The sequence below is a fragment of the Bos grunniens genome, chromosome 8 (genome assembly GCF_055505025.1).
Source record: "Bos grunniens cultivar Pamir isolate PY7600 chromosome 8, Bosgru_T2T1.0, whole genome shotgun sequence".
Classification (NCBI taxonomy): Eukaryota; Metazoa; Chordata; class Mammalia; order Artiodactyla; family Bovidae; genus Bos; species Bos grunniens.
In genome coordinates, this window is record NC_141172.1 from 104071839 (window position 1) to 104216017 (window position 144179).

The following is a 144179-nucleotide window of genomic DNA, read 5'->3' on the forward strand; positions in this document are numbered from 1 at the left end:
GTGGATTCTTTAACACTAGCGTCACTGCGGAAGCCCTTAGAAAGCATTGCCATGAACAAAGCTAGTGGAAGTGATCAAATTCCAGCTGAGCTGTTTAAACTCCTAAAAGATGATGGTGTTAAAGTGTTGCACTCAATATGTCAGCAAATTTGGAAAATACAGAAGTGGTCATAGGATTGAAAAAGGTCAGTTTTCATTCCAATCTTAAAGAAGGGCAATGCCAAAGAATGTTCAAATTACCACACAACTGCACTCACTTCACCTGATAGCAAGGTAAAGATCAAAATCCTTCAAGCTAGGTTTCAGTAGTAGGTGAACTAAGAACTTCCAGATGTACAAGCTGGATTTAGAAAAGGCAGAGGAACCAGAGATCAAATTGCCAACATGTACTGGATCATAGGGGAAAAAAGAATTCTATAAAAACATCTACTTCTGTTTCACTGAATATGTTAAAGCCTTGAACTGTGTGAATCACAACAAACTGTGGAAAATTCTTAAAGAGGTGGGAATACCAGACCACCTGACCTGTCTGCTGAGAAACCTGTATGCAGGTCAGGAAGCAACAGTTAGAACTTGAGATGGTACAAAGGACTGGGTCAAAACTGGGAAAGGAGTACGTCAGGTAATATATGGTCACTCTGTTTTTTTAACTTATATGTAGAGTACAGCATGTGAAATGCCAGGCTGGATGAATCACAAGCTGGAATCAAGATTGCTGGAAGAAATATCAGAAACCTCAGTTATACAGATGATATCACTCTAATGGCAGAAAGTGAAGAGGAATTAAAGAGCCTCTTGATGAGGGTAAAAGAGGAGAGTGAAAAAGCTGGCTTAAAACTCAACACTCTAAACTTGCTTAAAACTCAACACTCTAAAAACCAAAATGATGACATCCCATGATGCCGGTCCCATCAGGCAGTCAGTCAGTTCAGTTGCTCAGTTTTGTCCGACTCTTTGCGACCCCGTGAATCACAGCACGCAAGGCCTCCCTGTCCATCACCAACTCCCAGAATTCACCGAAACTCATGTCCAAGGAGTCAGTGATGCCATCCAGCCGTCTCATCCTCTGTTGTCCCCTTCTCCTCCTGCCCCCAATCCCTCCCAGCATCAGACTCTTTTCCAATGAGTCAACCCTTCGCATGAGGTGGCCAAAGTACTGGAGTTTCAGCTTTAGCATCATTCCTTCCAAAGAAATCCCAGGGCTGATCTCCTTCAGAATGGACTGGTTGGATCTCCTTGCAGTCCAAGGGACTCTCAAGAGTCTTCTCCAACACCACAGTTCAAAAGCATCAATTCTTTAGTGCTCAGCCTTCTTCACAGTCCAACTCCCACATCCATATATGACCACAGGAAAAATCATAGCCTTGACTAGATGGACTTTTGTTGGCAAAGTAATATCTCTGCTTTTGAATGTGCTATCTAGGTTGGTCATAACTTTCCTTCCAAGGAGTAAGTGTCTTTTAATTTCATGGCTGCAGTCACCATCTGCAGTGATTTTGGAGCCCCCAAAAATAAAGTCTGACACTGTTTCCACTGTTTCCCCATCTATTTCCCACGAAGTGATGGGCCCAGATGCCATGATCTTCGTTTTCTGAATGTTGAGATTTAAGCCAACTTTTTCACTCTCCTCTTTCACTTTTATCAAGAGGCTTTTTAGTTCTTCACTTTCTGCCATAAGGGTGGTGTCATCTGCATATCTGAGGTTATTGATATTTCTCCCGGCAATCTTGATTCCAGCTTGTGTTTCTTCCAGCCCAGCATTTCTCATGATGTACTCTGTATATAAGTTAAATAATCAGGGTGACAATATATAGCCTTGACGTACTCCTTTTCCTATTTGGAACCAGTGTGTTGTTCCATGTCCAGTTTTAACTGTTGTTTCCTGACCTGCATATAGGTGTCATACGTCATGGCAAATAGATGGGGAAAAAGTAGAAACAGTGAAAGATTTTATTGTCTTGGGCTCCAAACTCACTGCAGATGGTGACTGCAACCCTAAAATTAAAAGCACTTGCTTCTGGAAGAAAAGTTATGACACACCTAGACAGCCTATTAAAAAGCAGAGACATAACTTTGCTGACAAAGGTCTGTATAGTCAGAGTTAAGATTTTTCCAGTAGTCATGTACAGATGTGAGAGTTGGGCCATAAGGAAGGCTGAGTATCAAAGAATTGATCCTTTCAAATTATGGTGCTGGAGAAGACTCTTGAGAGTCCCTTGGACTGCAAGGAGATCAAACCAGTCAATCCTAAAAGGAAATCAACCCTGAATATTCATAGGAAGGACTGATGCTGAAGCTGAAGCTCCAATACTTTGGCCACCTGGTGCAAAGAATTGACTCATTGGAAAAGACCCTGAAGCTGGGAAAGATTGAGAGCAGGAGGAGAAGGGGGTGATAGAGGATGAGATGGTTGGATGGTATCACTGACTCAACTGACATGAATTTGAGAAAACTCCAGGAGATAGTGAACGACAGGGAAGCCTGGTGTGCTGCAGTCCATGATATGTGAAGAATTGGACACAACTAGGTGACTGAACGAGAAGGCAATGGCACCCCACTCCAGTACTCTTGCCTGGAAAATCTCATGGATGGAGAAGCCTGGTGGGCTGCAGTCCATGGGATCACGAAGAGTCGGACATGACTGAGCGACTTCATTTTCACTTTTCCCTTTCATGCATTGGAGAAGGAAATGGCAACCCACTCCAATGTTCTTACCTGGAGAATCCCAGGGATGGGGGAGCCTGGTGGGCTGCTGTCTATGGGGTTGCACAGAGTCGGGCATGACTGAAGCGACTTAGCAGCAGCAGCAGCAACAGCAGCAGATGATTGAACAACAACAATAAGGTCCTTATAAACTTTTTTTCCTTATAAACTTTTAAAATTAAATCACAAGTATTAAACAAACAATATGTATATATTTTAAGACATTATTTCAAGGGTGGAAAGCTGGTTTGTTAGTAAATGCACAAAGGGATCCCGTTTTAAGTTCTGTGACAAGGTAAGTGTGAGATAGTCATCTTACTCTGAGTTTAGCAGAACTGGAGTTCTTCTCTACAGTGAAGATATCATTAAAGTTGCCTTTAAAGCTCAATTACCTAAGTGTTTCTGAATTACCTGCAGTGAAAACTATTTACATTTGACAATGTTTTTAATAATAAACCATACGGGAACAGCATGAACCGTATGAGATTATGTGAATTTCTACAAAAGAAATACAATGAGTTAAGGTTAGAGTCCCTTGGACTGTGAGGAGATCCAACCAGTCCATCCTACAGGAGATCAGTCCTGGGTGTTCATTGGAAGGACTGATGTTGAAGCTGAAACTCCAATAGTTTGGCCACCTGATGCGAAGAGCTGACTCATTTGAAAAGACCCTGATGCTGGGAAAGATTGAGGGCAGGAAGAGAAGGGGACGACAGAGGATGAGATGGTTGGATGGCATCACTGACTCGATGGACATGGTTTTGGGTGGACTCCGGGAGTTGGTGATGGACAGGAAGGCCTGGTGTGCTGCAATTCACTTCATGGGGTCACAAAGAGTTGGACACAACTGAGATACTGAACTGAAGGTTATATTGCTCCATTACAAGATTTAAAGAAAGAAAGAAAGAAAGATCTCTATTATGGGCTGAAATGTGTCCTCCTCCTTCTTCATATGTGGAAGACCTAACCCCCAAAGTGACCGTATTTGTAGGGAGGCAATTAAAGTTAAATGAGGTCACAAGGGTGGGGCCCTAGTCTAAAAGGATTGATGTCCTTACAAGAAAAGAAAAAGACACCAGAGACTTGCTCTCTCTCTCTGAAAAGAGAAGAGCTCATGTGAGGACACGGTGAAAAGGCTGCCATCCACGAGCCAAGAAGAAGGGCCTCACTAGAAACTAGCTCTAAAAACACCTTGATCTTGGAGTTCTAACTTCCAGAATTGTGAGAAGACAAATTTCTGTTAAGTCACTCAGTCTGTGATGTTCTGTCATGGCCGTCTGAGCAGACTAATGCAATGGGGTTCATTAATCATTCTCTAGGTGCTGATTATGCTGTCAGGAATCAGACCACAGGCTAAGGGCTGGGACCCAGAGGTGAACTAGATATGGTCCCTCATACTGGACAGGTCCCTAAAGTTTCTCTATTGTTCAGTGTGGGGATAGATTCATAGAGGGGATAATTTTGCTCAAGGTCTCAGAGCTAGTTAATAGCAAAGCTGGGTACAAATTGCATATCTCTTGATTAAGTTCAGCCTGATGTTAGGTACCAGACTCTTTTTATGGAGATAAATGGTAATTTCAGCTAAGACAGAAAGTATTAGGAATGTCATTTTGGAAAATTCGAAGTCTACTAGAGAAAGGTCACTTGAATTGGAGACTGTTTCTTACAGTTTCCTGTCTCTAGTTCTTGACCTTGGACCTCCTGTGTGCACTCAAAGCTTGATCATTTCTTTGTGACTTTGAATCAAGCAAACATTGGTTCCTCTCCATTAACTTACTGTGGCTTAAGCAACTAGGCCTGCTCTCTACTGAGGATAGAAGTGGAACCTTTAATTTCCTGTTATCCATGGCCCACACTGGATTTCCCTAGAATTTTCTGGAGGCAAAAGGCTACCACAGGAAGAAAACCATAGAATGCAACTGGAAACCGTCCACATTTCCTCATTCTTAGCTCCATCTCTGACAAGCTGTGGTCAAAGAGACCCAGACCGCAAGGCTATGATGTAATTCTTGTTCTCCTGCCAAAATAGAAAGAAAATGATGAGGAAGAAGAGTTTTATATGGGCGAAAAAAAAGCTTAAAGAAATGTGTTTTTTAAACTTGGGGAATGGCATTCTGAGACTAAGATCTGTCAGAGTATACCATATATAAGGATATTAAATGAAAGCAGATAAAGGAAGCTGAGAAAGTAACAAGGGTAAAAATAGCTTTAGTCCTTGGTGTTTTCTTTGGGCAATGGAAAAAAAAATAAACAATCTCTGCGTATTACCCTATCATTTATATTTTAGGTAAATGCCAGAGGAAAGGAATTGGATTGGGAGAGAAACACAGCTATTATGTATTGAACCTGACCTAGAGAGTTGGTATGGAATGGTTGCAGATTTAAGAAGGCATGACAATGTCAGAACGGCTGACCAATTTTGTTTTCTTACGAGTGGAGACTCACATGAGACATCACTTGTTGAAGGAAATGCACTCGTAGCTCTGTGAATTGTCCACTGAGACATAACCTGAGAGTCTTACTGATACCTCTGCTCTCCTAGACATTTCCCAGTCTCCTTTGCATGAGGGTTGGCCACGTGACTAATAACAGATGCAGAGTAAATGAGAAATAAAGTTTTGTTTAAAAGAGTCAGACATGACTGAGCAACTGAGCAGCGAGGCCTGCTGTCTACTGAGGATAGAACAGCAAGGCCTGCTATTTACTGAGGACAGAAGATTCCAGAGTCAGACATGACTGAGCAATTGAACAACAAGGCTTCTAGATTGTTAGTGCAGCTAAGGATGAATGCAGGTGTACTAAATGCCTTCTCCTCGTTTTCTTGCCTTCAAACTCTGATCTTGTTCAGATGTCACCTCCCCCATAAGGCTCAGGGAGTGTGATGCTATCCTTTGCTCCTTTGCTGTAAAGAAAATCCTTATTAGCTTCTTATCATCCATTCCTTTTGCCAGTGATTGGTTTGGAGGTGGACATGGGACCAGGTTATGAAGCTTTCTGGGAAATTCTTGTTTTTAAGAAAAAGCCACATACTTTTCCCTTTCTGATTAGAGATGGAGAGCTTATGGAGTGATGCAACAAAGCAAGCTAAGGTGGTTTGATGAATAAAGTACAGTAATTTAATTGTCTAGCTGAAATGATTACTATTCTTTGGAGCCCTGGAACTGAGGATAAGAAGAGAGGGGCAAGATGAGGCTCCAAGGGCACTGCAGTGGGCAGGGGCAAGGACATGTGGAAAAATAGCTTCTCAGGAGGGCAATGACCTATAACCTCTCAGAATAGTAATGTCTGACCTCTGATTCAGCTGAAAATAAATATACTCAGAGCAGATAAATACCCTCCATTCCTGCTAATCTCAAAAGCATGCCAGATGGGGAACATGACTTCAAATTTGAATGTTTAAAACAAAAGAGTAGATCAATTGACAGAGGAATAGACACAGAAGAAGGGTACATACAGTCAATGGAATATTACTGAGTCATAAAAAGGAATGAAATTGGGTCATTTATAGTGATGTGGATGGACCTAGAGTCTATCATAGAGTCAGTTAAGTCAGAAAGTGAAAAAATGTATATTAATGCATATATAGAATCTAGAAAAATGGTACCGCAGGGCAGGAATAGAGGCACAGACGTGGAGAATGGACATGTAGCAACAGGGTGGGGAAAGGAGGGTGGGAAGAATTGAGAGAGTATCGTTGACAAATATACACTATTATGTGTAGAATAGATGGCCAGTGAGAAGCTTCTGTGTAACACAGGGAGCTCAGCAAGGTGCTCAGTGATGACCTAGAGGGGTGGGTTGGGGTTGGGGTGAGAGGGAGGCTAAAGAGGGAAGGGATGCATGTATACATAATAGCTGGTTGACACTGTTGTATAGAAAAAAAACTAACAAAACATCATAAAGCAATTATACGCCAATTAAAAAAAAATAGAAGAGAGTAGAGAGAACTCTGTAGAAAGGGAGAGGGAATCATGTGTTGCACCAGAGAGTTAGTTTGATATCTTGGCTTTGTCATTTACAGGTTTTATTTGATTCATCAGTTTACATCACCTCTCTGAGCTTCAGAGAAATTGCTGTCATTGCACTTCTATTAATATACTCTTTAAAGTTTTTTCAGTATGCTCTGTACCCTTGAGCTTCCCAGGTGGCAACAGTGGTAAAGAACCCACCTGCTAATGCAGGAGATGTAAAACATGCGGGTTTGATCCCTGGGTTGGAAAGATCCCTGGATTGGAAGATCCAGGAGGAGGACATGGCAATCCATTCCATATTCTTGCCTGTGGAATCCCACGGACAGAGGAGCCTGGCGGGCTACAGTCCATGAGTCGCAAAGAGTCGGACACAACTGAAGTGACTTATCACTCACACACGTACCGTGTAAACTTACGCAATCTTATCTAGGATTCAGAAGTTCTGCATTCTAGTATTCACTCAGCAGCATTTAGATGTTTGCAGAAATGATTTCGTTTGTAAAAGAAAGAAGATGCCATGGCCATACTCCATCAGCTTATCCGGAGGAACACATGTGATGCACATCTTATAGACCCCGTTAAAACAGGCAAATGGACTCTTCACTAGTGCACCCATTCAATCTGAGCCCCCCCTGTTTTGCCTGATGATGTGCTGTGAATTCTTTTATAAACAGCCACTTTTCCCCATTATTTAGACAAAAAGTGACAAAGTCAACCCCGATTCCCAGAAAAACCTGGACTGTTTTCACTTGACCTTGTATGTAGACTGGCTTTGGGACCTCAGGAGCTGAGAAACATCATCGTTGGAAACTCTGAACATGCCCTGTCACCCACACAGCTCTGCCCCTTCTGGCTTTTCAGCCATCCACCCACCAGCCTCATCTGGCTGAGGCTTTGGTCGGTGTGGGAGAAGAGAGAGGAATCTGTTGGGCTGAGTCATGACCCCAGTGCTGCACATGGTACAAAATCAATTAAAGCCCCCTTGTCTGCGGCCCGAATCCATGACACAGTGGCCTTGAGGAAGGCGGGTCCCTGGCTTCATTGCTCTTGGCAGTCCCCGTTCTCTAGGAAGGCAAGGGGCTGGGGTCCCTGTGGGTCATAAACGATGAATAAGGCACACAGACAAGGGGGTAATTGCTTCCACTTCACCTCCGCTCCCTCCCCCAGAAGTGTTCTTTGGCCAAACCAAATCCAGAGCTCTCAGAAGATCCAGCCGACCCAGAGCCAAGAGTAACTCCCACCTTCCTGCCGCCACTTGCTGTCCCCACGGGCCTGTCCAGAAGATCTGGTCAGGAAGCTGAAAAATAGTTGAGTGTGTGGTGACAGGCGTTGCGGGTTTGCTTTGTAAAAATATTCTGAGCAGGGAAATAAAGCTTTCAGCAGCTTATTTTTCCACTGCTCAGGGGAGCACCCACTTTCTGCTGCCGTAAGCACTTCAGGTACCTTGAAGGTGGGGGGCGGGATGCTTCAGGGGAGAGAACCCACTCAAGGCCTGGATGGGGATGACTCGGTGAAGGGGAGAAGAGCCTTGTCGGAGAAGCTGGCCCTCTCATATCTGGTTCTTAGGATTCAAAGGGACACGATCCAGGCAAGGTAACATTTCTACACATGCTGGATAACAAAGGAAATGTAATGCCAAGCTCCTGAGTTTTGGCTCCAAGGCCCTTCTGAATCTCCTCTGTTTACTTAGCATCGCCCCTCCCAGGCATAATTAAGCCAAACAAACCTGAATGTTAGCAGTTGTCTTATCACATCATGACGCTTCACATCTCCTGGTTGGCAGCTGGATTATTTACCACTGAGTCACCAGGGAAGCCCAGGTTATGCCATTCTATGTATGTATAACATTAAACAATCATTGTCACCTCTTAAGTGCCAGGTTCCCCCTGAAACCATCAGATTCTTTCTTTCATTCTAATACCAGCTCATTCAGGTATTATCATTTCTGTTTTGGCTATTAAATGCCTGGGGCTCAGAGATTAGTATTTTACCTCCTGCATATTCTGGATTTTGAATCCCAATTTTTCTGAATTTCAAAATTCTATATGTATTGTCTCTGTTTTCTCTGAAACTTCTGGAAACAGTGCTCCTTTGAGACTCTGCCAGAGGGAGTTCCGTGTCTTAGATAATCTGTGAAGGTCCAGATAGTGAGCAGGACAGATTGGGAGGCCCTGACTTCTCTAACTTTCCAAGTCAAGGTCCGAAAGGTCTATGCGGCATATGGGTATATCTTGGATAAATACTCAGAGGCTTGGGGGGTAGAAGGAAACTATTTGGAACTGGCAAGTCTAGTCCATTAACACATGCTTATGAGTCAATTTCAAAGCTGAAAGATCTTTCATAAGTGCCAAGTGATATTCAATTAGTCTGAGGACAGATCTTGCCAGCTGAGTAGGAGATGCCCAAATGGACCTGTGAACATGTGAATTATCTACTGTTGATACCGTAGATGCTTGATCCTCCAGGTGTGAGGTAAGAATTCAGTAAATAGGTGCTCCTGGGAAGTGAGGCAGGAAGAGGCTGAACCTCTCCTTTGCATGGGTGTAGGGATCTGGTCTTACAGGAAAGCTTGCCATCAGTCTCTGACAGAGTCCCTTTCGGAGGGTCAAGGTCTAAGCAGGACCACCCATAGGGAATGAGTGTGCTGATGCCTGTAGTCTGGTTTGGATCAGGCAAAGTGGGAAAAGTGTGGTTAGTGTTTAGCCAGAGGGTACAGCAGGGCCATACATGGGAGAAAAATGAACCCCGAGCTAGGAGACAATATACAACCTGTCAGCAAGGGGAACCCAGGGAAGGTCTGGAAAGTGGTTCAGGAGGGAGTGATTAATGGTGTGAGGGCCTGGCGGCTGAGTCTGCTGGACGCCCCTTGCTCAGTGTAGGATGGCCTGGTCTCTGCAAAGCTCTTGGGAGGGTCAGGGAGTCAGCCTTCCCTCTTTGAACCTAAAATCCGCAGTGCCCCAGGTGGATCTCACTTTAGAGCTTAGGAATGTTTGTTTTTCCTTGCTTGAAGGGTTATGGCTGGGGGAGAGTGGGTAGAGTCGAGTCTACTTTTGGAGGCAGAAATCTGAATTTAGGTCCATTCCCCAGTGAGCTCTCTGTGACTGTGAGCAAAAAAGCCTTCTTTTCTTTTGCAATCAGTTGCTGATCTGGGAAATGAGGAATGGGCTCAAAATAGTCCCCAAGCTTTCTTCCAGTGTCAACTTTCCATAATTTCCAGAACTGACTGTTCTCTTTTTTGTTGATTCTGTCGAACTCAAGGGTCTTCCTGAAATGTCCTGTCTACCCGTTCAGTAAATTTGGGAATATTTAGTGAGTAAAGCTGAGTTCAAAAGAACAACCTGTTTTTTTATCTGTTTTGGAGGTTCATTAAAGTGTTGTAAGACATCCTTTAGAGAGAAAATGATGCATATTTATACACTTATTTGTATGATTTTTTCCTTTTGTTAGCTTAATTCTTTAAATGAAATTTATGACAGGGTATAAAGATAAGTTTTGCAACATGAATAATAATCCCCACTTGTTTTAGAATATTACATTTTATTAATGATTTCACCTTGTATCTATGAAGAATGTTAAAGTGTATAAAGCTCATTACTTGCATAATCTTTACTCATCCTCAAAACCATGTGTGATCTAGGCTTTTTTCTTTTTATTAGTTTTTTGAAATAGCCTTATGCTTTTTCAATTACAAAACGAATAATATATAACAGGATACCGAATTAAGTATTTAACATTATTTTCTCCATCTGGTGAAAAAAGAGCCAGAAATTACCATGATCATTCTTGAAAATATGATTCATTTTTTCAATTTAATTGGAGTATAATTAATTTACAGTGTTGTATTAGTTTCTGGTGTACAGCAAAATGATTCAGTTATATATATATATATATATATATATATACTCTCTTTATATGTATATATATATAAAGAGAATTATCTTAATGGATAAAGAAGAGGTGATAGCTTTGAAAGTGTCAGTCACTCAGTCTTGTCTGATTATTTGTGACCCCACAGACTGTAGCTCACTAGGCTCCTCTATCCATGGAATTCTCCAGGCAAGAATACTGGAGTGGATAGCCATTCCCTTCTCCAAGGGATCTTCCTGACCCAGGGATCAAGCCTGGGTCTCCCACATTGCAGGCAGATTCTTTACCATCTGAGTCACCACGGAAACCCAAAGAAGAGTTGATCTATAGATAGATAGATACAAGTCTCTCTCTCTCTATATATATATACTCTCAGTATCAGATCAGATCAGATCAGTCGCTCAGTCGTGCCCAACTCTTTGCGACCCCATGGATCGCAGCACGCCAGGCCTCCCTGTCCATCACCAACTCCCGGAGTTCACTCAGACTCATGTCCATCGGTATAGTATATACTATACTAGGACAGTTTGCATAGTAAGCTATGTAAATTAGGAGAGTTTCCAAGCTCCCCTAACTCCAAACTCCTCAACTCCTAATTCATCTGCCCCACACACCCCTTCCCCCTTGGCAGCCACAAGTCTGTTCTCTATGTCTGTGAGTTTCTTTCTGTTTCATAGGTATGTTCATTTGTGCCCTATCTTATTTTGTGTGTGTGTGTTCTGTTTTAAATTGTGCATGTAAGTGATATCATGTGGTACCTGACTTTCTCTGTCTGACTTACTTCAGTGAGCATAATAATCTCTAAGTCCATTCATGTTGCTGCATATGGCATTATTTCATTCTTTATATGACTAAAAATTCCATTGTGTATCTATGTCTATCTATGTATCTATCTATCTATAGATCAGCTCTTCTTTGGGCTTCCCTGGTGACTCAGATGGTAAAGAATCTGCCTGCAATGTGGGAGACCCAGGCTTGATCCCTGGGTCAGGAAGATCCCTTGGAGAAGGGAATGGCTATCCACTCCAGTATTCTTGCCTGGAGAATTCCATGGATAGAGGAGCCTAGTGAGCTACAGTCTGTGGGGTCACAAATAATCAGACAAGACTGAGCGACTGACACTTTCAAAGCTATCACCTCTTCTTTATCCATTAAGATAATTTTATTTTGAGGCAAGAATGTGGCTCTTTTTCCCCAAATGGAAAGAGGGGTCTACCACCAGAGGCCACTGATACTCCTTGTTATACTCCCTCTGACTCTGTTTCTTCAAACATAAAATTGAGGGCAGCAACATGTCCCTCTCAAGATATTCACAAAGATTCAGTAATTACACACAGGCAGGGTGTCTAGTCCAATGGGAGGCATGATTTGTCCAATCCCAGGGCATTACTCATGAACCTGGAATGTAACAGCACTGGGCATCTAAAAAGAACAGAAGACCTGGGTTGTACTGACCTTGCCAGGTGACCGAGGACTGACTGAGTTACTGAGGTCTCTCAAATCACATTTCATAGGTAATAATCTGCATGGAGAGTAACTAGAAATTACCAATTAGGGATTAGGTCCATCAGTCTAGTTCAGGAGAAGTTGATTTGGTCCTCCCCCCAAAAAACACTTTAAATACGTACAAACCAGGTCCTGTGCTTTATTCTTAGAATACATAAATAAACCAGAGATTAATCCTGGTAGTAAGGAGACTAACATCATAGAAGTAGAAGAACTTAACATGAAACATTTTGAATATATTCTGATAAAAGATTTGATGGGAAATCATAGGATGCTATGGAGACAAAGACAAAAATTCTTAACCTAATGGTTAGAATGGCTGGGATTAAGAAAGTCTTCTCACAGGAGGAACTTAAAGAGTTTAAGACTTATAGAATGAAGATATGATGTGTATGTGAGTGTGTTAATGTCAGTGTATATGTGTGTGTGTGTAAGAGAGAGAGAATGGGAATAAAGGCACTCAAGAAAAGGAAGTCACAAGTGAAGGAATGAAACTGAAGGGTACGTATTAAAAGAATAGAAATTTGGTGGTGCAGGAGATGTAATGGGATAGTTGGGGTAATAGCAAAAACAATGAAGTCGGTTATGAAAGGCTGGTCAGAGTTTGAGGTCTTCATTCTTTGTAAGCCATTGAAAGGTGTCATATAGGGCAGTAACAAAATCAGATGAATGCTTTAGTGCTTTACAAAAAGTCCCTTGGCTTCAGCACAGAGCATGGATAGAGTGGACAAACCAGAGGCAGAGATACTATTTAGGAGGCTATTGCAGTAGTTCCGGTGAGGTGGAGGTGATTGAGTTGGAAAAGTGTATTAGGGAATGGAAAGGAAATCTATTTAGTCAATATTAATCGCTGAAATTAGCAAGAGTGGGAATGTTTTTCATGTGGAGGATGAAAGAGAGTGATGGTAACTCCCGAGCTTGTGATTTGAGCTCTGCGGCTTGGTGGGACCATTCCTTGGGAAGGGAAGAGTAGAGAAGGTGGAGATGAAGAGTTCAGAGAGAAGAAGAAAGATTTTACTCTGGGAATTCTGGGCTGAAGCCTGATGCTCTGGCTTCTGACAATCTTTGCCGTTATCTATGGGCAAATCATGATCCTTCTTTAGCTTTAGCTTCTCCAGTTCTATCATGAAGGTACAAGACTCAAGACTGGTTCCCAAATATGTGTCTGTAGTCTCATAATTCTGACTTAGTATGTCTGTTGTGTACTCCTGGAATCAGGATTTTCGAAAGTTTCCCCTGATGATGTTGCTATTTGTTTGGAGGCCCACGTGATATTCTAATTGGTTTGGACGCCTGTGGATCGGGAGATCCCTCAGGATACCAGTAGCTCAGCCATCTCAGTGCCCTTTTCCCCTGGTTCCGTCTCTGTCCTGCTGACTCTGCAGAGGCAAGCTGGCATCTGTGTGGCTCCACAGTCACTGCCACTGCCTGCCAGTAGCCACAGCTTGTCTCACTTCGGCCCCCGCACCCCCCCTGCCCCCCATCACCTCCGCCCCACAGGTTGGTCAGGGGAATGAAGCCAAGATGATTTCCCTTTGTACAAAGTGAAGCAACTCCCTGCCATGTTTTTTTAAGGATATATGGTTAATCTCCTACTGGGGTAATCTGTAAAAATTGCTCCTGTGGTTCATCGGAATGAAGGGTTGGTTATTTTTTTTTTCCAAGTGTGGTAGTCAGTGCAGAAAAAAGAAACCAACCAACTTCTTTAAAATCAAGGTTTTGAAGAGAAAGCACATTTAGACATTGAGTTTTATTCTTCCAGCTATGCTCAGAGAGTACATGGCCTACCCACCCTTTTGATGTTTTCACTGATCCCACTTCCTGCTATAGATGAGCTCAGCAGACTCTGCATGTAGACATGAGGAAAAGTCATTCAACACACCTGAAAAATTCATTGAGGCCTGGTCATCAATGAGAGGCTTTAGGTGTTACTTCTAGCAACTTGCAAACAACTTTAATTGCACTGAGACCTCCAGGCTGGACCAAGAAGGGGATTCCCTCACAACACGCATGAAAGCATTTGCCTGGAATGAGACAGTACACGTCTTTCCCTCACTGCAAGGCTGGGGCCAATTGTTGGCCCCCTAAACCAAAAGGGATGTGGGAATCTGGTGAGAATTCCAAAGGTTTGGAATATAAGACTTACGTGCAAAGATGAAAAGTAGCAGGCTTTTTCAGCCCGATGGCATTGTAGAATGGTTTAATTATAACCTCCCTGTATAAAGAGGGTTCTCCAGTGAGGTAAACCCGCTACTGGATCCCAGGCTATTCTATAGGAGAGACCACATCTTATTTACTTTTTTATTCTTTCCATGGTTTCCAAAGCTCTGAATGAAATAGTGGCTGAAGAAGCTGATTCAGCAATTATATTCCCAGGTCTCCCTATGGAGCTTAACTTTGGGCCCCTGAATTCCAGTGACACCAATTACAAACTGTGTAACTTTGGATAAGACACATGAACTGTGTGTGTTGTGATTTTCTTACTTGTAAAATGAAGTTAAAACACTGACCATGTAGCGAAATTTTGAGGATCAAGACAGAGCATGTGTATCTAAGGGCTTCCCTAAGCATGGCTCAGTGGTAAAAAGTCTGCCTGCAATGCAGGAGACACAGGAGACATGGGTTTGATCCCTGGATCAGGAAGATCCCCTGGAAGAGTCATGGCAACCCACTCCAGTATTCTTGCTGGGAGAATTCCAAGGACAGAGGAGCCTGGTGCGCTGTGGTCCATGGGATCACAAAGAACTGGACACGACTGTAATGACTGAGCAGGGAGGCAGGCAGGCATGTGTGTCTAAAATACCTACCAGAAAACCTGGAAAATTTATTTAATGTTTGTTGAACATTAAAGCTATGGAGAAAATTCAGACTGGCTACAGAAGAAAAGTAAGTAGAATGACTTGAAGTACTTGTTTTCCTCAGACAGTGCAGGCTTAATTAAGTAGGTTGAACATATGTGCCAATAGATCCCCGATCGAAGGGACAAGGTGACTGCCCTCTAGCCTTGGGAGAACCTGAACTTCCCGGCTTGTGGCCACTTCATATTGTGGTTGTGCACCAAAGAGTGTGTGTGTGTGCATGCACATGTGAGTGCGTACATGCATGTGATGTCTACTAGTGTAAAGTGAACGTCACTCACTTCCGACTCTTTGCGATCCGAATACTGGAGTGGGTAGCCTTTCCCTTCTCCAGGGATCTTCCCAACCCAGAGAACCCAGGTCTCCCATATTGCAGGTGGGTTTTTACCAGCTGAGCCACAATGAGTATAAATGAGGAAACACATTATTGAATGAATAAATACTCATAAGGCCATTAAATGCCTAATTATTTTTGCTATAGCATCTAGTACGTGATTAAAAATGATGCAACATATAGATTGTCTCTTTTGAACGTTGGTATTGGGAGTGATAGAGGAGGGCCAAAAATAACTGTATTCAAACACATACCTATAAATATAATAATATCCAATGGCTTTATATGATTTAAATTCTCTGTTCAAACAGTTACCATGTTTTTCCCCCAAATTACATCAGTTCAGTTCAGTTCAGTCACTGAGCCATGTCTGACTCTTTGTGACCCTGTGGACTGCAGCACGCCAGGCTTCCCTGTCCATCACCAACTCCTGGAGCTTAATCACACTCGCATCCACTGAGTCGAGGATGCCATCCAACCATCTCATCCTCTGTCGTCCCCTTCTCTTCCTGCCTTCAGTTATTCCATCTAACCCATCTCCGCATTCCCCTCTCTCCAGGAAACCAGCAACACCCTGGTTTCAATACATGTTACAGGAAAGCCAAGAGTGACTTGGTGTCTTCTATAATCTGAGAATAGGATCAAAAACAAACAGAAACTACTCTCTCCCTCCGATTGTTCACGTTCTTGTGGCAAAGTCAGATTTTGTCCTGGAAGCCTTTCCCAACTATAGTTGTGATAATGTATTAGCCACACAATTGATTTATTTAAAAAGAATAGAACATTATAGATAAAAGTGAAGCTCCTTACTCGTCTCCCTGCAAGGCAATCACCAGCATGAATTTTGTCACTCCTGTGTTCCATGTTTATTGTGAAATGTATTGTGTATCCATAAATGATACATGTTGTTGCTGTTTTTTCTAAAAAAAAAAAACTTTTTACATAATGATTTCATACAATTTTTTTTAAACAAACTTGCTTTCCCACACTTTTCTATTCAATATAGCATTTTTGAAATCCATTCATGTCTTTATACAATAGGTCTCATTAATTTAACTCATTTCGTTTTTTATCATTAGAGAACATTGTATGAATATACCACCATTTAATTGCCTATTTCCTGTTGAAAGAGAAAAAGATTGTTACAATTTTTTTCCATTCAAAACAAGCAGTGTTACTATGAACACCCAGGATACCTGGATACATGTGAACAATGGTTTCTCTGAAGGAGAATTGTGAAGGTATTGGGTATGCACATTTTAAACGTCATTATCCTCAGCCAATTTCTCTCCAAAGTGATTGTACGAATTTACACTCCCACCAGCAGGGTGTGAGAGTTCTGCTTTCTGGAGTCTTTACCTAAAGCTGATGTTGACAGACTTTTTCATGACTGTCAAATTATTTGGTGTGAAATGGTGCTTCATCTTGTTTTCGTTTGTATTTCCTTTGCGAGGATAATCATCTTTTCATACATTCACCAGCTCCTCTGAATTGTCTGTTTTCATCATTTGCCCACTTTTAAAGTCATATTTGTTTAAATTGACATATAATTTCTCTACCTATTCAAGATTCTAATTCACGTTGATTTTATATATTACAGATATCCTTTCCACATGTGCTGTTTTTTCCTTTAGTGTGTTTTGTAGAAGAGAAGGGTTTAATTTTGAGGTTCTCAGTTTTATCAATGCTTTCCTATAAACTGATTTGAGAGTTATTTAAGAAATCTGGTTCTTTTCTCCTACTCAAAAATTACCACGAATTTATTATATAAAAATTATATATATAATACATAAATTAATCTTCTAATTAATGTGTTTTCTCATTTATCATTTTATTGCATTATTTTCATGTGAGATGCATGTTTTAAATGGAAAGTCTTGCCAGTCATTGTTTGTTTTCTTTCCTTTCACTGATTTTTAATGCTATCTCTATCCTTGCCTGTTTCTCGCATGTATTTGAGCTTATTGAAGGGCTTCAGATTCTGTTCCATTCATCTGATTTTCCTCCCCCTGTTCCAGTGTCACTGTTTTCATTTCAATAGGTTGAAAATATAATGTCTTAATAGAGACATAGCTAAAAGCTACCTCCTCTAGAATTCTTGCCTGGGAAATCCCATGGACAGGGCTGCCCGGCAGGCTACAGTCCGTGAGGTCACAAAGAAGTCAGACATGACTTAGCAACTAAACAGCGGCAACAATGCAGAGTTGTAAAGGGAAAATCTTGTTGCGGTTTTGTTTTAAATCTCATTGAATGTATTAAAGACTTGGATCAAGTTAATAGGTTTCTGAATTTTAACATCTCTATCCATGGAAGTGGCACGGTTCTCCATATATTTTGTTGTCTTTTATTTTTGTTAAGAACATTTTATAATGTTCTCCTCAAGATTTTACTTTAACTATTTATACACAATTTTGATTTTTTATTATATTAGTTACTGATATGATACACTTTTGTGTATTATTCAAACATTCTGAAACTTCATGGTTGCTCCATTAGTTCCTTTATGGCTTTTCTTGATTTACTATATTGAAATTCTTACAATCACTAAATACATAATTACAGCTTACAATTCTTATGCCTTATTTGTTTCTCTTGTCTTATTTCATAGTTAAGACATGCAGTTGACCAGTAATGGTGCATGATGGGGACTACACTCTTATCTTTTCATGACTTTAATAGAAAAGCTTCTCAATTTCAGCATTAAGTTTTATATTTGCAGGATATTGATAGCTACCTAAGGAAGTTCCCTGCAGTTGATAGTTTGCTAAAAAATTTGTCTCAAATAAATGTTGAATTTTATGGCAAATTTTATGTATCTGTTGAGACATCTGTTTTCTCTTTTCAAAGACTCACATATTGAATAATAAAACCTTAATAGATTTTTTTCTTGGTGACACATATCTGTCTTTCTATGACAAATTCTAGTAGATAACAGTGCTTCTTGATTAGGTTTAGACAGTGCTAGGTACAAAAGAGACCTTCATGACCCAGATAATCACGGTGGTGTGATCACTCACCTAGAGCCAGACATCCTGGAATGTGAAGTCAAGTGGGCCTTAGGAAGCATCACTATGAACAAAGCTAGTGGAGGTGATGGAATTCCAGTTGAGCTATTTCAAACCCTGAAAGATGATGCTGTGAATGTGTTGCACTCAATATGCCAGCAAATTTGGAAAACTCAGCAGTGGCCACAGGACTGGAAAAGGTCAGATTTCATTCCAATCCCAAAGAAAGGCAATGCCAAAGAATGCTCAAACTACCACACAGTTGCACTCATCTCACACACTAGTAAAGTGATGCTTAAAATTCTCCAAGCCAGGCTTCAGCAACACATGAACCATGAACTTCCTGATGTTCACACTGGTTTTAGAAAAGGCAGAGGAACCAGAGATCAAATTGCCGACATCCACTGGATCATTGAAAAAGCAAGAGAGTTCCAGAAAAACATCTATTTCTGCTTTATTGACTATGCCAAAGCCTTTGACTGTGTGGATCACAAGGAACTGTGGAAAATTCTGAAAGAGATGGGAATGCCAGACCACCTGACCTGCCTCTTGAGAAACCTGTATGCAGGTCAGGAAGCAACAGTTAGAACTGGACATGGAACAACAGACTGGTTCCAAGTAGGAAAAGGAGTATGTCAAGGCTGTATATTGTCACCCTGCTTATTTAACTTCTATGCAGAGTACATCATGAGAAACGCTGGGCTGGAGGAAGCACAAGCTGGAATCAAGATTGCCGGGAGAAATATCAGTAACCTCAGATATGCAGATGACACCACCCTTATGGCAGAAAGTGAAGAAGAGCTAAAGAGCCTCTTGATGAAAGTGAAAGTGGAGAGTGAAAAAGTTGGCATAAAGCTCAACATTCAGTAAACTAAGATCATGGTATCTGGTCCCATCAATTCATGGCAGATAGATGGGGAAACAGTGGAAACAGTGGAAACAGTGGCTGACTTTATTTTTATGGGCTCCAAAATCACTGCAGATGGTGATTGTAGCCATGAAATTAACAGATGCTTACTCCTTGGAAGGAAAGTTATGACCAACCTAGACAGCATATTAAAAAGCAGAGACAGTACTTTGTCAACAAAGGTCTGTCTAGTCAAGGCTATGGTTTTTCCAGTGGTCATGTATGGATGTGAGAGTTGGACTATAAAGAAATCTGAGCACCGATTTCGATGCCTTTGAACTGTGGTGTTGGAGAAGACTCTTGAGAGTCCTCTGGACTGCATGGATGTCCAGCCAGTCCATCCTAAAGGAGATCAGTCCTGATTATTCATTGGAAGGACTGATGTTCAAGCTGAAACTCCAATACTTTGGCCACGTGATGCAAAGAACTGATTCATTGGAAAAGACCCTGATGCTGGTAAAGATTGAGGGCAGGAGAAGAGGATGACAGAGGATGAGATGGTTGGATGGCATCACTGACTCGATGAACATGGGTTTGGATGGACTCCGGGAGTTAGTGATGGACAGGGAGGCCTGGCGTGTTGTGGTTCATGGGGTGGCAAAGAGTCGGACACAACTGAGCAGCTGAACTGAACTGAGGTTTAATATGGTTGTATTTTGCTTAGGATGTTTAAAATTAAGATGTTTGCAACCTGTACATTTTTTGTACTTAAATTTTTAATGGAGATTTGTGTCTAGTGTTACTATTTTTTTCTGGCATTCTAATTTCAATCTATATAACTCCTCTATGCTAAACTTCTCCACTTACTATTTTCTTCATACCTGTTAGAACTAAAAGCCACATTCTATCTTGGTCTACAATCTAGCTATGTTACCTAAGTGTGCACTTTTTCAAACGTAAGACAAATTGCTATTTTTTTGATAACCATTTGCTATATCAAGTGTGCTCTTACAGTAGTATATGGGATTCTTAAGTAGAGAAAAAATAGATATTCTTCATTTAGTCTAATCATCTTAGCAATGGTTAATAGTGAATTTCTCAGGTAAATCAAAGAACTATCTCAGCCACTTTCCACAAAACAATTATTTAATAAGTATTAATTAAATTGGTAGCTTCCTATAGGCTGGGCACTATGCTAGGCACTTTATATACATGATATTACATAAAATTTACAAAAAATCTTATGGGATAGGTAGGGTTATTCTCAGTTTACAGATACTAAAACTTGAGTTTATGGTATTAAATAATTTGCTTAAGTTGCATAATGCCATCCATGGTAACTCCATTGCCAGCACATAACAGAGTTCAACCTGTTGACTGTAAAGAATACACAATCTAAAGCTGAGAATTATGCTTTTATTCAGTGGACTTGCTGAGGACTTAAGTCTGGGAAACAGCCTCTCAGATAGTTCTCAGGGTCTGTTCCAACAAGGTGAGGAAGGAACCGGGATGTATAGGAATTCAAACAAACCAACAAAACTCAAGAATTTGAACATCACAAGATTACTTCTAATTAAAGAAAACCAGACATCTCAAGTTAATGAATTTAATGTTTTTGTGTGTGTGTGTGTGTTTGGGAAGATACAACAGTCTGCTCATTAAACAATTCCTTTGATTTGTGCCATTGCTATCTAAGGTCAGTATTCTGCTTTGCTCTGTCCTGAATCCTCTCAGCATGCACAGTATGTGGATGAGGGTGGGCGGCTGCCTTGTTGGTACCGAATCCTTTGCTTATGATACAGCACCGACATTTTTCATCCACAAACCCAACACTGTCTCTTGGTTAATGTACTCCTTTTATATTAGTCCTCTGACTAAATGATAAGAATTCTGTTCCAGGGCATGCATATTTTGTTTGTTTGCTTTGTTTTGCCTTATGTATATATTATTTTCCTTTGTTAGGTTTTACACCACATCAAAGAAATACCTACTCACGCTCTGACATCTTTCTTCTGTTTTCCTGCCCTTATGTTCAGTTCCCTCATTTCTAGTTATTCTTGTTAATGCTTAATGATTTTTTTTTTAACTTTTTGCTAAACAACAAGAAGGCAGCAAAGAATTAAAAAAGAAAAGAAGTTTTCCTATACTGGGCTATTGTGCCTTCAAGGTAGAAAGCTGATGTTGGATTCTCGGATACCCTGGAATCCTGAGTGGTGGCTGAAGTTGAGAGCAGGTCAAAGGTTCATGAACTATTTTGAATGTTTCTCTACCCTGGGCCTCTCTGACAGGTAACGTGCCTCAGCTTTGTCAATGGGTAAGGGCTTATTTGAATAGCCAGGCATAGCACAGAACATGAAGATGAAGCTGTTTGCCCAGCGGTGAATGTTTTCCTGTTTTTATAACCTACTTGCTGTCAATTCTGTCTTTTCCTTTATGATGTTTATTGAAATCACAGCCTAATGAGGTCTGGCCAGTATCTTTCCTTTGGCTGAAGACTTGATGTTACTGCCAATAAGAAGAGAATGATTTCTGGAGAAATGGAAAACTTCAACAGCTATTAAAGGCCACTAGAAAGGAATTGTTTATATGATGCATTTTCCTCCCTTACATTTTAACAGTTTAATTTGTTACTAATCTGGTGTTTCTCTCAACAATGATGATTTTTATTTAATTAGTCTTGGAATATCCCTGGAACTCAGGTCCAAACAGTGAATCTAGATTTTTCATTGGCTGAAGTTTAGCATCAGTGATCTCACTTTAATTAGCTCCTGGTAGTAGGCTTGGAAATTTTCAAGTTTATGATTTTGTGCTAGCCACTCAGTAATGTCCGCCTCCTTGCGACCCCATGGCATGGACTGTAGCCCACCAGGCTCCTCTGTATGCTTCCTCTTTCTTTTCAGCCCAGTTCAGATGCCATGTCCCAGCAAATTTTCCCTTAGTTCCCAAATTGCAATATGTCCATTACATGCACATTTGGAGAGCTTGTATCTGAACCATTTTATTTGTCCCAGGGCAATGAGAGGCAATGTGGTAGAGGAGAGGTTATGAGTATTGGAGCAGGGCAGGAATATGTTTGCATCCTGGGATGAGTATTTACCAGCTGGGTGATCGTGACATCTCAATATTTCATTTTCCTATGGATGATAATATTCAAAATAAAATAATATGCTGATTATAATACCTGCCTCATCTGGTTGTTGAGAATTTAATGAAATCACATATGTATAGACATGACACAAAGAAGAGATAATAATCATGATTTCCCATTTCTTTGTGTTTATCTCCACCATCACCAGTACATATAAAGAACAGCACTTGTAGAGAAATTAGTCTTATCTTTCCATAACATTAACCTTGCAAGTTAAGAGATTTTCATCAGGGTAATATGTCTCATCAAGTGGCATGACTTTTTTGGAACATATCAGATCAGATCAGATCAGTTGCTCAATCGTGTCTGACTCTTTGCGACCCCAAAAATCACAGCACGCCAGGCCTTCCTGTCCATCACCAACTCCTGGAGTTCAACCAGACTCACGTCCATGGAGTCAGTGATGCCATCCAGCCATCTCATCCTCTGTCATCCCCTTCTCCTCCTGCTCCCAATCCCTCCCAGCATCAGAGTCTTTTCCAATGAGTCAACTCTTCGCATGAGATGGCCAAAGTACTGGAGTTTCAGCTTTAGCATCATTCCTTCCAAAGAACTCCCAGGGCTGATCTCCTTTAGAATGGACTGGTTGGATCTCCTTGCAGTCCAAGGGACTCTCAAGAGTCTTCTCTAGCACCACAGTTCAAAAGCATCAATTCTTCATCGCTCAGCCTTCTTCACAGTCCAACTCTCACATCCATACATGACCACAGGAAAAACCATAGCCTTGACTAGATGAACCTTTGTTGGCAAAGTAATGTTTCTGCTATAGTCAACCCCATATGCTTTATTTGAGATAACCTCATAAAAGTATTTTTTTGTTTCATGTAGTGACTTGACTCTTGAAATTTACTTAGTGTTATTTTATTTTATTGGAATATAATTGCTTTATAATGCTTTTTTTGTTTAGTTTCTGCTATACAAAGAAGTGAATCAGTTATATGTATACATAGATCCCCTCCCTCTCAGACCTCCCTCCCACCCTGCACCTCCATCTCACTGCTTTAGGTCACCACAGAGCACTGAGCTGAGCTCCCTGTGCTATATAGCAAGCCCCCATTAGCTATCTATCTGTTATTACTTTTTAAAATTAAATCCAAATCCTCTTTTGTATCCACCTGGGGGACGTACTGAGTCATGTGGTTAATCCTTTCTCTTTTGTAAAGTAGCCTTCTGGAAAGTAAATAATCCTTTGTAATTTATCATACTTATATTCAGATACTAGTACATCTTACAGAGGTGCCCAGTCCATGTACATCAGATACTCTGTCTTTACGTTTTAATGAAGTAGTGTAAAAATGTGCTGGTATATATTTAGATTTTTACAGTGCAAGCTCATAAAACTAATTTTAGTTAGGCTCTAATGGCGACTAAACCACCACCACCAAAAGCCTAGGGGAAACAAGAAGGAGAGTAATATTATTGAGCATCTGTAGTCCAAGCACTGTAGTAAGCATTTTTACCAATATATCACAATTATTCCTCCTCACAGTGTTATGAATAGTATTGTTCCCATTTCATCGGTCAGAAAAATTGGAAAAGTAATCTATGCAAGTATCAAAGTCAAGATTTGAAATGAAGTCTGTCTAATGCCAAATCCCTTACTAATTCCAATAACACATTCCTTCTTGAGTACAATCCTCTGAGCTTAGGCAGGAAGTAATATCTGAGATTTGTGTGGTATTTACCTTCTTTGGTAAGCACTTTAAAAAACATCTTATTGTGCATTATCTTGGAGCCTTATTTTCATCAGGATATGCAACATGGATTTAAGCCATGGCTCTGAAGCATGCTTCAGTGAGGTTTAGAAGGAGTTAATACTTTCCCTTGTTTTTTTGATAGAAGATGAAACGTGGCTTGTTGCTAGAAGCCACAAAGCTGAGCATTTATTAAATATACTTACTTCCCTTTCATCTATTTGGCCAATGTTCCCAACTATAATCTAATTTCCTCTAAAATTTTCCATGGAGCAGGATAGTGGCTCCAAATCCTGAAATGCTGAAGGAATCATTTAATGACCTGTGGTGAGTTGCTGTGAACTCATTCCAGACTTGCTAATGAGTATTTGGAGAAGATGTATGGGTAAGCTCCAAGTCTCTTCAAAAATGATCCTGCTAGTTGCAATCAAGGACTTTCTGTGGTATTTGGAAGTTCTAGATGACTCTTGAGGGAGTCTATTTAGTTCAGTTTGAGAATATGGTGCTACTAAAGGCCAATGGTTTGCCCATCCTAGGGCTCATAGATTATCCTTTTCACTTTGGACAGCTGTTTAGTACATAAATGGTGTAGGTTGTAAATGGGCGAGACAACACAAAACACCGAGTGGGAATGGCTTAGTGTGTACATTAACTCTGGGTATCATTTAACTTGGTTTTTTTTTTTTTTTTGTGGCCTCACCATGGGAGCATGTGACACCTTGGTTCTCCACTCAGGGATCGAACCTGAGCTCCCTACAGTGGAAACACAGAGTCTTGACCACTGGACTGCCAGGAAAGTCCCCAGCCTGAATTTTCTAAGAGCACATTTGGTACTAAACTCTAGGGACATATGGACGATTTGAACTAAGACTCTCTTTAAGTCATAGACTATGGGGGATACATAAGCACATGATTATGTAATGTTATGATGCATACCATGCTGAAAGTAGCTATAGATAACATCTGTACGATAAACACAGGAAAAGTATTGATTAATAACAGATGGAGTTTATTAAATATAATAATGAGAATTATTAAAATGGTTATTAGAACTATTATTGTTGATCTCTTAGTACAAATCCCACTATTAACACCTGAATTATTCTAATCAACCCAACAATCTTGACTGGTGATGATGATAAGGAATATAATATTAAATGCTATTTTTAAGACACTGTATTGGATATTTAAAGATATTATTTTATTGGATCATACCAGTGACTCTTGGTTGATTTTTTTTTTTTGGTGGGGGGGCGGTAAAAAAAACAAAACTTCCTGAGATATTATTATCACCATTTTGGAAAGGAAGTCTGATGTTAAGAGTTTCCATAAATTCTCCATCATTCACTGATATTAAAGAAGCTTCAAACTTGGGCTAATTGACTCCTTTTTTCATTTTTCCGTCTTTCCTACCATTTTTGTTCTCCTCTTCTCTTGACCTCTGTTATTCATTTGTTTATTTTTGCCCATGCTGGGTCTTTGTCACCGCGTGCAGGTTTCCTCTCATTGTGGAGGGCAGGGGCCACTGTTCATTGTGGTACGCTGGCCTCACTGCTGTGACTTCTCCTGTTGCAGAGCACGGGCTCTGGGGGCTTGGGTTTCAGTAACTGCAGCCCATGGGCTTCAGTAGCCCTGCGGTGTGTGGACTCTTCCTTGACCAGGGATGGAATCTGCGTTCCCTGCATTGCAAGGTGGATTCCTACCCACTGGACCACCTGGAGAGTCCTCTTGACCTCTTTCCACCTTCATTTCTTTTCCCATCTGCTCTAGCATACTCTTTTTCATCTTAGTTTCCCTAACTCATGTTTCAGTTCACCAAAAGCATGCCAGTCTGCCGGGAACTGTTATACAGAAGAAAGCAAAATACAGTCCCTGCCTTCCTGGTGCTCATGGTCCAGTGAGAAAAATAAATAAGTAAATATATAATTATAGTAACAATGTGGTAGATGTTGTGATGAAGATACCCACTTTGGCCTTCCCTCCTTATTCATGGTTTCACTTTCTGTGGTTTTAGTTACCCATGATCAACCACAGTCTGAAGATATGAAATGGAAAATCCCAGAAATAAACAATTCGTGGTTTTAATTGCACACCATTCTGAGTAGTGTGATGAAATCTCCCACCCTCTCACTTTGTCCTGCCTGAGACATGAATCCTCCCTTTGTCCAGCGTATCCCGCTTGTTAGTCACTTAGTAGCTCTCTGGATTATCAGATTATTTAGCACTATGGTTAATAAAAATGAAAACATAAGCCATAGACTGGGAGAAAATGTTGCAATATACTGACAATGGAAAAATAAAAAGAAACAGCTACATCAAAATAGGCAAATATTTTAACAGACACTGCAAAAGGAAGACACAAATGGCCAAGAAGCCTATAGAATTAAGCACAGCATCATTAATCATCAGGCAAATATTAACACAAACTAAAACCACAAAGAGATACAACTACACAACCATTTCAATGGTTATAGCTAAAAAGACTGACATTAAGCTGTGGTGATCAGGCAAACTAGAATCTCAAACGTTGTTAGTGGGAATGCATACTATTTTAGAAAACAGTTTGGCAGTTTCTTATAAAGTTAAACATGCATTTACTGTTCAGTTCAGTTCAGTGGCTCAGTCGTGTCCGACTCTTTGCAACCCCATGAATCGCAGCACGCCAGGCCTCCCTGTCCATCACCAACTCCCAGAGTTTACTCAAACTCATGTCCATTGAGTCGGTGATGCCATCCAACCAACTCATCCTCTGACATCCCCTTCTCCTCCTGCCCTCAATCATTCCCAGCATCAGGATCTTTTCAAATGAGTCAGCTCTTTGTATCAGGTGGCCAAAGTACTGGAGTTTCAGCTTCAACCTCAGTCCTTCCAATGAACACCCAGGACTGATCTCCTTTAGGATGGACTGGTTGGATCTCCTTGCAGTCCAAGGGACTCTCAAGAGTCTTTTCCAACACCACAGTTCAAAAGCATCAATTCTTCAGTGCTCAACTTTCTTTATAGTCCAACTCTCACATCCATACATGACTACTGGAAAAACCATAGCCTTGACTAGACAGACTTTTGCTGACAAAGTAATGTCTCTGCTTTTTAATATGCTATCTAGGTTGGTCATAATTTTCCTTCCAGGAAAAAAGCCTCTTTTAATTTCATGGCTGTAATCACCATCTGCAGTGATTTTGGAGCCCCCCCAAAATAAAGTCAGCCACTGTTTCCCCATCTATTTCCCATGAAGTGATGGGACCAGATGCCATGATCTTAGTTTTCTGAATGTTGAGCTTTATGCCAACTTTTCCACTCTCCTCTTTCACTTTCATCAGGAGGCTGTTTAGTTCTTCTTTACTTTCTGCCAGAAGGGTGGTGTCATCTGCATATCTGAGGTTATTGATATTTCTCTCGGCGATCTTGATTCCAGCTTGCGCTTCTTCCAGCCCAGCATTTCTCATGATGTACTCTGCATATAAATTAAATAAGCAGGGTGACAATATACAGCCTTGACATACTCCTTTTCCTATTTGGAACCTGTCTGTTGTTCCATGTCCAGTTCAAACTGTTGCATCCTGACCTGCATACAGGTTTCTCAAGAGGCAGGTCAGGTGGTCTGGTATTCCCATCTCTTTCAGAGTTTTCCACAGTTTATTGTGATCCACACAGTTAAAGACTTTGACATAGTCAAAATTCTCCAAGCCAGGCTTCAGCAGCACGTGAGCCATGAACTTCCAGATGTTCAAGCTGGTTTTAGAAAAGGCAGAGGAACCAGAGATCAAATTGCCAACATCTGCTGGATCATGGAAAAAGCAAGAGAGTTCCAGAAAAACATCTATTTCTGCTTTATTGACTATGCCAAAGCCTTTGACTGTGTGGATCACAATAAACTGTGGAAAATTCTGAAAGAGATTTACTGTATGATCTGGCAATTTCACTGTTAGGTGTGGAAATGTAAACATGTTCCCCAGAGAAATGTAAACATGTTAACACAAAGATTTGTGCTTGGGTGTTTAAAACAGCTTTCTTCATAATAGCCCCATATAGGAAATGATCTAAAAGAACATTAATTGGCGATGGATAAGCAATTTGTTTAAAATAGTCCTCTTTTTAAAATAATCTTTTGCCTGGGTGGGCTGTTTATCTGCTTGAGCACCAAAGTTTCTTTTTTCTAGATTTGGTAAAGGAATTATGAATAATAGCATTAATTCTCCTGTAATAAATTGAAAGGAATTGGACCCTAATAGTACTCTTGCCTGGAAAATCCCATGGACGGAGGAGCCTGGTAGGCTGCAGTCCATGGGTTCGTTAAGAGTCAGCCATGACTGAGCGACTTCACTTTCACTTTTCACTTTCATGCGTTGGAGAAGGAAATGGCAACCCACTCCAGTGTTCTTGCCTGGAGAATCCCAGGGATGGGGGAGCCTGGTGGGCTGCCGTCTCTGGGGTCGCACAGAGTCGGACACGACTGAAGCGACTTAGCAGCAGCAAGCAATTTGTTGTCTATACATATGGTGAAATACTATTTTGCAATAAAAATGAGTGAACTGATGCTACACATCACATCATTTGTTGTTGCTTATTCTGTAAGTTACGTCTGACCCTGTGATCCTGTGGACTGTATGTTGCCAGGTTCCTGTCCATGGGCTTTCTCAGGCAAGAATGCTGGGGTAGGTTGCATTTCATTCTCCAGGGGATCTTCCCAATCCAGGGATTGAACCTATATCTCCTGTGTTGGCAAGTGCATTCTTTACCACTGAGCCACCAGGGAAGCCCACACATCATCATAAATGTATCTCAAAAACATGATGCTAAGTGAAAGAAATCGGACTCAGATGACTAATCCCTTTATGATTCAAATTGCATACATTTTCAGAAAAGACAAAACTATAGTGATAGAAACAGCTAAGTCATTGCCAGGGTGTTTGTGTGTGTGTGTGTGTGTGTGGCAATGAAGCTGGAGGGAAGGGATTTATTTGTTTATTTTTTTCAGCTGGGCACAAGGGTAATTTTTGCAGTGATAGAAATTTTCTATGTTATTATTGTGGTATTAGTTATACAACTGGGCTTCCCTGGTGGCTCAGAGGGTAAAGCGTCTGCCTGCAATGCAGGAAACCTGGGTTTGATTCCTGGGTCGGGAAGATCCCCTGGAGAAGGAAATAGCAACCCACTCCAGTACCCTTGCCTGGAAAATCCCATGGACAGAGAAGCCTGGTAGATCTATAGTCCATGGGGTCACAAAGAGTTGGACATGACTGAACGACTTCACTTTCACAACTCTACAATTTGCCAAAACTTGTTGAAATTTGCACTTAGTAATAGTGAATTTTATTGTATGTAAGAGACAGCAAAAGAGACACTGATGTATAGAACAGTCTTATGGACTCTGTGGGAGAGGGAGAGGGTGGGAAGATTTGGGAGAATGGCATTGAAACATGTAAAATATCATGTATGAAATGAGTTGCCAGTCCAGGTTCAATGCATGATACTGGATGCTTGGGCTAGGGCACTGGGACGACCCAGAGGGATGGTATGGGGAGGGAGGAGGGAGGAGGGTTCAGGATCAGATGTATACCTGTGGCAGATTCATTTTGATGTTTGGTAAAACTAACACAATTTTGTAAAGTTTAAAAAAAAAAAAAGAAAAGAAAACTGACTTCTAAAAGAACAGCCATACACTCATTGAGTAGTAACATGTTTGTACACCACTGCACAACTAATAGAAAATAATATTAGTAGTTATTAAATGTAGTATAAAAATAATACACAAAATAATATTAGTAGTTATTAAGTGTAGTATAAAAATAATACACAAATATTGAATTACCACTAATTATACATCAAAGGCTGAGCTAGGTGTTCCAAGACAAAAAGTTATAAACTAGACAGTGGGTGGTAAGACAGGTGAGTAAACAAATAATTAAAATGCAGTGTAAGTGATATGATGGAGATAATCAAAAGATACTGCAGCTACAGAGAGAAGTGGTACCCAATCCAGCCTTGAGGGCATCAAAGGTTCTTATTGAAGGCAATATCAAGGGTGCAAATATGATGGAAGAATATAAGTAAGTTAAGCAAATGAGGGCCTGTGGGTAATGACCCAAAGGGAGGGTCACACACAATTGAAGCTTGGAGTAGGACAGCAGGTGGTGACCTGTGAGTGAAAGTGAAGCTAGATGTAAGCAGGTATATTCAAGATACAGCTAAGAAATAGAATTCATAGAATTAAGTAATTCTTACATAAGGGAACGAGGCAAAGCAAGGAGACGAGGGTATTGTTACTTGCCTAGCTTGAAAATTTGGGTAAATGTTGGCAGTATTCACTGAAACTTAAAAGCAGGAAAACAAGGAGTGGGTTTAGTGAAGGGGGTAAGGCCACGTTATATGAGTGCTGAGTACAAAGTGCCCGTGAGACACCCCAGGGCAATCGGGAGACGGTCACTGAACACAAAAGGCTGGAGCACAGGAAGTGGACCAGAAACAGCTGTAGGCTTAGGGCGTGCGAACCTACCACAGAGACGATGAGATCAACCAGGGAGACTGAAACAGGAACCACGATGGCCCCAGACAGGGAAAAGAAGGAGTAGCGAGGTGGCCAGGAGGATAAATGGAAAACCATGTCCCAGAAGTCAAGCAAAGAGAGTACTTTGAGTGGCCAGTGGTATCAAACTGAAGAAAAATCAAGCGAGATGAAAGGCAAAAATTGCGCGTGCAATCTGGAAAAGGGAAATAATGGGTTGATTTTTCAAGCATGGATTCAATGTGTAAAGGTTGGAAAGCCAGATACAGAGGCCTGAAGACTGAGTGGAAGGTGATGAAAAGGAGATATTTCATATACTTTAGAGAAACTTCTCTGTGACAGAAATGAGAGAGTGTGGAATCCGGAGGAGGACTTGGGGATTATAGGCAGTGCCTTGTCCATACGCTCATGGGGTACAACCAGCAAGAAGGGAGAGATGGATGGAGTAACATTCCTGAAAAGCCAGGAATGGATGGGATCCATTTTCTAGTAAGATAAAGGGTTTGTCTTCTGGGTCATGAAGAGGGAAGGAGCGAGGAAAGAAGTAAAGATGAATATATGTAAGTTTTATGGCAGGAAGTTGAAGAATTTTGACCCATGTCTTCTATTTATCTATGGGAGGCAAAGTCAAATGGAAACCAAGGATGAATTGGGGGTCATACATTTTAGGGACGAGGTGACAGTTTGAAATAGCTGCCTCAGAGAAGTGAAAGTCACTCAGTTGTGTCCGACTCTTTGCAACCCAACGGACTATAGAGTCCATGGAATTCTCCAGGCCAGAATGTTGGAGTGGGTAACCTTTCCCTTCTCTAGGGGATCTTCCCAACTGAGAGTTCAAACTCAGGTCTCCCGCATTGCAGGTGGATTCTTTACCAGCTGAGCCACAAGGTAAGACCAAGAATACTGGAGTGGGTAGCCTATCCCTTATCCAGGGGCTCTTCCTGACCCATGAATTGAACCAGGATCCCCTGCATTGCAGGCAGATTCTTTATCGCCTTCCCTTTACCAGGGAAGCCCAGAGTATCTTTGCTGCTGCTGCTAACTCGCTTCAGTCATGTCCGACGCTGTGCAACCCCATAGATGACTGCCCACTATTTCTATTAATAATTTCTATTAATAATAATTTCTATTAATAATTCTATTTCTTAGCTGTATCTTGAATATACCTGCTTACATCTAGCTTCACTTTCACTCCAGGCTCCCCTGTCCCTGGGATTCTCCAGGCAAGAGTATCTTTAACCACAGTGAAAAGAATTTACTGCATAGGAAAGTTTTCCATCTAAGAAATAGTTGATGTGGGTCTCAGTTTACTTATTCCTTTCCAGATTTGCATTAGAAGGGAGAGGAAAGAGCATTTGGTTCTAGAATTTGTTTGAAGAGAGAGTGTGAGTTCCTTATTAGAAGGCGAGATGGGATCTCACACATTTTTATATTCACAGCTCTACACTGGTATATGTAATGAAGTCTCCAAATATACCTACACTGCTATATTCTGTAAAGTCTAACAGAAGGTATAGGGTGATGACGTTAAGGAGGATAATGAGGTAAAACCCCAAGGTAAACATCTGAAGGGAGTGGGAGCTGTATAGAGGCCTGAGAAAATCTAACCTGGAAGAGGCTGTTAGAAGCAAAGAGGACACAAACCCGCAATTTTTCATGACATGAAAGAAGAACACGAAGAAGAAAACAGCCTCTACATGAGTGTGTGAATGGGTATAGCCTGGATGGGTCGAGTCCATGAACAGTTTCAGAGCTTAATATCATTGATGTAGACAGAGTGGGTTTGGTGATGAGAGCCTTTACAGGCAGACGAGGGAGCAGACAGTCTGATAGTGGAGTCTGTGAGAACTGCTGTCTTCTCTACCAGCGCTGGTGGCTGTGTCTCAACAGGAGCCATGAGTGTAGTAATTAAAGCTCTGGAATCAGCTGAACTGGGGTGGAGTCCAACTTCTGTCATTTGCTGCTCTCGGGAACTTCTCTGCACTTCGGTTTTTTCAGCTCTAAAATGAAGACAATATTGCTTGCTTCAGAGTTGTCTTCAAACCTCTATAATGTTGTGCTTGCCAAATATCATGGTGTCTTCATACAGCAAGTATTTAACAAAGAGTATTGTTATTATCATTATAATTCTGGGTGTATGTGATGCTAGAGTCCCCAAAGAAAGTACGCCCTGTGCATAATGAGATAACCTTTCAGTCAGCCTGGGTGGAGGAAAAGGTGAGGGAGAGAGTTTGCCAAATGGAAAAAATGAAATCATTCAGTAAGTGAGAGCTTTTAACTCAAGCTAGGTCTTTAAACCACGTCAAATGTCAGAGAACCTAACCACCGGAGTGATTTTCCTACTCTTCCTTAATAATGGGTCTGGAAATTCAGGATGATTGAACTTTTCCTTTGTCGACAGGAGCAAAGTGTTTAGAAAGAGGAGCCTCTGGAGAGGACTGTAACTCCCTGAGCTCGTTAAGACGCCCCAGCCATAGTTATGCAGTCCCTTGACTTTTGATTAGAGCTGTACTCTTTTAACAGACATCTTTGTCCAGATGCAGACACACTACAGTGGTTTCCAAGTAGGAAATAAGGATCACTTGGAAGTGGAAACTTTCCTGACTTTATTCCTCCAATGAGGGGCCCTTCCCTTGCAGTCACTTGAGTCTTCACATCACAGAGAACACTCTCCTCCTGTCTCTTTATAACCTCCATCTCCTCCCAGGGGTTTCCAAAAGGAAGCAGCCTGTGCAGTGGCCATGATGCTTTTCCTGCTGGTATGGACGACAGATGATACAATTTAAAACACAGTCCTCCTTGACCCAATTAAACTCCTGCACATAACTTTCCAGAGTGTGATCAGCGTTCCCAATACTTGCTTGTCCCAGGGGCTGCCTCTGTTCCTTCTGAAACTACCGTCTTAGATCTTACTATCATTTTAACTCTGATAGTTTCTGTCCTACTTTTTGTGGCTTATATATATTTACATATTTTCTAAAACCCCAAAGCTGTGCTTCAATTTCAACTCATTAATTTATTTTGTAAATTAATAACATTCCTTAGTTTTATAGTGACTTAAGAGGGGGAAATATCTGTTAGATCCTAGGCTGGTGGAATTTCATAGTTGTTACTCAGTTGCTAAGTCATGTCTGACTCTGTGACCCCAGGGATTGCAGGCTTCCCTGTCCTTCACCATCTCGTTTACAATCACCAAAAAGGCACAGAAAGCGACTTTATTTAATGCCCCCAACAACCCCAATACACAGATCATACCGCTGTTTTGAGGAAGGGCATGGTGAAGAGAGAAGATTCATAGTTATAGGCCTGAGTGGATTTTAGGTCAGATAAGCTGAAAGTTGATTGACTGATGGCTTTACTACATTCACTCTGTAGAATCTTGAGCCAAATTCCTAACTCCTATGAGCTTCCATTTTCTGTGAACAAAGAGATCTTACAGGACTGAGAGAGGATTATAATGAGTGTCAGTCTCTTTGTAAATACCAATAAAATAGTGATGCTATTATTTTGGTATTTTCTTACAAACAATTTTTCACATCTGTAGGCATTAAATGTCTAACATTTTAGAGACAAAAATTAAGCAAAATTATTTTCCTAAACTAGACTGCCATAGTCACGTTAACTCCTGCATACAGTTCACAATGAATCTTTATGTTCTCTGTGTGGAAAAATCTGCTTGATTTATCAGCTCTGCCAAGTTCTTATAAAGACAAGAAAAAAAAAAAAAAAAAGGTGAAGAGGCAGCAGAGAGGAAAAAAAATAACAGTATTCTTTATGTAGTCTTTTGCTGTTGACATTATATATTTCCTCTCCAGCAGAGAACTAAAACTAAAACCGAGATGCGTCATACTCAGAAGGAACCAGACCTGGTCTGGAATTCGCTGGCTCTGAACTGGAAGGGTTAGCTACCTCAGAATCTTTCATGGGCTGGTTCAAACAGGGTTCTTTGGTTTATTGTTCCCTTTTTAAAGAAGTTCCAGGTAGTAAAGAAGGAAACTGCCATGACGTGTTCGATTTTGGCCCTTGCTCCTGTCATGTTGGTGGAGCAGTGGAGTGAGTGTCTGTGGACCAGATGCATAAGCGGAGGATGGGTTGCAATCTAGACTTTTGATTGAGAAACCTTCTGTGCTGCTTCAGATGTGGGGCTGCTTTCTCCTCCTTTCTTCCTCCTGAGACTGAAACACAGAGGCACCAAGAGCCTCACACAAGACTGACCGGGATGAAAGGGTCTTTGTGAAAAGAAGACCATTTATCAACCATGGGGCCATTTTGGCTAAGCATTGAACTGTAGTTACTGTACCGCTTATGGCAACTTTACATCCAAACCCACAGACTCACCTCTGCCAACCAGTCTGCAAGCCTTCGCTGGTCCACACCTATGCTGAGCTGGTGTTTGGGGGACTATCCCTAGGTTTCCAAATATTTAATATTTATTGCATTTGAGGAACTACATAGAAGGGAGGGGGGGAAAAGAAAACTCTTAAAAAAAAGGGGACTTTTTTTTTTTTTCAGGAAATTTAGCCAATGTTCCAATGAGCTGTGTTGATGAAATGAAGCAGCTCAAGTGAAAACAAATTGAATTTGGAAAAAAAAAAAAAAAAATCTCCACCCAGTGGCAGTTGGAGCTTCCATTCTGAGTTACTTCTAACTTCCTGGAGCCACGTTTGCTTTGCTGAGCAGACTGAATCATTTAATATGTCAGCTTCTCTCTGCCCCTGCCAGACCTCACTCAAGGAAAGCTTCCAGAGCCATGGGAGCTCACTGAGGCTGCTGGCTGCCCGAGCCACTCCCTGGAGGCCACGTAACCACAGTGCAAGCTCCTCTGTCCTAATTCAAGGCTACTCAAAGTCAGGGGAGAGCTTTCTGTTCCCATCCATAAAAACAGATCAAAAGGCTATGATAACAGAGATAATTATTATTTGATTGAGTTCTCCTTGTGCGTAACAAGCACCATACCAAGAACTTTATATCCATTAATTCATGAATTCTTCACAATGAGGTGATGTGGAGAGCAAATATTCTTCTAGCTATACTGATGAGATGCCTTAAACTCTGCTCAGAAGGAGTGAAAGTTCTAGAGATGAGGCCAGCATATAACAGACCACAGGACAGAGTAATGGTGTGGCCAAGTCTAGAGGTACTAAGGAGGAATGAGCATATATCTCTAGCTCTGGGTGAGAAAGTTCAGTCTCTCAGTCGTGTCCAACTCTTTGTGACCCATGGACTGCACTACACCAGGCTTCCCTGCCCATCACCAGCTCCCAGAGTTGCTCAAACTCATGTCACTTGCTCAAACCTCTTACTGGGTAAGAAAAGGACCCAGTGAAGAAAGACTTGGGCTTCCCATCTGGCATTAGTGATAAAGAACCTGTCTGCCGATGCAGGAGACATAAGAGACACAGATTTGATCCCTGGGTTGGGAAGATCCCCTGAAGAGTACATGGCAAGCCATTCCAGTAGTCTTGCTTGCAGAATCCTATGGACAGAGGAGGCTGGTGTGCTACAGTCCATAGGGTAGTAAAGAGTCAGACATGACTGGAGTGACTCAGCACACACACAAAGGGAGACTTGAAGAGAAGGTAATGTTTGGACAAGAACTAAAGGATAAAAAGAAGCTTACCTAAAGAGTCGCTGGCAGAGAGACCAGCAGGGTCAAAGGCACAGAGATGTGGACCTGAATGGGGTAGCAGAAAGACAGCTGGGGTCGAGTGTCACTGTCCTGTCAATCGTAAGGGAAGGAGCCAAAGAATATGAGAGATCAGCAGTATCAGATTTCCCAGCCTCCTTCGTGCTTAGATGAAGCAATATTCTAATTTCCTTTCTGGCCAATAGAATGGAGCAAGAAGCGATGGGCATGTCTTCCAGGTCTACAATCCTTTTTTTGAGTGATCCTTTCTCTCTTGTCTCATATTTTGGCCAACAGAGAGAATTCTGAGGACCCAGAGGAGGGTGACCCACAAGACCAAAGGAAGCAAGAGTTCTGGATTATGGCCTGAAGCATATCACCTCTTTCTCAGCCAAACCACATTAGGTGGTGGCAGGAATGAGAAACAGACTCTTGTGTTATTCTGTTGAAACCTGGAGATTATCTGTTCTAGCATGTTGTCTACTCTAACTAGTCAGGGCGGTCAGTGAAAAGAAGACAACAACCTAGTCCCTGAGAGCTTTGCACAGCGGGAGGAAGAATTTAGGATTTCTCTTTATAGGAATGGGGAGCTGTTGGAGAGCATTTAGCCATGGAATGCCCAGAGTTTGGTTCAGGGAGTTTGCTCTGAATGCTGTGTGTACAGGGAGTTGGAGCCAGAGGCAAGACAGTGGGAATGGAAAGAGAGGTATGCTTGGCTAGGGATCTATCTGTACTGCCCTCCAGAGTGCACCTGACTCCTACCTTCTTGTTCTGTTGTTATAGACTGTAGACAGAGTACATAGTAAGGTCTTGTGAAATTGTGCAGGTATCCACAACTAAAGGAGAAGCCAATGGCACCCCACTCCAGTACTCTTGCCTGGAAAATCCCATGGACGGAGGAGGCTGGTGGGCTGCAGTCCATGGGGTCGCTAAGAGTCGGACACGACCGAGCAACTTCACTTTCACTTTTCACTTTCATGCATTGGAGAAGGAAATGGCAACCCACTCCAGTGTTCTTGCCTGGAGAATCCCAGGGACGGAGAGCCTGGTAGGCTGCCGTCTCTGGGGTCGCACAGAGTCAGACATGACTGAGCGACTTCAGTTTCACTTTTCACTTTCATGCATTGGAAAAGGAAATGGCAACCCACTCCAGTGTTGTTGCCTGGAGAATCCCAAGGATGGGGGAGCCTAGTGGGCTGTCATCTATGGGGTCGTACAGAGTCGGACATGACTGAATCGACTTAGCAGCAATAGCCATAACTAAAACATCTATGACATTTTGATTCCACTAATTTGACTTAGTATGAATAGAATGTTAGCTTTCTGATTAAGAAAAATAGATAATGCAACAAGCAACAGAGATTAACTGTATAACACAGTGAACTATAGCCAATATCTTATAATAACCTATAAGAGAAAATAATCTGAAAAGTAACATATGTGCATATGTATAACTGAAGCATCTTGTGCACCTGAAACATGGTTAAGTCAACTATACTTCAATAAAATGCATGTACCAAGAAAAAAAATTAACATTTGAAAAGCAACAGTCCAGGCATCCAGTAGCATAAACGAATGAATTACTTCATCACTGCCAATCTCTTCACGCTAACCGTGGTGTGTGGTGTTGACACATACCATCTCATTTCAAATTCACCACAGTCCCAGGAGGAAGATATCAGCATCGTGATCCAGTGGGTAAAGAACCAGTGACTTAAACACGCTGTGCTGCTCTCCTGAAGACCTATGGCCACTAAATTCTAGAGCTGAGCCTTGAACCCTGGCTTCTCTAACTTCAGAGCTCATACTCCTTCCTTACATCCTGCTTGCTCCATAATCTTTAAGTTAGAAGATGTTTGGGTTGAGTTTAATGGTCCCTATGGTGGGGAATCCCTTTTACTACATGCTGTTAATGTAGCGGCTGCCTGGTATATGTCATGACAGAAAATAGCCTCACTTATCATAAACTCAATGTGATTTAGAACAAAGCCCTCAGCTATGTGGAGCAAGTTTTTCATTCTACAGATGAGGGAATGGCAGCCTTCAGAAGTGGGAAGGGAAGGGTTACACAGGCTTGCAATATAGTCTCTCCCTTTCTTGGGGACACCCTCGGGGAAGAAATGTGACCTGGTCAAATCTCCTTGTAAATAAGCTATTAAGGGTTCCTGGGAAACCACTGATGGTTTTTATTAGTGGTGGAATTTTTATCTTTGGGCCCCTTTTAGCGGCATGTACCTTATCCTTCTAGGATTACTCATAGTAAATAAGCCTGGAAGTCACTGATTCACAGGGCAGGGCGCCCTGAAAAATGTCACGTAAGCTATGCAGTTGCTAGAGTATAATATGGAAATGTTTCATGACTAAGAGAGCTGGCTTTCATGTAAGTAATGTGTTGGATACATTTTTTAGAGACCCATGTGTTAAAGCCTGGGACAGAGAAAGTCCTAATGTGGCAAGAAAGTCCCCAGGAAGTGGTATTGGCTGTTTCAGTCTCTCCCCTCTATCCTGTGCCTCGTGACGACTTGCAGCTTAGAAATGATTTGTAAAGCTTGATACTTGGTAAGATATTTGCTTCTTGTGAATCTAATTTGAAAATCTAACATAGTGTTATGTCTAAAAGGTACTGAATTATCCAAAATCACAGAGTTTGGCAGCAATGGAAGACACAAACTTGGGTCTCTTGTCTCCTATATTCCAAACCACTTACGTGCTGAGGTTTCTTCTGCTTCTGCATCTTCTTCATGACTTAGAATGCTGATGATAATGATGATGGGGATGGGGATGGATATGACACAGTGATGGTAAAGCAACTACCTTTGATTAAATACCAACTACTTATCAGATGTGGGGAAGGGAATGGCAACCCACTCCAATATTCTTGCCTGGAAAATCCTATGGACAGAGGAGCCTGGCAGGCTACAGCCCATGGGATCACAAAGAGTCAGACATGACTGATCGACTCACACACACACACACACACACACACATATCAGATGGGTTTCCGTGCCGGCCAGTGGTAAAGAACCCAACTGCCAATGTAGGAGATGCAGGTTGAATCCCTGCATCGGGAAGATCCCCTAGAGAAGGAAATGGCAATGCACTCTTGCCTGGGAAACCCCATGGACAGAGGAGCCTGGAGGGCTGCATTCCATGGGGTCACAAAGAGTCAGAAATGTCTTGTGACTAAACAACAACAATAACATATCAGAAACAATGCTATGTGTGAATACATATAAATACAGTGTGAACAATGCAAACATATATAAAAACTTACAATTCATACAAGACAAATATGTGTAGAGCTTTTATTGGGTTCAACCTTATGAAACTTCCAAGATTCAACCCACCAAACAGCAATTTCATATGGCTCCACCTAACACTCGGTCAGGTCGTCTAAATTGTCCTTGCTGAAGATCTTCAGTCTTAACCATATGAGGGAGCCTAATATATAAAAGACTTCCCTGGTGGCTCAGATGGTAAAGTGTCTGCCTGCAATGTGGAAGACCCGGGTTCAATCCCTGGGTTTGGAAGATCCTCTGGAGAAGGAAATGGCAGCCCACTCCAGTATTCTTGCCTGGAAAACTCCGTGGACTATATAAAAATAGAAAGCAAAAATACTCCAAGGGAAGGGAGGTTCTACTGTAAGGGCTCCTAGGAGGGAACCAATCCAGAAATCTGGGAAATCGAAAGAGGACTGACCCAACGGGGGCAGAGTGAATGAGACAAACCAACAGGAGTCAAGTGTAGACACAGAGGCAAGAACAAAGCCACTGGGCTTTACAGGCAGAACTGGAGAAGTTAACTTTTACCCTAAGTGGGTTTTGACTTGGGGCTGGAGAACGGGGAATGAGATGTGATTTGTGTTTTTTCAAGAGTCTCTCCAGCTGCCTGGTGAAGAGTAGATTACAGGGGTGCAAAAGTGGTGATGGAGAGACCACGTGGGATGCTTCTGTCGTGGGTCAGGTAGGAGCTAATGGTGGCCTAGGCTGGAGTGATAGCAATGGGGGTGGAGATAACTCCTTAGATGTGGGATTAGTGTGGTCACTTCTGACAGGCAGAGGTTCCCCATGCTCCCAACAGCCTCATCAGGAAAGCTCTTGTTAATGTTTGCTAGCAACCTCTCAGCTTAGAGAAGGCTGTGGAAGCAGAGGTTGGACTCACTTACGTTGATGTATGGCTTGTGCATAAGATATTTCACGTTTATTTTCTCTTTTGTCTCAGAGAAGGATTTGCTTTGGGTGGGTGGGGGACTTGACAGGAAACCCTTATGGGGGGGTCTGTCTTTGGTGTAGGAGAAGCTGGAGACTGGAATTCATATACTCTTTTCCAGAAAATGAAACCCCTTCCAGGTCCAGAGATAATTAGACAAAAGTTTCACGGTTGCAGTAAGCAGAAAGGGGCTATGATGGGCAGATTCTTGGCATAGCTGTTCAGGATACACAAGGGCTTATCCAGGGACCAGGAGAGTAGGGGCCACTGAGGGAAACTGGCTAAGGATTAATTGAATGATGAGGAGAAGGATGAGGAGGAGAGGAAAGGGAGGCAGGGATCTGGGACAGCGCCCGGTCTGCCTTTGTAGGCCAGTTCCCTAACAACGCGTTCTGGGGGAAGTCAGGGGCTTGACTGAAGCTTAATTCAGATTCTCTGAATGTGCCTTAAGGAGACAGACTAAGAAATGATCTGCTGAAATGCAACGGGAAGCAAAACTTGGCAAGAACACAGTGGCAAACGAGCTAAGAATATGGGGAGGTATCCTGCCAAGACCCCCTTCCCCCCCAGGACCACCCTCAGCGTATCCGGAGAAATCAATCAATTGGACGGGACTGCATGGCTCCCACAGAACAGCAGTGGGGGACCCCTGTGAGGGTTGGGGGGTCTTCCATTTACAAACAGGATTTGAGTCTCAACAGAGCATTAAGACGGGTCAATGGAGGCACAGGGGATGAGTTCAACATCCCTTAACATCCTGTGGGCGACTCAGTGGTGCCAAGTGCTATGCCCACTGCTGGACTATGCCCAAGGAATTCTAGCCCTGCCTCCTACTTCGTGTGAAGGCCCTGGAGCCGAGACGTGACATGATTTCAATGTCCCGCCACACTGGGGAAAATGTAAGAACATTGCAGAGTTCACAAAATTCATCACGTCTACAGACCATTCCCTGCCCTTGCTCTCATTTCCCTGCACAAGCTCTTTCCTCTCTTGGGTATTCTCAGTACTCTTCTCTGAGTGTCTAGCTTGATAGACCCATGATCCGCTCAGGAGGTCACTTCCCCACGAATGTCTTCCTAGGGGCCACTCATGGGGATCATCTGCTAGGTTCATCAAGATGAAAGGTTGGGCACATCCCTGGTTGGCACAGTGGATAAAAACCCACCTGCCAGTGTACAGCGCATGGGTTTGACCCCTGGTCCCAGAAGATTCCACATGCCACGGGCAACTAAGCCCACGGACCGCAACTGCTGAAGCCTGTGTGTTCTAGGACCTGTAAGCCACAATGACAGCCTGTGTGCCACAACTCCTGAAGCCCGCGGGCTCCGGAGTCCATGCCCCACCACAAGAGAAGCCACTGCAATGGGAAGCCCAGGCTCCGCAACAACGAGTTGTCCCTGCTCACTGAAACTAGGGAAAGACCTCACAGCAACAAAGACCCAGGCAACCAAAAGCAAATAAATAGAGTCTAAAAGAGATGAAAGGTCGGAAAGAACATCATGCAGATCATCTCCTTTTTATACATTCAATTTCTTCCTGCAACTCTCATCAATTTTATAAGCAAATTTGTACCCCCCCAAATCTCTTCACAGTCTCCAAAGTGCTTTACCCAATATATATGTATGTGTATATATATATACATCTCACCCTAATTTTGTGAAGTAGCTATTTTTATCCCCAGTTGACTGGTGAGGAAACAGGTTCAGAGAGGGCAAGATCTGCCCAGAGTCACACAGCAGGTTTCACACGTCTCCTAGTTTCCATCTAGCTCATTTGCCCCGATTCGATGCTGTCTTCATTATCTTTCTTTCTTAATCTGCCATCTCAGTGCATAAAATAGGACAAAATAGTAGTCTCTGTTCCCACGTCTGTCCAAATGTGGATCCAGGCTGTAGTCCATTTTCCTTTAGTTCAGCTGAGACAAACTCTCATCTGGAAAATATTTACTTCTTAACATTTCCAGGCTCATTGACTGCCCCCTCCAACCTCACACATTTTGATCCAACAACCCTCTCCCCCACGACTATTCATAATGATAAAAGAAAACAAACAAAAATTGTTAGTTCACACTACTGTCTGTTCCTTTGCAAAAGTTCCCTTTCCTATTCCAATTGCCCTCCCCGACTTTTGACTTAGAAAACTTCTACTCATCCTCCAAGTGGCAGAAATACCACCCTTGACTTCCAAGCCCGTTGCCTGGGTCATCTCAGTTCTCACAGCCCCATCTCTGTGTTTCTTCCATCAAAGCGCATATCAGACTATTCACATGCCTTATCTCCTCCTCTGGCTCAGGAGCCCCTTGAAGGCAGGGTGTTCCTATCTTTAGTATTTAACACAGATTTTGACCCACACTAGCAGGTGTTCAGGAAATATTCTTGCCCTGATCGAAAATCACAAACCACACATTTCTAGGCAATCGGTTTCCTTTAAGTAAAAAGCCATTTTCTTGCTTCCAGAAACAATTGCATTGGCCTTTTCTTTTCATCTTACATACAATAAAATACATAGTTCTGAATATTCAGTTAGATGAGTTTTGACTTCTATATATATATCCTGGTAACCATCATCTCTAATAAGCACAGACTATTTTTACCTGTTTTCTTCCTTACTTTCGGTCTACAAGAACAGTCTTCTAAACACCTTGGCCAGAGCTAAGAATTCTAGTTTTAAATCCATATCTCAATGTGAGCTGTCCTTTAGAGGTACAAATCTTGGCCCAAGGGACCATGATGGCTGCAGTGAAGTGGCAGGGTCATGGTGCTGAAGCAGTGCGTGGCATTGCTCTTCTGAGCAGAAATGGCACATCTGTAATGCACAGTTGGCTGAATAACATTTTATATTCACAGTCAGTGGTCAATACAAAACCTTTCCTTCTCCTGGCATAAGCAAAGAAGTCCCTAGGAATCCAGATCAGCTAGGAACAGATAATGGAGCCTAGGGTCTTAAATCATCCTTAGGCTTGTGGCCTGGTTTTCATTTGGTCCTGGAGAATGTCTTTTCCTTCCATGGACTGAAAGCCAATGTTTCTTTTCCTGCTGATTTATGACCTCCTATAAATTAACAGAGGCCTTTCAACTGGGAACCTCACATCCCCAAAGCATGAATCTTCCATACATAATTTCTCCCCAAGGATGCCAGAGTTAGCTCTCAATTATGTATAATGATGGAGGTACACGGTGGCCGAAATGATACAAATGCTACTTATATTCCAATTGGAACAGTCACACCAAGTCCTAGGAAGGGAACAGTCAAATTTGCATCCCAGAAGCATAAAAGTTTTGCCTGCTCAGGGCAGAGGAAGGAGTTTTATTCATCTTTAGTTACAGTAAATATTGGTTTATTGAATATCTCTCATGAGATGAGAGATACAGAGACACAAGAACATGCTGTTCCCTTCAAAGGATTCTCAGTTGGTCGTGTAGATGGACGTGTCTATAACTGTAAACAAGCTAAGTTTTCCACTTATTTGAAGATGATTTTTACCAATATTTTAGTGGTTCAGGCATCCAAAGTCATAATGGAATGGAAAAAAAAAAGACACTAAATTATCATTTTATTGTCTGCTACCAGATTTCTTTGATTCATTTCTTGTTTTCTTCTAACATTCACCGAGTGTCGCTAGGTACCAGATGCTGTGCCAGGAACCAGGAGTAATGTCATGGAGAAGAGGTGGTCTTTACCCATGGGGTACATAACCATGGCGGCTGAGGATTTGTGGGCTATGTGTCAGTAAGACACAGGTGTGGAGTCAAACAGAGATTCAATGTTTGAGGTAGAGAATTTACTTATGGGTTGTATCTCTCTTAAGCTGATTTTTTTTCCTTACTGAGAAAGGAAAAATGGGTTGTGGTAGGGGTTCTGACTAGGGGTCAGAAAGCCCATTGTCTACTTTCTGATCCTCTTCCCATTAGCTGGTGATTTGATAAAAGCCATTTGAACTTTTTGCCCCAGTTCCTCCATATGTACAATAGGAGCAACACTTACCTTAGGAGTTGGAAGTTCTGTGTGCATGTGTATATGTGTGAGTGTGTGTTAAGTAAGAATTATCTACCATACAATTCATTCTTCCACACATTCACCACTCACATATTCATTGCTACTTTGTTTATCCTTCAAAGTAGATTTTGCAGCTGCTGTAACACATTACTGCAAACTTGGTGACTTAAAACAACAGAAATCTATGATCTTATAGTTCTAGATGCCAGAAGTAAAAAATTATATCACTAGACTAAAGCCTAGGTCAGCAGGGAAGGCTCCAAGGGGAGCCTTGCCTCTTCCAGCTTCGGATGGCCACCAGCATACCTTTGCTTGTAGCCACATCACTTCAATCTATATCTCTGTGGTCACATTGCCTTGTCCTGCGTGTGATTTCCTTCTACCTTTCTCTTATAAAGACCCTTATGATTGCATTTAGGGCTTACCCAAATAATCCAGGGTAATTCGTCCATTTCAAAATCCTTAACTTTATTACATTTGCAATATCCTATTTTTGCCATACAAAGTAATATTTGCAGGCTCCCAGGATTATTATATCATTTGTGGTGATGTGTGTGTGTTCAGTGGTGCCTGACTCTTTGAGACTGTACAGACCATAGAGCACCAGGCTCCTCTGTCCAGAAGATTCTCCAGGCAGGAATACTGGATTTGGTTGCCATTTTCTCCTCCAAGGGATCTTTTCACTCAGGGATAGAACATGAGTCTCCTGCATCTCTTTGCATTGGCAGGCAGATTCTTTACCACTGAGTCACCTGGAAAGCCCAAGATAGCTTTTACAGGGTGATTTTTCAGCCTACCATGTCCGGTATTTGTGTGCTTGCTTGGCATTTTGGGGCTTCTGTGGTGGCTAAGATGGTAAAGAATCTGCCTGCAATGCAGGAGACCTGAGTTCAACCCCTGGGTTGGGAAGATCCCCTGGAGAAGGGAATGACAACCCAGTCTAGTATTCTTGCCTGAGAAATCCCATAGACAGAGGAGCCTGGCGGGCTACAGTCCATGGGGTCACAGAGACTCACAGGACTGAGCAACTAATACTTCCACTTTCAGTTTGGCACTTGAGAGTGGGTAAAATATATGGATTAAGTGTATGGGCTTTGAAATCAAAAGGACTTGTTTTTGAGTACTATCTCTGCCACTTCCTAGCTGTGATTTGGGGCTAAGTTACTTCCACTTTAATAATATGGACCACATGGGTAGTTAGTACCTCAGCTCAGGGTATTAATCAAGTTACTCGACAGACACCAGAAATTAACAACATTAGGTGCTCATGGTCTAGAGTTAAAAGTCTTTTTCCATTCCACTGGAGAACTCAAGATCTGGTTGAGAAAATATAAAAGAAACAGTTTCAATGATGTTCAATGACTGCTATCAGCAAGGGAAGGTCATGGCTGTGGGAACCCAGAGTTGGGCCATATATCCTGCAGGATCTGAAGGAAATGGAGGAATCTTGATGGATGAGAAGTGGTTACCCTAGAAGGAGAAAAAGAATGCAGGTGGAGCAGCATATGCAAAAAGGGGGCATGGTAACAGATGAATGGATAAAGAAGATGTGGCAGATATACAATGGAATACTACTCAGCCATACAAAAGAATGAAAATGCTATTTGCAGCAATATGAACGCAACTGTGAACTTATCTACAAAGTAGACAGAGACTCACAGACATAGAGATCAGACTTGTGGTTGCCAAAGCGGATGGAGAGAGAGAGAGGCATGGATTGAGTATTTGGGGTTGGTAGATAAAGACTCTTACATTTAGAGCGGTTGCACAACAAAGTCCTACTGTACAGCACAGGGAACTGTAGCCAATCTCCTGGGATAAACCATAATGGAAAATAATACTAAAAAATAATGTATGCATGCATGAAACTGAGTCACTTTACTGTACAGTACAGATTGAGACAACATTACACAGTAACTATGCTTCAATTAACAAAAAACTTTAAAACCTCGATAAAAAATGTAAAACTTCTGTTTGGTAAGAGAACTGTTAAATGGTGAAAAAAAAGGTGGACATGTTAAAAGGCGAGGTTTACTGGGGAGGGATATAGAATCTGGGCAGCACTGGAGAGGTGCCAGGGGCTGGTTCATGTGGGGCCACCAGTACCAGGCAGGGCCTGCCTCTTGGGCACGCAGCCTGTGTGGTTGTCAACGCCCTGCACTTAAAAACGTCTTGTGCCTTGCTCAATGCTATGCTCTTGCTGTCTTGAAATGCCTAATAATTTTTAAACAAGTTCTGCATTTTCACTTTGCATGGGGCCCTACAAATTCTGTAGCCAGTCCTGGTGCCAAGAAAAAGAGTGTAAGCTTTTGCCTAAGGACAAGAGCTTCCTCTTCAAGGATTTTAAGCAGAGGAGAACAGAATCAGACGTCAGTTTTAGAAAAGTTGGTCACAGGTTGTTTCTGGGGAGAACGATGGATGGGATGTCAGTGGAGAGGCTGTGGTAACAGTTGAGGTTAGAGGGTCTGGTCTAAGGCTGGGAGAACGGGATGAAGGCAACATGAGAGTTGATATATTTAGTGAGCAGAAGCAGTGGTAATTGGATGCTGAAGGTAAAGGGAGCAAGAAAATCAGGATCATTCTCACGTTTTTAGCTCAAATGATGGAGTGAGGCAGGACCACTGATGGGACAGGGAACCAGGCAGCAAATGGCAGCAAATTCCCTGTGGAATCAAGCTACGGCATTGCCAAAGATTGCATAACCCTCCCTCTCCTCCCCTCCCAGCTCCTCTCCCCTAAATCTCTCTTCTCCTTGTCTGTCTCCCTTTCCTCTCCCTCCTCCTCCTTTCTTTCGTGGCGCTGGGGAAATCCAACCAAGCCAGGAGGAAAAAGTGAGACAGATTTCAGACTTTACAAAAAGTGTCTTTTCCTTTCTGTCCCCCAGACAGCTTTCAAAGTGCCAAGAGCTTTCCCATCTAGTGGTCTTTTTCCTGCATATCTGATCCCTCTGACTCTAAGACTTTGTGTAACTCTTAATACCTTCACCTCTCTCCCCATGTCCATGGTTTTCCATACTTACCACGTACACACACATAGATACTTATCTCACTTCTGTCTTCATTCCCTGGGCTGTCTCATTGACAAGTCCTTGGGAAAGTCTTCACTGGTTTTAAGCATTGCCTCCAACTCCACTCCTGTAACATGGACACACGCCACCCACACGGAAGCACACACAGTTCCTTCTCTGCGACACACTTTCCTGACTTCCTGTCCCTTCAACTTTTTCAGCATTGCCACAGCTACAGCAAGCGTGTAAATGAGTGTCTGTGTAATGCCCCTTCTCTTCCATCAACCTACTAATATAAACATCACAAGACAAACACCATGACTTCTTTGCTTATTGGGTCACACAACTTGGAAAAGAGTAAGAAATAAATGCATGTTTTCTGAATGCGGCAATATACCTGAATGAATGACTGATGAATGGAGGTGGTAGATTATAATGATGATCGAGGGATGGCTTTCTCAACTCCTTGGGAGGCTTGTGTACTCTAACCCTGTAAAATGGGGGTCTCTGGTTAGAAAGATCTAAGAATAGCACCTCTAAAAATGCAATATCGAAAGACTTAATGACAGCGAGAATGGCATATTGATCAGCACCTTACAGTTGATAAACAGCTTTTACTAGAAGTATCTCTTGCTGTTAATGAAAGTTTGTGTGCCTGGCACACAGTGAGGCCAAACTGAACCTTTGGAGTTTGGAGCAGAGAAAGGTTTTATTGCAGGGCCATGCAAGGAGACAGCAATGGCACCCCACTCCAGTACTCTTGCCTAGAAAATCCCATGGGCAGAGGAGCCTGGTGGGCTGCCATCTATGGAGTCGCAGAGTCAGACACAACTAAAGTGACTTAGCAGCAGCAGCAGCATGCTTACTATAGTGGCTCAGTTGTAAATAATCCTCCTGCCAATTCAGGAGATGCAGGTTTGATCCCTGGGTCAAGGAGGACCCCTGAAGAAGGAAATGGCAACCCACTCCAGTGTTCTTGCCTGGAGAATCTCAGGGATGGGGGAGCCTGGTGGGCTGCCGTCTATGGGATTGCAGAGTCGGACACGACTAAAGCGACTTAGCAGCAGCAGCAAGGAGACAAGGTGGCTCATGCCCTGAAAAGCCTGCCACTTCCCAAGGATTTCAACAATGCATCTTTAAAAGTCAGGTCAAGGTGGGGGTCACAGGATACCTGATCAGATCCTGCAGGGTTTTCTGACTGGCTGATGATGAGGGAACAGGGTGTGTCACAGGGGTTAACTTTATCAGTCCTTGGGCTCCAAGAGGCCTGCAGCTGTGACCTCATGGTTATCAATTAGTTAGCATTTGGTGGGGGGCTGGGGGAGAAGAGTGGGTTCACACCTGCAAAACAACACAGGCAATTTGCATAAAATACTGTTATCTAGGTACTTCAGAGAGGAGTTAAAGCAGAAGATATGCAGGAAAGGTCCCATAGGGTCCTGCTCAGTTACAGTGAGATTTACTCAGCAGTGCTGAATCAGAAGAATTCATATCTCCATTTGCAAACAGGGCAAAGGAGACTTGGGAGATGGTGTAACTGCCTAAGTTGTCACCAAGGCAAAGTGGCAGAATCAGTGTTCACACCCCCATGCATTTCGGTCTGCAGCCTGTGTTTACTCTGCACACCTTAATGCTGCTGAGGTGGGTAGGCGTTCACCAAGCTCTGTGTCAGGCCCTGAGCTGTGTACTCTGCCTGTAGAGACGGATCTGACTGTGCGCGGAGAGGCAAATGGACCAGTAGGCAGCACGGACACATACTCAGTGAGAAAGGAGCCCCGTGGAGAGGACCACTGAGTCCGCTCTGGGGTCGGCTCGGCGTCTGGGGCCAGTAGACACGGGGCCAGGGCAGGCCAGTGGCTTCTGGGCTAATCCCTGGTGAGCCTGGGTGGCAGGGCATTTGAGGAATGATCTCAGAGACAGACTGGAGAGAGCCCTAGCCCTGCTCACTCCCTGCTGACAGTCAGCTCCTGGGTGGCCCACTCACTGTGGGGGGGATGCTGGAGCTGCCCTTGTCCTCAGTCCTTCCATGGCCTTTTGCCTTCCTTCCAGGCCTCTCCCCTTTGCTGGCATTTTCTCTTCCTGGAGCCTCGTCACAGGCTTCATTCTTTGTCCTCAGTTTTGAGTAAAGAAAACAGCTGACATGGTTTATGGTGATGCTCCCATAAATTAGAAGAGAAGGAAAATGTGTGTGTTAAAAAAATATAAAGTTGTAAGGGAAAATAATATGAAAAAGAATATATATATGTACATATAACTGAATTACTTTGCTATACACCAGAAACTAGCCCAGCACTGTAGATCAACTATTCCTCAATTAAATAAATTTAAAAAAAGAAAAAAGAAAAGGTAAAGCCACATTAGACTTCCCTGTAGCTCAAATGGTAAAGAATCTGCCTGTGAGGCAGGAGACCAGGGTTCAGTCCCTGGGTTGGGAAGTTCCTCTGGAGAAGGGAATGGCAATCCACTCCAGTATTCTTGCCTGGAGAATTCCATGGACAGAGAAGCCTGGTGGGCTACAGTCTGTGGGGTCGCAAAGAGTCGGACATGACTGAGTCACTAACACACACACACACAAAGCCACATTGACCCTAAGAGAAGTATAGTGGGATGCCATTCGGTGTGGGTGTGCCTTTACAAGTGTGTGAGTGGTATTTGAAGTGGAATGATAAGGTCTGTTACAGAGAAAGCTAATTTTTTCGTTCATTCATGCTGCTGCTGCTGCTAAGTTGAACAGGGCAAAGCGCATGTCTTTGGAAAAGGGCCATAATTTGGTGTACTTCCCCTCTCACTGGGCTTCCCCTATGGCTCAGTGGGTAAAGCATCTGCCTGCATTGCAGGAGACACAGGAGACACTGGTTTGATCCTTGGGTCAGGAAGATCCCCTGGAGGAGGAAGTGGCAACCCACTCCAGTATTCTTGATTGAAAAAATCCCATGGACAGAAGAGCCTGGCAGGCTACAATCCACGGGGTCACAAAGAGTAGGACATGACTGAGTGACTAAGCATGTCACTTACTCAGTGAGAAAGGAGCCCCATGGAGAGGACCACTGAGTCTGCTCCATGTAAGCATGATCATGGTAAACTACTTCATTACCTTGAGGCTTAGTTTTATCCTCTACAAAGTGAGGATAGTAGTACCTACTCTATGGGGTGATTATAAGAATTAAATCAAAGAACATACGAGAGGTGTTTGGTCCAGCATCTGCTTTAGGATTGCTTTTTGCTAAAGAGGAGCTGTTCGTATGATCTTCCATTCAGCTCACATGGAATCTGATCTTCTGGGCACCAGATGGAGAATATACAGATAAGTCACAGACCTTGGTCTCAAAAATTAGTTTAAAAGTAAAGAAAGATACATGAAAACAAGTATCCGATGAGTTGAAAGTACTCCTTGAGCTATAAAAATGACCAAGAACTTTGAGAGCACGGAAGAGAATGAGATGTTTTTGAATTGTGGGATGGAGGAAGTCAGAGAATCCTTTGCAGGGGGAGAAATAAGTTGAAGTTCTCTGTTAGAGACATGGATCAGGGGACCATCCTACACGAGGCCATAGAGGTATCTGGTGACTCAGTCAGTAAGGGGGCTTCCTGACCATGGCCCTTTATCAACCTGATGCATTTTAGAGACTTTGGTTTGGGTAGGGAAGATAACTTGGACTATCATGGATGATGATATGAAATGAAGCTATCAGAGCGTTTAAGAGCACAGGCATTGGAGTCAAAGATCTAAGTTCAAACCCGGACTTTATTGCTGTGTTTACTAGTTGTGCCATTTGGGGTGAGTTACTTCACATCTATGGATCTCACTCTCATCATTTGCAAAATAGTGGAACTAGATACCAATTTCCTAGAGCTGGCCCAACATTACAGGCACAGCAGTATTCCAGAAGCAGGTACCAGTGAATGGTGTGTGTGTGTGTGTGTGTGTGTGTGTGTGTATGAAAGAGGGTGAGAGTGAGTTTGTGTATATGAGTTGGCATTTATTGGGTGCTTACTCTTTATGGTAGAAACTATGCTAATTATTATGTGAGCATGATCATGTGAAATGAAGTCCATTTTACAGATGGGAAAATAAAACTTTAAGGAGGTCAAATACTTTGTCTTAGCTCATAAGGCTAGAAAACGGCAGAGCCAGTTTGTTTGATGCAAATGCCCTTAAGTATTAATTGTCCTTTAATACCTAGTACAGTGCAAGCTGCCTATCTTGGCTACCCTCTGGGGCTAAGCTTCCAGTTAACACGCCACCCAGTCAGAATTAGAGACCCTTTGAAGCATGAAGTCCCCAAAATAGCAGGTTGTGTCTCTTGGAGGAGGAGGGGCCACACCCAAAGCTGGCTCTAAAGACTCGGGGGAAGGAAAAATAAGGAGAAAGAAGAGAGGAGAGGTGACTTTACCCAAAAAGGTGACACATGTTTTCCGGGAGATGCCTGTGCAGACGAGATGGAGATTCTCAGTGCAGTGGTTCTAAACATTTCATTCAATCTTTCATTCTTGCTTCAGGGCAAGGCTGGATTGTCAAGTCCAAAGCAAAAATGGAAAAAATAAAGAAAAGGCTTTGTACTAGAGATCCAAAGAAATCATTGCACTGTGCCTGTTTCACATGGTTCTGCCTGCGTAAATGAGCAAACCAGATTCTACAGCCTTGGCTCTCTGAGAATCAAAGGGGCGGATCCTGAATAGGGAAGCTGTAGGGAGAGAGAAAGAGGTTTGGGAAAATATGGGCTTTAGCTTTGAGAAGATGGGATTGACTTTGCACAATGCATTTGCTGAATTGCACTGCTCAATTGCCCACTGTTTGAATGGCATTGTGTGCTCTGCCTGGAGCTGGGCACTGGAGGGGTCCTACGGGAGCGGAATAGACACAGTTTTTAAGCGGTATGAGAGTGGAGTTTGTCCAACATACAGAACTAACACAGAGAAGGGCATGATGAAAATTAACTCCAGGTCAGTTTTCTCCCCTTGAAGATCTTGTTGTAAACATTGGGGGAAATCAGTCTTTTCAAAATGATTACTTTCACTGAAGAAGGCTGAGTAAATATAAAGATTCATAGCAAGATGATGTGAGCCAGGGCACCTGTTTCTTAAGAACCACACTGGCAAGTTCAAGTTTCCATCTGCCCTTTCCTGATCGCAGGCCTGCCTACTATCTGTCCCTCACATACTCCCTCTGACTTTTCTCCAGCTGGAAGCAGAGCAGTGGGATTTATAAGGGCACTGAGGTTTCTTTCTAATATGAGTTTCACTCACCATCTATGATATTGTTCAGGCCATATTCTGTCACATTCAAAAAATTATTAGAAAGAAATAAGCAAAAAAAATGTTAATACAAATCTGTTGTGCATTCAAAGAAGAGATTTTGGTTTAAAGATTAGAAAATCCTTCTTTTAAATCTGAAAATAACAACAAAAACAGAATGGAAAACTGAAGGAGACAGAAAATCTACTCTTCTTCAGTGAAAGTAGGAATAGCTGTGGCCCCAAACCACATACTTTGATGTATTCCTATCTGTGAAATCTGGTCTGTGGCAAAGGTATGGATGCCCAGAATATGTGTGACTTCCTAAATCTGGAACTGGGTGCAGATTTTTCTAGAAGTGTCAAAATCCTGAAAAGTATATTCTCTGATTTTCTGATTAAGCAGAAGGATTTAAGACTGTGGGCAGCCCAGGAAGAAGAGACGCAATGCCCTGGGAAAGCTCTTGCCCAGAGGCAGGCTCTGTGCGGTAGCATTTGGAGTTGTTTACGGGTTAGCCACCTTCCTTCCCCATCTGGTCTTGCCATTCCATCTCTGAGAAAGGAACTGAAGGGAGGAGTAACTACGATGGTCACCAGCTCACAAAGCAGAAGATCTGTGATGTACAGAGCTTAAATGGGAACCTCTCTGATCTCCCAAATACCTAAAACAGAAGGACCGGGCACCTGTCCTCCAGCAATGGAAATGTTAAATTTGGTGAAGTGCTCTGGAAAATTAGCAAAATAAAACTTCTGTCACTCCTTCCTGTTTTTACTTCTGCTTCCCTCACCATGCACAGTAATTGTCCAGCTAATACTTTGTCACATTCAAAAAAGTATCAGAAAGAAATAAGCATAAAAATCTATGCATTTATATAATAGTCAAAGACACAGGTGGGAGAATGGGACATATATCTCTAGGGAAAGAGTTCAAGCAAATAGCTTTTCAGTTCTGAATAATTTCCAGGGACTTTTTTATCTTAATAACTTTCTTACATTAAAAAAATGAACTATAAACTGAAAAGCAAAAATGTTAGTAAAAATTAAATCATCATCAACAGGGGAAAGAGCTCAAGAAATAACTGAAGAAAAATGTAAAGTGTCACTGAGATTAAAGTCACATGACAAGTTTCCAAAGTTAACTTAGATGTAAGCATAGTCAAGGACAAGGTTGTTAAAAAACCGCATAAGAAAATGTTGTATAAAATTAAAGAAAATGACTTAACAGAAACATTAAAACACTTTAATAGAAACTGTATCCTGCTCAAATTTGTATATTGAATGATGAACACAGATCCTAGCAAATTTATTATATTCCAATGCTACTACTACTGTTACTAATACTGATAATAATAGAAATAATATGGAAGGAAAATGTTCAGGTTTGCCTTGCGCTTTTCCACAGCAAACACTCAGAAGACAGTGGAATAGTGTTCATAAAGTTTGGAGGGAAGAAAACTGGACTCGTTAATTTTATATCCAGCTGTACTTTGTCCTTGGAAGAGTAAGTTACTAGATCTGCATCCTCAAATATGCAGAAATTCCATGTACAACATGCATAAATCAGCCTTGGAATTAAAGAACAGACACGAGACAAAGAAATGCACTCAATGAAAAGATGGCATTTAAAAACTTAGAAGTAGAGAAGTCATAGTGAAAGAGATTGATGATGAACTTTACATCCATTAGATATACAACCAGTATTAACGACTACGTGTTCTTGTTATCTAGTAGAAAAATATAAAATTTGCCAATGATAAATAATATTTAAAATTAGGAATTGGAGAAAGCAAGGATTCAAAAATAGTATTTATGGTGGAAGCATGTAATTTGTAAAAATGTCTCCAATTATAATGTTTTAAATAGAATTTCCACCCTTTAACTTTAGAGGGAGTTTTAATAAGTGGGATCTATTTTTCTTAATTATTAATTTAATTTTTATTTTATATTGGAGTATAGTTGATTTTTTTTGGCTTCCCTGATAGCTCAGTTGGTAAAGAACCTACCTGTAATGCAGGAGACCCCAGTTTGATTCCTGGGTCAGGAAGATATGCTGGAGAAGGAATAGGCTACCCACTCCAGTATTCTTGGGCTTCCCCGGTGGCTCAGTTGGTAAAGAATCTGCCTGCAATGCAGGAGACCTGGATTCAATCCCTGGGTTGAGAAGATCCCCTGGAGAAGGGAAGACTACCCACTCCAGTATTCTGGCCTGGGGAATTCCACGGACAGTATAGTCCATAGGGTCACAAAGAGTCGGATACGACTGAGCGACTTTCGCTCACTCACTCATAGACGATTAACCCTGCTGTGTTAGTTTCAGGTGTCCAGCAAAATGATTCAGTTAAGTGGGAAGTATTTTTATAGGAAAATTTTTATTTAAGGTTCAGCAATTCCTTTAGTTTGGGGTTGAGCTCTACTTCCTGTTAAATTCAAGAAAATGGAATGTAATCCTTTATATTTTAAGTGGCCTACATTGGATGGGATTTCACTGAGATGTGGCATAGGGATCGACTCTTTTTAAAGGTGTATTTATCTGTGACTTTTTCTTTCTTAATCAAAAAATACATGCTAATGAAACAGTATAATGTAAATTAGAGTTAGATTGAAGTAAAAATCTATGGACATGAAAGAAAAGGAATAGAGATTAGAGATAAAATTGGAAATTGGTAAACATGTACTGTGCGTTACGCTGACTCAATAGAATAATAAGCCATAATTAGTAGTAATGGAGAATGTTGTAGGAAAAAAATGTTCCAACTGTGAGTTCTGCAGAGCTTACCAACTCTCTTATTTTATAGACCTTTTTATTATATCTGATACTATTATACCATTTGCATTCAAAATACAATAGTTTCTTTTTTTAATCTTTTCAAAGGTTATCACAAAAGTCTTCAGGACTCACGTTTGATGGAATCTACTTCTGTATTCTGAAATCTGTAACTAAAGAGAACTATATTTCTGTTGCCAGAGTTCTGTCCCTGGACTCCAGACTCCAATATCTGTTACCCTGATGAGTGCATGCTCTCTGAAAGATTTGGATTGTATGTTTTCTTATTTTTATTCAACATCCTTCAAAATGTGGCAGTATGCTTGGCATATAGTAGAATTTAATAAATGTTTGTGAACAGAATAGATGAATGAATAACGCATGAATGAACTTTAAACTGTATTTCCAAGTCAGCCAGCAAGGAAGAGATAAAACTGGAATTTAATGTTTGGTTTCCCTAAATTATTCTATTTTATATTGGAGGCTGGAAGAAGCACAAGCTGGAATCAAGATTGCCGGGAGAAATATCAATAACCTCAGATATTCAGATGACACCACCCTTATGGCAGAAAGTGAAGAGGAACTAAAAAGCCTCTTGATGAAGGTGAAAGTGGAGAGTGAAAAAGTTGGCTTAAAGCTCAACATTCAGAAAAGGAAGATCATGGCATCTGGTCCCACCACTTCATCGGAAATAGATGGGGAAACAGTGGAAACAGTGACAGACTTTATTTTTTGGGCTCCAAAATCACTGCAGATGGTGACTGCAGCCATGAAATTAAAAGACGCTTACTCCTTGAAAGGAAAGTTATGACCAACCTAGATAGCATATTCAAAAGCAGAAACATTACTTTGCCAATAAAGGTCCGTCTAGTCAAGGCTATGGTTTTTCCAGTGGTCATGTATGGATGTGAGAGTTGGACTGTGAAGAAAGCTGAGCGCCGAAGAATTGATGCTTTTGAACTGTGGTGTTGGAGAAGAGTCTTGAGAGTCCCTTGGACTGCAAGGAGATCCAACCAGTCCATTCTGAAGGCGATCAGCCCTGGGATTTCTTTGGAAGGAATGATACTAAAGCTGAAACTCCAGTACTTTGGCCACCTCATGCGAAGAGTTGACTCATTGGAAAAGACTCTGATGCTGGGAGGGATTGGAGGCAGGAGGAGAAGGGGACGAGATGGCTGGACGGCATCACTGACTCGATGGACGTGAGTCTGAGTGAACTCCGGGAGTTGGTGATGGACAGGGAGGCCTGGCGTGCTGCGATTCATGGGGTCGCAAAGAGTCGGACATGACTGAGTGACTGAACTGAACTGAACTGAACTGTTAGCTGATTTATGATGTGTGTTGGTTTCAGGTGTACAGCAAAGTGATACAGTTATATATACACATTTATCTGTTGATACAGTTACATACATACATGTATCCTTTTTCAAATTCTTTTCCCATTTGGATTATTACAGAGTACTGAGTAGAATTCCCTGTGCTATACAGTAGATCCTTGTTGGTTATCTATTTTAAATATAGTGGTGTGTATATGTCAATCCCAAATGCCCAATCTACCCCTCCCCTATCCTTCCCCCCATAGTTTGTTCTCTATGGTTTCCCAACTGTAAAGTCCCTCTGCTGTTTGCTATACTCTATTCCCTTTCCTAAGCTCTGGAGAAAGGAACAGTAGGTATTCTAACCATAAAACCCATTGTCATTGTCAAGGGACACTTTGGCAACACACACTGGCTTGAGGTCCTGCTGTGTATGGTTATCCTTTTGATATGTTATGAGTTTGAGAGAGGAAAAAAAAAGTTTTAGAAGAGATTACATCTGCAGATACAAAGAAATAAAAGCAGATGATCCAAGATCCTGAGACACTCTCATTGCTCTGAAAATGGGTTCACGGGTTGGAAAGACCTCTTCACAGTCTCTGCAAGGTTGCTTTCTGTACTGAGATGTTAAAATGGCACCTTTTGGAAACTTCCCTGGTGGCTTAGATTCTGTGCTCCCATTGCAGGGGGCCTGGCTTCAATCTGTGGTCAGAGAATTAGATCTCACATGTCACAGCTAGCAGTTTGCATGCCGCAATTAAAGGTTCTGCGTGCCACAATGAGAAGATTGAAGATCCAGGCACCACAGCTAAGACCTGGAGCCGTCAAATGAATAAATAATAAAAAAAAGTTTCTTAAATGGGACCTTTTGTAAGTTAGTTTCAGAACATATAGTCCTAGCAACTTCTATATGCCAGTCTGGTATTAGATGACACAAGCAGTATTTGTAAAGGATGAGGTCAAAGGCTATGTGACCACTAGCCCAATACAAAATCATAAAAGTGAGTTAAGTGAAGATTTAAACAGCGAGAAGCATTTTCATTGGAAAAAGTTATTAGAGATATAACGTCTTGCTCATGGGGGAAGGCCAAAAGCTCATTTTAACTCACTTCAGGCTCACTTCAGAGCAATCTTTGAAGGAGACGAATCTGTAGACACTGTGGTTGATAATGGACTCATGCCCATTAAAAACTAGTGGAGAAAACTGTGTCTGGTATCTGTTCTGGTGATAGATGAAGACAGGCAATTTTTTGGGGAATGACCTGCTCTCCTGGAGTTCACCAGAGCAAAGAATGTTTGCTTCTAATGGACCAGATGGGTCACCAGAAAGGAAGGCCCTAGGAGTCATCCAAAAAGGGCTTTTTCCAAAAGGAACTTCTTTAAAAAAAAATTATTAGAGCACCACTGATTTACAACGTTGGGATAGTTTCAGGCGTATGGCACAGTGGATCGGTTACGCATATGCACATATCCATTCTTTTTTAGATTTTTCCATATAGGTCATTACAGTCTTAAGCAGAGGTCCCTGTGTTATACATTGGCTCTTATCAGTTTTCTATTTTATATATAGCAGTACGTATATATCAATATGTACACACTACAATTCCAATCTCCCAACTTATTCCTGAAGGGGTGTTGAGACCCCAATAAAGAGTCTCACTGAGGCTGTGCTGTGCTTAGTCGCTCAGTCATGTCTGACTCTTTGCAACCTCATGGACTGTAGCCCACTAGGAACTTCTGTCCATCAGGATTCTCCAGGCAAGAATGCTGGAGTGGGTTGCCATGCCCTCCTCCAGGGACTTTCCCCACCCAGGTATCAAACCCAAGTCTCCTGCATTACAGGCAGATTCTTTACCATCTGAGCCACCAGGGAAGCCCAAGAATACTCGAGTGGGTGGCCTATCCCTTCTCCAGGGGATTGTCCCAATCCAGGTTATTGAACCAGGATCTCCTGCATTGCAGGCAGATTCTTTACCAGCTGAGCTACCTGGGAAGACCCTCACTGAAGCTATCAGAGGTCAAAGGGAAAGCCATAGATGCCCCCATTGCATGGAACTGAACAAGAAATATCCACAAGCAGGTGGACCATCTATAAGGAACTCACAAATACGCTACAAGAAGGATCAACTTCGAACATCCACTGAACCTAGTCTCTGCCTTTACCCACCACGATGCCCCAAGGAAACTCAAATCGGATTCCATCAGCATTGGTGAAGAAAGACTTTTCCTGGCCTCTGTCTCTCCTTAGTCTTTCCTTTCAGTCCTGGAGGAACCAGAGGCAGCCTCACAAGGGAGCGGGGAAAGAAGGAAGACAGAATGGCAATATGAGCACCCTACCTGATGTAGACCTGACCTGGGGAAGGAGGAAACAAATTACAAAGGAAGTGAAAATTGTGATAATTCCATAGACCTGAACATATTAATCACTGAATTGCGGGTGTCCACTGGAGAAGGCGATGGCACCCCACTCCAGTACTCTTGCCTGGGAAATCCCATGGATGGAGAAGCCTAGTAGGCTGCAGTCCATGGGGTCACTAAGAGTCGGACACGACTGAGCAACTTCACTTTCACTTTTCGATTTCATGCATTGGAGAAGGAAATGGCAACCCACTCCAGTGTTCTTGCCTAGAGAATCCCAGGGATGGAGGAGCCTGGTGGGCTGCCGTCTATGGGGTTGCACAGAGTCGGACACAGCTGACACGACTTAGCAGCAGCAGCAGCAGAGGGTGTCCAGGGAGCATTTTTATTATTGGAGAGCAACCAGGCAAGCTATGGAGCCAACTCAGTATTACATCTAGAGAAGAACTAGCATCTAGTATATGTTTGAATGAGCAAATGGGGAAAAAATAAAATGCTTCCCTCTGGCCATGCCACTTGGAGTCCTGGTCTTTCAACTCCTTGGTTATATTTTAAGAGTACCTAGAGGGTACAATGGAGAAGGCAATGGCACCCCACTCCAGTACTCTTGCCTGGAAAATCCCATGGACAGAGGAGCCTGGTAGGCTGCAGTCCATGGGGTCGCTAAGAGTGGGACACGACTGAGTGACTTCACTTTCATGCATTGGAGGAAATGGCAACTCACTCCAGTGTTCTTGCCTGGAGAATCCCAGGGACCGGGGAGCCTGGAGGGCTGTTGTCTATGGGGTCGCACAGAGTCCGACATGACTGAAGCGACTTAGCAGCAGCAGAGTGTACAAAGCTCACTACAACTTGAATTCCATCTATTTTCCTAGCCCTACTCTATGCAAGATTCCCTTCTAATATAATTAAATTAACTAGTATCAACAACAGAGCATCTGCTTCATTCCACATACCATGCTAAGTGCTATATGAACATGAACTAATTTAATTATGTTCTCAGCCCTCCCAAAGCAGTAGGTATCATAGTCTCTTATTACAGTTTAGGAAACTGGGGCTGAGCTAGGGGAAGCGCTTTAATCAATACCACGTGACTAGTAAGTAGCAAAGTCCAGGTTTCAGGGAAAATTTAACCAACTTGAAAGCTTCCTCTACTAACCATGACCCCACTACCCGTTTCTCAAGCAGAAGAGAGACTCACAGACATTGAGAACAGACCTGGGGTTGCCAATGGGGAGAGGGGTGCAGGAGGGAAGGACTGGGTTGGGATTAGCAGATGCAGACTATTATATATAGGATGGACAAACAAGGTCCTACTGTGCAGCACTGGGAACTGATTCAATATCCTGTGATAAGCCATAATGGAAAAGAATATAAACAACAACCTCAGTATGTGTATACCTGAGTCACTTTGCTGTACAGCAGAGATTGACACAACATTGTAAATCAACTGTACATCAATTAAAAAAAATAAAAAAGAAGATACTTGCTATAAAGACTTTGCCAGTCTCTAATTAAACTCTGATGGCTGGGTAAGAACCTTAAACAGCTCACTCCAGCTGAACTCTCCCATCGAAGTTGAGTATCCTTTGTAAGGCAGCAGGATACAGCTTCTTGGCATTTCTGCTCTTTGCTGTTAACAAAGTATAACAAAGTATAACACTACATTAAACCAGTTTAAATACTTGAATGTATGAGACTCTTTTTGCTACAATAGCCATATCTCCTTTAATTAGTCACAAACTTTTTTCTCTAGACAGACCATCTCAGTAATTTCTAATATTTGCCATCCTTTGACTTGTCTTTAAATGATGCCAGTTAAACTTAGGTTATCTGACAAGTCTGTCTACTGTGGGATACAGACAGCACTTTGCCTGCTACATCGTATTATAGGCTATTTAAATGTCTAGATTCAATTAGACTTTATTAGTGAATGTTTGTTGATTGGTTGGGTTGATGACTCCTCACCAGATTATTCTGAATTCCTTAATCTAGACCTCCCGCTGCGTTTAACACATCTCTAAAATCATTCTGATTGTATTAAATCTTGGCCTTGTCCCCGGGAATGTGACATCTGCTTTGTCTTCCTGAGGGCCATAGCTCCATTTGCGTCATTTAAACAGTTCATGCTTCTGCCTTTCCCTTAGTAGTCTTTTCCGCCACCCCCCTATACATCTGAGCTTATTTGCTTTTCAACATTCTGCTGTGGATATAATCCCCTGGCATGTAAGTAGAGCCATTCTACAGACTTTTAAAGGTGGAGGCCAGACTTCAGGGGGAATGTGAATGATAGAGCAACATTTCGCATGTTCTTAATTTACAGTTGATTGATTTTAAGAGAATATGTGAAAAGAGAAAGAATGATAACAGGGAAGGAAGACAACTTGAAAAAGGCAGGGGTGGGTAGGGGAGACATTTAAGCAAAACAGATGAATATTAATGACTTCAGCAAATGACAACTTCCATTTATGAAGTAGTTCCTACCTTCCAGACTCTGATAAGTGTTTTATCAGCATCATATTATACAAGGCTTCACATAATATTAAAAGGTGAATATTCTTTCCATGGTTACTAAGAAAACTGAGGCTTGAGGATAGATTTACTATCCTCAAGTGATTTACACTTGCTAAGTGTCTTACAGCCATTAAATTGCAAAGGTTAGATTCACATTACTTTCCTTTTAACTTTAAAGTTTAAATAGATATACAATGGAATATTACTCAGTCATAAAAAAGAATGAATAATGCCATTTGTAGTGACATGGATGGACCTAGAGCTTGTCATATTGAGTGAAGTAAGGTAGATAGAGAAAGGCAAATATCTTATGATATTGCTTACATGTGGAATCTAAAGAAAAATGATACAAAGGAAACTATTCGTAAAACAGAAGTAGAATCTAGATGTAGAAAACAAGCTTATGGCTACCAAGGGGGAAAGGGAGGTGGGAGGGATAAATTGGGAGGTTGGCATTGACATACACATACTACTATATAGAAAATATATACAAAATAGATAGGTGATAAGAACTTACTGTAGGGAATTCTACTCAGCACTCTGTAATGACCTGTATGGAAATAGAATCTAAAAAAAGGCTGGATGTGTGTATACATATAACTGATCTACTTTGCTGTACACTTGAAACAAACACAAGAATGTAAATCGATTGTACTCCATTAAACATTTATGAATGAAAAAATCAAGTGTCTCCAATAAAATCTATCATGCCTTAGCCACTGTTATATTGCTTCCCAAATCAGAAAGAACTTAAAAGAAAATGTCTAAAACACACAAGCAAAAACCCCAAAAGTCTCTAGTGTCTAAGAGAGATTGAAGAGAATATAAGACTACTAGATTTCATCAGAAGGTTAAAACTCAGGGAATGTTTCATTGGTGTGACTTAAAACTATGTTTTCCTTGGGGTTTTTATGTATGTATTTGTATATTTGTATATAGGTTTTTTATACGTATTGGAGATGTGAGGAGCTGATGTTACCACTTTCAGACTGAGAACAGCTCTGTGGTCTTCTACTGGGGCACGTTTGTCCCTCAGAAGATACTGAGGACGTTTGGAGACATCCATGGTTGTCATAGTTTCTGACGGGAAGGGGAAAAGAGTGAAGGCTTCATTTACTGGGCAGAAGCCAGACACTCCACTTGTTGTCGTTCACTCAGTTGCTGTTCATGCTCGACTCTTTGTGACCCCGTGGACTGCAGCACGCCAGGCTTCCCTGTCCTTCACCATCTCCCAGAGTTTGCTCAAACTCGTGTCCATCGAGTCGATGATGCCATCCAACCATCTCATCCTCTGTCATCCCCTTCTCCTACTGCCTTCAATCTTTCCCAGCACCAGAGTCTTTTTTAATGAGTGTCATCTTCACATCAGGTGGTCAAAGTATTGGAGCTTCAGATTCAGCATCAGTTGTTTCAATGAATATTCAGGATTGATTTTCTTTAGGATTCACTCGTCTGATCTCCTTGCAGTACAAAGGACTCTCAGAGTCTTCTCCAACAACACATTTCAAAAGCATCAATTCTTCGGCACTCAGCCCTTTTTATGGTCCAAGTCTCACATCCATACATGACTACTGGAAAAACCATACCTTTGACTATACAGACCTTTGTTGTCAAAGTAATGGATCACATGGATCACAGCCTTGTCTAACTCAGTGAAACTGTGAGCCATGCTGTGTAGGTCCACTCAAGATGGGTGGGTCATGGTGGAGAGTTCTAACAAAACATGGTCCACTGGAGAAAGGAATGGAAAACCATTTCAGCATTCTTGCCTTGATAACCCCATGAACAGTATAAAAAGGCAAAAAGATATGAAGAGACACCACTAAATGCCCTAAAATGCACAGGACGACCCCACAACACCCACTTGTCTGAACTTGTCAATAACATTGAGACAGAGTAATCCTGGAGTGAACTCAAGGTACTAATCTTTACTAAAATTGTGTTTTAATCTCCTAAATATCAAGGAGCTCCATCATGTCTGGAGGAATCGAGACTAGAGACTCTTACAAGGAAATGGTCTTGCCTTGCAAGAAGAAGAGGAAAAGGAATATACTTTGGGGGCGGGTGACTTAGAGCCCTGGGAGGAATGTGCTGACCGTGAGCATGTCCTTGTTAACATTCAGTTCTGAGTGGAGACTGAGTGCCAGCCATCCTTTACATAGGTGGTTTTTAGGTCTAGCTAGAAAGAATTGGCCTTTGAATCCATACTCAATGACTGTAGCAGATTTGCCTGTCTCCTGTGTTTTCGTTATTCCTTCTTTATGAAAAAAAAAAAATCAATGTCCGTTGTACATTGAAAAAGGAGGATCTGTGACCTGTTATATTTAGCATTGCGAGGGAGGAGAACTGCAATATTTGCTTTCCATAAATTTGCAAAGAGAAAGATATTTTCCACCCACCCCACCCATTCCACGGCTTTCCACTGACAGCTGCATATACAGATATCCTGCCATATGTCTCTGGAGAAAGGAGAGCTGAGAGGCATGAATGGAGCCATTGACTCAGCTGTTTTTTGGGCACAATTGCTTTGGGGCAGGAGGTGGGGGGCAGTCCTCCCACTGTGAATGAACTGCTGGGGCACAGCTAGTGGATGGACTTCACCCAGTAATTCCTGGTTGATTTTTTATTTGGGTCAGTGATGAGGTGCACAGCACCAACTATAACCTCAGGATCCAAAAACGACTTTCCAAGCCCCACTCTTTACACCCAGGCCCTGTTGATGGAGCCTAGGAGAAGAATATAGGGTGGAACTCTCTAGGTATGAGTCGGGGAGGAGAGGAAAAAGAAGGAAATGGTTTCCGTGAATTATTGCTATAGGTTTAGAGAAATAAAAGCACGGTTTTAAGGAAGAGATGGAAAGATCTCTAAGCTGCCACTCCCATTGCTCTTGGGATAAAATTCAAGTTGCCTAATGTGGCCAACTAGGGCTGGCATGAACAAGTCCCTGGCTGTCTCTCTAGTCTCTTTCTGGTCTGCTCTTATCTTCTCCAGCCAGGCTGGCCACCATCTAATCTCAAGGTCTTTGCAAATGTTGTTCCTTCATTCTGGAAAGGTTTGCCCCCAACCCTTCTCCTAGGGACTAACTCCTACTCATCCTTAGGCTATAGTTAAAACATAACATCCCTGACCCTCAGACTAGATTGGATTCCTGTCACATGTTTCCATAGTAACCTGATGTTTTTCACTGCGGTTATTCCAATTGCCATTCCACAGCTATGTTCCACATCTGTGAGCTCCATGAAGGTTAAGAAATATCTGCCTTGCTCATGTCTGTATTTCTAATACCTAGCTCAGCAGCTGGCCCCTGGCAGAAATGGTTGGACATAGCATTAATAACTAAAGAGTAAGTAATGAAGGTAAAAAAGAGGGAAGGAAGGAAGGTGGAAGAAATGAAAGAAAAGAGAAGGAGGGAGGAAAGGAAAGAAAGAAGGAAAAAGAGACGTTCATATGAAAACAGCATTATCAATCATCAGGTTCAACTTCTGCACTTATCTGTAGGCCAAGCAGGGAACTAAAGGCCAAAATCTAGACTTCCTGAATCTCAAGCCAATAAAATAAATAAACACAATAAATCTAGAGAGGATACTCAGAAAGAGGTCAGCTGTCCCCAAAACTTGGAGGGAGAGTTGAGCCTGTGATATTTCAGTGTGATCCAGTGCCTTGGGCTCTCCTATCAAGTGGCCATGTGTTCTGTCTCCTGCCATTATTTTTAAAAATTTTTATTGTTATTATTTTTAAAATATTTATTTATCTGGCTGCACTGGGTCTTCATTGTAGCATGCAGGATCCTTAGTTGTGGCAGATGACCTCTTTGTTGGGCAATGTGTGATCTAGCTCCTTGGCCAGAGGTAGAACCTGGGCCCCCTGCATTGGTAGTATGGAGTCTTAGTTACTGGACCCAGGGAATTCCTGTCCTGCCATTATTGAGGGAGTGATTAGGGGCACTGCATTTATTAAGCAGAAATTCCAGGCCAAGGACTGTGCATAGTATATAAAGTACATTTTTTCATTTATCCTCAAAAAGCCACACATTGAGACAAGGATTGATCCCCAGTGGTGCTGGTGGAGAAATGGAGACTCAGAATCTCAGGGTACATTATGAGAAAGCACACGCCCATAGGCACCTGGAAACCTTACTCATTTATCCCCTTTTTGATTCCCCGCTTCCTATTGACTCTTACTTGTACTTTACTTCAAATATTACTTTCTCAGGAGGGATTCACTTTACTTTCTTCCCTCACTGGGCTTCTCTTAAAGGCCTCCATCTCCTATTTTTGGTCCCTGACATAGTTCTAATCAGGCATTTTTGAGTAATTTGCAACTTGTGAAGGCAAGGCATATGCTTGGCATGGATTGCCCTTATGTCCCCAGCCCCTGAATAGTCCTTGACATATAATAGGTTGCACTTCCCTAGTGGCTCAATGGTAAAGAAGCTACCTGCCAATGCAGGAGACGTGAGTTCAATGCCTGGATCAAGAAGATCCCTTGAAGAAAGGAATGCCAACCCACTCCAATATTCTTACCTGGAAATCCCATCAACAGAGGAGCCTGGCAGACCACAGCACATGGGGTCTCAAAAGAGTCAGACATGACTTAACAACCAAACAATAACAAAAGTATGTATAAGCAAATGAGTTAGATTCTTTTATTGAGTTGTTGTTTAGTCACTAAGTCGAGTCTGACTCTTTTGCGACCCCATGGCCTGTAGCCCACAGGCTCCTCTGCTCAAGTTTTTACTTCATTTTAAACCCTGTGTGAGTCTCTGGATACAAAGAAAATTGTTATTGTTGTTCAGGGGCTAAGTTGTGTCCGACTCTTTTTGACCCTAGGATCTGCAGCACACCAGCTTCCCTGTCCTTCTCTATCTCCCGGAGTTTGCTCAAACTTGTGGCAATGGCACCCCACTCCAGTACTCTTGCCTGGAAAATCCCATGGATGGAGGAGCCTGGTAGGCTGCAGTCCATGGGGTCGCTGAGAGTTGGACACGACTGAACGACTTCACTTCCACTTTTCACTTGCATGCATTGGAGAAGGAAATGGCAACCCACTCCAGTGTTCTTGCCTGGAGAATTCCAGGGACAGGGGAGCCTGGTGGGCTGCCATCTTTGGGGTCACACAGAGTCAGACACGACTGAAGCGACTTAGCAGCAGCAGCAGTGTCTATTGAGACAGTGAAAGAAAATTAGTACATGGCTATTGCGCAAAGAGTCGGTTACAACAGAGTGACTTTCACTTCACTTCTCTTCACTGCTCTAAAAGCATTCGTGGTCACATGGGGGACAAGTACTGCTTAAAAAAATAAGGTAATTGAGGGCTTCCCTGGTGGTCCAGTGGTTAAGAATCTGCCCTGCAATGCAGGGGATGTGGGTTCAATCCCTGGTTGGAAATCTAAGATCCCACATGCTGCAGGCATCTAAACCCATGATGCAATTAGAAGGTACCATTTGCCACATCCGCTGGATCATGGAAAAAGCCAGAGAGTTCCAGAAAAGCATCTCTTTCTGCTTTATTGACTATGCGAAAGCCTTTGACTGGGTGGATCACAATAAACTGTGGAAAACTCTGAAAGAGATGGGAATACCAGACCACCTGACCTGCCTCTTGAGAAACCTGTATGCAGGTCAGGAAGCAACAGTTAGAACTGGACATGGAACAACAGACTGGTTCCAAATAGGAAAAGGAGTACATCAAGGCTGTATATTGTCACCCTGTTTATTTAACTTATATGCAGAGTACATCATGAGAAACGCTGGACTGAAAGAAACACAAACTGGAATCAAGATTGCCAGGAGAAATATCAATAACCTCAGATATGCAGATGACACCACCCTTATGGCAGAAAGTTAAGAGGAACTAAAAAGCCTCTTGATGAAAGTGAAAGTGGAGAGTGAAAAAGTTGGCTTAAAGCTCAACATTCAGAAAACAAAGATCATGGCATCTGGTCCCATCACTTCATGGGAAATAGATGGAGAAACAGTGGAAACAGTGGCAGACTTTATTTTTTGGGCTCCAAAATCACTGCAGATGGTGACTGCAACCATGAAATTAAAAGACGCTTACTCCTTGGAAGGAAAGTTATGACCAACCTAGACAGCATATTGAAAAGCAGAGGTACTACTTTGCCAACAAAGGTCCATCTAGTCAAGGCTATGGTTTTTCCAGTAGTCATGTATGGATGTGAGAGTTGGACTGTGAAGAAAGCTGAGCGCCAAAGAATTGATGCTTTTGAACTGTGGTGTTGGAGAAGCCTCTTGAGAGTCCCTTGGCCTCCAAGGAGATCCAACCAGTCCATTCTGAAGGAGATCAGCCCTGGGATTTCTTTGGAGGGAATGATGCTGAAGCTGAAACTCCAGTACTTTGGCCACCTCATGCAAAGAGTTGACTCATTGGAAAAGACTCTGATGCTGGGAGGGGTTGGGGGCAGGAGGAGAAGGGGACGACAGATTGAGATGCCTGGATGGCATCACTGACTCGATGGACGTGAGTCTGAGTGAACTCCGGGAGTTGGTGATGGACAGGGAGGCCTGGCGTGCTGTGATTCATGGGGTCATGAAGAGTCAGACACGACTGAGCGACTGAACTGAACTGAACTGAACTGAAGACACAACATAGCCAAATAAATAAAATTTTTTTAATAAGGCAATTGTGTGATTAGATCAATTCTTTCTAGCAAATGGTGGTTAAATAATTTCGTGAGTTACTGTTAATTCTGCTATGGTAATACAGGGATGCTATACAATTAATCCCATGGATGCCTCCTGGTTATTTTTATCTAAATTAAGCCACCATGATAGCAACTATCTAGGACTCTTACTCTGCAAACGTAAAATAAATGTTCAATGTGTATTTTGAAAAAGGAAAAAAAAAGGTAATTGAAGTATTGTGGGGGAGTAAGTGGGGGGAAAGGTAGAGTTAGTTAATTTTGTCAGAGGATAGGAAACATTCAGAAAACATTTATAGAAGGAGAGGAAACTTGGTGGGAGCCCCCCAGGTAAGAAGGCTTTTATCAGGTGAACAAGAGCTAAGGTATGATAAATGCAGATGGAGGGAGCCCAGTGAGCAGAGGAAAGAGAAAAGGGGGGAGGAAATAGCATTTGTGTTCAGCAATTGCAAATAGATGGGTTTGCCTGGAGCACAGGGCTGGTTCAGGGGCATGGCCAGCATAGTTTGAAGATGGAGGTATGGACTGAATTATGAAGTGGTTTTCACACCTGCCTTGGAAGTTTGAATTCCTTACTCTGGTGGTAACAAGCACATATTGACAGCAAAACACACTTGGAAGAATATTGAACAGGTCATTGATTATGCAAATATACACTCACTGGGTTCTAACACTGGGGCCAAGCTCTGTGCTACTGAAGAACGTGGGTAAAAATGCAAAAAGACAATGCCTTCTTCTAAGAAAGTGAAAGTCACTCAGTCATGTCCGACTCTTTGTAACCCCATACAGTCCATGGAACTCTCTAGGCCAGAATACTGCAGTGGGCAGCCTTTCCCTTCAGCAGGGATTCTTCCCAACCCAGGGATTGAACCCAGGTCTCTCACGTTGCAGGTTGATTCTTTACCAGCTGAGCCACAAGGGAAGCCCTCTTCTAAGAAGACTGCCTTTTATTGAACACATAGCAGAAGTCAGGCCCTGCAGTCAGTAGACTCCAGGTCACCCAAACTGTCGCATGTTTCACAGTAGGAATCCGAGGCCCAGGGAAATTCAGCACTGGCCCAGTGGGTGCTATTGGTAGATCCAGGACTGGAGCCCATGTTTATAATTCCTGTTCACCTGATCTTGCCACTAAAAGTATAGTTTCTAATGCGAAGAGCAGACTCATTGGGAAAAAAACCTGACGCTGGGAAAGACTGAGGGCAGGAGGAGAAGGTGACGACAGAGGATGAGATGGTTGGATGGCATCACCGACTCAATAGACATGCGTTTCAGCAGGATCTGGGAGTTGGTGAAGGCCAGGGAAGCCTGGCTGATGCAGTCCGTGGGGTCGCAGAGTCGGATGTGACTTAGCAACTGAAAACCAGCAATGCTAGGTTCAGACTCTTGCTTTTCATTTTATTTTCTCCTTGCAGTAAGGTGTGTCAGGAAGGGGAGGGGTGTTTATTGATTGACTTTTGGTCATGCTGGGTCTTCGTTGCTCTGCACCAGCTTTCTCTACTTGCAGTGAGCGAAGGCTTATCTGTAGTTGCTGTGCTTGTGCTTCTCATTGCCGTGGTTTTGTTTGTTGCGGGCATGGGTTCTAGGGCTCGCAGGCTCGGTAGTTGTGGCCCATGGGCCGAGTTGCCCTGAGGCATGTGGGATTCTCCTGGACAAGGGCTGGAACCCGTGTCCACTGCACGGGCAGGTGGACTCCCAAGCACTGTGCAAGCAGGGAGCCCCAGGGTTTGGGTTTTGAAGCCAGTTGGATCTTAGTCCAAATCCAAGCTCTACCACTTACTTCCTCAGTGACTGCAAGCAAATCCCTCCCTGGGTTTCAAAGCCCTGTCAGATGGGGTGGAAGCTGTCTCTCTCACTGTTTTGCAATGAGTGTGAATAAGTTGGCACATGTACAGTATCCAGTACAGGGTGTAGCATGAGATATAGCTTGATCCATGTTAGTGCTCCGGTATCCCTTGCTGGAAGAAGGAAGGAAGTTGCCTCTTCAAGCATTACCAGGACATGCATCACAAAAACCAAAAGATGTAAATCATTTTTGCTCCTTCCCTCCTTGCAACCAAGATTTATTTCTTATCTGTGTGACTGTGCCATCTGAGGGGGAAAAGCTGGTCAGAAACACTTCCTTAGACTAGAAAGACTGGCTGGGGTTCAAGGACTGTCTCTCTGGAGTCTCCATGTCAGCAGGCTTCTCCATTCACCAGTTGAGCAGACAATTACCGTTTTGGATAGATAAAGCAATTTCATTATTCATCTACTCATAAAACTCTGTCCTTCCTTGTCAGGGCCTGAGGTGTTAGTTTTATGATATGAGGGCGGAGGCTACTCTTCAGTCTCCAGTTTCAAAGAACAGCTTTTCTTAGAAATGGTAGGAACAGGCTTGCCTGTTCATGGAAGGATACTTTGCTGAAATAGTAGGGCTTTGTAAATCCCTGAAGGAATGGAGGTGGCTGAATTTCCAGACTTGGATTTAGTTGAAGGAATTTCTGACAGACACATTCCCTCAATGGTAACTTTGGACTCACTAGAGCTTTGGGAGCAAAATAAAGCATGCTTTGCATTTGGGGAATAAGAACCATGTCCTTCCTTCCCTCCTCCCTTCTTCCCTCTCATTTATTAAAAAAAAAAAAAAAAAAAAAAACTTCACTATGGTTGTATTTGCAGAAATACATGCATCTACAGTCTACATTTTCAGTAGAAAAAAAAATAAGATTTAGACCCTTCTCCGGATTGTCTCCAAACCTACGGCTTTCTAGAATTAGAGAATTTTTTTCTTCTCAAAATTTGACAAGTATCCTTAACCAGATGTTCTCAATGTATGGACACCAGTGTGATCTTCTATTTTTTCTTTACATTCTCCTCTAAAAGTTCACTGCTATGTACTCTCAAATTTTTTTTCTTTTTCTTTTCAATAAAATCTTGACCTTCTTAACTCCCATGATAAGACACTGTAGAAACTGTACATTCCCAGTGAATGAGGCCATGGCATTGGCTGGGAAGAAAGTAAAGATCATGAAGTAATGAAGCATTTCCTATTTATTTATTCAAGGAATAATGTGTGGAGTGCCTGTCATATGACAGACAGTACTGAGAGCTGAAACTACAGCAGAGAAAAAGAAAAGATGATCCTTTCTCATACAGAGCTATCTTTCTGTAAATTTTTGGCAGGATTCATGAATTTGGATTTTTTTTTAATTACGACTTTATCTTCTTAGAGTAGTTTCAGTTTAAGAGAAAGGTACAAAGAGTTCCCATATATTCCCTAACATCATACATCCATTGTCTCCTCTATCATCAACATCCCCCATCAAAGTGGTACATTTATTACAACTGATGACCATATATCATCACATCATAATCACACAAAGTCCATAGTTTACATTAGCGTTCATTCTTGGGGGTGTAGGGTCTTCCAGGTGGTTTAGTGGTAAAGGATCCACCTGACAATGCAGGAGACCCAGGTTTGATACCTGTGTCAGGAAGATTCCCTGGAGGAGGAAATGGCAACCCACTCCAGTATTCTTGCCTGGAGAATCCCAGGGATAGAGAAGCCTGACAGGCTACAGTCCATGGGGTCACAAAGAGTTGGACATGACTGAGTGACTAAGCATTGCATGGCTTGGCCTTGCACATTTTATAAATCTGGACAAATTTATGATGCTAGTATCTATCATTATACAATTATGCAGAGCATTTTTTTTACCATCCTAAATATCTCTATGTTCTGCCTAGTCATCCTTCTGTCTTGGGTATATGGTAAATGTGCAATTAAATTTTGTTAATGTAATTCACTGAAGCCAGAGGAAAATGGAATTTTGTGATGCAGGTAGAGTTTAGTTTGGTTTTGGATGTGTGACTTTGCTAAAACATTTAGTTTTGAGAGGTGTTGTTTCCAACAGAGACTTTTAAAAATATTATACAATTTAAGGGGTTCTGGGAAAGCTACTCATTCTTCCAATTCATCTCCCTGAGGACTATTCCACCCCCAAATTTCCACTTTCTTCACTGGTGTGGAATCTGGTCAGAGAGACAGATCACTTTCCCTTTAGTAAGTATGCCAAGTCTTTTGCTTGGGTTTGTGATTGACCAGACAAGAGAATTATGGTATCATTCAGTCAAGCACTCCAATAACAGGGATTCTTAACTGAATTGATAACTGGGATCCCTTGAAACTTGCTAACTTTTAGGCTTCTTCTGGCTTCTGTGACTGGAGGAAATGGTGACTCCAATAGCATCTGCCTTTACTCCCAATTCCACCTTCACTGGTTCAGTGAACACATGTCTGATTCACTCACTAATCAAACATTTATTGTGTTCACACTGTATATGAAGCACTAACTGCCAATGACTTAGATGTGAATTAAGCGTCATCATTCTCCTATGAATGCTGTCTTTCAAGAGAGGATTACATAAGGAGACAAGAAATTTCAATAGATTATGGCTGATGGCACGGCAGTGCAGAAGCATGTCTAGACCACAAAGCAAGGCTTCTATCCTTCAGGGGAGCACAGAGGATGAGCTTCCCGAGCCGAGGCCTGAAGGACGAGTAAATATCAAGCAGACGAGGTGGACATGGGTTTAGGGGATGCATTTCATCCAGTTGTTGTTGTTTAGCCACAGAGTTGTGTGCGACTCTTTTGCAGCCCTATGGGTTGTAGCCTGCCAAGCTCCCCTGTCCATGGAATTTCCCGGGCAAAAGTACTAGAGGGGGTTGTCATTTCCTTCTCCAGGGGATCTTCCTGATCCAGGGATCAAGCCTGCATCTCCTACATTGGCTGGCAAGTTCTTCACTGCTGAGCCACTACAGAAGCCCACTTCAGCCAGAGGTGACAGCATATATAGACCTGCGGATTAGTAAGAGCGTGGCACATACAGGAAATAGCAGAGTGGATGAAGAATGGTGTGTAAAGTTGGACGTGGCAAGAGCTGAGGTTGGAAAAACATAGGAAAGGCAAATCTTGACAGCCTTGTAGATTCCTCAGTAATTTGAAGTAGCAGGGCTTCCCAGGTGGCGCTAGTGGCAAAGAACCTGCCTGCCAAAGCAGGAGACATAAAAGACGTGGGTTTGATCCCTAGGTCGGCAAGATTCCTGGAGTAGGAAATGGCAACCCACTCTGGTATTCTTGCCCAGAGAATCCCATGGACAGAGGAGCCTAATGGGCTATGGCCCATAGGGTCACAAAGAGTTGGACACCAGACTGGGAGCTGACTGTGGCTCAGAACATGAACTCCTTATTGTCAAATTCAGACTTAAATTGAAGAAAGTAGGGAAAACCACTAGACCATTCAGGCATGACCTAAATAAAATCCCTTATGATTATACAGTGGAAGTGAGAAATAGATATAAGGGACTAGATCTGATAGAGTGCCTGATGAACTATGGACGGAGGTTCATGACCTTGTATAGGAGACAGGGATCAAGACCTTCCCCATGGAAAAGAAATGCAAAAAAGCAAAATGTCTGTCTGGGGAGGCCTTACAAATAGCTGTGAAAAGAAGAGAAGCGAAAAGCAAAGGAGAAAAGAAAGATATATACCCATTTGAATGCAGAGTTCCAAAGAACAGCAAGAAGAGATAAGAAAGCCTTCCTCAGTGATCAATACAAAGAAATAGAGGAAAACAACAGAATAGGAAAGACTAGAGATCTCTTCAAGAAAATTAAAGATACCAAGGGAACATTTCATGCAAAAATGGGCTCGATAAAGGACAGAAATAATATTGACCTAACAGAAGCAGAAGATATCAAGAAGAGGTGCCAAGACTACACAGAAGAACTGTACAAAAAAGATCTTCATGACCAAGATAATCATGATGGTGTGATCACTCACCTAGAGCCAGACATCCTGGAATGTGAAGTCAAGTGAGCCTTAGAAAGCATCACTACAAGCAAAGCTAGTGGAGGTGATGGAATTCCAGTTGAACTATTTCAAATCCTGAAAGATGATGCTTTGAAAGTGCTGCCCTCAATATGCCAGCAAATTTGGAAAACTCAGCAGTGGCCACGGGACTGGAAAAGGTCAGTTTTCATTCCAATCCCTAAGAAAGGCAATGCCAAAGAATGCTCAAACTACCACACCATTGCACTCATCTCACATGCTAGTAAAGTAATGCTCAACATTCTGCAAGCCAGGCTTCAGCAATATGTGAACCGTGAACTTCCTGATGTTCAAGCTGGTTTTAGAAAAGGCAGAGGAACCAGAGGTCAAATGGCCAATATCTTCTGGGTCATGGAAAAAGCAGGAGGGTTCCAGAAAAACATCTATTTCTGCTTTATTGACTATGCCAAAGCCTTTGACTGTGTGGATCACAATAAACTGTGGAAAATTCTTCAAGAGATGGGAATACCAGACCACCTGACCTGCCTCTTGAGAAACCTGTATGCAGGTCAGGAAGCAACAGTTAGAACTGGACATGGAACAACAGACTGGTTCCAAGTAGGAAAAGGAATATGTCAAGGCTGTATATTATCACCCTGCTTACTTAACTTATATGTAGAGTATATCATGAGAAATGCTGGGCTGGAAGAAGCACAAGCTGGAATCAAGATTGCCAAGAGAAATATCAATAACCTCAGATATGCAGATGACACCACCCTTATGTCAGAAAGCAAAGAAGAACTAAAAAGCCTCTTGATGAAAGTGAAAGAGGAGAGTGAAAAAGTTGGCTTAAAGCTCAACATTCAGAAAACTAAGATCATGGCATCTGGTTCCATCATTTCATGGGAAATAGATGGGGAAACCCAGAGAAGGCAATGGCAACCCACTCAAGCACTCTTGCCTGGAAAATCCCATGGACAGAGGAGCCTGGTAGGCTGTAGTCCATGGGGTCATGAAGAGTCAGACACAACTGAGAGACTTCACTTTCACTTTTCACTTTCATGCATTGGGGAAGGAAATGGCAACACACTCCAGTGTTCTTGCCTGGAGAATTCCAGGGATGGTGGAGCCTGGTGGGCTGCCGTCTATGAGGTCTCACAGAGTCAGACACAACTGAAGTGACTTAACAGCAGCAGATGGGGAAACAGTGGAAACAGTGTCAGACTTTATCTTTTGGGGCTCCAAAATCACTGCAGATGGTGACTGCAGCCATGAAATTAAAAGACACTTACTCCTTGGAAGAAAAGTTATGACCAACCTAGATAGCATATTGAAAAGCAGAGACATTACTTTGCCAACAAAGGTCCGTCTAGTCTAGGCTATGGTTTTCCAGTAGTCATGTATGGATGTGAGAGTTGGACTGTGAAGAAAGCTGAGCGCTTAAGAATTGATGCTTTTGAACTGTGGTGTTGGAGAAGACTCTTGAGAGTCCCTTGGACTGCAAGGAGATCCAACCAGTCCATTCTGAAGGAGATCAGCCCTGGGTGTTCTTTGGAAAGAATGATGCTAAAGCTGAAACTCCAGTACTTTGGCCACCTCATGCAAAGAGTTGACTCATTGGAAAAGACTCTGATGCTGGGAGGGATTGGGGGCAGGAGGAGAAGGAGACGACAGAGGATGGGATGGCTGGATGGCATCACCGACTCAAAGGACATGAGTTTGAGTGCACTCCAGGAGTTGGTGATGGACAGGGAGGTCTGGAGTGCTGCAATTCATGGGGTCGCAAAGAGTCAGACACGACTGAGCAACTGAACTGAACTGAAGCAACTTAGTATGCAGTGCTTAGCACATTGGTACATATTTGTTTAAAGACTGAAAGAATCAGTGAACTTTAACCTGAAGGCAATAAGGAGTCCTTAATTAATTTTGAATTACCTTCCCAGTTTTTGTTAGGTGATCATCTGATTAAGGAAAACAAATGATTAGTCTAGTGCTTTGTATGGAAATTTGACACCACAAGAACAATCCCCCTCCATGTTTTTGCAAACAATGGGACTAAAGGAGGAGAATGAGGAGAAAAGAGACAGAAGAGGATCTCTTCTCGGGAGCAGGCTAAATAAGACAGGTTTATGTCAAACCAAAAGAAACGCAGAGAACATCAAATCATAGATAAGCAAATAAATGGAACACATGAGGCTTACGCTTTCAGAGAGAACGGGGTCCCAGTCCTGTCTTTGTCCTTTATCATCTTCACACTTTAACCTCTTTAAGACCCAGTTGTTTCTTCTTGTGAAAAAAAGGGGTCATAACATCCTGGCGTGTGGCTGTTTAGAGTATGTAATGCATTATAAAATACAATGTCTATATATATATAGGAATTGTATCAGTTCAGTTCAGTTGCTCAGTCGTGTCCAACTCTGCAACCCAGTGAATCGCAGCACGCCAGGCCTCCCTGTCCATCACCATCTCCTGGAGTTCACTCAAACTCACGTCCATTGAGGCGGTGATGCCATCCAGCCATCTCATCCTCTGTCGTCCCCTTCTCCTCCTGCCCCCGACCCCTCCCAGCATCAGTCTTTTCCAATGAGTCAACTCTTTGCATGAGGTGGCCAAAGTACTGGAGTTTCAGCTTTAGCAGTCCTTCCAAAGAACACCCAGGATTGATCTCCTTCAGAATGGACTGGTTGGATCTCCTTGGAAGCCAAGGGACTCTCAAGAGTCTTCTCCAACACCACAGTTCAAAAGCATCAATTCTTAAGTGCTCAGCTTTCTTCACAGTCCAACTCTCACATCCATACATGACTACTGGAAAACCATAGCCTAGACTAGACGGACCTTTGTTGGCAAAGTAATGTCTCTGCTTTTCAATATGCTATCTAGGTTGGTCATAACTTTTCTTCCAAGGAGTAAGTGTCTTTTAATTTCATGGCTGCAGTCACCATCTGCAGTGATTTTGGAGCCCCAAAAGATAAAGTCTGACACTGTTTCCACTGTTTCCCCATCTGCTGCTGCTAAGTCACTTCAGTCGTGTCCGACTCTGTGAGACCTCATAGACGGCAGCCCACCAGGCTCCACCATCCCTGGAATTCTCCAGGCAAGAACACTGGAGTGTGTTGCCATTTCCTTCCCCAATGCATGAAAGTGAAAAGTGAAAGTGAAGTCTCTCAGTTGTGTCTGACTCTTCATGACCCCATGGACTACAGCCTACCAGGCTCCTCTGTCCATGGGATTTTCCAGGCAAGAGTGCTTGAGTGGGTTGCCATTGCCTTCTCTGGGTTTCCCCATCTATTTCCCATGAAATGATGGAACCAGATGCCATGATCTTAGTTTTCTGAATGTTGAGCTTTAAGCCAACTTTTTCACTCTCCTCTTTCACTTTCATCAAGAGGCTTTTTAGTTCTTCTTTGCTTTCTGACATAAGGGTGGTGTCATCTGCATATCTGAGGTTATTGATATTTCTCTTGGCAATCTTGATTCCAGCTTGTGCTTCTTCCAGCCCAGCATTTCTCATGATATACTCTACATATAAGTTAAGTAAGCAGGGTGATAATATACAGCCTTGACATATTCCTTTTCCTACTTGGAACCAGTCTGTTGTTCCATGTCCAGTTCTAACTGTTGCTTCCTGACCTGCATACAGGTTTCTCAAGAGGCAGGTCAGGTGGTCTGGTATTCCCATCTCTTGAAGAATTTTCCACAGTTTATTGTGATCCACACAGTCAAAGGCTTTGGCATAGTCAATAAAGCAGAAATAGATGTTTTTCTGGAACCCTCCTGCTTTTTCCATGACCCAGAAGATATTGGCCATTTGACCTCTGGTTCCTCTGCCTTTTCTAAAACCAGCTTGAACATCAGGAAGTTCACGGTTCACATATTGCTGAAGCCTGGCTTGCAGAATGTTGAGCATTACTTTACTAGCATGTGAGATGAGTGCAATGGTGTGGTAGTTTGAGCATTCTTTGGCATTGCCTTTCTTAGGGATTGGAATGAAAACTGACCTTTTCCAGTCCCGTGGCCACTGCTGAGTTTTCCAAATTTGCTGGCATATTGAGGGCAGCACTTTCACAGCATCATCTTTCAGGATTTGAAATAGTTCAACTGGAATTCCATCACCTCCACTAGCTTTGCTTGTAGTGATGCTTTCTAAGGCCCACTTGACTTCACATTCCAGGATGTTTGGCTCTAGGTGAGTGATCACACCATCGTGATTATCTTGGTCGTGAAGATCTTTTTTGTATATGTATGTATAATTCCTAGCACAGCGCCCATACTTCTGTTAGGATATGCAGAACAGATCATTTAAGATAAGTAGCCATCACTTAGCTTGGATATTTTGTGAAGTATCACTAAGAATAACTATACCGATGGAATGCTTATACTGTTTTTAGGCATTGTTTTAAAGATTTGCAGTGATAATTGGTTTAATCCTCCCAAAGATACTTTGAGATAGGGAATTCTATTGTCCTTATTTTTACAAAGGAGGAAACAGAAGCACAGAGAGAGAAAAATCTGAGTTCACACAAGAGTGTATTGCCATACGTGTCACAGCGGGGATTCAAACCCATGCTGTCTGCTCCAGAACGCAGACCACAAAGCATTGCTTTCTTATATTATGTATGTCAAAAAATAATAATAATAACCAGGCATACTATACACATGAAAATGCTACATGTGCAGTTTTTAGATTTGGAAACCCTGATCTGATGTTCCATGGGATTATAAACTGAAGTCTTAAGGAAGTTGTCTTGGAATAATAAGTCATCTTATTTAGTCCCCTAATGCTCAAATCAGAAATAAGCCTATTTTATGTAGATTTCTAGACAATTACCAGTAATCAAACCACTGTTTTGCCTAAGCCTATGTTTAAGTCACATAGGTTTATCTGGAATAAGTAGTGGTATTTCATAAACTTTTAATTATTATAACTATTTTGTATTATCTAGCTAAGAATCACCTTCTATATACAAAGAAAAACAAGGTTCTGTTTGATCCCAAAGTGCCAAGGATCTGTCCATGAAATATCTTTCCTAACAGCAGAGATATTTGGGGCAATGGAGTTTAATAAGCAAGAAAGGATACTCAGGTTTGAAATAGTTTTCATCACTGAACTCAGTTTGTTGGATATAGGTTAATCAATCAAACTTGTTCAGATAATTAAGGGAATTTACTGATGGTCCCAGGAGGTGTACACTGAGGTTTTGGGAGTGAAGCTTTCTTACATTTTAAGGAGCTTTAATCCCAGGTGATGCTAGTTGGTAAAGAATCCACCTGCCAATGCAGGAGGTGCAAGAGACTTGGGTTCAATCCCTGGGTTAGGAAAATCCCCTGGAGAAAGAAATGGCTACCTACTCTAGTCTTCTTGCCTTCAAAATACTACAGACAGAGCAGCCTGGTGGGCTACAGTCCATGGAGTTGCAAAGAGTCAGACATGACTGAGCTTCTGAGCACAGAACAGTGCTGATGGTCCTCTCTGAAAGTCAGATATAGGGCCAGGGATTCTGTGGCTGGGAGCTCAATATTATGACCAAAGGTCTGTTTTCTGTTTCTTCACCCTGCTTTCTATCATTTTGCAATCATTTTAGACTCTGATGGATATAGGATTGCAGTTAACTGCTCTAGGTCTGCATGTTTATTTGTAAGTGGGATAGAAAGAACTTCACTGTCACTGCCCCCAGTCACATCTGACTTTTTGCTATCCCATGGACTGTAGCCTAACAGGCTCCTCTGTCCATGGAATTTTCCAGGCAAGACTATTGGAGTGGTTTGTCATTTTCTACTCCAGGGGATCTTCCTGACCCAGGGATCGAACACACTTCTGTCTCCTGCATTGGATTCTTTAGCTCTGCACCACCTGGGATTGCTGCTGCTGCTGCTAAGTTGCTTCAGTCATGTCCGACTCTGTGCGACCCAATGGACGGCAGCCGACCAGGCTCCCCGTCCCTGGGATTCTCCAGGCAAGAACACTGGAGTGGGTTGCCATTTCCTTCTCCAATGCATGAAAGTGAAAAGTGAAAGTGAAGTTGCTCAGTCGTATCCAACTTCTAGTGACCCCATGGACTGCAGCCTACCAGGCCCCTCCATCCATGGGATTTTCCAGACAGTACTGGGGTGGGGTGCCATTGCCTTCTCTGCATCACCTGGGATTAGAGCTTTTTAAAATGTGAGAAAACTTCATTCCCAGAACCTCAGCCTATACCTCCTTGCATTTCATTGGCTTAAACTGTATCATGTGACCATTTCTAAACCAAGTCTGTCACCAGGCTTCACAGACTAGCATCCACCAGTCAAAGTCCACCTATAGGGTTGGAGGTGAGTCAGTCCTACCTGGGGGCTTCCCTGTCTATGTGGTAAAGAGTCTACCTGCAATGAAGAGACACAGAAGACACGGATTCAATCCCTGGGTTGGGAAGATCCCCTGGAGGAGTAAATGGCAACTCACTCCAGTATTCTTGCTTGGAAAATTCCATAGACAAAGGAGCCTGGTGGCTTACAGTCCATGGGGTCGCAAAGATTTGGACATGACTGAACATGTACTCACTTATTCAGTCCTATCTGAAATGCATAGCTAAAAATGGCAAAGTCAGATCTCCAAAGGAAATTTAGTTTTCATATAATTCATCATTTTTAGAAGTTACCTCCCAAAATGTGGGACTAGTATCCTCAAGAGAAAGAAATAGATGATAAACGGTAAACCGAGGTATACACAGCCATCTCTTTCTAGGAGAGATTCTAAGTTCAAAAGTCACAAGCATTGTCTTAAAGCAAGTGTCCTATAAATCCAAACAACATTTACCTTAAGAAGAAACTTTTAATCAACTGGCTTATAAAATCTGGGGTCACTCAGCATGACACAATCGTGTCATCTGGTCCATAACTATCTGGAAGACATTTTCAGAGCTTAGAGGAATATTAAAACGGGAATGTTTTTATTTCCTCGAGAAACTGATGATCTGGCAGAGAAGTTGCCTAGTCTAAGCCCCCCAAGGTGATAAATCTAAAGCAGGCATGAACATAGCAGTCTTGCTTGCTGTCTTAAGGAAGCACACAGAGATAAACAAGTGAGGTTTCCACTAAGTCATGACAAGCACGGAACTATTCAAGTGATTGCCCAGACAACTTAGCTAATTCCTCTGATTACTTTAAACATGAACTCACAAACGAGGCTGGGCAAGAGTATGGTAGAGGCGCACACATGCTCTTCAGACATGCATGTGAATGGTAGCATGTCTGTGTTCTCATTGATTTACAGGGCTTAGTATCCAAGGGACATGTTGTGCTGCCATTTATCAAGACTGAGTTGAGTTTGACTCTGGTTTAAGTTTTCCATGATCTGCTCGCAACATTTCTTCCTCTAGGCAGCTCTTCCACAACGGTAAAAGCATTAGGCGACAGCTTCCATCTGGCCGATCCCAAGTTACTTTTCATATAATTCATCATTTTTAGACGCTACCTCCCAACATGTTGGGCCCGCTTGACCAGTCACGGCTTTTTATGAGACATCATTCAACTATCTTAGCATCTCAAAAGGAAGAACTCCACAATTATCTTTTATGGAAAGACTCTGGACACGCATTTTGAAGTTGCATGCCCAGAACTTTATGTGCAGAAGAATCAAGGTATCATATTATCCAATGTCCCTGGCAAGTCCCTAGGACTAAATTTCAGGCTACAAGATGTTTGTTGTTCCTCTCAAAGGTCAGCTTTGACCGCATTTATTAAATTACAAACTTGCTTGTCTTTTGTCATCAGAAGATGGTACAAATTAAGGCTTCCTTGTTCTGGTCACAGTGCAGATTGGAGCTGAAAAACAACTGCAGGAATTGAAGGGACCAAGAACATTGAACCAAAAAACCATAATAAACATTCACGGTTCTTAGGGTCCTGCACACTGTTTGATACAACACAGAAATGTACCATTTGTTAAAATACAAGGCAGACTAAATATCATTCCTTTTCTTAAAATAAAAATAAATAAAGCTATCAGAAGATAAGCCCCCATTCCACTGAGCTTGCCTCCTCTAGTTTCCATGATCCTGACCTGTTCATATCACTTTTGTAATCAAACAATTTCAGTGGGTTTGCATTGCCTCAGTGATAGAGTTCAAATGCCTTAGAAGATATACAAAGCCTGCTCTAGCACCATCTCCTGCTGTTTTTCAAGCTTCCATTCTACTACAAAGCAAGTGAGTTAATTTTCAGTTACATGCTATATATAATTAGTCACAAACCTAAGGTTTTTGCAAATACTGTTCCTTTAGCCTGGAATCCTATTAAAATTAATAAAACTTTGGGACTTCCCTGGTAATCCAGTGGCTAAGACTCAGTGCTCTCAATGCAAGGGGCCCAGGGTTCGATCCCTGGTCAGGGAACTAGATCCCACATGTTGAAAATAAGGGTCCCATGCTGTAACCAAAGATCCCACATGCTTCAACTAAGACCCAGTGCAGTAAAAAAAGAAAATTAACAAAAATTTGAGAACACTTTTCTGATGAATTCTCTTCTCTTATCTAACTCTACTACACATAGGTATCTGCAGCCAGATATCAACACACATATGTATGTGCACGCTCACACAATACCAGGTTAGATATTCATAATTTGCCCTCTCACAACACCCTATATATCTATCTATGTTTTGTATTTACAGATTTACTTGTTTATCTTCCATCTAGACTTGGGGTCTCCAGCATGGTAGCCATTAACAACATGTGAATGTTGAGCACTTGAAATGTGGTCCAATCTGAGATGGTGCTGGAAGAGTAAACATCACACACCAGAGAGTCTTGGTATAATGAATAATATAAAATATATCATTCATAGTTGTACAATTATTACATGTTGAAGCTAAAATACCTTCCTGTTTTGGGTTAAATAAAAAATATTAGAATTAATTTCATCTTTTTTAACCTGTTTAAATGCATGTACTTGAAAATTTTAAATGAAGTTTGTGGCTCTCATTATGTCATTTGGACAGCACTGATGTAGACTGAGCTCCTTGAAGGAATGAATGGTGTTCTGTTGATTTCTGTTAGAACCGAGCCCATCGTAGGCACTCAGGAATCCATCTCTGCATAAGGTGAGCAAATGAATGTAATTAAGTCCCGTACTGAGAACAATGGGACCACAGGGGAGAAGACATGCCAAAGCTGACAAAGTCTGTGCAAAGGAGCTAAGACTTGAACCTTGAAGCTGGGAAGAATTTGGATAATAGAGAATAGACTGTTGGGTGAGTTTCCCAAGTCACTTCCTTTTACCTAAACTTAGGTTTCCCATTTAAGTATAAAAAGACAGGGCAAAGACACATGCATCCCAATGTTCTTAGCAGCACTATTGCCAAGATACGGAAGCAATCTAAGTGTTCATCAACAGATGAATGGATAAAGAAGATGTAGTATACACACACACACACACACATATGCACACACAGGAATATTACTGAGCCATAAAAAAATAATTGCAATTTTGCCAGCAACATTAATGCAGCAACATGCATGGACTTGGAAGGCATGATGTTGGATGAAACAAGTCAGACAGAGAAGACACGGATGATGCCCCATGTGGATTCTGGGGAACATAGAAAACTGGTGAATATAGCAAAAGGGAGGTGGACTCACAGATACAGAGAACAAATTAGTGATTACCAGTGGAGGGAGGTGGAGAAGGCAATGGCACCCGACTCCAGAACTCTTGCCTGGAGAATCCGCTGACGGAGCAGCCTGGTAGGTTACAGTCCATGACGTCGCTAAGAGTTGGACACGACTGAGTGACTTCACTTTCACTTTTCACTTTCATGCATTGGAGAAAGAAATGGCAACCCCACTCCAGTATTCTTGCCTGGAGAATCTCAGGGACAGAGGACTGCCGTCTATGGGGTCGCACAGAGTCGCTCACAACTGAAGCGACTTAGCAGCAGCAGCAGCAGCAGCAGTGGAGGGAGGAGGGGCAATATAAGGGTAGGGGATTAAGAGGTTCAAACCGTTGGGTTTAATATAGGTTAAAGGATGAATCGTAGAGCATGGGAAATATAGAAAATATTTTCTAATAACTTCAAAAGGAATGTAACCTTTAAAAATTAAAAATCACCAAATTGTACACTTGTAACTTACGTAATATTTTATATTAACTGTGCTTCAAAAAAAAACAAAAACAAAAAACAAAAAACCATCACATCCCAGTAAATAAATAAATAAAAGGGCAGGGCAAAATGGACTTTGATGTAATTCCATAAAGATTCTGTGATAAAGATGACATCATACAACAGTTTATGGTGATCACTCCAGTTGGAATATTAATTTTACTTTTGATTCCACATTGTCAATTACTTTCCAATATGTGTAGAGGGTCCGGGCATGCCTGGGGTTTCTCTTAAGAATTTTTATAGAAATGTGTTTTTAATGCTTATCTCAACTTATTGATAACTAATGTTGAGGTTGGACCAGTCTTTTTGGTTCTTAAAATGACTCCAAGGTGCCCTTCAGCAATAATCATCAGGAAACTTTGAAAAAAGAAACAGAGATTTCTTACTTATAAGGTTGAGTGTGGAGAGGTTTCAGTAGGGGCTTGAGGGAGAGACAGAGAGAGAGAGAGAGAGAGAAAAGGCCTAGGTTCTGTTTTTACTGGTGTCAAGGCTAGGGGCCTAGGTTTCCAGGGTCACTCTTAATTGGTGAATCTAAAACATAAAAGTATAGATTTAAACCATGACAAAACAAACAAACAAAAAACAACAAGTAGCCCAAATGATTGGTTGTTGAAATCAAACAAGAACTCATGTAACACAGCTTCAGGGGGGACAGGTGAGCTGACTGTCTAGTCTTGTGGCTGGCAATGGTTTATTTGAGATACTCTGAAGTGGAGGCCCCTTTGAAATGGATACCTCAGCAATCAAAACGTAAGTCAGGCATGTACATTCCAAAAACAGAGAAAACCGAACTGTTTATACTGCAAAGTGGTTGGTTCAGCTAGTGAACTGGACAAATCAATCTAAGGTCTCCTCTACGTGAAACATCATGTCCATGGTCTTGATTTATGGAAGACTCTGTAGGCTGTTCTTTGTGCCTCTGGTTAGGCTTTAAGTGGATATCTAGCCCAAGGCAGTTACTCACTGGTTACCAAAGGTGATGTATTCTAAATAATCCATTCAGGGAGACTGCCTCTAGCATTCAGATTTGAAAGTGCAACAGAAAATAGGATAGCTATTTGCAAAAGAAAACTTGCCCAACCATAAATATAAATAACTTATGGAGCTGATAGTAATACTTAACAGCATTGACTGAAAGTTTATACTGTGTAGATTTTGCATGCTATTTATATACTTTTAATTTTGTTTTAATATATTTTTTATTGAAGGATAATTTCTTTACAGAGTTTTGTTGTTTTCTATCAAACTTCAGCATGAATCAGCCATAGGTATACATATATCCTCTCCCTTTCGAACCTCCCTCCCATCTCCCTCCCATCCCACTCCTCTAGATTGATACAGAGCCCCTGTTTGAGTTTCCTGAGCCATACAGCAAATTCCTGTTGGCTATCTATTTTACACCAGTAATGTAAGTTTCCATGTTACTCTTTCCATATATCTCATCCTCTCCTCCCCTCTCCCCATGTCCATAAGTCTGTTCTCTATGTCTGTTTCTCTATCGTTGTTCTGTAAATAAATTCTTCAGTACCACTTTTTTAGATTCCATATACATGCATTAGAATACGATATCTATCTTTCTCTTTCTGACTTACTTCACTCTGTATAATATGTTCTAGGTTCATCCACCTCATTAGAACTGATTCAAATGAATTCCTTTTTATTGCTGAGTAATATTCCATTGTGTATATGTATCACAACTTCTTTATCCATTCATCTGTTAATGGACATTTATGGTTGCTTCCATGTTCTAGCTACTGTAAATAGTGCTGCAATGAACATTGGGATACATGTGTATTTTTCAATTTGGTTTCCTCAGGGTATATGTCTAGGAGTGGGATTGCTGGGTCATATGGTGGTTTTATTCCTAGTCTTTAAAGGACTCTTCATACCGTCTTACATACTGGCTGTATCAATTTACATTCCCACCAATAGTGCAAGAGCATTCCCTTTTCTTCACATCCTCTTCACCTTTTATTGTTTGTAGGCTTTTAGGAGATGGCCATTCTGACTGGTGTGAGGTGATATCTCATTGTAGTTCTGATTTTCATTTCTCTAATAAGGAGCAATGTTGAGCATCTTTTCACATGTTTGTTAGCCATCTATATATCTTCTTTGGAGAAATGTCTGTTTAGGCATTTTCCCCACTTTTTGATTGGGTTGTTTTTCTGGTATTGAGTTGTATGGTATTGAGCTGCTTATATATTTTGGAAATTAATCCTTTGTCAGTTGTTTCATTTGCCATTGTTTTCTCCCATTCTGAGGGTTCTCTTATCACCTTTCTTAGAGTTTCCTTTGCTGTGCAAAACTTTTTAAGTTTAATCAGGTCCCACTTGTTTACTTTTGTTTTTATTTCCATTACTGTAGGAGGTGGGTCATAGAGGATCTTGCTTTGATTTATGTCATCAAGTGTTCTATGTTTTCCTCTAAGAGTTTTATAGTTTCTGGTCTTACATTTAGGTCTTTAATCCATTTTGAGTTTTTCTTTGCGTATAGCATTAGGAAATGTTCTAATTTCATTCTTTCACATGTAGCTGTCCAGTTTTTCAAGCACCATTTATTGAAGAGGCTGTCTTTGTCCCATTGTATATTTTAGCCTCCTTTGTCAAAAATAAGGTACCCATAGCTGCATGGGTTTATTTCTGGGATTTCTATCTTGTTCCATTGGTCTATACTTCTGTTTTTGTGCCAGTAGCATACTGTCTTCATGACTATAGCTTTGTGGTATAATCTGAAGTCAAGAAGGTTGATTACTCCAGCTCCATTCTTCTTTCTCAAGACTGCTTTGGCTATTTGGGGTCTTTCATGTTTCCACATGAATTGTGAAATTTTTTTGTTCTAGTTCTGTGAAAAATGCCATTGGTAATTTGATAGGGATCACATTGAATCTGTAGATTGCATTTGATAGTATAGTCATTTTTATAATATTGATTCTTCCTACCCAGGAACATGCCCAGTTCTAACTGTTGCTTCCTGACCTGCATACAGATTTCTCAAGAGGCAGGGCAGGTGGTCTGGTATTCCCATCTCTTTCAGAATTTTCCACGGTTTATTGTGATCCACACAGTCAAAGGCTTTGGCATAGTCAATAAAGCAGAAATAGATGTTTTTCTGGAACTCTCTTACTTTTTCCATGATCCAGAGGATGTTGGCAATTTGATCTCTGGTTCCTCTGCCTCTTCTAAAACCAGCTTGAATATCTGGAAGTTCACGGTTCACATATTGCTGAAGCCTGGCTTGGAGAATTTTGAGCATTACTTTACTAGTGTGTGAGATGAGTGCAATTGTGGGTAGTTTCAGCATTCTTTGGCATTGCCTTTCTTTGGGCAATTGGAATGAAAACTGATGTTTTCCAGTCCTGTGGCCACTGCTGAGTTTTCCAAATTTGCTGGCATATTGACTGCAGCACTTTCAAAGCATCATTTTTCAGGATTTGAAAGAGCTCCACTGGAATTCCATCACCTCCACTAGCTTTGTTTGTAGTGATGCTTTCTAAGGCCCACTTGACTTCACATTCCAGGATGTCTGGCTCTAGGTGAGTTATCACACCTTCATGATTATCTGGACATGGGACAACAGACTGGTTCCAACTAGGAAAAGGAGTACGTCAAGGCTGTATATTATCACCCTGCTTATTTAACTTATATGCAGAGTACATCATGAGAAACGCTGGGTTGGAAGAAGCACAAGCTGGAATCAAGTTTGCCGGGATAGATATCAATAACCTCAGATATGCAGATGACACCACCCTTATGGCAGAAAGTGAAGAGGAACTAAAAAGCCTCTTGATAAAAGTGAAAGAGAAGAGTGAAAAAGTTGGCTTGAAGTTCAACATCCAGAAAACGAAGATCATGGCAGCTGGGCCCATCACTTCATGGGAAATAGATGGGGAAACAGTGGAAACAGTGTCAGACTTTATTTATTTGGGCTCCAAAATTACTGCTGATGGTGACTGCAGCCATGAAATTAAAAGACGCTTACTCCTTGGAAGGAAAGTTATGACCAACCTAGATAGCATATTGAAAAGCAGAGACATTACTTTGCCAACAAAGTCCGCCTAGTCAAGGCTATGGTTTTTCCAGTGGTCATGAATGGATGTGAGAGTTAGACTGTGAAGAAAGCTGAGTGCTGAATAATTGATGCTTTTGAACTGTGGTGTTGGAGAAGACTCTTGAGAGTCCCTTGGACTGTAAGGAGATCCAACCAGTCCATCCTAAAGGAGATCACTCCTGGGTGTTCATTGGAAGGACTGATGCTAAAGCTGAAACTCCAGTACTTTGGCCACCTCATGCGAAGCATTAACTCATTGGAAAAGACTCTGATTCTGGGAGGGATTGAGGGCAGGAAGAGAAGGGGATGACAGAGGATGAGATGACAGATGGCTGGATGGCATCACCGACTTGATGGATATGTGATTTGAGTAAACTCCGGGAGTTAGTGATGGACAGGGAGGCCTGGCGTGCCGCGATTCATGGGGTCGCAAACAGTCGGACACGGCTGAGCGACTGAACTGACCGAACTGACTGAACTGACTGACCCAGGAACGTGGGATATCTCTCCATCTGTTTATGTCATCTTTGATTTCTTTCATTAGTGTTTTATAATTTTCTGTGTACAGTTCTTTTGTTTCCTTAGGTAGGTTTATTCCTAGATATTTAATTCTTTTTATTGCAATAGTGAATGGGATTGATTCCTTTATTTCTCTTTCTTATTTTTCATTGTTAGTATATAGAAATGCAAATGATTTCTCTGTATTGATTTTGTATCCTGAAACTTTGCTAAATTCACTTATTAGCTCTAATAATTTTCTGATAATACCTTTAGGATTTCCTATGTACAGTATCATGTCATCTGCAGTGAGAGCTTTAGTTCTTCTTTTATGATCTGGATTCCTTTTATTTCTGTTTCTTCTCTGATTGCTATAGCTAGGACTTTCTGAACTATGTTGAATAATAGGGGCAAGAGTGGACACCCTTGTCTTGTTCTTGATCTTAGGGGGATGCTTTCAGTTTTTCACCATCGAGAAGGGTGTTTACTATAAGCTTATCATATATGGCCCTTCCTATGTTGAGGTAGGTTCCACCTATGCCCATTTTTTGAAGAGTTTTAATCATAAGTGGGTGCTGAATTTAGTCAAAGTCTTTTTCTGCAATTATTGAGATTATTATATGATTTTTATCTTCAATTGGTTAATGTGGTATATCACATTGATTGATTTGCATATATTGAAGAATCCTTGCATCTCTGGAATAAACTCAACTTGATCATCATGTATGAGCTTTTTGATGTGTTGCTAAATTCTATTTGCTAAAATTTTGTTGAGGATTTTTGCATCTATGTTACCAGTGATATTGGCCTGTAGGTTTTTTTTGGTGTTGTTGTTGTCTTTGTCTGGTTTTGGTAGCAGGGTGATGGTGGCCTCGTAGAATGAGTTTGGAAGTGTTCCTTCCTCTGGAATTTTTTGAGAGTTTTAGAAGAATGGGCATTAGCTCTTCTCTAAATGATTGATAGAATTCTCCTGTGAAGCCATCTGGTCCTGGGCTTTTGTTTTTGCGAGATTTTTGATCACAGCTTCAATTTCAGTGCTTGTAATTGGGTTGTTTATAATTTCAATTTCTTCCTGGTTCAGTCTTGGAAGATTGAACTTTTCTAAGAATCTGTTTCTTCCAGGTTATCTATTTTATTGCTGCATAGTTGTTCAAAATAGTCTCTTATAATCATTTGTATTTCTGCATTGTCTGCTGTAATCTCTCCTTTTACATTTCTAATCTGTCGATTTGATTCTTCTCTCTTTTTTCCTTGATGAGTCTGGGTAAAGGTTTGTCAATTTTATTTATCTTCTCAAAAAGCCAGCTTTTAGTTTTATTAATCTTTACTATTGCTTCTTTTATTTCTTTTTCATTTAATCTGCTTGGATCTTTATGATTTCTTTCCTTCTACTAATTTTGTTTTTTTGTTTGTTTGCTTGTTCATCTTCCAGTTGTTTCAGGTGTAGTTAGGTTGTCTATTCGATGTTTTTCTTCTTTCTTGAGATAGGATTGCATAGCTATAAACTTCCCTCTTAGAATGGCCTTTGCCACATCCCATAGGTTTTGAATTGTCATGTTTTCATTGTCGTTTGTTTCTAGAAATTTTTTGGTTTCCCTTTTGATTTCTTCAGTAACCTGTTGGTTATTTAGAAATGTGTGTTTAATCTCCATGTGTTTGTGTTCCTTACAGTTTGTTTCTTGTATTGATATCTAGTCTCATAGCATTGTGGTTGGAGAAGATGCTTGATATGATCTCAATTTTCTTAAATTTACTGAGGTTTGATTTGTGGCCCAAGATGTGGTCAATCCTGGAGAATGTTCCACGTGCACTTGAGAAGAAGAGGTATTCTTGTGCATTTGGATGGAATGTCCTAAAGATTTAAGTGAGATCCATCTCATCTAATGTTTCCTTTAAGACTTGTGTTTCCTTATTAATTTTCTGTTTTGATGATCTGTCCACTGGTGTGAGTGGGGTGTTAAAGTCTCCCACTATTATTGTGTTGCTGTCAATTTCTCCTTGTATGTCTGTTAGTGTTTGTCTTATGTATTGAGGTGCTCCTATGTTGGGTGCATAGATATTTACAATTGTTATGTCTTCCTCTTGGATTGATCCCTTGATCATTATGTAGTGTCCTTATCTCTTGTAATCTTCTTTAAGGCCTATTTTGTCTGATATGAGAATTGCTACTCCAGCTTCCTTTTGCTTCCCATTTGCATGCAATATATTTTTCCATCCTCTCACTTTCAGTCTATATGTGTCTTGAGGTCTGAAGTAGGTTTCTTGTAAACAGCATATATATGGGTCTTGTTTTTGTATCCATTCCACCAGTCTGTGTCTTTCGGTTGGTGCATTTAATCCATTTGCATTTAAAGTTATTATTTATATATATGTTCCTATTGCCAGTTGTTTGGGGTTGATTTTGTAGATCTTTTTCCTTCTCTTGTATTTCTTGACTATGTAAGTCCACTTCACATTTGTTGTAAAGCTGGTTTGGTGGTACTGAATTCTCTTAACTTTTGCTTGTCTGAAAAGCTTTGTATTTCTCAATCAATTTTGAATGAGATCCTTGCCGGGTACTGTAATCTTGGTTGTAGATTTTTCCCCTTCAGTACTTTAAATATATCCTGCCATTCCCTTCTGGCCTGTAGAATTTCCACTGAAAGGTCAGCTGTTAAGCATATGGGGTTTCCCTGGTATGTTACTTGTTGCTTCTCCCTTGCTGCTTTTATAGTATTCTTTCTTTGTGTTTAGTCTTTGTTAGTTTGATTAGTATATATCTTGGTGTGTTTCTCCTTGGGTTTATCCTGTATGGGACTCTTTGTGCCTCTTGGACTTGACTGACTATTTCCTTTTCCATGGTGGGGAAATTTTCAACTATAATCTCTTCAAAATATTTCTCATACCCTTTTTTCTTCTCTTCTTCTTCTGGAACCCCTAAAACTTGAATGTTGGTGTGTTTGGTATTATCCCAGATGTCTCTGAGACTATCCACAGTTCTTTTCATTCTTTTTACTTTGTTCTGCTCTTCAGAAGGTATTTCCACCATTTTATCTTCCAGCTCACTGATTCATTCTTCTGTTTCATATATTCTGCTATTGATTCCTTCTAGAGTATTTTTAATATCAGTAATTGTGTTGCTTGTCTCTGTATGTTTATTTTTTAATTCTTCTAGTTCTTTGTTCATTGATTCTTGCATTTTCTCCATTTTGTTTTCAAGGTTTCTGATACTCTTTACTATCATTATTCTAAATTCTTTTTCAGTAGTTTGCCTATTTCCTCTTCTTTTATTTGGAATTCTGTGTTTCCAGCTTGTTCCTCATTTGTGTAGTATTTCTCTGCCTTTTCATTATTTTTTTAACTTATTGTGTTTGAGGTCTCCTTTTCCCAGGCTACAAGGAAAGTTGAATTCTTTCCTTGAAGGATGCTGAATTCTTTCTTCCTTTTGGTTTCTGCCTTCCTGAGGTTGGTCCAGTGGTTTGCGTAAACTTTGTATAGGGTTCTATTTGTGCTGAGTTTTTGTTTGTTCATTTTCCTCTGCTGGGCAAGGCTGAGTGAGGTGGTAATCCTGTCCGCTGATGACTGGGTTTGTACTTTTGTTTTGTGTGTGGTTTGGATGTGGTGTCCTGCACAGGGTGCTACTGGCGGTTGGGTGATGCTGGGCCTTATGTTCAGGTGGTTTTGTTTGTATGAGTTCTCACTATTTGATACTCCCTAGGGTTAGTTCTCTGGTGGCCTAGGGTCTTGGAGTCAGTGATCCCACTCCAAAGGCTAAGGGCTTGATCTCTGGTCAGGAATGGAGATTCCACAAGTGGTTTGTTATGGCATTAAGTGAGATTAAAACAAATATCCAAAAATGAGAAACCAAAGATGAACCCCAGACGAATGGTGGTTATAAAATCAAGGAAATCATAATTAAAATAATGGAATATACACATATACATATACACCCGTGAGCAAAGTCAAAACAGTCCAACAAAAATAAAGTACAGTAGATTGACCTGGTGAACAAAGGAAATCAAAAATTATATTTACCAGTTAAGAACAAAATTAACTAAAGCACAAACTTGAAAACTAAACTAAAGCAAGGTGCCAAGTGGGGAATAAAGCAATGAAAACCAAACTAACAATATGTTGAGAGGAAGGGAATTAAAAAAAAAAAGAAAGAATAGATATGCAAAGTTAAATAGAGGTAGATGAAGATTTATAAACATTAATGATTAACTGCATTAGTGGAAAAGAACATTAGGGAAGGCAAACAAAAGAATAAATGTAGAAAAAATATAATAGGTTAAAAAATTAAAAATTAAAGTTAGAAAAGAGAAGAGGAAAAAAAAAAAAACAGGGAAGAAGAAAAAAAAAGGGGAGAAAATAAGGAAAACTCCACAGAACTGCAAAGCCCAACATAGAGACAGAGGTTTATTACAATAAAAAGTGTGACTGAACATACACATATACATATACACACATGAGCAAAGTCAGAACAGTCCAACAAAAATAAAGTACAGTAGATTGACCCAGCAAACAAAGGAAACCAAAAATTCTATCTACCAGAACAAAACTAACTAAAGCACACACTGGAAAATAAAACTAAAGCAAAGTGCCAACTGGGGAATAAAGCAATGAAAATAAGAGTAACAAATATGTTGAGAGGAAAGGAGAGAAAGAAAAGAAAGAAAAACATGCAAAGTCAAATAGAGGTAGATAAAGAAGATTTGTATACATTAAAGATTAACTGCAAGGGGAAAAGAACAGTAGGAAAAGAAAACAAAAGAATAAATGTAGAAAAAATAATAATAGGTTTAAAAAATTAAAAATTAAAATTAAAAAAGAGAGAGGACAAAAAAGAGAAACTCTACAGAATCCAAAAATGTGACTGAGGAATACAAAAGCTCAAAAGCTTAGATTTCATAGTGCCAATAAAATCAACAACTACAAGAGAGGGGGTAAAAAAAAAGGAAAAAATCCAAAAGTATCTACAGAGCAAGTCAAAACATAAGAATAATAAATGTTTTTCTTGAGTCACTTCTGTAAGAGTCCTTTCCCTTGTTGGGAGCCACAGTCCACCTCACCTCCTTAGGGTGCCCTCCAACACTGTGCTGATCTCTGACCTGCTGTGGGGGCAGCTCAGGTTCTAATCTGGTCCTACTCCTGTGTGTTCTTGCCTCCAATGTCCACAGCCATCAGAACTAGAGCATTTTCTTCTGTGGGAGCTCTCAATGACCTCTCATATATTCCATAGGTACAGAGTCTGGTTAGTTGAGCATGTGGATTTAATCTGCAGCTTGTACAGCTGGTGGGAAGATTTTGAGTCTTCTTCCTTTGCCATACTGCCCTGGGTTTCAATGTGGTTTTATTTCCACTTCTGCATGTGGGTCATGCACTGGGGTTTGCTCCTGAGGCTGCCCTGGAGGACTTGAGTTTGCTCCTGTGAGGGCCAGGTGTGGAGGTGGTGCAGCTGTTTGGGTCACAGGGGTTCTGGCAGCACCAGGTACTCAGGGGAGTTGGCAGCTAGGGCAGCAGGAACTACAGTGCTCTAGAAGGGTATGGCAACCAGTATTGGCCAATACGCTCCAGTATTCTTGCCTGGAGAATCCCCTTCCCTGACAGAGAAGCCTGACAGGCCACAGTTCACAGGGTCATAAAGAGTCAGACATGACAGAAGTGACCCTGATAAATGGATACAAGACTTTTTCCCCCTGTGGCAGCTCTCCCCCAGTAAGAGTTGAGCATGAAGGTGGCATAGTTGCTTGCCTTGTGGGGACCCTGGCGGCTCCAAGTGTGCAGGGACACCCTCTACTGCAGGAGTTATGGCTCTATCAGAGTCCTTTCTCAAGCCTCTTGTAGCTGGTGATCAGAAGGCCTGTTTGGCCAGTCTTTCTCCAAATCTCCACCCATCAGGCACTTAGAGGGCTCCTTTGCCTGGGGTCATTCTCTGTTGTTCCAAGCATCAGGCACATAGAGGGGCCCCCCTGGCTAGGGTCCCACTTGTAGACTGGTGCATCAGTAACTTAAAGGGGCACCCTGGGTGGGGTCCATTGTAGTTCAGTTTTGCAGGCATTTAATGGGCCAGCCTCTCTACTGTTCAGCTGCTGATGCTGGCGTGTGGTGAGAGAGAGGCTAGGGTGATGGCTCTACCTGCTATGCATGACTCAGCAGTATCGTCTTGCTTCCATGGCTGCCTGGCTTTCCTCTACAGGCATTTCCTACTACAATCTCTCCCTCACATCCCCTTGATCCGTCTCTCTGCAGTCAACAACAGCCTTCACCCTGGGATTGCTCCACAATCCCTAAACTCCAGCTCCCAGCCACTGCACCTTCCAGGGTACCAGCATTTCTGTCTGGAATATGTATGGCTATGGCAAGGACTGTCTGATTCTCCTTCCACTTAAGCTGCCACAGATCAGCTGTTTCACTCTCAGCCTTAAATGTTTCTCCTCTGATTCAGACAATGGTCCTGATGTGGCAATGGGACCCCTGCTTCAGTTTCTTCACCCGCCGAGGGCAAGTCCAGTCCTACTAACACTCCTGTTTTTCCCCCTACTTCCTTCTTCCTACCGAGTTTTGCATGTTCTATATATTCTTTTCCACTGCTCAGGTACTCCTGCCCGCTCTCAGCTGGTGTTCTGCATGCACTTCTGTGTCTGAAGGTGTATTCTTGATGTATCCATGGAGAGAGATGTACTCCACATCTACCTACTCCTCTGCCATCTTCTTCTCTTTAAATTTATTTATTTTTAATTGGAGCATAATTGCTTTACAATATTATGTTTGTCTCTGCCATACATCAACATAAATCAAAGAGAGGGGATATACACATATCCCCTCTCTTTTAAACCTCCCTCCTGCCTCCCACCCCACCCCACCTCTCTAGGTTGTCACAGAGCCCCTGGTTTGAGCTCCCTGCATCAATATTGTCTCATTCAAACTCCATAAAAATTGAATTTGAACTGTTACTTTACACTCATGTATGGTGTGAATGGCTCAGAAAATAAGCAACTTGGTCGAGTAGTAGAAGAGGAATTGCAATGCACATCTCTTTTGTTTATCTTGGTCACAATGTGATGCTCTCTTTAGCATCCCCAAGTGTATGTCTGGTCTATGCCATACTGCTGCTGACTTGATAAACTGATCCTTCAGGTGGAAATGACCTACAAACAAAACCTACAACTCCCACCTTGACACTCTTAGTTTCCATTGAGTACCATCCTCAGCGAAGAATTGGAACTTTTACTGAGGTTCCTGCTTTTTGCTCAGCCCTTTAGATTGGCTGAAACAGTCCCTTCTCCCTAAGCTCTGGTTAATTTATTTCAACCCTTATTTTTCTTTGTAATAACCTCACACAGACTGACATTAGTGAATTGACACAGATAAAAGAAATGTATTTTTTTTAATCTGGTCCTGTACCACATGTCTGAATCTAAATCCAGACTGTTTCCTGGATATGTGGAAAAACTGCTGGCCTTTTCCTCCCTTTTAGACTTTGAGTACAAGGTCCTTCTTTTAGAATGGGCAGGAATGTCTATAAGGAGAGATCTTTTTCTCCCCTGACTTCACTTTTTTTTCCAGATTGTAATTTATATCTGAAAACATTTCCTATAGTTTGGAGATATTTTTAGAAGTAGGAGGATGGTCTCAGGCAAAGCTTGAAAGAGTCTGAATTTTTGTAACTTCCAGCTTCTCAGTTTCTAGCCTTAGATTCCAGTCTGGTCTTGCACTCCCTCCTATCCATTTCACTGTCCCAGAAACTCTTCCTTGCTCCCTTTAAATTATGTCAGAAAAGCATGGAGTAGGAGCCAGCAGCTCTGATATTTGTCATTGATAAGTCATCTCCTTCCAGAGATCACAGTTTTGTTCTTAATAAAGCCCTTTTGGGCCTTGAATGAGAGAAACAGCAATTTTCAGGTATTGGAGAGGGAGAAATTCACCCCTACCCTTTTAGATTCTTCTGGCTGGCCTAAGAATTCAATTGCCTTGAGACAAGATTAACAACAGAAAACCACGCAGAAGTTTAATCCCATGTATATGCAGCAGAGATCCAGAAGGACTGAGTGAACTTACCTAATGTCTTAAGCCCTCACCTTAAATACCATCTTCATCTTTGGCTAAAGATAAAAGAGGATGTGGTTTGGGTCTTCAGAAGGAAGGAAGACAATTCACATGGAGATGAAAAAGCAAAAGTTTGGTAAACAAATGTTCGTCTGGTTCCTGCAGGGGCCAGGGGACTTAGAGAGGAATTTTAACACATGGACTTGTTGGACTTCTTTGGGTCTCCATACCTAGTTCACACTACAGTAATCCAGAGTGGTAGCTCCCTTCTGGGGACAGCACCCTTATCTACATTCTTTAGGCAGTGAAGGGGAGGTAAAAAGAATGACTTTTGTTTCTTAAAAATAATGAGCCTGAATTAACTCTCGTAGACTTAAAAAAAAATATGCACAGCCTAAAAGCTGAGAGTTATGTTTTATTTGGTGGGAATTTTTGGTACTTCAAGCCCAGGAGACAGTATCCTAAGTAACCCTGAGAGAAATGCTCCAAGGAGGAAAGGGGGATCTAGGTCATACAGAAGTTTTGCTGCAAAACTATGTAGTCTGAACGTAACAAAAATATATTGTTAATTAGATAAAATGAGATACCTCAGGTTAAGGAATTTAGCAATTTTCTGTATAAGGGAATATGCAAGGGACTGGGCTCACTGAAATTATTCCTATGATAATGAGAGAGTCAATTTCTTGGTAGGTTATTAGGAAGTCCAAGGAGCCCGAGCAGGAGAGAGGGGTTTGGGGCCCTCAAAGAGGAGATGGCGTCTGGAGTTCTCAAGGAGGAGAAAAGGACAAACTTTTCTTTCTACATTCCTAGTCTTAGTCACATAAAACTCTTTTTTTTTTTTTTTTCCCTTTAAGCTTGGAGCCGATGATTACACAACAAAACAACTCAGCTTAAACTCTATACTAAGGATTATATAACAACAATGTATCTTGCTTGAGGACAATTTCTCCTTCTTGAGAACCTTCTGTCAGTTCAGTCTCTCAGTCATGGCTGACTCTGCGATGTTATGAACTGCAGCATGACAGGCTTCCTTGTACATCATCAACTCCCAAAGCTTGCTCAAACTCATGTATATTGAGTTGGTGATGCCATCCAACCATTTCATCCTCCTCTGTTGTCCCCTTCTCCTCTTGCCTTCAATCTTCCCCAGCATCAGGGGCTTTCCAATGAGTCCGTTCTTTGCATCAGGTGGCCAAAGGATTAGAGCTTCAGCTTCAGCATCAGTCCTTCTAACAAATATTCAGGACTGATTTCCTTTAGGATTGACTGGTTTAATCTCCTTGCAGTCCAAGGGACTCTCAAAAATTTTATCCAACTCCACAGTTCAAAACATCAATTCTTTGGTGCTGGGCTTTCTTTATAGTCCAACTTTCACATCAATACATGACCACTGGAAAAACCATGGCTTTGACTGGACAGACCTTTGTTGGCAAACTGATGTCTCTGCTTTTGAATATGCTGTCTAGGTTGGTCATAACTTTTCTTCCAAGGAGCAAGCATCTTTTAATTTCATGTCTGCATTCACCATCTGCAGTGATTTTGAAGCCCCCCAAAATAAAGTCTAACACTATTTCCATTGTTTCCCCATCTATTTGCCATGAAGTGATGGGACCAGATGCCATGATCTTCATTTTCTGAATGTTGAGTTTTAAGCCAACTTTTTACTCTCCTCTTTCACCTTCATGAAGAGGCTCTGTGGCTTAGATGGTAAAGTGTCTGCCTGAAATGCGGGAAACCTGGGTTCGATCCCTGGGTCAGGAAGATCCCCTGGAGAAGGAAACGGCAACCCACTCCAGTACTCTTACCTGGAAAATTCCATGGATGGAGGAACCTGGTGGGCTACAGTCCATGGGGTTGCAAAGAGTCACAACTGAGTGACTTCACTTTCTGCCATAAGGGTGGTGTCATATGCATATCTGAGGTTATTGATATCTCCTGGCAATCTTGATTCCAGCTTGTGCTTCATCCAGCCTGGCATTTCACATGATACACTCTGCATATAAGTTAAATAAGCAGGGTGACAATACACCTTGTCGTACTCCTTTCCCTATTTGGAACCAGCCTGTTGTTCTATGTCCAGTTCTAACTGTTGCTTATTGACCTGCATACAGAAACTTCTGACTAATCCTGTTATCTTAAAATGTGTATTATGAGAGTGGGTCTGGTAAGATCTCTCTATTGTTCATTCTAATCCTGTCATCTTAAAATGTAAATTGTGGGAATTGGTCTTTACAAACATTGAGACATTCTTTTGATTCATTGTAATGCCAGTTAAAAAGTATATAGTGCCCTTGCTAAGACTAGTGAGGGGGCTTCTCCATCCTCCTTCTGATGTCTATGTCAGAACCTTTTTCTGTCCCTTTTCATATCTTAATAAAACTCTGTTATACAAAAGTTTTTGGCTGATTAAGCCTGGTCCCTGGTCCTGAAGCTAAATCTTCTTCAGAGACCACGAATCCAACATGGTTCACCACAAGCTATCAATATGCGCCTTACTTATCTGACTGAGGCCAGGATCCTGTGTTTTCACATCTTGGGTTTCCTTGGGGATCACACTGGAAAGTGGTTGCAGTCTGGTGGCTACTAGAAGGCAGGTATTCTTTTCTTTCCCAAGTGTCCTCAGGGCCCACCGGCTCATGTTGGAGGGCTGGGATTACTGATGACTATGACATCCTTGTTTCCTGATAGGGCAGGAAATATTCCGTTTCTCACCCTCATGCCACTGTTACTCAGTAGTTAAGTCGTGTCTGACTCTGTGAGCCCAGAAACTGCAGCACGCCAGGCTTCCCTGTCCTTCACTCTCTCCCAGAGTTTGCCCAAACTCATGTCCATTGAGTCGGTGATGCCATCCAAATATCTTATCCTCTGTTGCCCTCTTTTCCTCCTGCCCTCTTCCCCAGCATGAGTCTTTTCCAATGAGTTGGCTCTTCACATCAGGTGGCCAAAGTACTGGAGCTTCAGCTTCAACATCAGTCCTTCCAACGAATATTCAGGGTTGATTTTCTTTAGGATTGACTTTGATCTCCTTGCTGTCCAAGGGACTCTCAAGAGTCTTCTCCAGCACCACAATTCCAATGCATCAATTCTTCAGTGTTCAGCCTTCTTTATTGTCCAACTCTCACATCTGTACAGGACTACTAGAAAAAAGGTTTGTTCCCTTACAAGAGTAACAGACATATGGATTGTACACTGGGAAGTGGGGAGGGGTGTCACTGAAGGCAGCTTCCCACCTCTATAAGCTCAGAAAGGCAGAGTAGACTCTGATTATATATATCTTTCAGAAGTTTGGATTTTAATGCCAAGGTGATCTTAGACCAATGCCCTGCTTCTGCTGCTGCTAAGTCGCTTCAGTCGTGTCCAACTCTCTGCGACCCCATAGAAGGCAGCCCACCAGGCTCCCCCATCCCTGGGATTCTCCAGGCAAGAACACTGGAGTGGGTTGCCATTTCCTTCTCCAATGCATGAAAGTGAAAAGTGAAAGTGAAGTTGCTCAGTCGTGTCCGACTCTTAGTGACCCCATGGACTGCAGCCTACCAGGCTCCTCCGTCCATGGGATTTTCCAGGCAAGAGTACTGGAGTGGGGTGCCATTGCCTTCTCTGAGACCAATGCCCTGGTTAATGTGTAATGTTCATTATACAATACCCTTGGCCAAGGACAATTCAGCCTCTATTTGTATACCTCTGGTGCTAGGCATGGAGAAGGCAATGGCACCCCACTCCAGTACTCTTGCCTGGAAAATCCCATGGACGGAGGAGCCTGGTAGGCTGTAGTCCATAGGGTCGAGAAGAGTCAGACACGACTGAACAACTTCGCTTTCACTTTTCACTTTCATGTGTTGGAGAAGGAAATGGCAACCCACTGCAGTGTTCTTGCCTGGAGAATCCCAGGGACGGGGGAGCCTGGTGGGCTGCCATCTATGGGGTCACACAGAGTCAGACACGACTGAAGCGACTTAGCAGCAGTAGGTGCTAGACAGCTCACTACTTTAGGAAGCTTGCTGTTATTATCTTGTGCATCATGAAGCACATTCTTGGAGTCCATTGAGTGGTAGGAGGATCTCAGGTCCTTTGGAGAAATCCAGTGCTGTGTATTTGCCCTTCAGTCAGGTCACCCTCCAGGCTGAGGTCATCATGTCCATGAAAAACTGAATAGTGCAAAAGCAATATGAGATTCACAAGCATCTTTATGCATGCTTGGGAGGAGGAAAGGTTATTTTGGAGATCTGGTTTCTGTAACCAAATAAAGAGCTTATTTGCCTGTAGCACAGAAAGGCCAGTTCTGACAGCAGGAGTTTGCAGGAAAATAAGGATTTATTGCAGGGCACCCAGCAAGGGAGTATGAGACAAGCCTCAGATGCACTTCAACCTGTCTATGAGTTGAGGTTTTTTTTTTTTTTTAAAGGGGAAAAACAAAGAAGTGGAACTTAATTATCATCTCATGACATTTTTCTCCCCCGTTATTTCTTCATCGTCGTTTTGGGAGTCAGGGTGTCTCTGGTTCAGGATTCTCTGGCCAAGTGTTCCATAGCTCGGGGGTCTGTGAGCACATCTTGCCCTGGAGAAACAACCTGAGTTTGAACATTAATGATGATATTGACAACCACATTTGTAGTCATCTGACTGTGGTTGATGAGTGTTCAGTTAGCACAAGATTGAGGTCTGAGGGGAGAAGAAAGGGGATAAAGTTTTGGGTGGAGAGATTTAGTTATAAACATTGCAAGGGAACTCAGTTTCAGAGGGACTTAGTTTCACTTCAAAGACAATTCAAAAAAGAATCACTGCAATTTATATCAAAGAGTGTTCTGCCTTTATTATTTTTGAGGACTTTTATGATTTCAGCTCTTATGTTTAGATATTTAATATATTTTGAGTTTTTTTTTAACATGTGGTATGAAGAAATGTCCTATTTCCTCACATCTTCAGAGACAGAAGCTTTAAACCACTCACAATAGAGCAGGCACATACTCTGTCTTTATATTTACTCTAAGCGTGTGTGTGCGCTCAGGTGCTAAGATGTGGCCAACTTGGTGACCCCATGGGCTGCAACCCAACAGCTTCCTCTGTCAATGGGATTTCCCAGGCAAGAATACTGGAGTGAGTTATGATTTCCTTCTCCAGGGGATCTTTCTAACCCAGGGATCAAACTCGCATCTCTTATGTCTCCTGCATTGGCAGACAGATGCTTTACCAACTGTGCCACCTGGGAAGCCGCTTTAAGTTTACTGTCTATATATAATTTACTATTATATGCTTTTTTCATGTATTTCTCTTAATGACCTTGTTTATGTTCTGACTCCTCCTAGCTAGAATACAAGTTGTCTAAGAACAGAAGTCCTTTCAGTCTGACCATAGAATCAACCCCTAGAACCTGTTTCATTGCAGTCCTTTGGTAAGTATTCGTGAAAGGAATACATGAAGGACATCAGGAGGTATAACAAAAGAGAAGACTTATTCTGTGAGAGTACTTCAAGGAGCTGGCTTTGCATTCTGGAGCTGTCCCTGATTCCATGACCTTGGGCAACTGACTTCCTGTCTTGAATTAGTGGAATGAGAACAATTATCTCTATCTCCTCTTTGCAGTGCTGAAGAAAAATGAAATATAGTTTACAGATCACTTAGCACAGTGCTGCAAACCATGAGGGCTCAGTAACTTTGGCTCATACTCATCTGAGGGGTTTGGATTAGAACCCTTCTTGACATGGACTTTGCATATAGAGCCAATTATGAATAATAACTGATGGGCTCAGGAAAGTTCAATAAACCAAAATCCATCATTTTCTGGGTCCATTTACCTATTTCACGGAGAAGGCAATGGCACCCCACTCCAGTACTCTTGCCTGGAAAATCCCATGGATGGAGGAACCTGGAAGGCTGCAGTCCTGGGGTTGCTGAGTGTAGGACACAACTGAGCGACTTCACTTTCACTTTTCACTTTCATGCATTGGAGAAGGAAATGGCAACCCACTCCAGTGTTCTTGCCTGGAGAATCCCAGGGACGGGCGAGCCTGGTGGGCTGCCGTCTATGGGGTCGCACAGAGTTGGACACGATTGAAGTGATTTAGCAGCAGCCTATTTCACGTTTGATGGTTACCTTTTTTTTTTTTTTTTTTTGCCCTCTCCATGAGGCATGCAGGATCTTAGTTCCTTGACTTGGCATTGAACCAGTGTTCCCTGCATTTCGAGCAACCACTGAACTATCAGGGAAGTCCAACAGTTATCTTTTAATTGGAGAACTGAACATTCTCATTATTTTTCTTGCAGGCCCCTTTAAAAACTAAGCCTCTCAATTCTGCCTCGTAGGTAACCATTTTATTTCTTCCCACAAGCCCAGGGAATCATGAAAAGAAGTCCTGAGACATTAAACTTGGTGGAATGCAGTGAGGGCCTCAAGGTTGCCCAGTGTGGCCCCTTTCTATGTTGGGGAGACTGAAGCCCAGAGACGAAAGAGATCAACTGCAGGATGACACAGTGGACAAACCAGGACTTGAGTGCTGAGTACACTGAATGCCATATTTCACTGACATTTCTAGAGAAAAAAAAAAAAAGACATACATAAACAAACACAGACCCCAAACTGTTGTGTCTTCACCTCATCAACCTTGCATTCTTTGTAACCATTCCCAAAGGAAGAACAATGAGGATGACGGGTATAGTGTTACTTCCCCATTTTAAATTTCCACCCAGGGATTCCCATTTCTAACATGTTTATGTAAAAGATTAGGCTCCTCTTTGCTCTAATTGCTCATTTTTCCACTGAGAAAGAGAGTTGCATCAGGGTTGGATTAGCTCAACCTAAAGCCGGGATGAACACTGATAGATGTACGTTTAAATCTGTCAGAACCAATGAAGAAAGAAAACTGCCGCTAACTTTTTGTTCCGACCTCACCAATAAGCCACAGACTTTTGAGAGAGGACCTCATTTACTAAACAAACTGCTCAGCAGCATCAAAACTCATTTCAAATTCCTTTTAAGAGGACTTCATATGACAATCCTTGATTTCCCCCCATAAAACAACACAGCTGTTCCCTTGCAGTGTGTCTCTCAGCAGGAGCTGCAAAACCATATTTAATCAACTCTGTTTTAAAAGCCACCTAATTGCCTCTAGGGCTCTGGCTTTCTTCCCCAAGCCAGGATGGTGCCTGCTGACGTGTCAGTGGCAACAGCCCAGGCAGAGAGAGCTGCCGTGTGTAGAGCCACGTTCTCATGTGCTGGGCCCTCCATCGTGTCCTTGATATTCCAGGTTTCTTTTAATCCACCTGCAGTCCCATGAAATAGAGATGATTGCCAGACGTAGAAACAAAGAAACTTGAGGTTTAGAATATAGTCATTGGTCTAAATTCAGAAAAACAAGTGAGAGAATTGGGATTCAGACAAGTCCCCTCTACTTCCAAAATCTGAGTGTTTTCAAGTCTTTGGTCTGGTTTTCTACATGAACAAGTACAAAAGACTTATGTAGGGATGAGGATGAGTCAATTTGACCAGCATAAGCAAAGCTGGCAATAGAAAGTCCCTGCCAAATGCTTTAGGTCTTAAATTCCCTTAAAGTTCACTGCTTTGTCTCCCCATGACGACACTTCCTGTTAGAATGTGAATGACTTTCATGTCATCTTTTATTCAACAATCCTTGATGACTACTGTATAAGATTCACTCTCCAAAGTGAAGTGGAGGGATACAGAGATGAAATGGATATGGATCATGCCCTCAAGAAGCTCAAAGTCTAGAAATAGAAGGATAATAACAACATAAATCATTCCATTGAGAGGTAGACTATGATATCTATCACCAGTGGGCCAAAATATTGATATTATGATGGTCTGAGAAAGAAAAAGTCTATTCCAGTCAGGGAATTAGATTAGGCTTTATCAAAGAGTATAAGAGTAAGGATAATTAACACTAACTTCTGTGACATAAAACCCCCAAATATCAGTTGCTTAACATAATAAGAACACCTTCCTCATTTTCTGTTGAGGTTCAGCCTGATGCTCCTCTAAGGATACAGGTATCTTGCATCATGTGGCTCTATCCTTTGACAGCCCTATGTTTCTGTGCATGTGATCAAGGAAGTGAGAAAGAGAGTGGAATGTCAATGAAAGGTTGAGCAAGAAGACACAGCTAGATGTGGTTTAATCCATTTCACTCAAATCCCAGGGAACAAACCTAGGAACATGGCCCTAGCTCTAACCCTAAGTGTAACTGCAAAGGAGCCTAGAAGATATGTTTTTTCTGTGTGCCCTGGACAGAAGAAGTTTCACTGAACACATGGCATTATTTTTTTCTACAAAGGATGTTGACATGTGTATTGTGGAACAGTTTTAATTGAACAAATTGAGAGACAAGCAGGATGTTAGTGCAGGGGATGTTAGAGGAACACAAATTCAAAAGATATTTGGTTTGGAAAGATATCAAATATGGAAGGGCCTTGAGTGACAAGCATTTCCCAAAATGTGTTGTCCTTGGCGTTAATGACTATCATGTAAAGACTGATTTGTGTGGTCAGACAGATTTTGGAAAAACTGAATTAATAAAATTGTAAAATTGTAATTGGTTTGGTTCTTGCAGGAGTTCTCTAGATTTTTGGAAAAAGATGTAATATGTCAGTTATAATAAACTTTTTGATCACAAAATCTCTTTCTTTCACCAGAGAATATGTTGTCAGATTAATATTTTGTGCTGTGAAACATGCTTTGCATAAGGAATCTTAGGCAATGGAGAGCCATGAAGTAGCAGAGAAAAATGATTAGAACGCTTTTTAAAGTGTAAGATGGAAGGGGAAGGATGGGGGGGGCAATAGTGAGTTTGAGACAAACATGTACACATTGCTATATTTAGAATGGATAACCAACAAGGCCCTACTGTATAGCACATGGAACTGTGTGCAGTGCTTTGCGGCAGCTTGGATGGGTGGGGAGTTTGGGGGAGAATGGATATACATGGCTGAGTCCCTTCACCACTTACCTGAAACTATCTCAACATTGTTATTCTGCTCCACCCCAAGACAGAATAAAACATCTCATTTTAAGTACAAGTTAGAGATGCCTTTCAACTCACTTTCCAGAGTTGATCAGTTGGTACTAGCGGGCAACAATGCTGAGATGAAAGGGATCACAAAACCTTGTCTGAATTCATCTAGGAAAGTGTAGTGATGGATAAGTGATATCTTCTATGGATTAAAGGATGCTAGAGGTGTAATGGTTAATTTTATGTGTCAACTTTTAGCCAGGCTATGGTGCCCAGTTTCTTGCTCAAACAATAGTTTAGATGTTGGTTGAAGGTATTTTTTAGATGTGGTGAACATTTACAATCAGGGGTTTTAAATAATGGAGATTACTCTTGATGAACTATCACATTCAGTTGAAGACCATAAGAGCAAAACTAAGGCTTGCTTGAGAAAAAAGAATTCTGCCTCAAGACTAACATATAAATCCAGCCTGAGTTTCCAGCATGTTAGCCTCTCCATAGATTTTGGACTTAAGAGTGCAGTGACTTAAGACGGGAATTTCCATACTGCTATTCTGCCCTACAAATCGTAGATTCACTAGCACCCATGATCATGTGAGCCAAGTTCATCCATCTATCTATCTATCATCTATCTGTCTTTCCTACTGGTTCTCTTTTTCTGGGGTAACAACAGCATGATGTCCTTTGACTTCTTGTGTTAAGTAAAAGTGTCACATAGGGTAAAAAAGAGAGCTTGGGTATCTGGAAATCAACTCCAAAATAGTGAGGGAATTCAAGAAGAGAAAGAGATGAGTTTTGATTTTGATTTGCAATGTAGATGTCAGAAGAGCAATTAATGGACATCCATTATTAGCACATTCATACAGGGATAAAGAGAAGCCAGCATTATTTCCAATGTGTAAAATATTTTGGTGAGAAGGGCGTATCTCCTTTAGTATCTTTTGAGAGATATCCTGTCTGTCTATAACGTTTCCTGAGGTTGAAGTCTGGGAGAAATGCCTCCAGTGACATGGGAACGGAAGAGCTGCTTTGTCCTGAAAGAAGGCAGGAGTCTTTGGGGGCTAAATGTCCAAGGCACACCTGAATGTGCGTGTGGAGGGAGAAAGGAGAAGAATGAACACAGAGAAGGTGCAGAGGAATGCCATTAGTGAAAGCTGAGTAGTGCTGAGTCACTGGGCATGACTAAAGCATGGCTGAGACCTCCAGGGTGATGGATGAAGTTCTCATCACCAGGAGATGGAATGATTATTAATGCATGTGTGTGTGGTGAGCCAGTTGCTTATGAAAATCCACAGTGGAATCTCTTTATTGTAACAGCTCAATAGTCATACTGATTTCCACAATGCTTGGCAAGTGCCCACCAGTCATCGAAGTCAGACGGGGAGGACATAAACCCAGCCTCCTTTAGGATCAGTCTCCTCTGTGTTTTAATAGCACCCTCGGTTTAGCTCTATCCCACTACTCACAGGGATCATGAGATACCTTTGTTCCTACAGTCATTCGACAAAGACCTACTGAGTTCCTACAATGAGTCATGCACTGGTCTTGGCATGGGAAATACATTAGGGGAAAAAACGGCAGCACTCCTTGCCCTCACAGAGGTGGCATTTTAGTGTGGGTGGCAGAAAACAGCTTGAAAAATATTTCAACTATATGATGAATCATGGCACGTTAAGCAAAAATAAGATGAAGCATATGTATCAATCAGGAGAGGCTAGGTTACGATGGAATCATCAACAAGTCTTGGGTCTCAAAGGCTTCTTCTACAAGCTTCATGACCATCAATGGCCAAGAGAGTTCTCTGCTCCCACAACCTCACTCTCTTCTTCACTCTAGAAGCCAGACTGATGAAAACAGCTAATGTGTATAGTATTGCTGGCAACCTTGGCATAAGGAAAAAAGAGATCCTCCCCACCCTGATGTCACCTTGATAATCGAATAAAACAGCCTGGAAGTGACACAGATTATTTCTGCACACAAATCGTTGGACTGAACTGATTACTCGCACTGACCCAAAATATGGTATCAGGAAGTACAGTCCAAACGTGTCCAGATTGAGGCGAAGCCTATAAATTTGGCAAATGACAATAGGACTGTTTAGATCACAGTAAGAAACTTGGCTTCTCCTATGAGCAAAATGAGAAGTCATTGGAAGGTACATGAATATAGAGGGAAATACTGGAGTGAATATAGAGGGAAATAGATGTTCGCCGAGATCTTGGCTTTGTTACTTGCATTGGGTGTGTTGGGGTGCTGGGAACTAGGGTAATAAAACCTAGCTTATTGGGTTGGTATGAAGATTAAATGACCCAGATATATAATATTGGGTATGGAAACTTTTCTGTAAACAGACAATAATATACTGAAGCAAAAGCCAAATATTCACCACTGAATTCCCAAGGCCTCATAAGGTTTGACCCACTTTGTTCTCTTAATATGTGTGCTTAATTCTCCAAAGGCTGCCTGGGAGTAAGAGCAAGATGCAGAGGGCATCTGCATATGTGTCTTTCTCCTAAGAATTCACATTTTGTCCAAAAAAAAAGGGGGAGCTGTCACCTTGAATGTGAAAGGTCAGGGTGGTAATTCATAAGCCACAGTTAACGATCAAACTCCTGGCATCACAGCTGCACAGTCTGGTAGAGGCATGTTCCTTGTGGCCTCATGGTTTGGGGGATTTTGGGGGAGTAGGATTAGCTGTCACCTTCTATTTCTGAGAAAAGATATGACCTACCCTTGGCTGACACATCTGTCAGCCCCTCAAAGTCTTTGTTCAAAGAGAAAGGTAGCCGAGCAGCAGTTGAAATGCACAGAGATAGAATTACAAGAATCCTGCACAATCTTGTTCGGAGTGTGTGTCATTATTATGAATAGAGGCGCCACAGTCCAGGGTCAACTTTAACACACAATGGAGGAGTTGGAATGTTTTTATACTCCTCTGCATGTGTCTCCTCTCACTACAAAGTCTCTTTTCCACACCCCTCTCATCTCGTTCTTGTGGTAATGCTAACTGGCCCATCCCAGTTGGCTCTTTTCCCTACCCCCATGCTTGTCTTTTCTCTAGAGGCATTCATCTTTCAGATTATGGAGCACATTCAGCTAGTAGCTGTGAATTTAGACAGATCGGCACATCATAGCTGTGATGATCACACTTTTGGGTTTGCTGAGGACCATCATGTTGATGTTGTTTAGTCTCTTAGTCATAGCTGACTCTTTGCAGTCCCACGGACTGCAGCATACCAGGCTTCTCTGTCCTTCACCATCTCCCAGAGCTTGCTCAAATTCATGTCCATTGAGTCAACCATCTCGATTGCCAACCAATCCATTGCCTGTCATCCCCTTCTCCTCCTGCCTTCAATCTTTCCCAGCATCAGGGTCTTTTCCAATGAGCTGGCTCTTCACATCAGGTGGTCAATATTGGAGCTTCAGCTTCACCATCAGTCCTTCCAATGAATATTCAGGGTTGATGTCCTTCAGAATGGACTGGTTGGATCTCCTTGCAGTCCAAGGGACTCTCAAGAGTCTTTTCCAACACCACAGTTCAAAATCATCAGTTCTTCGGCCCTCAATTTTTGTTTATAGTCCAGCTCTCACATCCATACATGACCACTGGAAAAACCATAACTTTGAGTATAGAGACCTTTGTTAGAAAACGAAAGTCTCTGCTTTTTAATACACTGTCTAGGTTGGTCATTGGAGAAGGAAATGGCAACCCACTCCAGTGTTCTTGCCTGGAGAATCCTAGGGATAGGGGAGCCTGGTGGGCTGCCGTCTATGGGGTCACACAGAGTCAGACATGACTGAAGCGACTTAGCAGCAGCAGTAGCAGCAGGTTGGTCATAGCTTTTCTTCCAAGGAGCAAATGTCTTTTAATTTCATGGCTGCAGTCACCACCTGCAGTGATTTTGGAGCCCAAGAAAATAAAGTTTGTCACTGTTTCCATTGTTTCTCCATCTATTTGCCGTGAAGTAATGGGATTAGATGCCATGATCTTCGTTTTTTGAATGTTGAGTTTTAAGCCAGCTTTTTCACTTTCCTCTTTCACCTTTATCAAGAGGCTATTTAGTTTCTCTTCACTTCTTACCATAAGGGTGGTGTCATCTGCATATCTGAGGTTACTGATACTTCTCCTAGGAATCCAGCATGAGCTTCATCCAGCCCACATTTTGCACAATGTACTCTGCATATAAGTTAAATAAGCAGGATGGCAATACACAGCCTTGATATGCTCCTTTCCCAATTTGGAACCAGTCTGTTGTTCCACATCCAGTTCTAACTGTTGCTTCTTGAACCGCATACGGGTTTTACAGGACGCAGGTAAGGTGCTCTGGTATTTTCATCTCTTTAAGAATTTTCCACAGTTTGTTGTGAACCACACAGTCAAAGGCTTTAGTGTAGTCAATGAAGCAGAGCTAGATGTTTTTCTGGAATTCTTTTGCTTTTTCTATGATCCAATGGATGTTGGTAACTTGATCTCTGGTTCCTCTACCTTTTCTAAATCCAGTTTGAACATGTAGAATTTCTCAGTTCACATACTGTTGAAGCTTAACTTGGAGAATTTTGAACACTACTTTGATAGCATGTGAAATGGGTGCAATTGTGCAGTAGTTTGAACATTCTTTGGGATTGGAATGAAAACTGACTTTTTCCAGTCTTGTGGCCACTGCTGTGTTTTCCAAATTTGCTCTCATATTGAGTGCAACACTTTAATAGCATCATCTTTTAGGGTTTGAAACAGCTCAGCTGGAATTCCATCATCTCCACTAACTTTGTTTACAGTGAGGCTTCCTAAGTCCCACTATGACTTCACAGTCCAAGATGTCTGGCTCTAGGTGAGTGATCACACCATCGTGGTTATCTGGGTCCTTAAGATCTTTTTTGTATAGTTCTTCTGTATATTCTTGCCACCTCTTCTTAATATCTTTTGCTTCTGTTAAGTCCATATCATTTCTGTCCTTTACTGTGACCATTTTTGCATGAAATGTTCATTTGGTAGCTCCGATTTTCTTGAAGAGATTTCTAGTCTTTCTTTTTCTATTGTTTTCCTCTATTTCTTTGCATTCTTGACTTAGGAGGGCTTTCTTATCTCTCTTTGCTGTTCTTTGGATTTCTGAATTCAGATGAATATATCCTTCCTTTTCTCTTTTGCCTTTCAATCGCTTCGCTTCTTTTCTCAGTTATTTGTAAGGCCTCCTCAGACTACCACCACGGCTTTTGCCTAATGTCAGAGGGTATTTATTAACACGGTCCACTTTTGTTTTCAGTGTTTTCTCAGTTTGAAAAATAGATGGGCTCATTAACCATATGGAGAAGGCAATGGCACCCTGCTCCAGTATTCTTGCCTGGAAAATCCCATGGACGGAGGAGCCTGGTGGGCTGCAGTCCATGGGGTTGCTAAGAGTTGGACACAACTGAATGACTTCACTTTCACTTTTTACTTTCATGCATTGAAGGAGGAAATGGCAACCCACTCCAGTGTTCTTGCCTGGAGAATCCCAGGGACAGGGGAGCCTGGTGGGCTGCCATCTATGGGGTTGCACAGCGTCAGACACGACTGAAGCAACTTAGCAACAGCAGCAGCATTAACGATAACGTAACTTCATCCTTTCTAAAGGGTCACAGAAAGACTGCAGACTATCAAGTTTCTCCAAAAAGGTGATCCTAGAGTTAAAGATTTATATAATACTAGAGTTGGGGGCAGGGTGGGTAGGTTGGTGTCTACAAACTAGAATAAACTTTTGGGGTTCAGATTGGGCAGTGGGTTGTCACAGCACATCCTGGGGGTCAGCAGTCCTGTTTGCTGCCAGTTTCATCTGGAGCTTGACTTCCTCATCAAGTTCTGATGTCACACTCCTCCACTCTGAGAGAGGTACAATGGTGGTGATGAAATACCCAGCCTCTGGTCTCTGATGATCCTGGGTTCAAATTTTGACTTTTAATGTATGATGGTTGTTTCTTTTCTTAAAAAAAAAAAAAAGGCAAAAAACACAACTTAGTTATTTAAGTATTTGTGGCCGTGCTGGGTCTTCATTGCTGTGAGAGTTTTTTTCAAGTTGCAGTGAGCAGGGGCTACTTTCTTTCTTTTTTTTTTTTTAATTTACTTTTTTTTTAAATTTTATTTTATTTTTAAACTTTACATAATTGTATTAGTTTTGCCAAATATCAAAATGAATCCGCCACAGGTATACATGTGTTCCCTATTGTGAACCCTCCTCCCTCCTCCCTCCCCATACCATCCCTCTGGGTCGTCCCAGTGCTCTAGCCCCAAGCATCCAGTATCATGCATCGAACCTGGACTGGCATCTCATTTCATACATGATATTTTACATGTTTCAATGCCATTCTCCCAAATCTTCCCACCCTCTCCCTCTCCCATAGAGTCCATAAGACTGTTCTATACATCAGTGTCTCTTTTGCTGTCTTGTATACAGGGTTATTGTTACCATCTTTCTAAATTCCATGTATATGAGTTATTATACTGTATTGGTGTTTTTCCTTCTGGCTTACTTCACTCTGTATAATAGGCTCCAGTTTCATCCACCTCATTAGAACTGATTCAAATGTTTTCTTTTTAATGGCTGAGTAATACTCCATTGTGTATATGTACCACTGCTTTCTTATCCATTCATCTGCTGATGGACATCTAGGTTGCTTCCATGTCCTGGCTATTATAAACAGTGCTGCGATGAACATTGGGGTACACGTGTCTCTTTCCCTTCTGGTTTCCTCAGTGTGTATGCCCAGCAGTGGGATTGCTGGATCATAAGGCAGTTCTATTTCCAGTTTTTTAAGGAATCTCCACACTGTTCTCCATAGTGGCTGTACTAGTTTGCATTCCCACCAACAGTGTAAGAGGGTTCCCTTTTCTCCACACCCTCTCCAGCATTTATTATTTGTAGACTTTTGGATCGCAGCCATCCTGACTGGCGTGAAATGGTACCTCATAGTGGTTTTGATTTGCATTTCTCTGATAATGAGTGATGTTGAGCATCTTTTCATGTGTTTGTTAGCCCTCTGTATGTCTTCTTTGGAGAAATGTCTATTTAGTTCTTTGGCCCATTTTTTGATTGGGTCATTTATTTTTCTGGAATTGAGCTGTAGGAGTTGCTTGTATATTTTTGAGATTAGTTGTTTGTCAGTTGCTTCATTTGCTATTATTTTCTCCCATTCTGAAGGCTGTCTTTTCATCTTGCTAGTAGTTTCCTTTGATGTGCAGAAGCTTTTAAGGTTAATTAGGTCCCATTTGTTTATTTTTGCTTTTATTTCCAATATTCTGGGAGGTGGGTCATAGAGGATCCTGCTGTGATGTATGTCGGAGAGTGTTTTGCCTATGTTCTCCTCTAGGAGTTTTATAGTTTCTGGTCTTACGTTTAGATCTTTAATCCATTTTGAGTTTATTTTTGTGTATGGTGTTAGAAAGTGTTCTAGTTTCATTCTTTTACAAGTGGTTGACCAGATTTCCCAGCACCACTTGTTAAAGAGATTGTCTTTAATCCATTGTATATTCTTGCCTCCTTTGTCAAAGATAAGGTGTCCATATGTGCATGGATTTATCTCTGGGCTTTCTATTTTGTTCCATTGATCTATATTTCTGTCTTTGTGCCAGTCCCATACTGTCTTCATGATTGTGGCTTTGTAGTAGAGCCTGAAGTCAGGTAGGTTGATTCCTCCAGTTCCATTCTTCTTTCTCAAGATCGCTTTGGCTATTCGAGGTTTTTTGTATTTCCATACAAATTGTGAAATTATTTGTTATAGCTCTGTGAAGAATACTGTTGGTAGCTTGGTAGGGATTGCATTGAATCTATAAATTGCTTTGGGTAGTATATTCATTTTCACTATATTGATTCTTCCAATCCATGAACATGGTATATTTCTCCATCTATTAGTGTCCTCTTTGATTTCTTTCACCAGTGTTTTATAGTTTTCTATATATAGGTCTTTAGTTTCTTTAGGTAGATATATTCCTAAGTATTTTATTCTTTCTGTTGCAATGGTGAATGGAATTGTTTCCTTAATTTCTCTTTCTGTTTTCTCATTATTAGTGTATAGGAATGCAAGGGATTTCTGTGTGTTGATTTTATATCCTGCAACTTTACTATAGTCATTGATTAGTTGTAGTAATTTTCTGGTGGAGTCTTTAGGGTTTTCTATGTAGAGGATCATGTCATCTGCAAATAGTGAGAGTTTTACTTCTTCTTTTCCAATTTGGATTCCTTTTATTTCTTTTTCGGCTCTGATTGCTGTGGCCAAAACTTCCAAAACTATGTTGAATAGTAATGGTGAAAGTGGGCACCCTTGTCTTGTTCCTGACTTTAGAGGAAATGCTTTCAATTTTTCACCATTGAGGATAATGTTTGCTGTGGGTTTGTCATATATAGCTTTTATTATGTTGAGGTATGTTCCTTCTATTCCTGCTTTCTGGAGAGTTTTTTTTATCATAAATGGGTGTTGAATTTTGTAAAAGGCTTTCTCTGCATCTATTGAGATAATCATATGGTTTTTATTTTTCAATTTGTTAATGTGGTGTATTACATTGATTGATTTGCGGATATTGAAGAATCCTTGCATCCCTGGGATAAAGCCCACTTGGTCATGGTGTATGATCTTTTTAATGTGTTGTTGGATTCTGATTGCTAGAATTTTGTTTAGGATTTTTGCATCTATGTTCATCAGTGATATTGGCCTGTAGTTTTCTTTTTTTGTGGGATCTTTGTCAGGTTTTGGTATTAGGGTGATGGTGGCCTCATAGAATGAGTTTGGAAGTTTACCTTCCTCTGCAATTTTCTGGAAGAGTCAGGGGCTACTTTCTAAGTTGCTATGTGCGGGCTTCTCATCATGGTGGATTCTCTCAATGTGGATCACAGACTCTAGGTATGAGGGCTTCAGTAGCTGTAGCCCCAGGACTCTAGAGAACAGACTCAGTAGATGTGGCTCCTGGGCTGCACAGTGCAGGCTCAGCATCTTCAGTGCACTGGCTTAGTTGCTCCATCGCATGTAATATCTTCCTAGACCAGGGATGGAACCTGTGTCTACTGCACTGGCAGATTCTTTACCACCGACCTGTCCTCTCAGAAAAGCTCGGACAGTTGCTTCTTAATTTCACGTTTTTAATAAGAATAATCATATACGACTTAGCCAGGTTGACTTAGCCACATATAACCACATAGTATGTGAAAACTGTTTAACATAGTCAATTGATAATAAATTAGAGTATCTATTAATATTATTAAAATAAAAAATTATTTTCCATATCACTTCAAACATCCACATCTGAAACCTAGTACACAGTAGGCACTGGTAATTTAAGCTGTTGAAGTAACCGTAAGCCTACTCTTCATCTTGGATCTTGAGGTATAGATAGATAGAGATATTCAGCATAAATTGGTCTTCCAAATATTTTATTTTTAATTAAGATAGGAGAAATCTTGGTTGTGGGGGGAGAAAAGAAACATGAACACAGTCCAAGTAATAGAACACGTGGTAAAATATTCACCTGACTTGAGTTCTGCCTTTACTTGGTATATAATTGACCCTGCTATTGTCACATTATAGAACAAAGAAGATATAAAAATGATGGCAGCAGTCTTACAGAAGTTAGCACCATTTTTTCAGTGTCATAAGAATTTATTGTACATAGAAGATCAGGTTGCTGTGAGCCTGAGTGATAATAGGAGTAAAGCTGCTACCTCAGCAAGTGAAAAGGAATCCAACCAAGTCCAATCATTCATAATAATGATTGCATAGAACCTGTGGAGTATGATCACAGTCCTGTACACTGAGGGTCGGCCCTCGCAGAGGTGTGGTGGGGTGTGCTCTGGGGTGTCCCACACAGTGTGGTGGCAAGGGGATGGCCCTATCAATCACCTCACCTGAGAGCTGGTTAAGATTTGAGATGCAAATGGATGCACTTAACTCACAACCATTCTGGCCAAAGCAAAGTTCTTTGATCCCTGGTCCTGTCTCTTTGTCATTTTCCCTCTTTTGAGTATATCCTTGAGTTTCAGCCCAGCTTGATATCCCAGGGGCAAGAGCACACATGGGATTTGGGCTTAACCTGTTTGGGAGCCCAAAATTACCTGCTGCTGCTGCTACAAAGTCGCTCCAGTCGTGTCCGACCCTGTGCAACCCCATAGACGGCAGCCCACCAGGCTCCCCTGTCACTGGGATTCTCCAGGCAAGAACACTGGACTGGGTTGCCATTTCCTTCTTCAATATATGAAAGTAAAAAGTGAAAGTGAAGTCGCTCAGTCGTGTCTGACTCTTTGCGACCCCATGGACTGCAGCCTACTAGGTTCCTCCATCCATGGGATTTTCCAGGCAAGATTACTGGAGTGGGTTGCCATTGCCTTCTCCCAAAATCACCTAGAGTTTTGAAATTTGCATTGAAGAAATGCAAAGAACCATTGGAGAGAGACATCCAATTATGGTCTTTAGACCAGGGGGTTTAAAAGTACCTTGAAAACAGTCTTGAAAATGCTGATTTCTGGGTCTTATCTTTGACCTATCTAACAGAACTGTTTGGAGACATGATCTGAAGATGTATAAGCTCACAGGGTATTTCATCCTCATGAATGTTTAGAACCCACTAGGTTAGTGGCTCTGTGAGCAGTTCAATGTAATGAAGGAAAATTGCCTTTATTCAGTTCAGTTCAGTTCAGTTCAGTTGCTCAGTCATGTCGGACTCTTTCCATGAATCGCAGCATGCCAGACCTCCCTGTCCATCACCAGCTCCCGGAGTTCACTCAGACTCACGTCCATTGAGTCAGTGATGCCATACAGCTATCTCATCCTCTGTCGTCCCCTTCTCCTCCTGCCCCCAATCCCTCTCAGCATCAGAGTCTTTTCCAATGAGTAAACTCTTCGCATGAGGTGGCCAAAGTATTGAGGTTTCAGCTTTAGTATCATTCCTTCCAAAGAAATCCCAGGGCTGATCGCCTTCAGAATGGACTGGTTGGATCTCCTTGCAGTCCAAGGGACTCTCAAGACTCTTCTCCAACACCACAGTTCAAAAGCATTAATTCTTCAGCACTCAGCCTTCTTCACAGTCCAACTCTCACATCCATACATGACCACTGGAAAAACCATAGCCTTGACTAGATGGACCTTTGTTGGCAAAGTAATGTCTCTGCTTTTCAATATGCTATCTAGGTTGGTCATAACTTTCCTTCCAAGAGGTAAGCGTCTTTTAATTTCATGGCTGCAGTCACCATCTGCAGTGACTTTGGAGCCCAAAAAAATAAAGTCTGACACTGTTTCCACTGTTTCTCCATCTATTTCCCATGAAGTGATGGGACCGGATGTCATGAATTTCGTTTTCTGAATGCTGAGCTTTAAGCCAACTTTTTCACTCTCTACTTTCACTTTCATCAAGAGGCTTTTTAGTTCCTCTTCACTTTCTGCCATAAGGGTGGTGTCATCTGCATATCTGAGATGATATTTCTTGATATTTCTCCCAGCAATCTTGATTCCAGCTTGTGCTTCTTCCAGTCCAGTGTTTCTCAAGATGTACTCTGCATATAAGTTAAATAAGCAGGGTGACAATGTACAGCCTTGACATACTCCTTTTCCTATTTGGAACCAGTCTGTTGTTCCATGTCCAGTTCTAACTGTTGCTTCCTGACCTGCATATAGGTTTCTCAAGAGGCAGATCAGGTGGTCTGGTATTCCCATCTCTTTCAGAATTTTCCACAGTTTCTTGTGATCCACATAGTCAAAGGCTTTGGCATAGTCAAAAATGCAGAAATAGATGTTTTTCTGGAAACCTCTTGCTTTTTCCATGATCCAGCAGATGTTGGCAATTTGATCTCTGGTTCTGCCTTTTCTAAAACCAGCTTGAACATCAGGAAGTTCACGGTTCACGTATTGCTGAAGCCTGGCTTGGAGAATGTTGAGCATTACTTTACTAGCATGTGAGATGAGTGCAATTGTGTGGTAGTTTGAGCATTCTTTGGAATTGCCTTTCTTAGGGATTGGAATGAAAACTGACCTTTTCCAGTCCTGTGGCCACTGCTGAGTTTTCCAAATTTGCTGGCATATTGAGTGCAACACTTTCACAGCATCATCTTTCAGGATTTGAAATAGCTCAACTGGAATTCCATCACCTCCACTAGCTTTGTTCATAGTGATGCTTTCTAAGGCCCACTTGACTTCACATTCCAGGATGTCTGGCTCTAGGTCAGTGATCACACCATCGTGATTATCTGGGTCATGAAAATATTTTTTGTACAGTTCTTCTGTGTATTCTTGCCATCTCTTCTTAATATGTTCTTCTTCTGTTAGGTCCATATCATTTCTTTCCTTTATCAAGCCCATCTTTGCATGAAATGTCCCCTTGGTATCTCTAATTTTCTTGAAGAGATCTCTAGTCTTTCCATCCTGTTGTGTTTCCTCTATTTCTTTCCATTGATCGCTGAGGAAGGCTTTCTTATCTCTTCTTGCTATTCTTTGGAACTCTGCATTCAGATACTTACATCTTTCCTTTTCTCCTTTGTTTTTCACTTCTCTTCTTTTCACAGCTATTTGTAAGGCCTCCCCAGACAGCCATTTTGCTTTTTTGCATTTCTTTTCTATGGGAATGGTCTTGATCCCTGTCTCCTGTACAATGTCACGAACCTCAGTCCATAGTTCATCAGGCACTCTATCTATCAGATCTAGGCCCTTAAATCTATTTCTCACTTCCACTGTATAATCATAAGGGATTTGATTTAGGTCATACCTGAATGGTCTAGTGGTTTTCCCTACTTGCTTCAATTTCAGTCTGAATTTGGCAATAAGGAGTTCATGATCTGAGCCACAGTCAGCTCCCGGTCTTGTTTTTGTTGACTGTATAGAGCTTCTCCATATTTGGCTGCAAAGAATATAATCAAGCTGATTTCTGTGTTGACCATCTGGTGATGTCCATGTGTAGAGTCTTCTCTTGTGTTGTTGGAAGAGGGTGTTTGCTATGACCAGTGCATTTTCTTGGCAAAACTCTATTAGTCTTTGCCCTGCTTCATTCCGTACTCCAAGGCCAAATTTGCCTGTTACTCCAGGTGTTTCTTGACTTCCTACGTTTGCATTCCAGTCCCCTATAATGAAAAAGACATCTTTTTGGGGTGTTAGTTCTAAAAGGTCTTGTAGGTCTTCATAGAACTGTTCAACTTCAGCTTCTTCAGCATTGCTGGTTGGGGCATAGACTTGGATTACTGTGATATTGAATGGTTTGCCTTGGAAACAAACAGATCATTCTGTCGTTTTTGAGATTGCATCCAAGTACTGCATTATGGACTCTTTTGTTGACCATGATGGCTCTTCCATTTCTTCTGAGGGATTCCTGTCCGCAGTAGTAGATATAATGGTCATCTGAGTTAAATTCACCCATTCCAGTTCATTTGAGTTTGCTGATTCCTAGAATGCCTTTATTAAGATCTGTCAGTGGTAGCCACCACTATTTTCTTCTGACAATTGAGATAACAAAGTATCAGAGAAATTACAATTAGCAGAAGACCCCAAAAATTTGGTCACAAAGAGTTCTTTGCCACCTTACAGGGAAGTGGCAATATGGTGCTTGCCCAGATTCACATCCTCCTGAAGCAGTGGGGACATTTCCATGGCCTGGGGAAGATAACATTCAATCTTATTTTGATCATTTGGTGAGCACTTTTATTAAAAGTCTGAAGAAATGACAATTGAGCATAGAATAATCCTATCACCTTGAATGAATCCTTCTAGACCCTGCCACTTCTGAATACATCTAGAAAGTCAGAGGCATTTTGCATGGGCAAAAATGACTATGCCTTAAGTTTGTATTTTCATTCATGTTAAAGGAATTGGAAAAAGCTTAGATTTTTCGGGAAATAGCAACTCACAGGTTACTGAGCAGATGGCAATTTCCTCTCCGCCTCTTGCCTAAAAACACATGTTGAGTGTGTCAAAAGCAAAGCCCAGCCTGGTCACAGCTCTGTTACTCAAGCCTAAAGCATTTGCTTCCATGTTTATTACACAGCCAACGGTATCAGTACAGAACTTTGACATTTGTATTCATAGGAAGGTAGTTTTAAGAGCCTGTGGATGCAGCAATATCAGAACAGAATCTGGAGAGAGGACATTTGTTTTGAAATAGGTTTGATTTCTAGAACAAGTACTATGATCCCTTCCCTTAGAATACAATGTTCGTCTGAGCAGTTTGCTTCTTGCTATTACATGGAAGGCCGACAGAGGATGAGATGGCTAGGCAGCATCACCTACTCAATGGACATGAATCTGAGCAAACTCTGTGAGATAGTGAAGGACAGGGAAGCCTGGTGTGCTATAGTCCGTGGGGTCATGAAGAGTCGGACATGACTGAGTGGCTGAACAACAAAGTTAGGGTTCTAGGAAAAGAATTAGAAGATGTGGTTCTTAACCTCTTAGATCTAATAGCCTGGTAGGTGTAACAGATCGGTAGTACATATGTACATACGTCTCCTGTAAGTTAGAGGATTGATAGGCCAGGTTAGCAGATGTCGTGATGGCAGGAACACTGGTCACGGAGTCAGGAGGCCTGCGTCCCATTTTCCTTTGTCATAAAGGATTTTGTGCAAACCCCTTTCCTTCTCCAGATTGCCATCTCCCCATCCATAACTGAAAAATTATACCAGACCATATAGTCCAAAAGTCATGATTTGCTAACTGTATGATTGTGGGCAAGTTTCTTCTACTCCTAGGCCTTATTTTCCTTACTTATAAAATTGAGGTTATAAAATGACAGTTGCAAGGCCTAAATATATTAGTGTACAGTATTTATTTTTATTTTTAAATTAACTTATTTATTTTAATTGGAGGCTAATTACTTTACAATATTGTGGTGGTTTTTGCCATATATTGACATGAATCAGCCATGGGCATATACAGTATTTAGGTAATTATCTTGCTTTCTTGAACAGTCAGTGAGTACCATCATCACCATCATCATTTACTGGATCTTTTTTCTTGCTCTTTCAGCTCTGTGACCTTAGCCAACTCATATTAACCATTTGCTTTCTGAAACTGCTCAACTATATGTTGTACTTAATTAAAATTTTTACTTGGAATAGTTCATAAAACCAGTCATTCTTTAAACTAAAGCTCAGCAATTTTTTTTTTTTTTTTCTGTAAAGGGCCAGACAGTAAATAAGCTTGCTGCTGTTGCTGCTAAGTCACTTCAGTCGTGTCCGACTCTGTGTGACCCCATAGACGGCAGCCCACCAGGCTCCCCCGTCCCTGGGATTCTCCAGGCAAGAACACTGGAGTGGGTTGCCATTTCCTTCTCCAACGCATGAAAGTGAAAAGTGAAAGTAAAGTCGCTCGGTTGTGTCCGACTCTTCGCGATCCCAAGCCTACCAGGCTCTTCCGTCCATGGGTTTTTCAGGCAAGAGTACTGGAGTGGGTTGCCATTGCCTTCTCCGAAATAGGCTTAGCCATAGGCACTATGTAAACAAAACAGAGTGGCTGTGTTCCAAGAAAACATTATTTACTGAAAAAGGAAGTGGGCTGGATCTGGCCCATACACAGCCAATAGATGACTTGCCCTGCTTTAAACTAAAGAAACTATACATGTTTTTTGATTTATGAGGAACACACATAAAACACAAACCTTTGATCCATGAAATGCATGCTATTGTAGCGTAGTTCGTGGCTTTGTGCTCTTGTCCACCTATTATCAGCCATGCTTTCACCTTAGAAACAGAGATTTACCTTAGAGAAGGGCTTTGAGGTCAAAGCATTGCAGGCAAAAACCAGCTCTGATTCCATTTTGGAACTGTTTCTTTGACTTGCTTTTCATTGCTTTTTTTTTTTATATTATAATCGTACATAATGGCCTGCTTCAGAAACTCCTTCCCCTCTGCCTGACTGTTAAATTAAAATGCCTTTATTCAAAACCCTGTCCACTTGTAGATGGCAAGAAGGAAGAAATGATTACATCCCCTGCCTGACACTTGCCTTTCTAGGAGATATTTGCATATTTGTCAGATTAATGGCCTTTTTATTTCCTTACCTCCTCCTGATCTCTGATCTATAAAAGAACTTGGCATCCAGATCCCAATAAGATGGATATTTTGAGACATTAGTCTGCCATCCTCTTGAACAGCTGGCCTGTCATGTGGTGAGCAGAGCAAGCTTGGACTCAGTAACAAATTCTCCCTTTTTTATAGCTAAGGTAAACCAAGGCCCAGAGATGAGAGCTGTTTATGCAGTCAGGTGCTCTAGGGAAAGAGCCAGTCCCAGAATCTTAGTCACTTGACTCCAGATCAGAAACTTTGTGTATCTTTTCTTTAGTTTGAAAGGAGGAAGAAATCATTTCCTTCAAAAAAAAAAAGAGGGGGAAAAAAAAGCCTTTATTTTTACTAGAGTTCTAACACAGAAGTGGATTTTTTTCAATCTTCAAGTTAATGGATATGCCATAGTCAGACAAGAAAACACTACTATGACTGCTTAATCGAAATACCAGTCCCCTGTCCTTGTCACTTGGATCTCATATTAAAGGTCTCCTTTCATTTCTAGTGAAACAGAAAAACACTCTCTCCCTCCACTCACATCTACTTGAGTTCCAGAATCATTTTTTTTGGCAGTAAATCGCAGTGAATTAGATGGCCTCTCACAGCCATCCACATCCTATCCCCAAAGAAGAAATGGAAACAGAAAGCCCTGGAATAGAAACAGGCTTCCTTCTGCTCAAATCTGAGTGGAAACAATTCCTCTCCCTTTAACGCACTGTTTTGATGTCTTTGTTCTGGTCTTGATGAACTGTGCTGGAGTGAAAATCGCAATAATAACAACAGCAACAACAATAGCTATGATTTATTAAGCAAGTATAATTTACCATGAACCAATTCATTGGAAAAGACCCTGATGCTGGGAAAGATTGAGGGCAAAAGAGGAAGGGGGCAGCAGAGGATGAGATGGTTAGATAGCATCACCAACTCAACGGACGTGAAACTGAGCACACTCTGGGAGATACTGGAGGACAGAGGAGCCTAGAGTGCTACGGTCCATGGGGTCACAAAGAGTCAGACACTACTTAGTAATTTAACAACAGCAACACCATTTACTAGACTTTGCACTAAAAACCCTAATCATGAATGGGAACATTATGAATCCCATTTTATAGATGAAGAAACTGAAGCACAAAAAGCATAAGTCAAACATCTGAGGAAAAGGGGGTCATATGCTCAAATTCTTCCTCCAAATAACAAATAGGTATATAATTTTGACATAAAAATTAATTATGTGGACTTGTACGATTCCATTTATATGACACGTCCAGAGAAGGTAAATCTATAGAGATAGGATGCAGATTAGTGGTTGTCTGAGGCTGGGAGTGGGGCTGGGAACTGATTGCAGTGACCCCAAGAGAGATTCTTGGGGTAATGGTTATGCTCTAACATTGTATCATGGGACAGTTGCAATCTACTCCAAACCATTGAACATTTCATACTGGAAATTCATGAATTTTATGGCATGTAAATTAAAACTTAATAAAGTTGCTAAAAACTAATCATGTAGACAGAAGTTTTAAAGGCTTTTCTTCATCTTCATAGCTACTTCCCCCACATGTGTCTCTTCATTTCTGTCACAGACAGATCTGAGCACAGGAAGGTCTCTGCTTATCCAGGATTTTAGCTCCATTTCTTCTTTGAGGATAGGACACAGAAGTATGGGTGCTACTTTTCCTTCAAGGCTAATTTCTTGCCAAAAAATAATTCTGGAATTTGCGTGGGTGCACACAGAGGAAGAGGGTGCTTCCTTGTTTTAATAAAAATGAAAGGAGACCATGGTTATAAATGAAATATGACAAGAACAGGGGACTGATTTTTCCATCAAGTAGATACATGCATATTTTAATATATTTTAGAAATGGTTATTGCAGTAGCTCAATTATATATTTGTTTATTCACTTAATATATATTCATCAAGCCCCTGTTATGTGCACCTTTCTTGACTCTGGAGATAGGACAAAGAATACCATAGTCAGAGCTCATAGCCCAACAGGCAAATTACCCTCTTCTTTCTATCTTTACCTACTCTCCCAGGCTCTATTTGGAGTTAACTTCTCCTATACAATCTCCCATATCATTTTTAAAATTAATTTATTTTAATTGGAGGCTAGTTACTTTACAATATTGTAGTGGTTTTGCCATACTTCGACACGAATCAGCCATGGATGTACATGTGTCCCCCATCCTGAACTTCCCTCCCACCTCCCTCCCCATCCCCTCCCTCTGGGCTGTGCCAGTGCACCAGCCCTGAGCACCCTGTATCAGGCATTGAACCTGGACTGGCGATCTGTTTCACGTATGGCAGTATACATGTTTCAATGCTATTCTCTCAAATTATCCCACCCTCGCCTTTTCCCACAGAGTCCAAAAGTCTGTCTTTATCTATGTTAGATAACTTTTGTTGTCTAACATAGTCAGAGCTCACAGCCCAGCAGGCAAATCACCCTCCTCTTTCTATCTTTACCTCCTCTCCCAGGCTCTATTTGGAGTTAACTTCTCCCATACAATCTCCCATATCATTTTTTAAATTAATTTAAATCTTAATTTTAAACCATCTTTCTAAATTCCATATATGTGCGTTAATAGACTGTATTGGTGTTTTTCTTTCTGACTTACTTCACTGTGTATAACAGGTTCCAGTTTCGTACCAGATCATTTTACCTATTTCTTTTCTGTGAATCTTTGCTGTGCACTGTGCTCAGTTATGTCCAACTCTGTGAAACCCCATGGAGTGTAGCCACCAGACTCCTCTGTCCATGAAAATTTCCAGGTAAGAATACTGAAGTTGGTTGCCATTTCCTTCTTCAGGGGATTCTCCTGACCCAAGGATTGAACCTGTGTCTTCCACTGCAGGCAGATTCTTTACCACTGAGCCATCTGGGAAATGAACTCCATTGTATGGTCATTCCTTTTAACACTGTGCATTTCATAATCTCTGTCTTCATTTGGGAAGGAGAAATGATAAAGAGTATTTCTCACACATGGGGACTTAATCTGAGTTTTTAATGACATGTAGAGCAATATACTTTTCCAGTAGTCATGTATGGATGTGAGAGTTGGACCATAAAGAAGGCTGAGTGTCAAAGAAATGATGCTTTTGAATTGTGGTGTTGGAGAAGACTCTTAGGAGTACCTTGGATGGCAAGGAGATCACATCAGTCAATCCTAAAGAAAATCAAGACTGTATATATATTGGAAGGACTGATGCTGAAGCTCCAATACTTGGGCCACCTGATGCAAAGAGACGACTCATTGGAAAAGACCCTGATGCTGGGAAAAATTAAAGGCAAAAGGACAAGTGAGTGGCAGAAGATGAGATGGTTTGATAGCACCACTGACTCAGTGGACAAGAATTTGAGCAAACTTCAGGAGATAGTGGAAGACAGAGGAGCCTGATGCGCTGCAGAGCATGTGTCGCAGAGTCAGACACAACTTAGCGACTGAACAACAACAACTCACTTTACAATGCTGTGTGAGTTTCTGCTGTATGACAGTGTGGATGAGCTGTATGTATACATACATCCCCTCCCTCTTGAACCTCCTTTCCCCCTCCCAACCCACCTCTCTAGGTCATCACAGGGCACTGAGCTGTGCTATACAGAGCCTGTGCTATACAGCATTTTCCCACTAGCTGTTTATTTTACACATGAGAGTGTATACATGGCAATGAGACTCTCTTGAGAGATTCATCTCATTTTCCCCTTCAAAGGGGGTCAGTCTTAGGAACAGTTAGTTAGAAGGATATTCTACATTGAGAGAACAGTAGATTAAAAAAAAAATTCAAGAAAGAATTTGAAGTGTTGGGGAAGAAAAAATTAGTAGCTGGAGCCTAGTGAGGAAGGAGGAAAGTAAAGGACTGGTGAGGTGGTCAGGCCATCATGGCCATGATGAGGTGTTCCAGCTTCATACTAAGTACAATGGATGAAGGATCTCAAAAAGCCAAGTGGCATAGATTTGATTTACACTTTAATGAAATCATGTTGAATTCTTTGTGAAGAATGCACAGAGGATGAAAGCCTAAAGTAGTAAAATTGTGAATACTGTGAATAAATATGTGCAGTGTAAGATTCCCTGGGTAGTAGTCTGGAGACCTGGGTCTAGATTACAGTGTGGTCTCAGCACTATCAGATACTCACCTCAGAGTTTGCTGTTTTCAAACCCAACTCACTGAATTTGCTGGCATTAAATCTTCCTATTGATTTCACACCTCTCCCTATACATGTATGAAATTATATACAGTGTGTGTATTATGATCAAGAATCTTCAGGGAGGTCACCCAGAGTTCTGGGCATCTCTTGATGGTGCATCCTCTGTTTGGGGAGTTTCTGCATCTCACTCCTTCTCCAGGGAATCTGATGTACTTCCTGTCACCCCACTGTAATTCTCACTGCAGCTCTCATAACTGCCTTTTATTGGCCAAACTCTGCTGGCTTTGGCACTCCACATACTTCCCCTCATTAGGAGAAATCTACTTCAATCCCAGGCTCCTCGTAAGAATAAATATTTTATGCGTTCAAAAACCCTATTCCATACATCCCAAGAAGAGGAAAATATAGAGAACATTGGGTTGGGAGTCAAGAGAAGTGGTTCTATTCTCCACTCGACTATAACTCGTTGCCTAGCCATTTCTATTCTCTGTGCCCCAGATTCCCTATTTGTAAAATAAGAGCATTGAACTTAATAAGCTGTGGGTAGCAAGTGTTTCTTTACTGACTCTCTAGAATGTGCTTCTTTTGATCTCTAGCTGGTCTTGCTCATTATTGTGTTGCCTTCTCTGTTGTTCCCAGGACTTTCAGGGGCTGTGGCTTAATATGTTGCCTAAGCTTCAGCAAGTGCAACAAACCATTGCAAGAATTCTCTGATTTTGTTCTCATGTTTATTTTGCATTTGCAATAGGGTTGTTGGAAGGAGTCAATGAAATCACATATGTGGAGTTTCTAGTGCCATTCACTAACTAGTGCAGCTCAATATATGTTAACCACGATTACAAGTAATTTTGTATTTGTTAACCACTAATACAAGTAGTGGATGGCATCACCGACTCAATGGACATGGGTCTGGGTGGACTCCGGCAGTTGGTGATGGACAGGGAGGCCTGGTGTGTTGCGGTTCATGAGGTCACAAAGAGTTGGACACGACTGAGTGACTGAACTGAACTGAATACAAATAGTGGATGGCATGAGTCTGAGCAAACTCAGACACAACTGAGTGACTGAACAACAATTATAAGTAAATGCTACTCATCCCTTCTTCACTCTCTTCCTTTCTTCCTCTTTTTTTCTTTCCTTCCTTTAATTTCTAGATAAACAGAAAAGGATGAGATTGAAAAAATCATGCACCCCAAGCCCTTCCATTTTCCAAATATGTATAGTAATGTCCCATCATTTATTTGGTTCAGATGATGTCTAGATGTTGACTCATTTAGAGAGGACTGTTCACAACTGGGTGATTTGGGTGTGTGTTGGTGAGACTGGAGGGTAAATAGTCAAACCCAGTAGAAATGGAACCTGTAGATTCAACTCAAATCTCCCCTTATGATGATTCTTCCATGAAGACAGAGGGTCAAACCCCACTCTGTTCTAATGGATGGTCTACCTGACTGCATGGATGAGAAGAAAAGCAGAATGTTTAAAGCATGGGCTACCCAGACAGCTTTGGGCATTCTTCCAAGCCCTGGTCTTTATTAACTATATGATATAGGCAAGTTATTTAACCTTTGGGACATTAGCTTGTTTTTCTTTTTTCTTTTTTTTTTTTAATATGTAAAATGAAGATTATATGGTCCAACTCACAGCTATCCAGAGGTAGAGCAAGAGAAATCTGTAGCAGAGTTTGACACAGCGTGAGTTTTTGACATATGGCATACTGCTTTTGTTTGTTTTCAGTTCAGTTCAGTTCAGTCGCTCAGTCACGTCCGACTCTTTGCAACCCCATGTATTGCAGCACACCAGGCCTCCCTGTCCATCACCAACTCCCGGAGTTCACTCAAACTCATGTCTATCGGGTCGGTGATGCCATCCAGCCATCTCATCCTCTGTTGTCCCCTTCTCCTCCTGCCCCCAATCCCTTCCAGCATCAGAGTCTTTTCCAATGAGTCAACTCTTCGCATGAGGTGGCCAAAGTACTGGAGTTTCAGCTTCAGCATCAGGAATGTTTTACTGAAGTATAATTGGTTTACAATGTTGTGTTAGTCTCAGGTGCACAGCCAGGGGATTCTTTCCAGAATCTTTTCAGATTCTTTTCCTTTATAGGTTATTACAAAATACAGAGTATAGCTGTCTGTGCTTTACAGTAGGTCCTTGTTGATTATCTATTTTATATGTAGTAGTGTATATATGTTAATCCCAAATCCTAATTTATCCCTCACCCTTCCCCCTTTCTCCATTGATAACCATAAGTTTGCTTCCTCTTTCTGTGGGTCTAGTTCTGTTTCATATATTCTTAGTAATTTTACTAATGTTGAAATATTTTACCAGTGTGTATATCAGAGCTATTACTATTAGAGACATGAATTTATTACTAGTGTTATCTAACAATACTTGGTAATAATTAATTTTTTGTGTTCTTATTATTTGTATTCCTATTATGAAGTAATAAAGAAAATTAAAAAGACTCCTGGTTGAAGTCTATACCATTGCTCCTATGGTGAAGACCAACAGTTGGGCAAGGTGAGATCATCTCATCTTTTGAAAAGATGGACAGGATGAAGTTTATCCACAAGTTCTATGCTCACAAAACCGAACTTGAGTTTGTTGTTTTATCAGAAGTCATCTGAGACGGTCTTGTTGGGGGCTGGGTAACTTCACATGGGCGGTGCCCAACCTGATCAGCTCAGGTTCGCAGCACCTGCTCAAATGAGAAAGCACAGTTCTTTCCAAAGAACCTCTCAGCAATATTTTCCTGTGAGGAAAGTGTGAGTAGACTCACAGAGGAGGAATGAAGGGCAGGGCTTAGCTATCTGGGTCAGGAAGAATTTGTAGGGAAATAAACATGGTAACTCGTGAGACATCACAGGCAATTATCTTTAAGAAAAAGATGGGCTTGGCTTAATTCATTTTTCCATGTGGTTACATTTTATTGGTGCTTGCTGGGTGACAAATCACCCATTTTTAGCTTTTATTTAGCTTTAGTTTTGATCTTATGAGTTGAGAATGACTAATGCCCCAAAGAGTATGACCCTGGAGCAAAGCATGCTGGGAAAGCACATTTCTGGGTGCATGTTCCCTCTGTGCCTGGAGACATGGATTCAAATAAAAGTCAAGACTACTACCCCACCAGGGGCCATTGCTTTGGAAAATAAAACAGGGTTTTTGAATACGTCTTTGTTTGCCATTCTTATTCAAGGTTATCCAAAGACGAATCTGCTTCAAGAGAAGAGAAAGTAGTAAATTTAACTGGAACTTTTAAATAATGTTCGGTCCAAAGCTAAGAAGCTTAAGCTCAAATAAGTATTTGAAACTTCTGGCCAAGAACCAAAATGAGTGTCTTCAATAGGCGTTATTTCCTGGGTCTTTCTGGCTCAGAAGAGCAAGTGCAGGGGATAAAATTCGGTTCTTGCTTAATTCCGTTAATGGTCAGACTGTAGAGGGAGAGAGCTAATCACCTCATTTCCTTTTCTGATTGTTTTTGTTGTTTAGAGTTACTTGCCTAAGAGTTCAACCCTCTATGGCTGAAAGGATTGGAGATATTGGATATCTATTTGTGGACTTTTGCAAGCACTGGCTGTGATGTGCTAGTCAAAGGTTAATCCTGTCTATGGGGCTAGTTTGTTCCTCTCCACAATCCTAGGAGGGAAGCATGGTTATTAGGACCTCTGTTTTTACAGATGGGGAAACAGATTCTCAAAGAGTTTAGTGACTTGCCCAAGATCACATGATAAGCTAGTAGCAGAATCAGAATGTGAACTAAAAATCTCTCAAATTCTACTCTACATCATAATTGAACTGCCACTGATCTTTTTAAATTTTTCAAAAAATTAGAAAAATGTTTAGTGGCCTTATTTCTCTTGACTGCTGGGTTGAGATGTCTCCTCTTTCTAAGCCACATAGAATTGCCAGGTGGTACCTTCTCAGGTACCTGGCCTCAGCTCAGGGCCTGGCCTGCAGTAGGAACTCAGTACATAAAAGTTGTAATAAATGCGTATGAGATACAAGGGCTTGCTGCCATCATTTGCATCTTTAGGGTCCAAAGATGTTAGAGCATGAACAAAGCTTAACCTATCATATTATTTTACAGAAAGGGAAACTGGGATTTGGAGAGGAAGAAGGGATTGCTCAAGGTCACACAGCTGCTGTGACAAATGGCTGACCCCTCAGTGCCCCCCAAGAACTGATGAAGTAGCTGATAAAGGAAGTTCATGAAGAAGAGATGAGAAAAAAGAAGCATGCATTATCACAAGGCAACCTCAGCATCCTTCTAGCTGTAGAGCTTCAGATGAGTCAGCTCTTTGACCCCCAGCTTGCTCATGTGTAAGAAGAACAGAACCTACTCCACAGGATATGTGAGGGTTAAATGATGCTGTACCTTCAAGTTCCTCAGTGCAGGGCCTCAGCTGCAGTAGGAACTCAGTTCGTGAAAGTTCTAATAAATGTGTATGAGATCAGAAGCACAGAGAGAGACAGAGAGAGTCTATGAGGTAGGGGCAGTACTAGAGGGAGTGGAGGAAGTGATTTCTGTCTGTCTGTTCCCACACTAGGTTCTATTTGGGAAAACAGAGGGGTGAAGATAACAGGAAAAAGGGGCATGTCCTTAAGTACATCATCTATTGTTGCCCAGATGATATTCTGGTAACAAGGAAACCCCCTGAAATTGGTTTGTTCGTGGCTCCCCATATGACCCTCCGGGGCTTTCAGGGGCAAGCGCAGGAATTCCAAGAAGGATCCAGGAATGAGGCGGTCACAGATGCGAACATTTGTTTCTTTGGGAGTCTTCCTTTTTGGATGTTCTCAGAGCTTTGGATGGACTAGAAGGGATCTTCAGGCTAGAACCTGATGGGGGTGGGGCGTGTTTCCCTTCCACCTTGCCTGTGTTTATCTGACTCTCATGGCAGGGCCAGATGCCAACTTTCCTATCCAGTCAACAGATGAGACTCTGGGACGTTTATAAATAGCTTCTAGAACACTTTCTGAAACTTCCCTGAGGACTTCTAAACACTCCTTAATAGGGACAGATTGCAAGAGGAAAAAAAACAATTTTCCAAAGACAAACTGGTAGGGTTGAAAAGAACATTAAATAGAAATCATAGTAAAAGTGGGAAGTTGAGGGTGGCAATCTGCTTAGGAAAATTTCTAATTTCAAGTTTATAAATAAAAAATATAGATGAATACTGGGACAGGATGTGGTTTAGACTGGCTCCTTCATGATAATAATTTTTCCACATCAAACAACAATTCATGTTAATAGAACCATATTGGGAAATTAACCTTGTTTGAAACAATACATTTTTTCAAATCTTTAAGTCTTTTCAGACACTCATTCAATTTTAAGCTGTTATGAAAAATCATTAGCTCTTCAGTTACAAGCAGTCCTTATCTGCTCATGTAGGAAGCCATACACTCCTCACCTTGACCCTGGTGTCCTCCAAGGAAGGCTTGGCATTCAAGTTTCAGGGCAGAGTTGAATCAGGTGTGATTTCCTCTGGGCAAGCAGATTTTACATGAGGACATAGATTCACAGAGGATGGATGAATCCCAGGAAGGTGTCAACCTCCTAGGACTCACTTGAACCAGAACATGAAGACAAGGGAAGAGTTGTTAGCCAAAATGGAGCCTTAAGGATTACTGTTTGTTATTTTTCATCTGTCCAGACAAGATCCAGCCTACCAGTTCAAGCTGACTGCATTGGGAAAAATACAGAGGAGATGCCAGACAAGCTATGAATTCTTTTTTCTCTTATCAGAGAGGAGACAGCTTTTCTAACAGAAGGTCCCAGTGGGATCAAGGACAGTAGCTCTGATCTGGAGTGTCTCGGGTTGCCTTGGCTGTATCAGAGAGAGCCCTCAGTCCTGCTCCATAGCGTTTCTTATGGGAGCAACAAAGGGCAGCCTGGACCTTGTCAGGGGTAGCCAGGCAAGCAATGGACAGACAGCAGGCCCCTGGGCGATTGGGCAGCCTGGATCTTCTCAGGGGTAGCTAGGCAAGCAATGGACAGACAGCAGGCCCCTGGGCGGTTGTCCCAGGGATCCCAAACAATCTTTGATCAGAACAACACGTAATTTCTGTGCAAGAAGCAGAGTAGTCAAACAATAGATCTAGATAAATAATGTGAATGAGTGCTGCTGTTGTTAGAATTATTCTCTTTCATATACGATATTCTTCAATTTTATAGTGACCTTAAGTGGTAGAGGTAATAGATATGGTGAAAATTCTCATTTTGCAAGGGAGAAAATGAAACACTGCCAAGGCAAAAAAAAAAAAAAAAAAAAAAATCTACTGAGGTCTAGAACTCATAGTGCAAAGTCTGGGGCTTGAAACTGTTCTGAATATAGACCAAGTCTTAGGGCCTTTTCCCTGGGTCCATTGATTCCATTCTGTCACATAATTCTCTATCTCATTCACTCATTTCTTCAACAAATGAATTGAGTGCCTGCCACCTTGCCAACACTCTTCTAGGTGTTGGAGTAATGTCAGAGGTCACGACTGTCAGAAATATCTGCAAGATGCAGAATAAAACGTGTATTGTCTTCTGTGTCATCACACATCATCTTATACAACATGGCTCCCAACTCAGGATACTTGTTGTCTAGGACACAGCCAATAATCAAAACACTAGTTTCAACGCTAGAGAAAAGGTGTAAGCGATCTGGAAGAAAGACAGCAGAGGAGCAGAGGCATCAGGTAGAGACAAGTAACATTTTATATAGGATGGTCATGGTAGACTTGACTGAAAAGGTGAATTTGAGCTTGACAGAGGTCAGAGATAGTCATCTGGCTAAGAGCTTTTCAGGCAGAGTTACATAGCCAAGGAAAAGACTCTAAGGAGCCTGGAATGGCTAGAGTGAGGGAGTGAGCAGTCAGAGTAGAAGTTAGCAAGATATGGGGCTGAATCATGTAGAACCATGCAAATCATTGTGATAACTTTAGCTTTTACTCTGCAACAATCACAGAGCCTCTGTGGAGTTTTTAGCACAGAGGTGGCATAATCTTATTATATTGTTAAAACATTCTATTGACTGCTGGGTTGAAATTAGGTTGAAGAGGACAGGGTAGAAGATGAAAGAAATCCAAACAATGTGTGTGGCGGAGACAACGAAATATATTCATGGGGCCTTTCAAGTGTGTCCTAGGCACACAGGAAACCATTTCCTATTCTCTTTCTGCAGTGAGGTTAACATGACATGACCAAGTTTTGTCCCAAAGTGATGATACCACTTCCAGGCATGACTCTAAAACCTGACATGTGACCCTCAAAACTCTGGCCCCCTGCAGCATGCCTGGACCTCAACACGTGTTGAGGATAGAAGATTGTAAGAGGGAAGGAGCCTGGGTGCTCAGTGAACGCGTCGAGCAGGGTCACTTCCCCCCACACCAGTCACATTGTGCTGTGGCCTGAGTATGTTTGGAAATCATGAAAAAGGTTAAAGAAGACCATTAAAAAAACCCCAAAACCTCCCAATGCTATCTATTTCTTTCAGCTTTGTTACTAGTGACTGTTGAGATTCACTTCCTGTTCCAAAGCGAGGAGGGCAGTGTACAGATGGGTCATGCCTCTTCTCCCCGTCTCACTAACAGCTGCTCAAAATCATACCTATGTGCTGTCACACTTTTCAACACCACAGCGTGCATCAGAACCCAGGACGTGGAGGGTGGAGAATCTCTAAGTCCCTGCAGTGTTGGGTGTGGAAATTAAGATGACAGTTCAGCAGCAACAACAAAATAACTACAAGTAAGACACACTTTTTTTTTCTTTCTTCTTAAAAAGATATTAAATTTGTAGTAAACTTTCCTTGAGCTTTTCAGCATTTTTGCTCTTTGTTAAAATTCTTTGTAAAACAGAACATCATTCATTACACCAATCACTGAAAAAATATTTAAACTCCTCACCACTATGTTATATATCTATCATCTATCTATCCATGCGTTCATTTATCCATCTACCCATTCATCACATATATCCATTCAGCCATTCGTTTATCCATCCATCTATTCACTTATCTATCCATTCATCATATCTGTCTATCTATTTTCTTTTATCCATGAACTTTGTGAGGTTTTATCAGTATCATTTATTAGAAAACTTCCAAACTCAGAAACCTAACTGGCATAATGATAGGCAGACAATGAATTTTTCTCCAATAAACTAGCATGATTCTCCCCTTGGACATAGAAAAGGGGAAAGGGGGATTAACATGGTCATGTTAACATGGACTAACATATGCCAGGCTTTCTGCAGTGAGGACGTTATTTAGAAGATCTCATTGGTCGCTTCAGGATGGCTCTCAGCAGATTGGTGGTCAAGGTGGAGGGAGGCAGTACCAGCACCATCGCCCCCTGACTGACAGGTGAATTGACATGGAGAGCTGATGGCACTGTCACCATAGCACATGACCAGGAACAGCCTCTGGATGCAAAGGATGTAGGATATCACCAAGAACCTCTATGTCATCATGGATGCTCCTACTTTGTTAAGCTGGAGAGGCTGGAGGCTGAGCAACACCGCAGAACCAGCCCAGATCAGTGGTTTAGAAAATCGACTTTGGAATCGGCCAGAATTGAGTGTGGATCTGATTTGGCCACTTTCTGGATGTAGTCCTTAGAAATGCTGCGTAATCTCTCTTACTCGTTGTTTCCTTAAGCATCAGGAATGGCTATAAAACATTTAGCACAATGCTCCAGCTCACCGTGAGTGCTCAAAGTGTAACCACTGTGGTTATTATAATGGCACTAAAAGGTCTCCTGACCCAGAAAGGAGAATCCCCAGAGCACTGTTGGGTCCAATCTCAGGTCTATAAAACAGCACACTTAGTTATAGCCTGAGCAGCTGCAAAATGCCCTCAACAGGTGGTGGCTATGGGTCCTGCTTCCTGAAGGCCAGAACTGAGCTGAGCAAGGAGGTTTTTTTAGGGGTTCACATAAGAACGGGGGTTTCCTAGGGGTAGAGAGGGAGCCACCCCAGCCATCTCTTCTCTTTGTTCTCATCTCCAGTCACATGTGTGGGTGCTGTGTGGATGGGCTAGGGAGAAGCAGCTTTGACCAGCTCCACAGGTCTCCTCCCACCCCCCACCAAGAGCAGGGAAGGGCAGATGCAGGACAGGCACCTGAGAACCAGGGAGCAAGGGCAGAAGTTTAGACGGCAGGAGGAAATATGATGAATATGTCAGTTATGTATTCTAGGCCATCTAATGTGTTTGCTACTGAAGCAATGCCCCCAAATCCAAGAAAACAAAATATGACTGTTTTTCATTTTCCTCTCTAGAAACCCGGTATTGTGAGATTGTCAGAAAGAACTTGCCCTGAAGAGCTCATTGATCACCACCTCTTATAGGAATAGGGTGATTTCCACTGGATGTGCTAGGTAGGTTGGTGAAAGAAGGGGAAATAGTAAATTATAAGCATATGCTTGGCACTGCACACTGCTGTGTATCATGTTAGTTCCTTACATCTTTCCAAAAGGTGGGTACCCTCTTTGTAGAGATAAGGGAGGTGCATTTTAAGAAAAATCGCATAGTGAGAAACTGCCAGAACTAAAGACTCAAGTTTGTCTTTTCCAGTCCTTTAGCTGCCCTCTGATCTCTGTTACATCTCCAGATTTAAAAGAAAGATGATGGCATGTGGTCCCACCTTACCAAGGGACTGCTGGGGGCTTGCTATTAGATCTCCTGGGAGAGTCCCCACATCTGGAGAGATGGTGACTGGCCTTAGCCTACGCAGGAAGAGAAGGTGCCCATCTGGTAGTCTTAAGGATGTGCCACTGAAATTCTTGCAAGGAGTCTGGTTGGAGCTGGTGCTCTTCCCCGTGTTTGACCTCGGCCCAGCCAGCAGCCCCAGTGAGAGAGACAAACCAAGGTTCCCAGGGAGGCTTCTGCTGAATGTCTGTAGACTTTCCTGGAATTTCTCCTCCTGCTTAGCCATGTAGAAGGAACGAGGAGCATAGTGGAGCCAGAGAGACAGTCCATACAGATAGCTTCTCTGTGCCTCTATTATCTGCAGCCTTCGCTAATGCAGAAGCCTCTCACCTGCAAGAAAAGGTGGTCTGTGAACTGGCAGGCAGGACCCTGCGACCACAGAGGACAGGATTTTGTTCCATCTTTGGTTAGGTCCAAGGCTGCCGAGGCGCTTGGTAACATACTTGGATTAATAATAGCGTCTAAAAATATGTCATCACTTCGTTGTATGAGGCAGATATGATTAACCTCACTTTGCAGAGGAAAAGAGAAAAACCTGGGACCCAGAGATGCTTGCTTAAAGATACTTGGTGGATTTCAGGCTAGAATCCAAGTCTCCTGTTTCTCGGGCCAATGCTCTTTCCAATATAAGATCTTAAACGTGGCAATAAGAGATCTAAAACTCTTCTTCGAGGCTTGGATAAAGATCTGGGGCATGAGCTTTCACCTAAGTAGAGAGTCAATCCTAGTTTGGTATTTTAAAGGCTTTGAAATGATTCATAGTTTATTGAGTCTCCTTTCCTCATGTTCTAAGAAGCAGATAAACGTTTTGACCTTGCTTACCTCAAATGGAGGATCAAAACAAAGGATTATGTGTGTTGATGCTTTGGGGAATGTAGAAATCCATGTGTATATAGGCAGAGAGGTAATCAAATCTTCAGCGGTCACAGGTTCAAAGTATTGACCATTCACAAGTTAGCCATAAACTCAGACATTTGAAAAGGCTCCTGAAAATGGTAATATGCTTTTTCAAAAAGTTATAGCCCCCAAACAATGTGTTTTATTGCTTGGAACAAGTCACAACCTGTGGATTATCACAAGGAAGCCCAGTAAATATTTGTAGATGGAATTTAATGAATGAAAGCACACACCCTCTTGGTTCTCCTGCTGAGGCTCATGAAATCTTATTAAACATCCTTTTTTAGCAAGTTTGGTTATTTGCTTTTTTTAAATTTTTATCCCCCAGCAGATTAAATATAAGTGACTTGAAAAGAAAGAGGAGCTGTTGAAAACAGTGAAAATGTCAATAGAAGACTTGACAGCTTGAGAATAGAAGAGGAAAAACAAAAGCAAAGCAGACAAAGAAATTTAACCCCCCTGCAATACAGCATTGGGTGGTTGAATCAACAAAAAGTTAAAGTTTAAGATCATCGGAGATGTGCACAGACTATTTTGAAGTGACTTTCACCTACAATAACTTGCTTTAAAATGTTTTGACAGTTTGAAGAGGGGGTTGAGCCTCAGTTATCACGTATTAGAAAGGCCTCTTTCTATGAGAAGGTACAGATGAGTCTCCTCTGAGCATTTAACTGGGCTTTCCTGAAGGATATACATACAGCTTGGAGTTACAAATGATCATAACTTAGAAAATCTCTCTGGCATACTTTACACCTTAGGGTTCTTTTGAATTTGGAGTCTTGAGAATTTGGAGTCAGAGGTAAGGCAAAAAAAAAAGGCCCAAAACAAAAGCCATCCTTTGCATCTCATCTCTGTAAGTTCATTATGGTGCAGCTGTCAGAAAAAAGCTCACCCCAAAGATCTCCTTTATCACCAGCTCTTACAGTGAACGCAATGGGTCTGCCACCATTGATTCTGGCTTCAAGATCTGGTCTTACGTCCTTTTCCCCTTTTGTGACAAAATACAAAAACAAACCCGGACTTCCCTGGTGGTCCAGTGGCTAAGAATCAGCCTGCGATGCAAGGGACATGGCTTCAAACCTTGTCCAGGAAGATTTCACATGCCATTGGGCAACTAAGCCAGTGTACCACAGCTACTGATGCCCACATGCCTAGAGCCCAGTAAGAGAAGCCACAACAATAAGAAGCCTTTGCACTGCAACAGAGTGGACCCCACTTGCCGCAAGAGAAAGGCCGCACACAGCACCAAAGACCCAGTGCAGCTGTAAATAAACAAATGAAATTAAACTAATTTTTTAAAAAAGCAAAAACAAGCAAACGGTAACAGCAATGTAATGAAACATACATGAATACACACACACACACACACACACACACGTAGATATGGTTGTAAGCAAGAAATAATGAACAGATTGTCTGCAGAAAGCAAAAGATAGAAAAAGCTGTTTCCATGTTGAGTTTTCCTGACTCTTAAGTCCACAACAGGTATTAATTCTTCAGTCTCTGTCCACCTGGGATCAATGGAGATGTAAATTCAACGTGTGGCTCTAACCTTTCCCATGAATGAATGGATAAATGACACTCAAGTGGCTCATTGGAGGCCATAATAGATTTATAGTGCTAAGCCACAAGGGTTTCCTGGAGAGTTAAGAACAAGAAGCAATGTTTAATACTGTCAACAATGGACGTAATGATGGAATAGCAATGTCAACAGAGGGAATAATGGTGGCAACAATAGATAAGAGTTGCCTTTTTATTGGAGTCTGGTGTTTGTCTGCAGTACTCTGAACACTCACACTCTTGCAGTTAATCCTCCCAAGACACGGCAAGGAAGTTGTTAGCTGCATATTAGGAAACTGAGGTTCAAGGAAGTTAACTCAAAACCGCAACTCACACAGCCAGTAAGTTTCAGGGCTAGACTTCAACCCTAGGCCTCCCTGTCCTCAAATTCAGTCTTCCATCCTTCCCTTCTCCTCTCCCTCTCCTCTTCCTCCTCTGCCTTCATCTTCTTCTTCTACTCTAACTCTGTAGATAACTAACTTCATGAACATCTTCTTTGATCCATAACTTCCTAACACCTTTTTCAGGATAAAAGGATCCAAATAGCAACAAAACTTTATGAGCATCTACATTTTACAAAGCACCATGGCATAAAAACTCAGTTACCAAAAAGAATGGAGGAAAAGAGCACATCTTTACTAAGATTAGGGCTCCCTGGGTGGTGGTAGTGATAAAGAATCTGCCTGCCAGTGCCGGAGGTGTAAGAGAAGCAGGTTTGATCCCTGGGTCAGGAAGATCCCCTGGAGAAGGGAATGGCAACCCAGTCCAGTATTCCTGCCTGGAAAATTCCATGGGCAGAGGAGCCTGGTGGGCTACAATCCATGGGGCCACAAAGAGTCAGACACGATTAAGCGACCAAGTACACACATGTGTACTAAGTGCCTAAGATGAATCAAGCCTTATATATTTTATCGTTTCAATTTTTCCAATCATAATATGTATATTATCCCCATTTTATAAGCAATGGGACTGAGGCCAAGATATTTTAAGAAAGAAGTTTATCTAGAATCATACATACAGGGGAAACTCCAACTTGGGTAAGTATTCACCAGTCCAGGCAAGGTGTCTAACTGATACACACAGTCAGAACCAGTTCTCTGATCCTTCAGATCATCAAGACTTGGAAAGTCCCTCTTAGTACATGACCAGACTAAAATGAAATGCTTCCCAGACATTCTCATACAGCATGTGGAGGGCACTTTGATGATAGCTATCAAATATGCAAAGGAGTGCCTCTGTTGACAAAATAGCTCTATTTCTAAGCAATAGGACAGATGCTAAAAATACTCTATGTAAGTGATCTTATTGTATGTGCTTATATAAATTATAATGGAGAAGTAGTGGATAATAAAAATGAAAATATAAATACTACTTTTAGTTAAACATTGTCATTATCATATAATGGAATAAAATGAAGCTGTTAAAATGATGAATTACACTGACATTTGCTGACATATAAGGATGTTTCTAACATATAGTCCAGTTTAAAAAAGCATTTCACTGCAATTACAAGTCAGCTCCAAAGGGGAGTTGGGACAGGACGTAAAGACTGTCTGTTATGTAATCCATCTGAGAAAAGCAGGAGGAAGTCCCTGTTAAACATGGTGGATGGAACGTGTGCATTTACCATGTAATTGCAGTGAACATTGTCTAACAATACTGACAAGTTCTCAACAAAAGCACCTGCATCATTCTGCCTCTATAATCAAGGATTTTCTGTGGTTTCATAAAAAACTTGCTCAGCCCTTACATAAGGTATGTTAGAATTTCTGGGCATTTGACACCTCTCACCCAATGAAGAACGGAATCAGTGGGTTACTAGCTAACTTTCCCATACCTTGGTGGAATTATTATAAGAAAAAAAAAAAATAAAAAAGCATTTCAAAAACTATATATTAGAATGAATAAATTCATAACTCTGAAATAGAGACCCCCCACACACCAACATACATACATCCTGGAACAAATGTACATAAACTTTACAATTTTAGCTGTGGTTCACTTTAGACAATGGAATAAAGGATAATCTTTATTTACTTCAAATTTTCTGAATTTTATTTTGCAATAATAACTTGCATTTATTGACTGTTCTAACTTAACTACACTTCTTTCATTAAATATCACAATGACTCCTCTGTCCATGGAATTCTCCAGGCAAGAATACTGGAGTGGGTAGCCATTTCCTTCTCCAGGGGATATTCCTGATCCAGGGGTCAAAAATCCAGGTCTCCACATTGCAAGCAGATTCTTTGCCATCTGAGCCACCATGGAAGCCCAATTTTATTTACTTCTTTGAATTTTCTGAATTTTATTTTGCAATAATAACTTGAATTTATTGAGTGTTCTAACTTAACTACAATTCTTTCATTATCACCATAACCCTACTTTACAGATCTGCAATTTGAAGTTTAGAGAGACTCATAATTTGCCTAGGGGACACAAATTATGAGCCGAGATTTAAGTAGATTTTCTTCTTTACAAGCCTATATTCTTCAGTATTATTTTACACTACAACAAATGTGTAATAATTTTGATATAAAATGCAATTTAATTATAACAATAAATAATTAAGATTTTTTTGCTTCTCAGAAAATATACAATGATCCCTGCATTCTGTACAACATATTAAATTGTGTTTCAACTATTTCATCATCTTAGGGTTCAGCCATTCTTTATTTTAGTACCTCCCTTTCTTAATTTCTAATGGACATTTAAAATAAATATTGTCTAATGTTTCCTTAACTCATGAGGCAAATTGTTTCATAAGAACTATTTCACCTCCAAGGTGCCATGGGATTTAAGAAGTAAAATATGAGGTTTTCTGGTGGTGTGGTTGTTTTTTGTTTGTTTTTTGGTAAAGAAATTCCTAGATTGCCAAGTGTCAAAACTCAAGAGGTTTATTTGGACTTTAAGCTCTAAGCCACAGGTTTCAAGTGTATTTGATGCTTTATAGCATCAAGGTACAGTGTTGCTCCTCTGAGACCCACAGCCCTGTGGGATGCCCTGTCCGTGGTATCTATGGCTGCTAACGCCACTTGTCTTCTTGTCTAAAGGTCTCATTAGACTGAAGTCTGGGTCTAACTTATTCAGCTTCAGCATCTTCAGAACCTGAACATGCTCCTTCATAAGTCTGCTTGTCCCTAGGGCCAGAATGCCCTCAAAACTACCCCCAAGCCCTCTTAAGGTTAGTTCCGAAATGTCGGGGCGGGGGCGGGGGTGGGTTTCTGCACTCTGTAAAGAAAGATTAAATCTGTATTTTGGTGAAGGTTCTTGGGTCAGCCTCTGTTGCCTTAGAGAGGTCAGTTCTCACTCGTGTGTGCTAGGGAAAGTTCAAAACCAAAGTGGTGGTATGAAAGGTCTGTGCTCGGCCTAGACTGTAACTTTCTTAAACAAATGTCAGCAGGGTACAGCTCTTGGGGATTATGATGCTAATTTTAATTTTTTCCGGAGGAGACTGCATTCTGAGGCCACAGATCCATAGAGAGGAATCTGGAGAAAAGGACTGTTTTTCATGACTTCTCAAAAGAGGGATTAAATCTTCTGCTAGGGAGAAAGATGTTCATAGGGAATACCCTGCAAAGAGAAACACTGAGCGCTCGAGGTGAGAAAGGTTTGGTATTCAGCTCTGGGTTTCCTTTTTCTGCATTTCCATTCTCTATCCATGTTCAAATTTTAGTAAAGCTTGATAAAGTTGAGTGCATCTCAGTTGTGCTTGAAGAAATAGAGTGAGATGGCTCTTTTCGCACATTGGTGAAAACAGAGAACAGTAAAGAGAAGATGGCAAAATGGAGAAGGAGCTGAAGGTATTGACCTGAAGTCAGAGACATGGCTCGACTAAGATGAATTTGTAGAACATGTAACCACCTGCTAGGAATTCTCAGAAACGCTTGGGAAATAGGCAAGTCTCCCCACGTACACTATTTGGGCTTGGATTATGTCATTTGGATACGAAACTAAAAGTTGCCCTAAGAATCGAGAGCTTCAGGATGCTTGGTTTATTCTTGGTTTAGGAAATTTAAGCTTCCTGTAAGATGAAGAAAGCTGAGTGCCGAAGAATTGATGCTTTTGAACTGTGGTGTTGGAGAAGACTCTTGAGAGTCCCTTGGACTGCAAGGAGATCCAACCAGTCCATTCTTAAGGAGATCAGCCCTGGGTGTTCTTTGGAAGGAATGATGCTAAAGCTGAAACTCCAGTACTTTGGCCACCTCATGCGAAGAGTTGACTCATTGGAAAAGACTCTGATGCTGGGAGGGATTGGGGGCAGGAGGAGAAGGGGACGACAGAGGATGAGATGGCTGGATGGCATCACCGACTCGATGGACATGAGTTTGAGTGAACTCCGGGAGTTGGTGATGGACAGGGAGGCCTGGCGAGCTGCAATTCATGGGGTCGCAAAGAGTCGGACATGACTGAGTGACTGAACTGAACTGAACTGAAGCTGAAGAGAACAGGGAAGATATTTGTGAATCATCTAGTAACCACCAGTAACTGAAACTGTCAATATCCCCAAACCACTGTAGCTTTACCACAGTGATTTGATATTTTATTACTGACCATACAATATACAATCGCTGGGTCAGCAAGATCCCCTGGAGAAGGAAATGGCAACACACTTCAGTATTCTTGCCTGGGAAATCCTACAGACAGAGGAGCTTGGTGGGCTATAGTCCATGGGGTCACAAGAGTCGGATAGGACTTAAAGACTAAACCACCACCACATACAATATAGGGTAAATGCTTCACATATGTAAAATTTCTTTGAGAAAGCATAGAATTTTTTTTTTTCTCCTGAATTCTGATCTCCTGACAATTTCATCAAAGCACACTGGAGTTCCAGCTTGGAAAATTCAAAATCATGGTCAGAGAAAGGTCCTTGCAGGCCAGGCCTGGTTCTTGCTTTGGTTATAAAAATGACTAAACAATTTTTATGCATTTCTAAGAACAGATTTCAGACATTCCAAGGAGACATTTCAACACATCACCAACTTGGACACAAAGACTGGAAATGTCAACTGGGAAAGGGTTTAGAGACAACTGATGGGCCAGCCATAGGCACAAGTCAAGTCTCTTAGACTGATTTGGGTAAATTCGAGACCTGAAGGGGCAGGGGCAAATGATCAAGCCCACTCAGAATCTTCTTCTCCCTGAACATAAGTCGTTACCACTATGCAACTCCCCTCCCGACTCCCTGCTGTCCTGTAAAAAATTTTTCTGTGACAAAGGCAAGGATCTGAATGGGAGAAAGGAGGTAATTGATGGTCCATCTGATAGGATTTCCAGAGCAGAAGTTGAGGCCTCTGAATACAGCCTCTGTTTCCTTGACATCCTCTGCCATCACCCCCACCTTTTGATTGATGCAACATCCACCAGGGAAAGCCATTTCCTCCCCAGCATCCAGCAGAACATCATCATCTCTAGGTGCCCGGCTCTCAGGTACGCTGCCTGGTGAGTATGAGATCTGAACTGGTATCCCCAGTGTCCTAAACAGCTAAGGGAGAACACAGATCAAAGGCTTTGAGAGAACAGACCAGACCAAGGGTGAGGGGAATCTTTTCCATGAGGAAAAGTTAATCACTTCTCAAGACTTACCCTGATTGAGCCAGTTAATGTCATCTGCATCTTGCATGACTTCTGTTGGTGGGGCTAAGCCAACTTGATATTTTGTTATGTTTTAGTTCTTCTAAATAAAACCATGACTATTCTATTCATATGACATTATGTGCAAACTAAATAGAAGCTATGTTTAATGTGTGAAATGACTAATCTCAGTTTTTAAGTAAAACACTTGGGAAGACACATATTAAAATTGAAATTTTACATTATACTTATTCAAGCTTTTGAAGTTTTGCTTTGCTTTAGAAGGATAGAAATGTTCTTTTTTTTTTTTAATATACTGTCTTGAAGTATTGCTGATCTACTTTTTGACTGTAGAGACAGAAAGAGTTACTATGTTGGGTTAATTAAAATTTATTGTGTTGTGTTCATTTCTGCTGTAAGGCACCGTGATTCAGTTATACATATACACACATTCATTCTTTTTCATATTCATTTCCATTATGATTTATTACAGGGTATTGAATATAGTTTGCTGTCCTATACAGGAGGACCTTGTTTATCCATCTTGTGTATAAAACTTTGAATCTGCTAATCCCAAGCTCTCAGTCAATTCCTTCCTCACCCTTTTCTCCCCCTTGCCAACCTCAAGTCTGTTCTCCATGCTCATGAGTCTGAGAAATGTTCACTTTTTGTTGTTGTTGTTAGCACTTTAATTTGGCACATGAAC